At 36.2% G+C, this 139,743-nt stretch overlaps 17 protein-coding genes across 38 annotated transcripts; 10 read left to right on the top strand and 7 right to left on the bottom strand.

Moving 5' to 3' along the window:
• The first annotated feature begins 9,301 nt into the window (after positions 1 to 9,301).
• LOC108557681 (polyadenylate-binding protein 1) lies at positions 9,302 to 12,558 on the top strand. Of its 2 annotated transcripts, XM_017914304.1 has the most exons (4): positions 9,302 to 9,749; positions 9,954 to 10,738; positions 10,803 to 11,241; positions 11,311 to 12,558. In XM_017914304.1, the coding sequence occupies exons 1-4, from the start codon at positions 9,560 to 9,562 to the stop codon at positions 11,697 to 11,699; spliced, it is 1,803 nt and encodes a 600-aa protein (XP_017769793.1). In that variant the 5' UTR covers positions 9,302 to 9,559; the 3' UTR covers positions 11,700 to 12,558. The 2 variants fall into 2 exon arrangements, with proteins under 2 accessions (XP_017769793.1, XP_017769792.1); XM_017914303.1 differs by having other exon boundaries at positions 10,803 to 12,558.
• Positions 12,559 to 13,215: 657 nt separating this feature from the next.
• Positions 13,216 to 14,744, top strand: LOC108557671 (dolichyl-diphosphooligosaccharide--protein glycosyltransferase subunit 1). Its single transcript, XM_017914285.1, has one exon. It carries the CDS (start codon positions 13,264 to 13,266, stop codon positions 14,686 to 14,688), a length of 1,425 nt encoding a protein of 474 aa, XP_017769774.1. The 5' UTR covers positions 13,216 to 13,263; the 3' UTR covers positions 14,689 to 14,744.
• A 133-nt stretch (positions 14,745 to 14,877) lies between these two features.
• Positions 14,878 to 16,553, bottom strand: LOC108557672 (succinyl-CoA ligase [GDP-forming] subunit beta, mitochondrial). Its single transcript, XM_017914286.1, has 5 exons — positions 16,410 to 16,553; positions 16,225 to 16,348; positions 16,063 to 16,162; positions 15,425 to 16,009; positions 14,878 to 15,369 (listed from the first exon to the last, which is right to left on the bottom strand). The coding sequence occupies exons 1-5, from the start codon at positions 16,464 to 16,466 to the stop codon at positions 14,988 to 14,990; spliced, it is 1,248 nt and encodes a 415-aa protein (XP_017769775.1). The 5' UTR covers positions 16,467 to 16,553; the 3' UTR covers positions 14,878 to 14,987.
• A 346-nt stretch (positions 16,554 to 16,899) lies between these two features.
• Positions 16,900 to 25,787, bottom strand: LOC108557680 (LIM domain only protein 7). Of its 6 annotated transcripts, none has more exons than XM_017914299.1 (11): positions 25,608 to 25,787; positions 23,540 to 23,737; positions 20,996 to 21,138; positions 20,804 to 20,942; positions 19,302 to 20,744; positions 19,075 to 19,251; positions 18,548 to 19,020; positions 18,332 to 18,494; positions 18,167 to 18,273; positions 17,950 to 18,113; positions 16,900 to 17,771 (listed from the first exon to the last, which is right to left on the bottom strand). In XM_017914299.1, the coding sequence occupies exons 1-11, from the start codon at positions 25,623 to 25,625 to the stop codon at positions 17,584 to 17,586; spliced, it is 3,213 nt and encodes a 1,070-aa protein (XP_017769788.1). In that variant the 5' UTR covers positions 25,626 to 25,787; the 3' UTR covers positions 16,900 to 17,583. The 6 variants fall into 6 exon arrangements, with proteins under 6 accessions (XP_017769788.1, XP_017769789.1, XP_017769787.1 ...); XM_017914300.1 differs by lacking the exon at positions 25,608 to 25,787 and adding an exon at positions 25,262 to 25,386; XM_017914298.1 differs by lacking the exon at positions 25,608 to 25,787 and adding an exon at positions 23,907 to 25,001.
• Positions 25,788 to 27,298: 1,511 nt separating this feature from the next.
• Positions 27,299 to 34,375, bottom strand: LOC108557684 (monocarboxylate transporter 1). Of its 3 annotated transcripts, XM_017914314.1 has the most exons (6): positions 34,152 to 34,375; positions 32,347 to 32,661; positions 29,678 to 29,917; positions 29,480 to 29,606; positions 29,149 to 29,328; positions 27,300 to 29,074 (listed from the first exon to the last, which is right to left on the bottom strand). In XM_017914314.1, exons 2-6 carry the CDS (start codon positions 32,492 to 32,494, stop codon positions 27,853 to 27,855), a joined length of 1,917 nt encoding a protein of 638 aa, XP_017769803.1. In that variant the 5' UTR covers positions 32,495 to 32,661; positions 34,152 to 34,375; the 3' UTR covers positions 27,300 to 27,852. The 3 variants fall into 3 exon arrangements, with proteins under 3 accessions (XP_017769804.1, XP_017769803.1, XP_017769802.1); XM_017914315.1 differs by lacking the exons at positions 32,347 to 32,661; positions 34,152 to 34,375 and adding an exon at positions 30,100 to 30,191 and having other exon boundaries at positions 27,299 to 29,074; XM_017914313.1 differs by lacking the exon at positions 34,152 to 34,375 and having other exon boundaries at positions 32,347 to 33,077.
• Positions 34,376 to 34,917: 542 nt separating this feature from the next.
• On the top strand, positions 34,918 to 36,123 carry LOC108557675 (protein jagunal). Its single transcript, XM_017914289.1, has 4 exons — positions 34,918 to 35,121; positions 35,295 to 35,436; positions 35,551 to 35,784; positions 35,877 to 36,123. The coding sequence occupies exons 1-4, from the start codon at positions 35,030 to 35,032 to the stop codon at positions 36,003 to 36,005; spliced, it is 597 nt and encodes a 198-aa protein (XP_017769778.1). The 5' UTR covers positions 34,918 to 35,029; the 3' UTR covers positions 36,006 to 36,123.
• Positions 36,124 to 36,546: 423 nt separating this feature from the next.
• LOC108557679 (katanin p60 ATPase-containing subunit A-like 1) lies at positions 36,547 to 38,606 on the top strand. The gene is made up of 4 exons (XM_017914296.1): positions 36,547 to 36,642; positions 36,779 to 37,202; positions 37,259 to 37,850; positions 37,900 to 38,606. The coding sequence occupies exons 2-4, from the start codon at positions 36,793 to 36,795 to the stop codon at positions 38,479 to 38,481; spliced, it is 1,584 nt and encodes a 527-aa protein (XP_017769785.1). The 5' UTR covers positions 36,547 to 36,642; positions 36,779 to 36,792; the 3' UTR covers positions 38,482 to 38,606.
• A 1,275-nt stretch (positions 38,607 to 39,881) lies between these two features.
• LOC108557678 (trithorax group protein osa) lies at positions 39,882 to 73,740 on the top strand. 3 transcript variants are annotated; one of them, XM_017914293.1, is made up of 13 exons: positions 39,882 to 41,134; positions 50,756 to 50,980; positions 51,266 to 51,325; positions 65,954 to 66,083; positions 66,659 to 67,555; positions 67,621 to 67,787; positions 67,948 to 67,992; positions 68,159 to 68,347; positions 68,405 to 68,780; positions 69,050 to 69,654; positions 69,713 to 69,866; positions 69,938 to 71,553; positions 71,669 to 73,740. In XM_017914293.1, exons 1-13 carry the CDS (start codon positions 40,280 to 40,282, stop codon positions 72,434 to 72,436), a joined length of 6,087 nt encoding a protein of 2,028 aa, XP_017769782.1. In that variant the 5' UTR covers positions 39,882 to 40,279; the 3' UTR covers positions 72,437 to 73,740. The 3 variants fall into 3 exon arrangements, with proteins under 3 accessions (XP_017769782.1, XP_017769781.1, XP_017769783.1); XM_017914292.1 differs by having other exon boundaries at positions 39,883 to 41,134; positions 71,666 to 73,740; XM_017914294.1 differs by lacking the exons at positions 39,882 to 41,134; positions 50,756 to 50,980; positions 51,266 to 51,325 and adding an exon at positions 63,339 to 63,902 and having other exon boundaries at positions 71,666 to 73,738.
• Positions 73,741 to 74,991: 1,251 nt separating this feature from the next.
• On the top strand, positions 74,992 to 103,812 carry LOC108557683 (aryl hydrocarbon receptor nuclear translocator homolog). 7 transcript variants are annotated; one of them, XM_017914310.1, is made up of 10 exons: positions 75,160 to 75,231; positions 75,785 to 75,942; positions 76,008 to 76,056; positions 93,583 to 93,663; positions 98,443 to 98,603; positions 101,376 to 101,696; positions 101,754 to 101,948; positions 102,062 to 102,361; positions 102,432 to 102,719; positions 102,775 to 103,812. In XM_017914310.1, exons 4-10 carry the CDS (start codon positions 93,623 to 93,625, stop codon positions 103,257 to 103,259), a joined length of 1,791 nt encoding a protein of 596 aa, XP_017769799.1. In that variant the 5' UTR covers positions 75,160 to 75,231; positions 75,785 to 75,942; positions 76,008 to 76,056; positions 93,583 to 93,622; the 3' UTR covers positions 103,260 to 103,812. The 7 variants fall into 7 exon arrangements, with proteins under 7 accessions (XP_017769800.1, XP_017769799.1, XP_017769796.1 ...); XM_017914311.1 differs by lacking the exons at positions 75,160 to 75,231; positions 75,785 to 75,942 and adding an exon at positions 74,992 to 75,148; XM_017914307.1 differs by lacking the exon at positions 75,785 to 75,942 and having other exon boundaries at positions 75,167 to 75,374.
• Positions 103,813 to 104,046: 234 nt separating this feature from the next.
• LOC108557676 lies at positions 104,047 to 105,162 on the bottom strand. Of its 2 annotated transcripts, XM_017914291.1 has the most exons (5): positions 105,113 to 105,162; positions 104,967 to 105,041; positions 104,758 to 104,915; positions 104,327 to 104,704; positions 104,047 to 104,267 (listed from the first exon to the last, which is right to left on the bottom strand). In XM_017914291.1, the coding sequence occupies exons 2-5, from the start codon at positions 105,035 to 105,037 to the stop codon at positions 104,152 to 104,154; spliced, it is 723 nt and encodes a 240-aa protein (XP_017769780.1). In that variant the 5' UTR covers positions 105,038 to 105,041; positions 105,113 to 105,162; the 3' UTR covers positions 104,047 to 104,151. The 2 variants fall into 2 exon arrangements, with proteins under 2 accessions (XP_017769780.1, XP_017769779.1); XM_017914290.1 differs by having other exon boundaries at positions 104,967 to 105,157.
• A 1,718-nt stretch (positions 105,163 to 106,880) lies between these two features.
• Positions 106,881 to 108,659, bottom strand: LOC108557673 (retinol dehydrogenase 13-like). The gene is made up of 4 exons (XM_017914287.1): positions 108,440 to 108,659; positions 107,592 to 107,954; positions 107,411 to 107,533; positions 106,881 to 107,363 (listed from the first exon to the last, which is right to left on the bottom strand). Exons 1-4 carry the CDS (start codon positions 108,558 to 108,560, stop codon positions 107,026 to 107,028), a joined length of 945 nt encoding a protein of 314 aa, XP_017769776.1. The 5' UTR covers positions 108,561 to 108,659; the 3' UTR covers positions 106,881 to 107,025.
• Positions 108,660 to 109,211: 552 nt separating this feature from the next.
• LOC108557687 (leucine-rich repeat-containing protein 1) lies at positions 109,212 to 112,438 on the top strand. Of its 3 annotated transcripts, none has more exons than XM_017914318.1 (7): positions 109,212 to 109,431; positions 109,525 to 109,674; positions 109,734 to 110,165; positions 110,231 to 110,651; positions 110,706 to 110,905; positions 111,046 to 112,026; positions 112,100 to 112,438. In XM_017914318.1, exons 1-7 carry the CDS (start codon positions 109,429 to 109,431, stop codon positions 112,274 to 112,276), a joined length of 2,364 nt encoding a protein of 787 aa, XP_017769807.1. In that variant the 5' UTR covers positions 109,212 to 109,428; the 3' UTR covers positions 112,277 to 112,438. The 3 variants fall into 3 exon arrangements, with proteins under 3 accessions (XP_017769807.1, XP_017769809.1, XP_017769808.1); XM_017914320.1 differs by having other exon boundaries at positions 111,046 to 111,814; positions 112,100 to 112,206; XM_017914319.1 differs by having other exon boundaries at positions 109,212 to 109,674.
• A 1,667-nt stretch (positions 112,439 to 114,105) lies between these two features.
• LOC108557686 (stress response protein NST1-like) lies at positions 114,106 to 117,430 on the bottom strand. Its single transcript, XM_017914317.1, has 5 exons — positions 117,200 to 117,430; positions 116,359 to 116,865; positions 116,099 to 116,300; positions 114,385 to 115,668; positions 114,106 to 114,330 (listed from the first exon to the last, which is right to left on the bottom strand). Exons 1-5 carry the CDS (start codon positions 117,290 to 117,292, stop codon positions 114,143 to 114,145), a joined length of 2,274 nt encoding a protein of 757 aa, XP_017769806.1. The 5' UTR covers positions 117,293 to 117,430; the 3' UTR covers positions 114,106 to 114,142.
• Positions 117,431 to 118,517: 1,087 nt separating this feature from the next.
• LOC108557674 (ATPase inhibitor A, mitochondrial-like) lies at positions 118,518 to 119,107 on the top strand. Its single transcript, XM_017914288.1, has 3 exons — positions 118,518 to 118,645; positions 118,761 to 118,902; positions 118,962 to 119,107. Exons 1-3 carry the CDS (start codon positions 118,605 to 118,607, stop codon positions 119,097 to 119,099), a joined length of 321 nt encoding a protein of 106 aa, XP_017769777.1. The 5' UTR covers positions 118,518 to 118,604; the 3' UTR covers positions 119,100 to 119,107.
• Positions 119,108 to 120,256: 1,149 nt separating this feature from the next.
• Positions 120,257 to 124,439, top strand: LOC108557689 (ras-related protein Rab-38). Of its 3 annotated transcripts, none has more exons than XM_017914321.1 (5): positions 121,145 to 121,665; positions 122,089 to 122,460; positions 123,521 to 123,731; positions 123,787 to 123,968; positions 124,023 to 124,439. In XM_017914321.1, exons 1-5 carry the CDS (start codon positions 121,474 to 121,476, stop codon positions 124,275 to 124,277), a joined length of 1,212 nt encoding a protein of 403 aa, XP_017769810.1. In that variant the 5' UTR covers positions 121,145 to 121,473; the 3' UTR covers positions 124,278 to 124,439. The 3 variants fall into 3 exon arrangements, with proteins under 3 accessions (XP_017769813.1, XP_017769810.1, XP_017769811.1); XM_017914322.1 differs by lacking the exon at positions 121,145 to 121,665 and adding an exon at positions 121,693 to 122,024; XM_017914324.1 differs by lacking the exons at positions 121,145 to 121,665; positions 122,089 to 122,460 and adding an exon at positions 120,257 to 120,472.
• Positions 124,440 to 124,651: 212 nt separating this feature from the next.
• Positions 124,652 to 126,937, top strand: LOC108557685 (cytochrome P450 4C1-like). The gene is made up of 6 exons (XM_017914316.1): positions 124,652 to 124,928; positions 124,983 to 125,186; positions 125,238 to 125,481; positions 125,529 to 125,829; positions 125,882 to 125,950; positions 126,367 to 126,937. Exons 1-6 carry the CDS (start codon positions 124,763 to 124,765, stop codon positions 126,883 to 126,885), a joined length of 1,503 nt encoding a protein of 500 aa, XP_017769805.1. The 5' UTR covers positions 124,652 to 124,762; the 3' UTR covers positions 126,886 to 126,937.
• Positions 126,938 to 127,615: 678 nt separating this feature from the next.
• Positions 127,616 to 137,682, bottom strand: LOC108557670 (exostosin-1-like; the record flags this gene model as incomplete). The annotated part of the gene is made up of 4 exons (XM_017914284.1): positions 127,616 to 128,662; positions 133,988 to 134,230; positions 137,171 to 137,290; positions 137,481 to 137,682. Coding segments are annotated over 4 exons (1,285 nt in total), but the record flags the coding sequence as incomplete, so codon positions are not given.
• Between the last annotated feature and the right edge of the window lie 2,061 nt (positions 137,683 to 139,743).

Genomic DNA, 139,743 nt, shown 5'->3' with positions numbered 1-139,743 from the left:
CGAAGAGGTTTTCGTACTTCCACGAACCACAGTGTATAGGAGACCCGCATGATTTATGGCAGAAGTTATCTTGAACGTGTTGAATGGCCATTGTCGGGTGGCAATTTCATAGCCTAGATATCCTCGATAGACGTTTTACCGTTCGAAGATTAATTTGCGCGCAATCGACGCGAAAATCGTCTCGCTCAACTAAATTGTTGACCCAAAATATTCTTATATTCCAAATGCATTATAATCAGGGCCGCGTGGTGCAGAGGCATTCACATTTTAGTAATTTTCTCGGAAACTATAATAGATTGAATGGATCAAAAGTGCATATGAAAGCTGGATGTTTTGGGAATGTAACGAGTATTCATACATTGCTGTGTTTTCATCAATTTGGCTGTAATTAGCGTTCAAATTTGAAATAATTAATCACTCAAAAAATAGTGTGATAAAAAAATAAGGGGTGGCATTTCGAAGACTTGCATCATACTGTGAAAATCTACCACACGGCCCTGTGCATTATATAATGAAAAACGACATCCTTTGCATAATCCGAAAGTGATGCAAATCCGCTCACTGCGGCGATTTTCGACAGCCTATTTATATAAGACTTTATGATAACTTATGTAACTCGCGTTTTTTTTTATGATTCTACCTTCTTTCGAGTTTTCCCCCGGGGCTTCGGCACGCCGCGGTTGGTAGTATTGCGCGGAGTTATTTGAAATATGCAATGCTCGCGACCTTGAAACCGGATTACTGCGCTCCAGAGTGGAGGTGAGCGACGTCCTTGACCTTTTTTAAAGTAAGAAAAAAGGACGAAGGAATAATGAACGAACGAGACAAAAAAAAAGAGAGAACTAAATTGTATGAACGGACGAGAGGAGGAAACGAAACAAAGACGTGAGACGAAGAGAAAATAAGAAAATTGGATTAAGAATATATATATATATATATGTATATATACATAAATGGTTGTGGCTCATCCCAGGTGAGAATCCTGCATGACTCACGCTTCATTCATTTTGTCGGAATCGTTATTTTTTATGGGACTTTCAAACTCAGTCATTAAACGAAAGCAAAAGCAAATACTGTGACAATGGGTATATCCTGAGCCGCCTCCGCCGCGGAAGACACCACGACGAGGAAGAAGCGACTCCGATTGCGTAATTAATGCGGGTTAGTGAAACAATTCCGTCTTCTTATAGAGCACTGTTTTTAAGTAGATCATCGCGTAATATCCTGTTTTTCTCCATGAACAGAAATATCATATTTGATTTTTCAACTCAATCCTCCGAGTCAACAACCTTACACTTTTTTTTTCCCGTGATTTTCCCAGCAGACGAGGCATCCAGGAAATATAAGAATGAATCTCTAAGTGATGCAAGAAATTTAATAGCGTATACAGGATATAACTACACTTCTTATACTACAATTGCTGAGTTAAATACACCAATGTAAAAACAAGTGTTTATTATAATATAATAACAATAACGAGTATTGTGACAGTTATACAAAAGTAAACAAAAACAAATACATATTAATATTTCCAATTATTCTAAACCAAAATCAGCAATTTTTTTGGAGTTTTGTTTATGTTGTTATATTTATTTTATTGACTATAAACCATGAATTGGTTCGTTTCCTTTTAGCCTTGAAATTAATGTATTGTTGTTGTTGCTGTTACTAATTTAAACAGTATGTTAATATTGAACCACTAGATGGTATCACAATCTAATTTGTCAATTTTGAATATATTTCTCTATAAAATTGCTATATCCAAATTAACATTAGATGTAGCTTATGATGTAATAGCAGCTTTATGTTGTAGAGAGAATTCGAATAAATTGCTTACAAATATGAAGAAATTGATTATAATGTGCAACACTGCGGGCAAGCGTTTGGAGAGGAGAAGAAGAAGATAAAAAAGGACACGAAATATGGCGAACAAAAGGAAATAATTACGTAGATCGTTTCACAGGCATTCGCCGAAGGGAACCTCGTTCTCGGAACCATAAAAATTCCTTATTTGAAGAGAAATTACCAACACCCAGATTTTAAGTGCGGAATTCTGCTTTAAGGATAGCGCTGGACGATTCTAAAAAAAAAGAAAAGAAAAGAAAAGAAAAGAAAATTGGATCCAAGAAAGTAAGATTTGAAAGTCTTGACCCTTTTCTTTTCCGGTACGGTACGTGTTCCGGGTAAGCGGCGTCTGTTTTCGTCCAGATTTTCCCCTGATTAACGGTATTGAATAGATGCGTTTCGAATAATATTGAGGAAAGAACGAAACCGTCGCGTCACGCAGTGGAGGCCATCGACAGCGTAGAATTTCAATGCAGCGTACAACGTGTAATATAAAATTAATACTACACATGTTGTAGGCTGTTGTTTGTTGATTTTTTTTTATTGTTGCTATACGTACATATCGTTTCCTTATTCTTCTTGTTGTTTCTTCTTCCCGAACATCCATCGGTAGAATACCAATGAGTCGGTTTCGAGAAACGACTCCGGAAGGGACGGGATCTCTTTACATAATTATTGCACGCAAAGCTAAACAACAATGCGACAACATCAGCAACAGCGGCAGAATAATACAAAAAAAAGAATAAAATAATGGAGAACCGAGGAACACAAAATGAGGCTAGAATATGGGAAAACACGGAATCGTAATAACATGTGCTTTGCAAAAGATGAGGTACATTTCTTCGTAACCCGGGGTCCTACGAAGTTAACACGCGATGTTGCAAATCAAAAGGTAGAAAGCAAACAGGACAAATAAATGCGTCTATGTTGATTGTCGCCCGTTGTCGAGGATGAACAATTAGGCGATGACCGCTATACCAACATTCGCCATGCACCGTTAAATGTGCAACTGAATATATCGTTTACGTCCGACCAAACAATCTCGGTTGATACATATTTACACTCGGGCTTTGTTTGCCTAAAGAATTTAGTGCCAGAGCGTTCAACCTCTTCGCACCATCAAATCCAATTAAAACAAACGAAAGACGCGGGTGTCTTGCAACACCGTAGCATCACTACGTAACTCGACCCATTTTGAACGCTTCATTTTTTTGGAGTCATTGTGAGAAGAAAAAATGTACAAACTGAAGAAACGACAATTATAACACGTTTTAAGTAGACTAGTTACAATTTTTATCAAATCTCTCAAAAATCAATTACGTGATTTAAAAAAAAAACTTTTTTATTGCTGCTAATTTTACAAAAAAAAAATATGTCCTACTTTATAAGATTAAAATTTTATGTAATATATTAATTAGGCGGAAAAACCTACCGTTGCAATGATTCATTCACAGAAATTGTAATTTAAACTTAAAAATAAATCTTGAAAAACTTGATAATTTCATATTTTCTTTGAAAATGAACCTCTCGATACGTATAGAATTTAGTTAGTGAATAGGACAAATAACAAAAAGTAGTTTTAATGTATTTTAGCCAATTTATCATATCTAAAGGAAAAATAAATACCCTGAAAACGCAAGAGTTGACCAAATATTTGGTAATGATAACGAATGACTGTTTGCCGCAGACGCATTCTGTTCTTATCTTCAACAACAGAAAGCCACATTTTCTTTGAAGTTTGCATTTTGTTGGTGTAGGAACAGCAATATATTATTTCTATTGTCGCTACGAAATAGAAAAAAAAGGCCTAATCTGATCATATCAATACAACTTCTAAGATTTTATATATCATTCGGTTCGCTTTGCCACAAAGAAAGTTGAACAAATCGAGCACGCACGATCCGATCACCGTTTCAAATTTGATTCCCAATGCTTTTGTGTCTGTGTGTTTCTATTTATGTATATATATATACAAATACATATGTATACGTATAAAGGCGCGCGTGTGTGTACACCTTTCTATAGATAATATTAGCGAATCTAGCATTTATGTGAAATACGGCGACACACCTTAGCCACGTTCTAAATACGCAATCTTGCATTTTGTTCTTAATATTGACGACGCCAAACCGCGACGGTTACCTACCATTCTTGAATTCCAGAAGGAGAATTCCGTTTGTGCTGCACACTGCTCGATGCCGTTTCTTTTTCTTCATAATTCGCATTTTATGCAGCATTCGGTTGTGCATTCGGGATGGATCCGGCTCGTTTGACTTGAATACGAAAACATCACCAGTCATAACAATAACAACACACCAATTCAACCCTGTTTCTTACAGACCTTGAGCGCTCCGCTTCGAACAAGAACTTAATGCCTCATACTTCTACAATCCTCACATATTTGATATTCAACACCACTGAGAGGCAAATTTTCCACTATGGAGATCGCACATTTTATTCATTTACTGCTAGTTTTAATTCAATCATATACAATTTTACTTTCTACACGAATATTTTATTTCAATATTTTATTAATTTATAATGAAACTCTCGAACAACAATTTTTCACAGAACAATATTTTCCACCAAGTATTGCGTATATATCTCAAGATCTTATTGTTTTGTCCCTCATTTCACCGGGAATCTTTATTACGTAGGCTATTTATAGAAAAGCGGATACATATTCGTTTCTAGGAAATACGAAATACGTTCATATCAATTTTTCTTATAGTTAATATTAAATAAATACAACAAATCATTACATTTTCAATAATATGCAATTTGAACATTAATTAAAATTGTTTTTTTTAATGTTTGATTTAGTTAAAAATTGTTTGTTAAAAATCTTTTGTATAAATTATTTCAAAATACATTAATGTGAAAACATATTTTTTAATGCTTACTTACTAAATAAATTGAATCGAAATAAGTCAATACAATTAGATACAGTAATTTAAGAAAATTTATTAATTTTAGTAATATATGAATTAATATAATTTTTACTATTTGAAATTATTTATATATTTTGAATAATATTTAGATAAAATATATAGACAAAAATAAGTGTATTGGAACAAAAAACATGAATCATTGAAACGGGAATTATTTTATTTACGTATATTACGTATTTAGTTAAAAATGATAGTAAAATTATTGGAATCATATATTTTTATTTTGGATATTCAATTTAAGTAGATTTTTTTTTTAATTGTATAATATGATTTTTAAATACTGATATTTTGTTGAAATTTGTTGTTAAATAATTTTATAATTATTTAATATTCTTATAGGAATAATTGTTTGTAGTTGTAGATGTTAATAGTATTTGCGCAAATTTTTGAGTACTGCTTGGATTGATGAAACGTACTTAAGGTTTGGTCCAAGTGGCTAGAATGTACCAGACGTGGACACAAAGGAGCAATAAAACTGCTAATGCTACTTAAAATTCTCGATCGTCGCTCTGGAAAAACTGATATTTAATATTATTCCCGACTCTTCGTCCGAGTACGAACATTATCAATGAATTTTAATCGGGCTCCGAGCATTCCTGTTCGCACATTTACATATATACGTACATGCATCAAATAAAGAAAGTTCACTTTGTTTGGCCGAGCAACGAAATCGAAAAGGTCAACAATAATCATTCAACAATAAAAACAGCAAAAATTTAAGACAGAGAGAGAGAGCAGCAGCTACTCGCTGATTCCCAAAACTGTTGCACAAATCCTCATCGTCGCCGATGGGAACCGGTGAGATCATTCGCAAAAATAAAGAAATACAAATAATAATAATAATAGTATAAACTAAAATAACAATGCGCGTGCGAAAAAATAAGTAAATAAATTATGTGCAAACTGTTTCGTAAATCTTGAGCGAGCGATATTTGCGCAAACTGTTTGCGACATGTGATTCGATTGGTAAATTTTGCTTACTTGTGCTTAAATTCGATTAGTGTCCTTTCGGTTAATCCAGTGTTAGTAAACTTGTAGCACCTACGAAGCACTCGCGATCATTGCCTGGCGAAAGGCGCGAATGTTCGCGTGTAGTCTCCGCGCTCGTTGGATTAAAACTGAGGTACTACCTGGACAGGTATATTACATGTGTGCCTCGTCCATTTGGAGGAGTACAAAGTTCGAGTACGATTGCTACTAGATCTGAACGAGAGAGCAACCGGCAGCTTAAACCATCCTCAGCAGCACTGCATGCACGACGAAGAATCTCGAGGACTCTGTAATCACCCATCAGGAAACCCCATCCATCCCTCGTTATCAACATGCAAATATTACTCATATAACCGTCTTATCCATACCCTGTATATTTTACTCTTACTCAGTTATTATAAACATATCTTTTTATTAATTCATACTAAGAAAAATACACTTCTATATAATAAAATTCACAAATTATAACACATTTCCTGTTAATTTTCTTTCAATGAATCATTTAAAATAAGCAATCAATTAAAATAATCAATGAACAAAAAAAATATTGAAATTAATAATTTCACATATTTGATAATTCTCAAATTTTAATAATTTATATAACTGAATTTTTCATTGAAACGGGAAATTTTATTATTAATTACTTAAAAATTATGGCCAGATATTTTTATTGAAAATTAGTTAATAATACAAAATAATAGTAAAATTATTGGAATTATAGACTAAGTTATTCATATTTTGTTATGTTGAATTTTAGTAAAATTTATTGAAAAAGTTTTTGTTAAATTATTTTTTTGTTAATTTTGCAATTAATAATAATTAGAAAAATACCATTAATTATCTAAATGTGCTTAAGTCAAGATCTAGAGAAATAAAATTTATGAAATAATATAATAAAGTAATTAAAATGAAAACTAATATAGAATTTCTTTTTTATTTTTAATTTCATTTCTAAATTACTATTATATTAATTAATATTTCCTGCTATCATTATTAATTTTTTAAATCTATATAAAACGATTTTTTTTCTCTAAAATATTACTTCTATTCGTATATAAATAAAATTTATGACAAAAGTAATTAAAATGAAAACTAAAAACTAATTTCAGAAATATAGAAATTTCTTTTTATTTCTAAACAAACTTACTTAATTTCAACATTTCTAAATCGTTAAAATTTTCTGCTATCATTAATTCATATTTAATTTAAACTTGAAATTTGTATCTTTTCAACTTTCGTTAAAATTGAATGTAATTAGTCACACCACTAATACGTATATAAGTATGTTTGTTTTTCAGACAACATTCTTTAATATTTAACATGAACTTTAAATATTATTAATTTTCTAAATCTATATAAAACGATTTTTTTTCTCTAAAATATTACTTCTATTCGTATATAAATAAAATTTATGACAAATTGTAATAAAAGTAATTAAAATGAAAACTAAGAACTAATTTCAGAAATATAGAAATTTCTTTTTATTTCTAAACAAACTTACTTAATTTCAACATTTCTAAATCGTTAAAATTTTCTGCTATCATTAATTCATATTTAATTTGAACTTAAAATTTGTATCTTTTCAACTTTCGTTAAAATTGAATGTAATTAGTCACACTACTAATACGTATATAAGTATGTTTGTTTTTCAGACAACATTCATTAATATTGTTTTTATGTTTATGTCTGAAATGTATACATACTGTATACATATTTAAAAATAACATGCCTTGAACTCAGGAAATGAGAACTTAATTAGTGTAATACAATGGTAAGTACATTGATCTCAGGTCATTAGCATTATTGTAAATAGGGAACTAATTGGTTGAAGAAAAAGAGTTCTGTAGAAATGCCGACCGTTCGGATACCGAGAAAGGACGGACCCTTCTGAGCTTTCTCCGTAGGATTAGGCCAGATGGCACAGGACAAGGTGGTCCGACCAAAAAGGGACCGAAATATTTGTATAGAATTTATTTTTAGCATTTCGCACAATAATAAAACCGCACACTAACGAAATAACCTTGAATTTTAATATTATACCGGAAACGTTGCAGATTTTTACTCAGTTTTATTATGAGCAAAGATAATATAAAATTAGATAATACTCAAATATGATAATTATTTAAATTTCAATTATACTTATACAATTATATTATTTCAAAAATTTTATGATATGAATTTTAGTTATCTTTGAAAAAGATAATAAAGAAAAAACCGTTAAAAATTATAATAATACTCAAAACAATAGAATCAAAGGAAAAACAAATCTGTTATAATCCTAGATATAATAAAATGTTATGAGATACGTGCTTGTTGTAACATAGAGAGAATTTTAGCAGAAACTGTATTTACGACAAATACTTACCATGGTTTTTGAAGTACCGACTTTCAGTTAATTCTATTGGCTGAAAAATTATATAGGGGTGGTAGAAAACTATACGAATAGGAAAAATCTTTACCTGGCAATACCGAAAAATGGGCTGGAAAGTTTTGGTATTTAAGTTCTGCAAATTGTACTTTTCTCTGTAAAATTCGATTTTAAGCTATATATTTCTTTAAATTAATGATCTATGTATAAGAAAATAACCAATTTGCTTGTATGATATTAACGGTTTTTTTTCTCTCGAAGTTTCTGTAAAAATGTAATATTTCAATATTGTATCTAATATTATATTCAATATTGCATTATACATAATAATGATCATTGTATCAATTGATAATATTATATAAATATTTGAAATATCCCAATATACCTATATTCAAGTACGAGAAGCGATAAGCCACTTGAGTCATCCATTCGTATTGTATGGATATTCTGGATAATTGCTTTATGCGCAATGAATTTGTTTCATGAAAATTGCAGATGAAATTAAATAAAGCAAGCCATGGTTAAATGAATCATCGATTCCAAGGTATATTCATTAATTATGGAACCTGCGATAAACAGATGCCAGGTGGGTTGCAGCGCGTGGCGGGAATGCATAATTAAATATGTCATCCATCATATAAAGGCAAATATCGGAGACAATCAATAACGATACATGATTTCCTAAGATTATGCAATTTTCAGATGAAATAGCAACAATTAATAATATTTGTTAATGGAATAACTATGCTTATGAATTGCTCTGAAGGAAGTACGTTTTAAGGCATAAGAGTTGATATTTGAGTAAAATATTAACAAAATGCATCGCTCTGATGCATAATTATTGCACAACGAGATGGCAATTCAAACAGCGGATCAATCGATATGTGTGAAATGCTCGCGGGTCACGTGTCATCAAAATTTGAATGTGGCGCCATTAGGAACATCCGGTTGTTACTGCAGTAAATCATCAATATTGTTTCGGATATAATTAAATTCATTTGCAAAAGTATGTACAGTAATTTTAAGCATTTTGGTAATTCCTGGAAAATTTATTGGAAAGTTCTGTGGAAAATTTTGATGCAGTAGTGGGGATATTGGTACTCAGGGACGGCGTTGTCACTTCCGCTGGGTATATAAGCGTAGGATTTTGGATCATCATTCCATTTCGTTGTGTAGTGGTGTGCATGTGAGGTTGTGTTCCTTACCAGGTTTCACAACCCACTTAAAAAAAGTGAAATAATTCTTAGAAAAAAACAAAAAAAAGTTAAAAATCCTTAAGGAAAAAAGCCCAAAAAAAATCGAAAAAACCTGTGAAAACGGAAAATAACAAATGCTATCTAACCTATTTTCTGTTTCATATGTTTAATTCCCCATTAAAAAGTGTAACTGTGTAAGTGTCGCAAATATGAATCAAGCTCCTAACTATCCCATGGCGTCTCTGTACGTCGGGGATTTGCACTCAGATATTACTGAGGCACAGCTTTTCGAGAAATTTTCGGGCGCTGGTCCCGTTCTCTCGATCCGCGTGTGCAGAGATCTCATCACTAGAAGATCTTTGGGTTACGCTTATGTGAACTTTCAACAACCAGCAGATGGTAAGAATCAATCCATATTATAGCTTAATCATTGACCTCCCAACAGCATGTTTCTTAAAACATATGAAGAACTGGGCCACCAAAAAAAAAAAAAAAAAAAAATGAAACTATTCAACCCACTGTACTTGAAATTTCTATTTTGTTGCCAAGTACCAATCAATATGTTTAATGAACGCATTACATTTGCTTTTTTTTTATTTGCAGCCGAACGTGCATTGGATACAATGAATTTTGATACGATCAAGAATCGTCCAATCCGTATCATGTGGTCCCAACGTGATCCATCTCTACGTAAATCTGGAGTTGGAAATGTATTCATCAAGAATTTGGATAAATCCATTGATAATAAGGCTATGTATGATACATTCTCAGCCTTTGGAAACATTTTGAGTTGCAAGGTTGCTCAAGATGAGACTGGCAACAGCAAGGGCTACGGCTTTGTTCATTTTGAAACTGAGGAAGCAGCTAACAAGTCAATTGAAAAGGTCAATGGCATGTTGCTTAATGCCAGGAAGGTATACGTTGGTAGATTCATTCCACGTAAAGAACGCGAAAAGGAATTGGGAGAGAAAGCTAAGCTGTTCACTAATGTGTACATTAAGAACTTTGGTGAAGATTTAAGTGATGACCAATTGAAGAAAATGTTTGAAAAGTTTGGTCACATTACAAGCTACAAAATCATGAATAAAGAAGATGGTAAATCAAAGGGATTCGGTTTTGTTGCATTTGAAGAATCCGGTGCTGCCGAGGCCGCCGTCAATGAGTTGAATGGAAAGGAAATTGTTGAAGGTAAACCAATGTACGTTGGACGTGCCCAGAAGAGGGCTGAACGTCAGCTCGAACTTAAGCGTAGATTTGAGCAGCTCAAAATTGAGCGTATGAACCGCTACCAAGGCGTTAACTTGTATGTTAAGAATTTGGATGACACCATTGATGATGAAAGATTGAGGAAGGAATTTTCGCTCTTTGGTACAATTACGTCTGCTAAGGTATGCTCGCTTTTTTTTGTTTCATTCAAGAATATTTTCTAATTATTTTTATTGTTGATTTCAGGTAATGATGGACGAAGGTCGTAGCAAGGGTTTCGGTTTTGTTTGTTTCTCCTCTCCGGAAGAAGCGACCAAAGCTGTTACTGAAATGAACGGCCGCATCGTGGGTTCGAAGCCGCTGTACGTTGCTTTGGCCCAGCGTAAAGAAGATCGCAAAGCCCATTTGACGTCGCAATACATGCAACGTTTGGCAAATATCAGAATGCAACAAATGGGATCTTACATTCAACCAGGGGCACCGCCAAACTATTACATGCCTACGTTGACTGCTCAACCCCAGAGGTATATCGGCACGACCACCACTCACATACCGCCGATGCGTTCCAATCCAAGATGGCCCCAGAATCCCGCGCGTCCATCACAAGGAGGAGCCAATGCCTATGCTGGTATGCAAGGTACTTTCAGGGCGACTAGGCCAACAAACCAATCTGGAACTATGCGTGGTAATATGAGTGTTGCAAGACCTATAACTGGCCAACATCAATCTAATATACAAGTTCGGCCACTTACAGGACAAAACGTTGTACCAAATACCGCCAGGCCAGCAAACTACAAATACACATCCAACATGAGAAATCCACCACAGAGTCTTAATATGCAAGGTGCAGCTCCTGTTCAACAACAGGCAGTACATATTCAAGGGCAGGAACCGTTGACCGCCTCCATGTTGGCTGAAGCCTTGCCACCAGACCAGAAGCAAATGCTTGGAGAACGCTTGTTCCCACTTATTCATCGTATGTACCCAGATCTTGCTGGTAAGATAACTGGTATGTTGTTGGAAATTGATAACTCAGAATTGCTCCATATGCTGGAACATAACGAGTCGTTGAAATCAAAAGTTGAAGAGGCTGTTGCCGTGCTCCAAGCCCACCAGGCTAACAAGGCAATCAAAAAGGAGTAATTATCTCCTACCTCAATTGATTTTTGTTTCATCCTTAAATTTGCTAGATGTTACCCCAATTTCCCACATTCCCGTATAGAGCATATTATATGTTGTAATCCTCCTTCCATTATACACAGTTATTCAGAAATCAATAAAAAAAAAATTGTAAAAAAACAATCATAAAAATAAAATAAAAATCGAAACAAGTATATGAAAACTAAAAAAAAACGTAAAGAGTATATGAAACTATTTGATATCCCAAATATCAAGAGACAACTAAGTAATGGAAAGTACCACTCTAGACCTAACCATTTAGGATATCAAATAGTATAACAAAAAAAAAAATGAAACTAGATATACAATATAAAAAGAAAACTAAGAAAAAAAAAGAAAATCCGGGATATAATGGTTGATGCAAATTCTAAATCATTTCTAACGTATTAATTAATTAACCAACCAAAATGGAATTTTTCTGAGAGATTTTCTCGTGTTTTTTTTTTATTTTATTATTTCTCTTGATTTTTATTCAATTCTAACATAGCAAAAAAACGTTACATACTTGTTTTGTGTAATTTTTACTCGTAATTACAAATATTTTTTCATTTAATTTCGTTTTTTTGTCTAATTATATCCCAATAAAAAAGTTTGTAACTTGACAAAAAAAAGCAAATAGTAACGAGATATATTGAGGGGGCCGAACGACAACAACAACAATTTTATTTTCATTAACTAAAGACGTACCCGACGCTGGCCCCCGAACTACAACCACCATTATTGATTGATTATTTATACAAATGTCATCTTATTGGGTATAAGGAAATACGTTTATTAATTATCTGTAAAAGTTACTTTGGGTTAAATAAAGGATCAAAAATTATTCGCTCCTGTGATTTATTCTGCTAATACCTAAATGTGTTTGCCCAAATTAATTCTGTAAGACTGTCCTTTTTGTAAATTCAAGGTGTAATTTGTGTTGTAATTACTTTCTTAATTAAAATAAAATCTGAAAAAAAAATAATGACTATTTAATTGTAATTATTTTGGTGTCTCCTTATCTTTAGTTTATAAAAAAAGTACATTTCATAAAGCCACGTTCCAATAAATTTTCCATATGCAATTTTATGTATATGAGCAGATGCATATTAAAATAAAAGCGACGTGGCATATTTACTGGAATTACATACGTATATCGCAGAATGCTTACAAATTCCGTTACATACAAAAGTTACATAAAAATGTATTTATACTTAATAAAATATGTATGTAGAACGACTGCAGTCAATAAACCTTTGCTTCTATACAGGAACAATAAATTATTAAAATTATACTAATTTGTTTTCGACAACCATACAAATGTTATAGTAGAAATTTATAATAATAAAAGACACTGTCGGGATTTCGAATATTGGGATTTCGGTTGTCGGGCTTGCGGTTGCCACCGTAGAAAATATTTAACTTTGACGAAAAAATGTTCATATTTTGAATGGTATATTATATGGTGCTTCCATCTAGTGCCTGCTGAAGAGAAGTTATATTGACGTTTAGATTGCGTGTCACTTGTATTTCCAAGCCTCCCAATAAAATGCCTCCACACAGTCACCATAAAGAATCTGTTGGTGGTTTAGGCAAAATGGTGAAAATTTTGTTAACGTTATTACCTATATTAACTGTAGTGAGTTGTTCCCCTATAATCAACCCCAATATAGTGAATAAACATGTAGAGAGAATTATTGATTTAACCTCTCAATTGGTTAAAATAACGTCGACTATAACCTTAGAGAACACCGGTAAAGAGTCGGTGAACAACTTCCACTTAATCTTCGAGCCTGGACAAGGAGGAAACCTTTCGTATAGGATCCTAAAGGATACCGCTAAAGATGAGCTTAGGGTAACACCAGTCAAAATTGAGAACTACAAAGATACCTTCAATGTGAAACTGAATCAACCTCTCAACTCAGGAAAGACTACCACCATCACTCTTGAATACATATTCACCAATGCTTTGGTTCCATATCCAAGCAGCATTACTCAAAAAGAAAGACAACTGGTCAGGTATTTTGGCAATGTGTACTTCTATAGCCCTTATAAAACAGTGAAACAGTCTTCTTCAATTATTTTGAGCTCAAGAAACATTGAGAGCTATACCAAAGTAAAGCCTGTCTCTGTGTCAGATAGTACAATCAACTATGGTCCATATAGTGAAATTAAACCATTCACAACTGAATCATTGGTTGTGCACTATGAAAACAATTCACCATTTTTGAGAGTTACTAAATTGGACAGATTGATTGAGATTTCCCATTGGGGCAATATTGCTGTGCAAGAAGATATTGAAATTCTCCACACTGGAGCTAAATTGCAAGGACCATTCTCGCGTTATGACTACCAAAGGGATACCAGTAGCAATCATCACAGTATCAAGTCCTATAAAACCATATTGCCTGCAGCTGCTCACAGCATTTACTATAGGGATAGTAATGGTAATATTTCTACATCCCAGGTGAGAGCTAGAAAAGATTGGATTGAATTAGAATTGAGGCCCAGATTCCCATTGTTTGGTGGATGGAAGAGCTCCTACACTTTAGGATACAGCATCCCAAGCTACCAATATTTATACAAGATGCCATCAGGAAGTTACATGCTCAGAATGAGGCTACTAGACCATGTGTTTGATGACATGCATGTTGATCAGTTGGAAACAAATGTTGTTCTACCATTGGGTGTAACAAATGTTCAACTAAAATTCCCATACTCTGTTGACAGATTATCTGATGATATTGCTCATAAGTACTTGGATTCAGTTGGTAGACAAGTGATTAGGTTAAAGAAATCTAACTTGGTAGAACAGCACATTCAAGATCTGGACATTGTTTATGATTGGCAACCATTCTTGTTGTTCCACAAGCCAATTCTAATTGCAATTTGTTTGTATGCACTATTTTTACTGGTTATTGTTTATGTGAGATTAGATTTTTCCATCCATAAACCAGAAAACAAAAAAGACTAATTTTATATGTAGCATTTTCACAATTAATTTTTTGTCATTTATCAAGATTTGTAATTTGCAGGTTCAATTTTTTTGAAATAAAGAGTATGACACAGCATGTATTTTTCTTTTGAATTATCCCAGAAAACACTTGCAATAATAAATCTACAGTTATATATTAAGATATTTATTATGCTAATTCAACAGTAGTAAATATTTTCTCATTTTAGAAACAACAACAACAGTATAAAAAATGTATCTTGTATAAAAATGTTATTTGAGGTACTTAAATAATTGGCTGGAGTAGATAGAGTATGTTATTATTGTACACTTTTAACTGCTTTTTGCGCGGCATCGTCTAAATGCTCAGCAGCTAAGATAGGAAGTCCAGATTCCTTGATAATTCTCTTTGCTTCATCAACATTGGTCCCTTCTAAACGTACAACTAATGGAATCTCCAATTTCATAGATTTACAGGCACTTACAATGCCGTTTGCAATTGTGGCGCAGTTCACAATTCCACCAAACACGTTAACCAAAATAGATTGGACTTTCTTGTCTTTGGTTAATAATTCAAATGCTTTCTTGACCTGGTCCTCCTTTACGCTACCACCAACATCTAAGAAATTCGCTGGATCACCTCCATACAATTTAATGATATCCATGGTGGCCATCGCTAAACCAGCACCATTAACCAAGCACCTGAAATAAAAATATTATATATCAAAATATTTAGTAACTATTTTAGAGAGCATACCCAATGTTTCCACCCATTCCAATGTAATTCAAATTGTATTTAGCTGCTTCAACCTCTCTGGGGTCACTCTCTGATTCATCATCCATTGCAAAGATGTCCTTTTGCCTGAACTTGGCGTTATCATCAAAATTCAGTTTGGCGTCCACTGAAACGACTTTTCCATCATCAGTTTCCACCAATGGGTTGATTTCAATCTGAGTGGCATCAACTTTCTTGAACAATTCCCACAGTTTCTTGATCTCATGAGCTGCTTTTGGTTTTGTGTCACCTTTGAACTCCAAAAATGTAGCAATGTCATTTGCCATGCTATCTGTGATACCCTCAAAGATATCAATTGGAAGGTTCTTGATCAAGTGAGGCGTTTTCTCAGCAACACCTTCAATGTCCATACCACCAGCTGGGGAGGCAATGATAACAGGACCATTCTGTGATCGATCCAAAACGATGCAAACATAAGTTTCTCTCATGATATTCACACTCTCAGCAACCATAATTTTCTTAACCAAAATACCATCCTTGGGGGTCTGTTTGGTGATCAACTTATGACCAAGCATGTTGTTAACAATCCCTTTAATTTCATCTCTCCTATTAAAAAACTCATATAAAAACATAATTTTAAAACATTATAAAATACATACTTTTCAGTAATTTTAACACCCCCTTTATAACCATTTGAGAAATGGCCTTTACCACGGCCGCCAGCAAGGATTTGCGCTTTAATAACGTATTCTTTAACATCTACAAAATACGATTTTATATCAAGTGTTATCAAATCAATTACATAATCATGAGTTACTCACTGAATTTTTCAAGTTCTTTGTCACCTGAAGCATCGATCATGCAAAAGTCTTGCACAGCAACTCCATTTTCCCTTAGCAAGTGTTTGCTTTGGTATTCCAATAAGTTCAGATTACGAATAGGAATCTTCAAATAGGAATGAGGAAAACATCAATAAAACCTTTAATTACTAATAATTATAAATTACCTTTAAAACCGATGATGTCTTTTGGACTTGCTTCAGTAAATTGCACAAGGAAGACATATTTTGTATTAAATGTAATAATTATATTAAGGCGTTTAGTTATATTAAATTATAATACAAAGTTCAAACACTTGCGAGTTTATCACAGAGAGGTTAAATAAATGCTGTCTGGATAAAGTATAGGCAATAGCTTGTATTAAAAAGAGATGTGAATAGTATACGATACTCCCACCTCGTTGCCAATATGTTTTAACAATCATTTATGCAACTATACGAACACAGTATTAACGGGTTATTAGGTTTATATTAAATTTATTAACAGTTATAGTACAGTAATATTTCTATACATCAAAATATATTAAATGCTAGAACTACAATCAATTTACATTACAAGTTACAAAAAATCTACATCATTTATAAATAAATAATTATATAATTAGCTCTAGTTATATATTCTCCAATATCTTAACAAATCAATAAAAGAAAATACAAATCAATTTGGTATATATATATATATATAAATATATAATTTAACGCATATGTGAGAAAACGATAGACTTAACCCCATGTACCATTTATAACGAAACTAATTTAGCCATTTTCAAAATTATAAAATAAAATTCTAAATCAATACTGTGATGTAATTAATAGAGAAATAAAAATAATATCAACGAAAACAAAAGAATAGTTTCACTGCAACGATGATCTGTGAAACAGTATGAAAAGGCAATTTACGAAATTGAGTAATTTCACATATGATTACATAAATTAAAACCTGGATGCTAATTATTAAACAGTTATGAAAAAAATACATAATGATTATTGTTGAATAGTACTGTAGTTAAGTATTACTTTTTCAGTCGCAGCTCAATATAAATAATAATAATAGCCACAATAGACAAAAATTTAGTAAAATATAACAATAGTAGATCCACTACTCGCCTATCAATCCAACTACATTACTATGATTACACAATCACAGATTTATTCAAAAAAATAATAAAATAAAATATAGTAATAAAGAGTAAAGCGCAAGTTGTAGAAAAGTCAGTCAAATTTCAAAAAGGGTAAGTGGCCTAAAGAGTATGTAAGTTGTAGTCTCTAGGTGAGACTTATAAGAAAATGAAATGAAGTCTGTACATATAAATACAGCATTTATATACAGCGTTTGATCCTTCTATACACAGCTGAACTTGATGCCATCATCGCTCGAGTAGCAGTTATGGCAATGCAACTTTTGATTTCTTACTCTGACATCGGTGCCCATAAGACCATCCCCCAATTGCATATGGCATACGCAGCACTTGAAACATTCCATGTGATAGAACAGACAAAGGCTTTCTATAATCATTGCTGCACCTCGTCCTAAAAATCAAAAGAAACATTTGTACTTTTACCGTGGATTTAAAGGTGATCATGTAAACGGAAGGGAAATAACTCACGTTAATATCCGACATTACAGTATGGACTAAATCAAATTATTCCAAAGTTAAATTTTTGTTCTCACAGCTTACATCCGAACATTGCGCACATAAATACGTACCTAACTCAATACCACAATAAGAGCATTTCTTTTTACCACTGACACTCAACATAACATCCTGGCCTTCATCGACACCGGGCGCTGGAGTTGAGTAAGGCATAGACAACGCAGTCTGCGGATGGCCCAAATACTTATGCTGGTTGTATTCCTTTTGAAGATCAGGCCTAGACGAATAACAACATTAAAACTAGTATATGAATAAATTCTAAGAACTTACATTCTTATTGCTGGATTGCAGTCAATGAATCCTTTATTATGTGCCTTTTGTTTCTCGTGGGAGCTGGAAGTTGATTTTTGCTCAGAAATTCTCCTTAATTCTGCTTCCTAGAATATACGCAATATGATACATCCATAAACTATATAATGTATAGTTCCAATTTACCTGGAATAGCCAGTGCTGATTGTAGCTTTTTGCTTCTGGGTTGCTTTTTGGTTGGATCCAATTATCATTGGATATGCTTCTTTGTTTGGGTGGTGCACTTAAAGCATGCAACGTTGGCTTACTATAAGGTCGTGTCTTATCGAAAAATGCATCACTTTCAACACTAAAATTGAAATATTTAGATTGATGTGTTGAAACGTCGAGTTGTTTACTTACTGCATTAATCTATCTTTTTTATCTTTGGTAAGTGGGTTAAAAAATTTGGTGGGCATTTTCGGAGGATGAGATGCCGTAGTTTGAAAGGAAGATTTATCCGGGTGCAAATCGGACATAGATTTCCTATGATCTGCGAGTTTCTTCAGACCGCTCCTACTTGGTGGATTGGAGTAATCCACCAAAGACCTATTAAACGAGTGTTGGATATCGGGCATGGATTTGCGATAATCGATATGTTTCACATGCGGGGCCTTCCTGAATTCCAACTGTAATTCAGGCATAGATTGTCTGTGTTCCATGGAATCGCTGTAGTTAACATCAAAAATATTTTCATAGGAGTGGTGGTTCTGCATAAGCTTCTTTCTGAAAGCCATGTTCTCTCGCTGTCTCTCCAATTCTTCTCGCTCCAGCTGCAGCAACTCGTGCTCAACCTTCAGCACTTCGGAATCCTGACCATCAATCTTGAATTGTGTCTACAATAAGTCGAGTTAATAAAATGCTACCACCAGTTACATGCACTAATATACTTCTGGAAAATAAGGAATATCAAATTTCTTACTGCCCAAGTGTTCGTGCGGATGTTCTTGCAACACGTTGTAGTTACTTTTTGTTGGGCTGTACTCATTATCTCGAGACTTCTCCTCTTTTTCGACCAGTTCAATAATTTCTCTCTCTTTCTTTGTGATTTCGTCTTCTTCGGGTTGCTACAAGAAGAATATCAATACAAGCATAAAGATATTTAAAAACAACTTACGTCTATAGTTTGTCTAAATGAATTATTGCTAATCCATGATTCTCTTTTTAAATCGGCATCATCGGTAGTATTGAGTGAACCCATGCTACCTTGCATTTTCTTGTACAAACTCTTTTCCATACGAGACTCGTTCTGCAAGAACGTGTTTATATCGGGTGGTTTTGTAAAAGTAATATCATCATCAGTGAACTCAGGCTCTTCCAATCCCAAAAAGCTGGATCTCTTTATGGATATCTCCTTCTTGATAGATTTAGGTCTGGTGACGACATTGTCGGGGATCACATCAGAAATTGGTGGTGGCGGCGGCTTCTCCGACGGTGGTTGCATTTTCGGAGGGTTAATAGTTTTTTCGAAAATGTCATCTATGTACAAGGGATAATTATAGTTGGGCACATCGACGTTCTCGTAGATGACGTTCCCTTTCTCTTCCACTTGCTCGCATAGTTTGTCTTGTTCCTGCATGTTCTTTTCTATATTTTCAACTAGAGGACAATGGATTACTTTCTCTTCGGTTACAATCGGACTTTCAGCTGCTGGAGGTTCCTCTATGGGTTGAACAGCCTCTTTCTGCGGCGACAGCATTTCTTTCTCATAAACATTTTCTATACTCAGTTTTTCAATGCACTTGGGTATAGTGTTCAGCGAGACATCGGTGTCTTCGAAAGCTTCGTCCGATTGACTTATAGAGCAGGAAATATCTGAAGTATGAATACCACTGTCTTCACGGTCTGAAGACATTGTCATCAAGTCAGTAAACGACGCCGACGGAGGATAACTAATGAAATCATCCAGGTCTTTGTTGAACATATTTAGTTTGTCTATAAACATATCGTCTTCGGTGTTGCTGTTGCTTTCGAACGGTTTGTTAGTAGCATTGCAATTGGCAACATCCAATAGGTAATTATCGGTTTCTGTCTTAGCTGCTGTCGGTTTTATGAAACTCTGGACCCTGGACTTCACCGGCACTGGTGGTGCGTCCTTCTCGGCCTTCGCAGGCTGATCGACGCACTTCTCCAGGCTCTGTAATCGTTCCTTGATGCTTTGCGAATTTGCAAAGTCTTCGGAGATCCTCCTCGCCGCGTTCGATTCGAAGCTACTCATCTCCACTGATCCCTTGTCGAAGAGCTCTCGCTTCTTGAATAAGTTTCCTTTGGGCAACAGCTGCTGCGCTTCAGAGAACTCCTTGCTCCTACTCGCGTCCAAGGGTTTGGCAAAGATGGCATCATTGTTCATATTGATCTTCGTGCGGATCCTAGACCTGTAGTCCTGAATCGCCCCCTCATACGTATATTGCTCCATTTCTGGTTTCGGGAGTTCCACCTTGAACTCGCTATTTGGTAATGGGTTTTTGGTAGCTGCCGGCTCCTTCTGCTCATCCTCGCTCTGACTTTGGTTTGACGCACTCGAATGATATTTGCAAGCCGAATCCCCGGGATTATCGTCCTAAAATATTATATAACATTAAAAAAATCGGCGGATTGTGACGTAATCCATTCACTCACCAGCACGCTGCTATTGTCATCTGTGTCCACATCTTTAATACTATTTGTCTTCGAACTGCTGCTGCCTATCCCGTAATCGCTCAAGTCGTTCGAATCATCCTCGTACAAAGGGTAGTTCAATTTTGGTCTTCCGCGGCTCCTAGAATGCGATCTTCTCAATTACGATAATCTACATAGTGTGATTGTTATTACCTCTTCTCCACGATCTCGTGAAAGGTGGTGCTTTTCCTGCGGCTGCGATCGTGCTCCTGCTGCTCCAACTTCTTTACCTCTTCCACCCTCTCGATGATATGCTCCTGCCGTTTCCTGCGGCTACTTTTCCAATTGTCAAGGTTCTACAAAACGTCGCATTTGTTTATTTACATTCCTAAATAATTAACACACAAAAATGCACATACATTCAGCAAGAACACAACAAAAAATTGAATATTTCTAAATACATTACAAGGTTTCCATTTCATTATAAATGCAAATTACATATGCATAAGAGTGGATATGAGAAGAAAGGCTTGCATCAAAAAATATATAATATAAAATTAAGTCGAAGGAAAAAAGTTTTCCTTTCTTTTACCGATCACACAGTGGAGATGCGCCTCGAATAAATTAACAATTTCGAATTTCTATTTTTTTCCCCGTCTTTCTTTCCTAAGCGTATTCAAGCCGCATACTAAAAAAAGGAAACCGAAGGAGGGTGCATTGCATCACAAGGACGTTTCATCTCAAAGCCAATTGCTGCTAGGTAAAAAAAAATAGAAATAATCACAAGGTTGCTGGTGAACATAAAAAGGAGCATACAGTATGCGTGAAAGTCGCATATAAATATAATACTATATTAGTACAAAGTAGATTACGTTTATATGTATGACGTGATTTTTTCTTTCTTGCTTGAAATATTTGAACGAGCAAGCAATATTGGCTACGGGGAATTTGCTCAGCTTTGATTGACAATTTGCATGTCATTTGAAGCGAACAAAGTGAAAGTCCGAAAAATTGTAGAACGAGAAATAATAATAGAAAAAAGAAGTTAGAAACAAAAACAAGTTATTTGAATACAAAATTAAGCTGCAAAGGTTAAACTTTTAATTAGGTTTTACCTAGAAACTAGAAAGAAAAAAAAAATCTCTAAAATTCGCTTTCGCTGCGTGTACACGATAAGATAATGACAATTATCGGTGATGTAATCAACAATGTTTCACTTATGTTGAGATTAGCAGGCGTTCAATTATTTTCAACTCAATAACCATGAAAATCTTATTACCTACCTTCTAATCATGTAATTAACTAATATTTTACTAATATATTTGTTCTTTGTCCGGTCAGCCCTGTTTTCTTGCAAACATGTTTTTATTGCAATATTATCGTGGATCGATGGTAATAAAAACTACAGCAGATCAAAGTTGATCAAATTATCAGATGTTTCTCATTAAAACGAGTCACATGTTTACTGTTAACATTTCAAAAACATACATTAAGGCAGACGATGATAATATTTATAAGAATACTGGAATTGTATCAACAATAAACAAACCGGGGAATTAATATTAGAATTCGATTAAAAACATACGAACGAACGAAGCAAAAAATTACTATATGCAAAATAATCAAATTCTCTTTCAAAGGACGAATTGCAATGAATCACGAACATTCCATCGCAATTATGACTGTTATACAACAATAATAGAATGCCTCGCCATTTCGTATCGAACCTAGTGAGTAGAATGATAGAGTTTGTTTTCAGACCTTTCCTCCTAATTACTTCCCGGTGTTCAGTAATCATCTTCAATTACTTTCATTAATAATCATACCTTTTTTTTTCTTCTTCGTCTGTGTATTATGTTTCTAATTTGAAGTTAATGTGTTTTAAAAATGCTCCCGCGTATTTTCTTCTCGCCCTTAATTGTTCGTTTTTTTAGTTTAATTGAATTATTAGGCTAACCCATTTTGCATAGGGAACCACAGCTTGACTTGCATAATTTATTTATAGTTCCTTGCAAACGACTATTTTCACAATAATCTGGCGAAATCATTAAATTTCATATGAGAAGTTAAAGAAAAACAATTAAATAAACCAGTAAAAATATAACAATAATATTGACAGGATTAATTGCTTAATAACATTTATTGCTGTTTCATTGAAATCATGTTCTATTTACCACACTAACGGCAAATTAAGTTTAATGAATTATTTTAATTTTAATTGTTCAATCTTTCATCTTCCAAAAATGTGTCTTTTTTTAATACAACTGGAGGAGAAAGAGCTTCTATTTTGTATCTATAAACATATTGAACATTGGCATTGAATATTTTTTGTGAAAAAATATATATTTTCAAATTTATATATTCTTAATATTTGGAAAGTGAAATGTAAATTAATGTTAATTTAAACATATAGAAAACTAGTGGAAATGTCCATTATTTAGTTGAAAACAATTTAATACATATTTTTTTTTTGTCAAGCTAAAAATAGCTTTAAACATTGGACTTCTACTGCATATTAAGGCAAGGAACAACATCAACTGTAAAATTTTATTGTTTTAGACTGGTTTGTTCACCTTACAGACAAATGTAATGTACCAAGATAACACTATTTGCATAGCAATACCAAGAAAGAAACTTTTTAAAATTTTCATGTGCTTTAAGGTAATCCCAAAATCCCATGATAATTAAGCAATGCAATAATATCATAAATAGGCTACACTAGTGTTTATAATTTATAAAGAATATGCATTGACTTACATGCTGCCAGTCTTCGGCCTCTTCTCGCACCTCTTGTCTGGCTTGCTTGACCTCCTCCACTTTTTTGATCTGCTCTGCAGCTTTTTTGAACAGGGGGCACGGACCCACCTTCACAAACTGCATGGGATTTGCAGCAGGCTTTGGGGGTGGTGGCTTGGTGATCCTGCATTTTGTAGCCGAGTACTCTGTGTTGGTTGCCTGCAATGTGACAGAGTTTAGAGGCTGCTGCCGCTGGCTCATTTTGGGGTACGGGCTGCACTGCTGTTCAGCTCAGGTGCAATTATGTAATATTTGCTACGCGCATTCAATGGTGCATATATATATATATTTTTTTTCTTATTCTGTGTTCTCATCTGCTCTGCCATACCAGGTCTTCCAGATCAGTGTTCACCCCCATTTAATTTGCAGTACTGCTGACACTTCCGTCAGCCTTCCCTCTCACTATGTGTGTGCGTGCGTGTATGTATGTTGGTATGATCCTTCTATTCAAAGTCCCTTTTGGCAATGTTGTTTTCCTCGGATGAGCGATTAGAATTTTAGGTTACGCGATCTCACAGGAAACGGCCTTTAATTTGGCAGATCACGCACGAAACTACACCTCTCCGTTATGTTCTTTCTACCTGCCACTCTTGGGAAATAAACATTATATAAGCTGCATAAATGGTATAGCTGTATATCCCTTCCTTTTATTTTGATAGCGCACATTTACCAAACGCAATTTCTAACTGCTCTGTCTGCTCTAGGTTTGTGTAAGTGCGTCGGTATGTGTGTATCTGTGTATACATGCGAGTGTGTAAGTATGTATGACTGCTACGATGTTGATGATGATGATAATAATACAAATTTACAACTTGGGAACTTTTCGAAATGCACACAACAACAAAACAATCGCTACTACAATTCGACTACACGGTCGGGTGGGGGATTCCCCACCTACAATACACACTCTTGTCAGCGCACCAATTGCGCAATTCGGCAATTATAATGTTATTAGCTAATAATGATGAGGAGGGGGCGGGCGCGGCGCTGAAAGAGTTCGCGAACGTGTGCAGAGCATACAGAGACAGCACATAATCCACCCTCGAATCCAATTACTCGAAGCCTTCCTCCTGCCGCGTCAGAAGGGCTCGTACTCATCCGTTGCTGATGATGATCTAATAACTTTGAAGATGATGAATGACGGAGACGAAGAGTATGATGGCGTTAGATCAGATGCAGCTCGGCCAAATGCATAGTTGCCGATCGGAATGCTTCTTCGTGTGCACCTATGTTTGCTAACCGCGGTGGAACAGAAAAAAAATCGTTTCCCTATTGTGGACAAAGATAAAAGTGACAACAACGCGACCGCCGCGGATCGCGTTTCGCGGATTCGCCACTTTCATTGTGCGACTTGACTTGTCCAACCATTCTAACAATACACCTGCGCCTCTCTCGCCTAATACACTATTTTAATCTTTAATCCAAAAATAATCGAACCAATTCCGCTACCTGCGCCTCACCTCGACGATACATACGCATCTTCAAAAATAAATATTTGATAAATATACACCACGAATGCCCGGAATGCCGCACGGATTATGCACCACTGGTATTTTAAAACTGGCTGCTCGAGATGATGATCAGAATGGAAAAATAGGGCTCAAGAATTTATTCGATAGGATAGTGGCTGTAGTACTAGCAGTTTTGATAGTATAGTAGTAGTAGAAGTAATTGGGAATTTACCATATTTCGAGCGTGGAGCGGATGAAGAACGTGAAATGGAAAACGCGCCGCGGCTGACAAAGGCGCCGATGCAAATGTTGTTGCTTTATATTGTAATATTGACTGAGGTGAAACGAATGCTCGGAATCAAATTCTATTTACGTGGGTAATTCGATATGTTGCTGGCGACAGATCTAATGTAACAGCAGTCTAATCGCCTTTTATTTAATTTCTGATTGAACGGAGCGTCTTCGCCAGGCGATTCCGATTCCCCCTAGCGCGCGGGGGGAAGCCTCTTATCGTCGTCCTGGTCATCCGAAATGTCAGATTTGAAAATAACACGACGCGGTACATCTTTGGCACTTACAGTTTCCTTGCCCAACATGGTCCTCCTCTTCCCAGAAACCTGGTATCACTCCTCCTGCAAAATCAGTCGACGATAAGATTGCCGATGATCATGGGTTTACTGAGCCGCGATGATGAGGCACCTAACGCGAGCGCGACGCGAATTCTTTAGCCGGCGTCGACAAATCAATCACTTTACCATAAACAATGCGAATCAAATCGCCCCACCACGCTGGAACCATCGGCGTGCCCATCCACGACCGTCGGAATTCCAATTATTCCGAACAATTTTGTTATTTCAAATCGAACCAATTAACACGCTCGTTTGTGCCATCTGTCGACAAAAGTCTGTAACTCTCAACGATGATGATTAAGCTTTTGATTCATATTTGTTGAAAACATATCATTGAAACATTTCTAGCTTTTTATTATTATTTCTAATTGCATTACATATTTTCTGCTAAAACGATAAGTATATTTAATCGTCAATAGCATGGATGCTATTGCTTTCTGTTATATCAATCAAGATCTTCATTTATCCAATCATAATTCTTTATTATGTTAGTTTTATGTTTTCTTTTTGTATGAAGAGTTATTCATTCGATGAATAATACTTATATTTTAAATAACTTATGTTTATCAGTGGAAAATAATACGTACTCTATAATTATTCATCTTTTTATTCCACCTGCCACATTGCGAATGATGAATGTAATATAGATAACCTTTTATATATAAACAAGATTATATAGTGAATATAACATTTACTTCGAAGAATATATAACAATAAAGAATCAAATAACATAATTGTATAACATAGATGTACACAATGTTAGAAATTAATAAAATTTGTTTAAATAAATTGTAATAAATTGATTATCATGTAAATCTGTAAGAATATTCATACAAGAAAATTGAGATTTTATGAATGATCGAAAATTTTCAATTATTTTATTCAAAATTAAAGACTTGAAAAAATGTAATTTAAAAAATTATTGTCGAAGTTAATTCCTAGATGGCGTAACAACTACCAATATAAATCCTAATTGTATTATCAACAGTGTATGCCTTTCTTTAAAGCATTCATTTCGTGTGGGATGTAAATAGAACAAAGATGAACCAAACTACAAATGAAATGAATGTTATTCTGAGCCTGTGCTTTTCCATTGAAGAGTATAAGTGCGAACGTCTTCCAAAAATAAACACGAGGAAAACAAAAATAAACAATGAAAACCTTGAGATGGAAAAGAAACAACGAAATGAATAGTAATTGAAATCCATTACGCAGTGTTGTTTTTTTTTTATTTTCGTTGTGTACATACAGCTCTTTGCCCAATTAATTATCACATGAATATTTATAACTGCTAAACTCTCTTAACAGCATTCTAAACTACTATAACTACTAAAGCATATTTGAATTGAACGGAACATTTGAATGTCTCCAAAATGTTATTTGTTTTTTTTAAACCAACTGACGTTTTCCTAATCGACGTTTTGTTATATGTCTGCACTTGATAACGTAATGTTTGCTGTTTCTTGAACTTTGTCTCTACTTTAAACTAGTTGTTCCTCTGGATTGTCTTTACAACAACATATGATAATATTTGTAGCAACAATAAGTGAGTTTGGTTAATTGCATTTATAAATATTTTTAAGTGTTGCTAATATAAATAAAAGGTTGAAATAAGGAAACAGAAAATACACCAAAAATAATAATTTTATTTATTGACATGGAATTATTTGAAGTATGCAAAGACTATTTTATTATTATATATACTTTGTATTATAACAAAGTGGGTATATGGTTTATTGGTAATCAAGTTGATTTATCACATCCATCTCATGGCGTTTGTTTTCAGAGACAAGAAATACCTATCTCAAACGTACAAAATCATAGGAGAAACTATAATGAATATAAAATATCTTCCAATATATACGAAGAATAATTGTTATAAAAATATAATTTTTTCCTTATTACGCTCATCATTGTTATTTTTTTATCATTTCTCTTTTTCGTGAGCACCCATGCGGATATGGATTTTGTTAAGTATAATATATTTACTATGACGTACAATATACAATGGCAAGTTTGTTGCTTTTACTTCCTAATAAAAAATACAAACCATTATAACTAAAATTAACATCGATAACATAAATATAATGAAGAATAACGCAGTGAAACGTATGTCGAAATTAAAAAAAAAAATAAAAAGAATACTTGTTGTCATTTCTCTTTCTCTCCAAAGGAAGACAATATATACTTTAAATTATGTTTCGAGGTCAGAATTTGAAGCCCTCTTCCTCTTCACAAAAGGTACGAAGCCCCAAATAGCTGCTCCCACGATAAGTACGATGCCGAGGGTACTGAAGAGTGAAACATAGGATTTGGAACTTTGGTACCATAGACCACAAAGAGGTGGTCCGATCAATTGCAAAATTCCATTGACAAACAACGAAATTCCGTATGTCGATTGCAGTCTTTCGGTACCTAACATGTCTGCCATGATTACTGCAGTCACGCCTACGTATATACCAGATGCCAGTCCAAAAATGGAACAAAATATACTTATGGCTACGTAAGTCTCGAAGTAAGGCATAATAGCAAGGGATATCCCTGATATTAATAGTCCACCGATGAAATACCATTGTTTTGGTATTAAGTTCAAGTCGGAGAGTGCAGATCCCCCGATCCTTCCAACTAGATCTAAGGCGCTTACAATGGAAAGCAACAAAGCGGCCGCGTCTTTACCGTATCCTAAATCTATGGCAAACGATGGCAAGAGAATTATAAAGTTTGTGTATCCTATAGCGTTGGTAGAATTAGAAATAAGTATAATCAAGTAAAGCGGATCCTTCAGTAATGAAAGATCAACTAACTTATTTGTCTTCTCGGTTTCTTTTGTTTCTTTGGTAACCGACTTCAAGCTAAACGAACTGGCAATCATCTCAGGTTGTAATGTTAAGGTACTTCCATGGTAAGGAGTGGAAACGTATTGGAAAGAGCTAGTTGATGGACTCCTCCTAGGTACTTTTCTCCTAGTGCTGGTCTGACGACTCGGCGATTCGAATCCATTATTCACTTCCGGTACAGAGTTTAAAGCTGAAGCGCTGTTCATGTTTGAAACAGCAATACCGGAACGAACTCTGGTCATCTCTCCACGATTAGTACCGACACTGATCTTTCTCTCCCGACCGTAGCCGTGGCTTCTGTAGTTAGGAACAGCCACACTGGAAGCACTCCGGATGAATGAATTTTTGGTGATGTCATTATTGTCTACGAAGGAGTCGTTGCGGTTCAGTTGTAAGGATGAGGTGTCATCTGAGCTGATGATGAATTTCGGTTTCAAAGGTTGCTCTTCCATCTCCTCAGCCTCTTCCATCTCGGCCTCAGTCTTCGGTACTTTTTTCATATGCTTCTCGACGGGATCATAGAAGAGGGCGGCCACCCATACGTTAAGGGTAACAGCACCCATAAGAAGTACAGCACCTCTGAAAACAGGGTAATGAAATAGGCGGCCCGATCACACCGATGGGCCCCAAAGGATAATGGTTATTTCAGTCACCTGTAGTCGTAAATTTCGAGGAGGATACGCAAGATAGGCGGCAATATTATTGAACCGATTGCCGAACCGGAAATGCACAATCCGTTCGCAAGACCGCGTAACTTCACGAAGTAACTTGTCACTATGTAAACGGTCGGAGGGAAGGATAGTCCAGCACCCGTGCCCACCAGAACTCCATAACTAAAATGAAGTAGAAAAAAAACACGGATACCAAATTAGTTTCGACGACTTTGGGGATGGATGATTATGAAGTTGGAATAAAAAAATAAGCAAAACAAAATAATAGAAAATCCCCCTATGCAAAGTGGCAATTCTAATCTACATTACATACCTAATATATAAGAAAGCAACTGAATTAGCAAAATAACTTAAAATCATTCCAAGGGCCGCACAAGTGCCCCCCAAAATGGTAACAGTACGGTAAGAATATTTTAATGACAGAATACTTGAAACAGGACCTGCAAATATAAAAAGAAAACAGAATAGAATGGTCAGAAGTCATCTAGAGCGAACGCTTATCAAACATTACCCAGTGAACTGTAAAGAAAGTAGCAGAGGGCTGGGATCCAGGCAGCTGCCGCCGGCGTAGCCTCGAAAACCTCCAGGAATTCCACGAACAGAACACCGAAAGATTTTACTGTTCCGGGTACTAAGACGTTCACCATTGTCGAGCCGAGGAGCACCAACCATCCCCAGCCCCCATCGGGGGGCACTAGTTTCCAATTTTTCATCTCCTCCTTGCCATTATTTTGTAAGAAAATGGCAACCTCTACAACAAACCAACAAAAATGTTATAATTAAACGAAACTATCACGTTTGATTTTGTTTATTATCTTAATCCTTGAGACACTTGAGCAACATTTTATTATGAGCGTTGATAATAAACAACAAAAAACATAACAATATGTGTGTGTGTGTATGTGTCTAGAAGCAGTTGAGCAATAGTCTTACACAGACATCGTACAACGAATTCTTGGGTTGCGACCGTCGCAAAATAACGCAGACGACTGCTTCCATGCTATTCCACACGATGACGAAGGCCCTATAGTTTGATGTAATCAATAACGTCATATGGGTTTTCGGCGGCAAATTTAACTATCAAGGGACAAGCCTTTATTACTTCTAATCTTTATTCTTCACTCAAAACAACCAATGTTCCATATTACTCTTATCCATTAATATTCAAATTAAGAGCTGATAACATTTTAAATTTCATAATTTGTATTTTTTAAAAACAACATAAATTATCATACACTTCATTTTGTTAAAGTTTTTAAAAGTAACTATTTGCTGACTATACAAACTATATTTTAAAAATTATATAAGTGTTATGAATCACTTATGGTTTTTGTTTATGGACTATGATTTCTCACGGTAGAAATATTGACATTGAGTTTATTATGTACAAAGTCATCCAAGAGGGAAAACCATTTTCCTGACATTCAAAGCAATGATGTAAACCTTAGTTAACCAACAACAACAACACTTTTTTTCAATAACAACTTTATTGATTAACATCGAATAGGTTGTGCATAAGGATATTAACCTTAGTTTTCCATTTCGACTTTACAAATATGTCAATTTTCGTCAATAAACACCACCATTCACAATGGAATAAAACAAATAATTAACAGCAGTCATTTGTCACATGTTATATGCACTTCGTCGAAATATAATTTACTATTTACGCTAAGCAAATGATAACATTTTATGTTTCTAGAATTTACCAATTTGCAATATATCTTGTTTACTCTTAAATTGAATGAAAAACAACGTACTCAACGTCGAGTAAACAACGTTCCAAGCATTTGTGAATCGATAGATTTACAATATTATCTCTGAGTATGTTACATAACGCGGAATTATGCGCATTTTTTTCAACTACGAAAGAACTTTCTTACGCAATCACTATCATAATGATGTACAAAGTTCATTACATTTCTTATAGTTAATTCATACTAATATATTAAAATTTACAAATATAGAACCACACATTAATTAATGAAGTACTGTTGGTAATTGTTGACAAATTGTTAATGAAACCAGTCATTTAAATTAACATCTGTTAAAACATTATTAACTACTTAAATAAAAACTCGTTTGTATTGTTTAGTATACTTTCTATTAATCTAGTTGTATTCAGAATTTAGAACAAAATTATATAACTCCGAAATTCATATTTAAATATTACTTGATATATTAAAATTATTCTAAATTTAGCATATAAGTAAATGTAACTAGCCGAACTATTTTTAGCTAGTAGATCATTAATTTTTTACCGTTTTTTAAAATTACTGTATTATTAAAAATAAAACTCTGGTAATTTAAAGTTTTACAGTTATGAATTAATAATGGTAGATTCTCAGTAATTGCGGTAAATTACAGATCGCATTAATGCAACATCATTGAAACTATTAGTTTATACTTATGAAACCCGTTTTTCTTTCATTAAACCTGATAATAGTATTACTATAATTAAGGATATTTGTAGTACAGTGCATATTAATGCGTACATTGTTTTATTACTAATTAATTACATTTGAAATTTATGATAAATTGAAGATCTTTGATTTTAAATTTGAAACACTGTTGTCATAATGAAATGAAATGGCGTCTGGATGCCTGTTGCGTGGTCCAGGTCTGAAAACATTGCCCAGACGTCTGGTAAACTAACAACATCGATATCATACTTAATTGGGGGAAATAAAAGGGCAGTTTAAAATCAATCGCGTATTATTAATTCCTTACATCACACTATTACACAACGGCTTGAAAGCTATCGATTCGTTATTCTAATGGGCCACTCACCCTACTCATTCATAATGCATGCCAATCCGTTTGTCCCAATCCAATTTGATTTATTTATTTATGGTCACATCGACTATTTATAGTAGCGTTACCAGCGACTCGCGGTGTTTATATACATGGGTGAATATTTGTGTGTATATACACAAGAATTTGTGAGCAAAAGGAATTAGTGTTGCGAGGATTGTTGACCCTCCAAGCAAGTTCAAATTTTCTTGTTTACGTCGCGCAACTGCTTCCTCCTTGTGTTTTCTGCGGGTATTAGTCATCCGCACATGTAGCAGACGTTATCAAAAGACGACTTACAAAAAAAAAATACAAATAAATGAAATTTCATATTTTTATGTGCAAGGATGTGTTGCGATGAGAGGATATATTTTATATGGACGTTACCTTTCTTTTGTTTCGAAGTGATCGAATCGCACTGCCTGGTCGATAGGTCATCGCCATCAGGGCACATGGCGACGTCTTCTTCGAGACCTTCCAGGAGCCTGGTGCTGGCGACCGGCTCCTCGCTCTTGGAGATCACCTCCTGCTGCATCGTCGTCCAAAGAGTCTTCTTCTTCGCACAGTTTCGAATGTGTTATGGGTCCATGCAGGTGCGAACTGTGTACAAATGTTGTGCGAATATCAGCTGAGCAGAGCTGACGGGCGGCGACGGCTTTTTCCCGTAATTTAGGCACGACTGGCCGACAACGACGTGAATTCCTGCAACACACGCGCACTCGCCTGATCAGAGCGCTAATAAATTTCGAACAGAATGTATGGAAACAAATAAATGGATACGCGTGCAGGCGCGCTCGGTTCTAGCGGATCTCGAAGTCGCATAGCGGATTTACTGGTAACGGGGCTGCAGATCAACCAGCCCAAGGTCATCCATGGTATACATACATACATGGACACGTACACATACATATACACGCGCACAGTGCTCGCTATCGGACGACCATTGTTCTCCGCGTTGCGTTACGCAACGAACCAGGGCCAACCACTCAAGCGAAGATTATGCCTTATCGTTTATCTATAACGATGAGTCTGTTAAAATATACCTACAACTACTCAGCATCCGAAATCTCTCAAAATCTAGAAAACGAAACGTTCAAGATCTATCAATTGTAAAGGTACACAAAGTCCTAAAGATATATTAAGTACAAAGATAAGCATGGTCCTTAAGCATTACTGATAGTACAGCGAAGACTTCTATCACTCACCCAACAATACTCCAGATTTGTAAATAAAGATCGATCAATCACACATGATACTTATATTGCGAACACAAAAGTTTTAAATATTTTGAAAACAAAATGTTAAAAAGATCTTCAATTGAGAAACTATACTGACAGTATTTCAGAAAATTCTATTGCGCACCCGATATCTTCGTAAATTTGGAAAATGAATCGTTAAACATCTATCAATAGCTAACATAGATAAGATCTTCAAACGACAGTCTATAATGACAGTATTTGGAAGACTTACATGCGCATCTGAAAACATATTTTGAAAATGAAACAATCATTATTAAAGTATTGCGAAGATTGAAAAGTTTTAGAAAGGAAATGAATTTGTTATAAATGTTAATTAAAATTAAAGTATTAACAATTAATAGTTTTTAAATATTACGCCAAATAAAGTAGATTCAATGAATGTAGACTACTACACTATTTCACCTTATAACTATATTTGTATTTCGTTTTGTCATTGAAGAAATAATCTTAATTGATGATGTAATCCTAAAATAGTTTAATTTATAACTTAAAACTAACAAAGTTCAATGCGTTTCCCTATCCTATATTTCATCTTGAGAGAGGTTACTTAACTGATAACACCAAAATTTTAAATAAAATTATTTAATTAAATAATGACTGTACTAAAAATTTGTAAAAATTATTTATCAATACTTAAGAAATCAGTAATATTAGTTGTAAAAATTGATCTTTTTGCGGAACAACTGGCATTTGATTGATTTATTTGCAGTTCCAGATTAATTGCGATTGATGAATTTGTTTACGTGTCGGGCAATTGCGAAGACAGTTGGATACTAAGTGGTTGCACAGACGTGAGTCTTATTTACTATTATTCTGTTTGCTTTTGTTCAGTCAATTTAGATGATCGATGGTGCGAATTGATTTATTAACGTTATGATTTCAGTACAAAAATGCAATGGAAATGGAGCGAATGCTGCAAATGGAATCACGTACCTCGGAAATCAGATTTCGTCGGATACTGGCAGTTATATAAATAAATGTATTAATATACTTTGGAGGTCAATTGATTAATTCCAAAATATTCCGTCGCGGAAACGTGCTCTATTTTGCCCGCCGCTCGTTTTTCTATCTTTCTTGGTAATTCCCTTGGCACCCATTTTGTTAATACTGGGTATTTCTAAGCGTATAACTCGTTCGCAGCAGCAAATCACACGGTCGTCGCATTTGATGTAATTACGTAAACTGCTTCAAGACTTAGACAACCAAATGCACCAAAAATATCCATTTATTGCTAGAAAATGAGTTTCAAGAAAATAATCAAGTATATTGCTCTTTGTTAACCAATTGATATTTTGTTAGTTGTTTTCGTTAAATATGCTGTAGAAACATGAAGTTAAGAAATTTAAGCGGCGAAAGAGCACTATACATGTTTCTGATTTACTCGGCAACCAATAAGAAATAATATTGAACATTCATATTAAAGATAAATATTCACAGAATCGAAAGAGTAAACAGTCATTTTCTTGTAATAAGCTATCAAAAAGAGCGTATCTTAACGTTTTATCCCATAGTATATATTATATTCAATTAAACATTAATAAATATATATATACAATTAGGTAGTATAAATAATTTAAATTTGAAATTGTTGTTGCTGGTTAAGTTAGCGTCCGTTTGCTACAGCGCCACCTGCCACGTTGTTTGTAACATTTGTTGGTGTACTAGCATTGGTGGGGTTAAATTATTTTTGTTTTGTCTGGACGGTAGCGACATCTGATCCAGATCAGTGAATCAGTGAATTGGTTTCTGGGACTTGTACTGGCAGGTCGGTCGGGTATTCTTATTAGGTTATATCGTAGCCCTCGTCAACGATGGCTTCCAAGGGATTGCACTATATACCTCTTGGGTCTGATGGATTTGACCATGCCTACAGGCAAAAGGTTGCTGCCCAGTATCAGATCAGGTAATAAGCTAACCTAACTATTTCTGACATATGCCAACACCAACCAGTTGAGCTCCAGCCAGAAAGCTGTTCCTTTTTATTTTAATACTGTAATTGCCCATTGTTTGAAGTTATTCAACTGTCCGCAATTGCGACATTATTGGATACATTTTTTAATCATCTTATATTTTTAGTGCTTTAAATAAATCAAGGCTAAAGCATTGCATATTTTTCCATTATTTACTATTCTTTGTTATGCTAGCAAAGTTGTCTGCAGATATATTAGATAAATTCGATATTTTTATATTGGAAATTGAGGAGTTGAGGATTCCACAGGTGAGTGGTGAATATACCTATCTTAACTATCTCTACTTGCATTATTTTATTCCACACTCATCATCCAACACTTTCAGATTTGATCTGTATCAATTAAATGCTTCCTTTTTGTAGCCTTTAAGGTGGGAATACTTTTGGTGCATCAGTTTGCTGTTTTCATTTTCTGGCCTAGCAGCCATTAGAAAGAATCGTATTAAGTCTATGAATTATTACATTTTTGGATTAGTAGCTTTCGGATTTTTGCCACTCTTATATGCAGTTATTTATTATTTTGGTGATGTTTGGACATACTTGACTTCAGACCCTGAAGAAGATGAGGAGGCTTTATCAGAGGTTCAGATGTGGCAGGTAAAATTTGACAGAGTTATGATTCTGATTGATAATTAAGTTTGAATTGTTTTTTTTTAAATTGATCTATCGTTTTTTTTTTTGTTAAACAGGGAATGCCTTATGGTTTGTTATGGTATGGCTTTATAATAGTAGCTGTGCAAATTCATTCATTCTCCACATACTTTGCATGGAATTTAATATCTGCCTGGAAGGCGAGGGGTTCCAAAAAAGCTGAATAAACTGATTGACGGAAATCAGCAAGTTTAGTTCATTCTATTCTCTGTAGAGGTATAAGTAATAACTAAAGTAAATATGCTGTTAGTAAATTATTTATTAAAGATTAGATTGTTTACTTTAGTCTTTATTTATATTTCTTACACTCAGTTTTAATGTGTTCAATTGTTATGAATTATAAATCTTTGTTAGTAATTCAAAAATGATGTACTTCAAATATGTTTAATTATTGCCTTAAAAAAAAACCTAAACATTTTATTCAACATCTGACATTAAGTTTGAATAATTTATTGAAGTTGTTATCTTTGGTGACTGTTGTACATATAAATAAATGTTATTTTAAATACAATTGCTTCTAAACCTTTTACTGACTATGAATTTCCTATATCAAAAGAGTAATTACTCTAGTTCGTTAAATTGAACTGATTTCATGCAATAAATGTCTTGTAGCTAGGCTATAACATATGATCTCCATATTGTATGGTTGCATACAATACACCTCTAAAAAATCTGTAGGATTTTGATTTTTGACAGTCCTGTCAAGTTAGAGGGCGCGGACGTGTGCTAAATGGAACAACATTAATAATATCAAATAAAACAAAATTAACAAATCATCAACAATTTCATCTAGAACTCGTAAAGGTAACATTTCTTACGTAAACACTAAACGGAATAGTACAGGAAAACCTTGGGTTGTTTAAAGGCTCTATATCAAGGCCTTTAAAAATAACAAAAAAAAATGGAATCTGTATTACTAAAATATTTTTGTTATTTTTAGTTATTGTATTCGGAATGGTCGTGATGGCTGTAAGGGTTAAAGATATTGGGGATAATGTTACTTTAGCAAGGGAGATGTTGATGCTAGGGAATTATGAAAGCTCGGAGGTTTATTATGAGGGTGTACTACAGATGATTAACAGACTAATCTTAAATATACCTGAGGCAGGAAGGAAGAATAAATGGCAGGAGGTCCAGAAGTTAATAGCTGAAGAGTATGAGCATCTGAAAGTCCTGAAAAACATGCTGAACAATTGGAGGATGGAAATCAGTGGAGAGACACCAATTGGGGCTAGGAGACCATCTTTGAGAGATGATCCAGTCAGAGATATTAGTGATTTATTATCATTGGATTCACTTGGACTGCATGACCCTGATGTATGGCCAGCACCCATAGCAGTTGATCACAGTTTTGGTAACAACAGGTTATATTTGTTTTTTTTTTGTTAATTTTTACATAGAATAATATGTATAAGTTTAGGACCAATGGCCCTGCAAAGTCCAGAATCACTAAAAAACCAGATCCCAAGAAGCCGATTAACTATAGCAGAACTAATTCTTCAACGGCAGCATCGAAGAGGAAAGAAATAAACAGACCTGGCAAGAGCACAAACAAGGAGGATCGACCGTCGTCGTCCAAGTCCGAACGTAATCAAGATAATAGTAAAGCTGAGAAAGAAGAAAATACTGAGAAGGAAAAGGGAGAAGCTGAACCTGAGGAGAGGAAATTTGAATGTCACGGGATGGAGCGCGAATTGGCAGATACGCTTGAGAGAGATATCGTGCAGAAGAATCCTAATATTAGATGGGACGACATTGCAGACTTACAAGAAGCTAAAAGATTGCTAGAGGAGGCGGTTGTTTTACCGATGTGGATGCCAGAATTCTTCAAAGGCATCCGAAGGCCATGGAAGGGTGTTCTAATGGTAGGACCACCAGGAACGGGAAAAACAATGTTGGCAAAAGCTGTTGCTACTGAATGTGGCACAACATTTTTTAATGTTTCATCGAGTACACTAACATCAAAATATAGAGGAGAGTCCGAAAAGATGGTCCGGCTGCTTTTCGAGATGGTAAAATACAAACTTATTGCGATTCGCGATTATACCCTTTTTGTTTTAGGCAAGATTTTATGCTCCCAGTACTATCTTCATAGATGAGATAGATTCGCTTTGTTCTCGCAGAGGATCCGAGTCCGAGCATGAAGCATCTCGCAGGGTGAAATCAGAATTACTGGTGCAAATGGATGGTATAACGGCAAATAACGATGAACCCGGTAAGGTAGTTATGGTGCTTGCTGCCACAAACTTTCCTTGGGATATAGACGAGGCTTTAAGACGTCGATTAGAGAAGCGCATTTATATTCCTCTTCCCACCGAAGAAGGACGGGAAGCTTTGCTAAAAATCAACTTGCGCGAAGTGAAGTTGGATCCAGATGTGAATCTCATTGATATTGCCAAGAAACTGGACGGCTATTCTGGAGCGGATATCACAAACGTCTGCAGAGATGCATCGATGATGTCGATGCGTCGTAAGATCTTCGGATTGAAACCGGATCAGATAAAACAACTACCCAAGGAGGAGCTCGATCTACCCGTTACTGTGCGCGATTTCGAGGAAGCCGTCGAGAAAAATAATAAGAGCGTCTCCAAGGATGACTTAGATAAGTATGATAAGTGGATGAATGAGTTCGGATCTTCATGATAGTATTGCAGAAAAATCCTATTTCACCGCTTTCATTTATTAACACACCAACTTAAGACACGGATCTTAATATTTCATATCAAAATGAAAAACATTATAAAATACACATATAATTATAATTCTATTACTATTGGTTTAAGATATTTTTTTAATAATGTTGTTTTTAACTGTATCAAGTAGAAACTTATTTTAAATTGTACTGTTTTCTGTTTGTTTGTTGTTTTCTTTTTCGAATTTTTACTTACACAACAAACTTATACGAACAAACTGTTACTAAATTTACGTTAACGTTTATATCGATAGAAAGTAATCGTCTATTTATTATTATTAATCTTTTCTATATATCTATTATACCTGGAACTGTTTTGGTTACTTATTTTAATGCATTTAATAAAATTTATTGATTAAAAAATATTTATTTACGTAACATACTACTACCGTTTGTTTTGATTTTTTTACTACTTCGATTACTCCCGACACTATTTTATTTACATATGTTTTTTCGTTGTATATACATTAAAATTTATATGTTTATTTACATTTATTATATATACATATGAATCTAAAGAACTATCAACAACATCCTTATCAGGTGTTGGGATTTTATTCAATGGGATTTCTTGTTTAATTCTCATTCGCATTTTGTTTACGGATAAGCCGATTGTAACTTCTTTGGATTTGCTTTTTATTTATTTACTACTACAATTGTATGATAATGCAACAATGGAGATTCCGATCGTTCGGAAAATTTGTAAATATTATCTATTGTTTACGTTTTATTGACAAATTGATGTTGATTATTTACTGGTGTTGTTTATTTTTATGAGGAAGTGCGCGCACATTCCGCCGGTACTTTAATTCGACATGAATGGAAACCTAAGAATGCACGAACATTTTGCAATTGTTATCTGTAGTTGATGTTTATTATTTCGCGTCGTCTAAATAGTTCCGCGTGTGTTATTTAATTAGAATATGAATGGAGTTTTCTTATTGATATGCATTATTTACGTTTTATTTGCACATTTCAATGTTCATATTTAAATAGGATGAGAATATGATGGCAATATAATGAAATCACTATGATTTGGAGGATTGGGGGTGATTCTTGTGTTGGAGAAAAAAGAAGAAGATGCTTTTGCGGTTGTATAATGCGTCCGATGAGCGGGGGTTTCGCCCTCTCTCGATGGTTTGCAAGGGCTGATGTGGTGGGGGTTGGTGTTCGGATCTGGTGGCGCTGGGTTTGTTTTGACTCAGAAGTTTGAATTTGGCGCGGCTGAGAAGAAAATATAACCGCGTTTACGTTTCGATACCATACGTTGGCGCTATTGTGGTGGTAATGCGACTACAGGAAAAAGTAGTACCGGCCTGAGAGCCGCTTCCTTGGAGGAAATTCAGATTGCGAATGTGGTGTGTCCAATCCTAAGATTACTCTGGATGAAGAGTTCAAGATTCTGAAGGAACATCATTAGTGGTGTGTGATTATATTCGCTAATTGCTGGATTATAGGGTGGCGTATGAATCTGGTACTTTTTCCCATAACCTCCATTCGTGTTATTGGAGTAGATACGGAATTAAGTTGTGTGTCAGATGTGTCCATCATTTTGGATTATTCAAAAAGTTTTGTGGCTTTATATATTTACAGAATAAAGATAGTGCTCAAGTGACTACATTATTATGTGTTTGCGCCGTTGTGAGTGCTTATTTTGCTATAAAAATGACGGAAAGCACCGTTTGCTGACTATAACCGCGGGGTGTTGGCAACGATTGCCAGTACTAGATCGCAGCCGTTTTTCTTAACATGGCTGCAACGCAGGCTGAAAAGCAACAAAATGACGTGAATAGTGAAAAAGTGCAGCCGGATCAGCATCTGAATGTGCGGAATTCGTTGTTGCAAAATGGGACCGATAAGAGTAGCCTACGAGGCGGTGCGAGTGTTGTAGTTGGCAAAGGAAAGAATACCGGTTCGAAGAACGTCTGCATGGAGATGAGTCAATATAGGCAAGAAGGGGCCACCGGCGGTGGTGGCGGTGCAGGAGGCGGCGGAGGTGGAGGTGTTGGAGGAGCAGGCGGCGGCAGCACCACCACCACCGCCGAACAGCAAGGCCACAACGAAGACCCCATGGCCCCCATGCCAGAATCCGGTTATGCCTCCACCGCCGCCGCCGCAACATCATCATCATCCGAGGGGCCACCGGGCGCCGCCGACGTTCATTACAACTTCACGTTCGCCGCCGGCAGGGATATGCACAACAGCGGCGACGGCGGGGCCATGGGATACACGGAAAGGGCCATGTTCGGGCATCGTCAGGCCTTCGGCGGGCCAAAGCAGCAGCAACCGCCCGGTGCGGTACCGCCAGGCGGCGGGCCAGGTCCCGGACCTGGCGGCTCCGGTCCTGGACCTGGACCCGGGGGCCCCGCAGCTCCTGGTCCATTCCCCCCGCAGCCGCCTCCACGTTTCGTGTCGGGACAGACTATATCGCAGCCCACGGGCCCGACACCTACATTAAACCAATTGTTGCAAAGTTCAAACCCTATACAAAGGTACAATCCCACTAATTACGAACAATCATACAATCAGGCTTGGCCCCCGCAGAAGCCCTACGGCGCCGCCACCGGTCCACCTGCCGGAGCTCCGTATAGAAATCAAACCTCGGTAAGTAACGATCACTACACCTTTGAATTGCCATCCTTCCACATGTCTGCCTTGCCATTCAGGAAGCGCAAAATAAATAATCAACATCGCTGCAAGAACGAGCATAAACCTCGAGAATAATGTTAAAATTGTCCAGAGCCGAGGTTTGTTTGCTTATTGTTGCGTTGCTTTGCGATCGCGACTAAACAAAAACAACGGAAATTATTACCCATTCAAATAAGTTATTGCCTCTTCGATGCATCTGACAGCTGACCACGTGTAGCTTTCTATAACATTCTATATGGCAGGAAGAAACGCGAAACAGCTTGACCTTAAATCATACTCATACGTACCACCTTTTCAGTTTTTTCACTCTCGCGTTCAATAAACAATGCAAAATGATAAATTCGATCTCGCCAGGCCTCCAATTCTTATCAAAATTCAATTGACTTTTCCAATTTCAACATATAACACTGGGGCCACAAGCGACATTGCTTCAAACAATGTTATATTGTAAATATCATTTCTCATTAATATTATATATAAATCTATATCTGAACAATGATTTCTCATAATTATTAATTCAAGTCTTCCACTTAAGATCCTTATGGAAGAGTCTCATTAACTATTGATCATTTTGCTTATTAAGAAACGCTATTTCCTTGATAATCAATTTAAGACCATAATTGTTACTGTCAGTTACTAATTTCTTGTTTGCTTGTATCTAAAACCACCTAAAAATACTCAAAAGAAATAAATTTGAATTGTATTCTGAATACGTCTTCGAAAACAACTAATTACTTAGGTAATATGTTAAAGATAGATTTAAGTTTTACGTTATTTTTATTGTAACATTAATACTGTCAGTAACAGTTTTTGGCTAAATTTATGATCATTTCAATTGAGATTAAACCAATCAGAAGGTAATTCTTGGTATGAATAGTTAATTACTTTGATTCGAAAATATACATCCTTCATGATGGTTTAATTGAATTGGATGCCTGGCAGTACCGCGAGGAAGACATCACGTGGTCAGCTTGCGTATGGAGTGCAATTATCAATCGAAGGCATTGCACGTATATCTATAGTATGTAGTCTGATGATTGATGTTTTCGGTAATGACGTTGATATTGAATATATTATGAAGCACACGTAATTTATGATGAATACGATCTCCTGTTGGGTTTATAAATGGTGCACTGATAATTCGAATCAGGACAATGAGAAATTGATATGCGAGAAGTCGCGATGATGTAAGGTTTAGGTATGCGAAATTTTCATTCACTCAATTCATCGACTGTTGTTTGTTTTGGGAATGCTAATGTGCATACAGCGAGAGCAGATTAGTCCGTATTTACTATTTAGTCTATAAGTCGTTCCAAATTTAGAACCCGGGATTTCCTCGATTATTTTTATTGAATATACGAATATATTCTCCATATTTCTTGCTCGAACCTTTTTATATTCGTTTATGCAAAGTTTATATGCGGAAAATGTAGGGCTATTGAAGGATATTACGGGATTTACGTTTGCTCCTTCAATACATCTCTCAGGCAGGCTTCTCAATTCACTTCGAAGGCAGTTACTTACGTTTATAGAAAATCCGAGAAGGTATCGAACGGCACAATCATTCCAGATATTTACTTATACTCACTAGGTTCTCACAATGCACAATACGAGTCGCTTATACAATGAAAAGGAATGCGAACTGAATGGTGTATTCAACCACATGTGGTGACACTGCTCTTTGACACTTGTTTCAGACCACTTTTTATGCTTACTAGCGATCGTCGAATCTCTTCAACTTAATTTATTGCTTTCGCCAGTTTCCGACAAAACAGATCGAATCCGTTATATTTTAATTCCTATATTAGTGTTATTAGGAAAGCAACATACTATTTCTATCTTTGACAAGAGCATCTTAAAATAATCTTAGTTACTAAGATTAATATAAAAGTAGAACAATGATGTTTTAAATAAATAATTTATCTTGGAAATGTTGAAGCAACAACTATTATGTTATTTATATAATTTGCAATATTAGTGTAACTCTGTTACACGTAGGTGCTAATTTTTAAACACAGATGTCGCCACGTTCCTCGAATATTTGAAATTATCTTATTTTTACCATATATTTGTTACTAAATTGTTTTTTTATAACAAAACTTAAGTTTACAATCATTAAACGTGTTTAAAATCATACAATATGATATTAATTTTGAAAAACTTGAATTATATTTGAGCAAAAATACCATAAATGCAATGAAGCTGACAATTCAGTTGTAAAGATAGAATTAACGAAATACATTTATTATTAATAAATTAAGTATGAGCTTATCATCAAATGCTTTTGATAATGAATTGAAATAATATTTTTTCTAATAATAGACAATATTTGTTTATTTGATTGTGATATTAAAAATGAACTGTTTACTAAAATAGTTTATTTCTATTTTAATCTTTACATTAACTTAATTAGAATCATTGGTATAGTAAACATGATACGTTAATAATCTCTGAATGGGATTATATTAATTATGATATTAGTTGATTTGTCGAAGTATGCTTGCATACGAGGTTAATTAGTTTTTGGCGAGTATCGATTTATGCTCATTTTGGCTTCAAAATGTCATCCCGCTGGTAAATACCAGCGAACCCCCACGGATTGGGGCCGGAGTCCGATCGATTGCGTCATTGTAAATGCCAGGATGCGAAGATCAGCAGTAATACAGTTTGTTGTTTGCGCCAATTTTGGAAGCACGGTTGCCTAATTAATGAAGTCACCGTGCTTCTGGTTGTCTAAAACATGCACCACTCTGGTCCGCATGCCCAGGGCCCAGGAATGCCCCGATAGTATGTGATTTGCCTCGGGCGAACCGAATTTTAGAAAGCTTGGTCCTCCGGCCAAAGCGCGGAATGCACGGTAAAATGTGTAAATGAGCCGAGGTCAAGGATGCATACTCTAGGGGCATGCGTGTTATTTATTTATTTCATATTCTGTTTGGATCTGGATTTGAGGAGAGGGAAGATGAGAGCAAAAGGGATAAAACATAGTCGAGTATAAATAAATCAACGGGTCCGGATAAAAATAACGCAACGAGCGGTGCGTTGCGGCGTTTCCTATGCCCATAGCAGATGTACCTTGGCATCATGTCATCAATGCGAGCGAGCGTCGGTCATATTGGAAAGCGCCATGTTTCATTCGAATGTTGATCGCCTTTTTTGTCTCTTTTCGGCCGTGGATAATGACGAAAATGCGAACGCGTTCGAGATCCACGGAGCGGAAAATGATATCTCGCGCCTACCATATGTTTTCTCCTTGTATAATATAGTTGTTGGCTTTCTCTGAGCCTCGTCCATGGTATTGCGGCTGCGTCAGCGGACATCGTAATCCATGCCTTGAGGCGCCAAGTTTGAATTTGCAGAACAACTGGATATTCTATTCTTAGCTTGTCCGCGATTTGTGCCATATTCGGTTTGCGTCCTATGGCTGGGACCCATTTATTGTCTTCCGAGATCTTGCTTCCTTCCTCCGACCCATGCAAATTCGATCTCGCCGGACCCTGCACTTGAGAGGTGCATTTGCATAACCGTTCCTGAACTTGCATAATACCACTGCTCTCACGTAATTGATTCAAATTGATTGCGTAATGAGCACCTATATTGTGTTTATGTGCAAGAGAGACATACAGAGCAACCATATAATATATCCAGTTTAGCTTGGATAAATGTCATATTGGAGCGAACCAAAGTAAATGAACATATGTTACTTTAACTTGAAACGATATCCCTCTCCTGTCATTAGGTTCAATAATCTATATTAGAAAAAACATCGTATTTGGATATAAAAATAACTTCAAAATATAACTTTATTAAAATTATATGTATTGTTGATATGTCTATTGGAAAATAACTTTCTAAAGTTTGAATATTTGTCAAAGTATAAAATGGAAGAAAATATTTGACGAGATAAAAGAGATATCTATGTAACTGGAAAGTTTCCAAATATGACCATAGTGGATAATCTGTTTCCAAGCATATGCGGTTATAAAAATCATGATAAGTCTCCAAAAATTTTCTGATGATGCTTATTTAGTGGATGGCATCAAATTTGTTAATATTTATGTTTTTTTTATGAATAAACGATACTGTAAGAGGATAATAAGCTTCGATAGGAGATATAATTTTATATATGTTGGTTTGTTTTTAGTTTCGAATAGTCAAGTGTCAATTGAAATTTGTTTATTTACCTTTTGAACAGCGCAGGGTTTCCAAGTATATCGTAGATTTTGCGTTTAACTCGAAAAGTTGCCGCAATGGTTTCACACAAGCTGCCAATTCGATAATCGCTATCCGGCTGCCCCGCGACCCGATAAGACGTATCGCTTATGCAACAATTGCGTAACCCGTTGCGTGTAGTTAACTTGTGCGGACGGAGACTATGTTCAATTTGAACTGGAGCATTCATTACCGGTACTGGAGTCTCATTACTCCTCGCCATTAATTAGGAACGTCTCTTCATGAAAGGCGACACCGACATATACGTGATTTTTATTTATTCTGAACTTCGCTCATTATAAAGTTTCATCTTCGTGTTGTTTTTATGTCCTCATCTCTTTGGGACGGTGGAGGGGGTTTGCTGTTTTAGTTGCTAAATTTAGCTTGGTGGATAGGGCGAACCCTTTGGGAGTAACTGGAGTTTCCTCACCAGTATAGTCTTCTATATAACCACCATTTTGAAATAGGCGAGTTGATGACGTTGATTTACATCTTTGTAAAAACTGCACGAAATGATATTTTTGTATTAATCATATGTAGGTACTATTGTTTACCTCTTAGGAGTCTTCAGTTGTAACTTTTGACAGCTGATCAATCTTATTAGCTTGATAGGTAAATCTTTTTTCAATTGTTAGGTTCAATGATTTAGTCCATAAAAATGCACTGTATCTCTTTAATGCTGGACCAAATTTGGTGGAGCTTACTCTGTATTTTTCTTTTTAGGGAGTGGCTCTACATTTGGAGGAACATACTCTCTGTGCCTCTCTCTTTAACGTAGACGAAGTTTAGCCTTCTCTCTTTAGTGGTTAGCTACAGCGGGATCATTGTACCTCTTCTCTATAGTGGTAAGCAACTACTTTTAGAGAATTGCATATCTTTCTTTAGGTTATCCCTGACTGTAAAATTCAGACTTTTAAGTTAATTTATTTAAACATCACTTTATGTTCGATGTTAGCAAATCAAATTTTAGCTCCCACTAAAGATTTTCAATTTTTCTCCATGTTTCTTGTATTGCAAAAACTGTTCTCATATTAGTATGTGACTTTTTTTTTGGACAATCTTCAAAGTAATGCTTTATTTCGCAAGTATACTTTTCAGAAAGTTATTAGTTTTTTGTGCGTTGATTGATTGGAATAGAGTGAGTGGTTTGTGAGATGCTGGGGCCCCAGGTGGTTTATGATCAAATGGATCATCTGTTTCTAATAGGCACGTATGTTGCTGCTGGCCAATCACGGACTAAATTGTGCGGCGCCTGCATGCCGAGTAATTTTCATTAAAGTAATTGCGAAACTGGCAGACCTCTTAAGGACGTATTGAATCGTAATGCCACCTCTTCACCTCCTCCACCACGCGTTACATCTCCTCAGCAACCAAAACCATGTGATCACTACAAGTTATGTGATCATATCATCCGGGTTTATGAATTCCGTTCGTCGAACCTAAAATGAACCACGGAATTGTATATGCATCCTCTTCTGACGGCCGGTTGGGCTGGTCCTTCGCCGAACTTGGCCTGACTATAAACGCGTCCATCCCGTTTCACTACACACTACTCCACATGAATAGTAGTAAATTGCTTCCATAAATAAACCGGTCGTATTTGGAATCCCATTAATAGATATTTCGCAGTTTCACCGTGTTATATACATTCCCTTTTCCTGTCCCTCCAACAACCCGTATATTTGTTTGTTTCTGTTCGCTTTTGATATTTTGTGTCATCGAAACCGCCGAGAAACATGCAAGGACCGCCCTTGAACTTGAACCGACATATGATCAGTGTGCGCGCCCGCCCATTTTACTTTGTTATTATGCAATCAGCTGACGGGCCGTGACGTTGAGCACACACTTGCCGAACCTGGAATTCTCTCACATGCATTTAAATATATATATATAGGTATAAGCGAGGGATACATCCGTATATAAATGGACGTGATCCTTCAAACTTCCTTTGGTAGAGTTCATGAAGCTCCTCATTTTCGAGTCGGAGCACTTCTTCGGAAACGCTTGCAATATTTTGATCGAAATGAATTTTCCGGGAATAGTGTAAAAAGAGTCTCGTTCGTTTTAATCGAATCTGTGGAGGTTGGCCGAGTTGTACTTTTCAAATTGTTACGATTAATGAATGTGGTGGAAATATGGCGAGCGATATTTCTACTTTAACGATATCGCTTTAAAGAAGGACGACTGTGGTTCGAAGGTTCCTCTTTAAATGAATGTTTAAAGGGATTTACGTCGGCATTCCTGAGGATTCAAAGGAGAGCTTGCAGCGAAGATAACAAGCGCAGCTCTGATGACAAAAATGACGCTCACGATTCAGATGCAAATATGAATATTTTCATTGTATCCACATTTAACAAGAGTAAATAAAATCAATTTAGTTTACTATGAAATCATTTCCATGAAGAATTTAATCAATTTGATTAATGAAGCTAATAACTGTAAAGGGAATGTAGAAAATTTTATTAATTACCAAACTGGATCTAATTTGCTTGAATACACAAATCGGATAGTTTGTAAATGAATATTGAACGATATGAAACAAAAATTAGCGAACGCATTCGATTCCATCTGCACATAGAGTGCGTTACGTGACGCTAATGGAATGTGCGGCGGCATTAATTCGATGGAACCGCACGTTGTATAATATTTATCGTTTTTGGGCTTGGGGGTTGAAATGTTCAGGGGCGGTATGTTTTCGTGTTTGCCGGAACATGTTTGGAAATGGAGCAAACGAGGAATCGAAGGGGTAAGAGGAGAGAAACACGGTTTTGCTGCCGGAACCGAAACGCTAATTTAATTCTCGCTGTGTAACGCCGGACGGACGCTCCCGTTCCCGTTCCCATTCCCTTTCCACTCGTCGAATTTATCGTCCCGTCTTTTTCACTCCCACACATGGGGGGTCCAGCCTGTCCGGTAATTAATATGTTTCCCCTAGTATAATTCCATTGAAAGCGCGGGGGGATTGAGTTTAATGGACGCAATTACTTCGCGTACGCTCGCAACTATTTCGTTGATTGATGCACCTCGGATAATTAACCGCGAATGGCATTGATATTCGATATAACCACTAGTATACATTTGTATTTGAAGCCCTTTATATATCGTAACAATATATTGAGTAATGCGACTAAACTAATTAATAGCATTAAACAGTAAAGAAAGCAAACATTGCGAGACGATCGTAATCCAATATCCACTTAACACTTCAGCTTCTACCAAATACACGGGACTGCTTCCCTCCCTTTCACACAAATCACGAACTTTGCTGCGATGTATCAAAGTTTAAGCCTGAGCCGTCTGAATCCCATTCCCATAAGAGAATTAAACGTCGCATCAGACGTTAAGTTTCCGTTTGATTTTTAGGATGAAAAGTTGTGATGCTCCATGTTTTGTCTTATTTTATTGGACTATTGAAGCGGAACAGAATCCTCCAAGTGCGCTTCTCTCGTAGTTATTTGAACATTGACATCCAGTTTATTAGCGCTTTTCAATAGCATCCAACAACATCAAGTTACACGCTTCCAATGTACATCAAAGGAGCACTTTTTGTTTAAATTGAAAAGAAGCAGCAAGGTCGGCTCCACGTTGCGCAACAAAGGAAAACTTCGTGCATTACGAATCACGAAGCCGTCCCCTACCCGTAATTCAAATGTTAGTGAAACTTAATGGCAGAAGAAGACCGCAAAATATTATTTTCTAGCAGTTTATACTGCACTTATGCAAGGTGCAATTTAGAACCTTCGATAATCCGTAAGTTTAATCACGAGAAATCAATTCCATTTCATATATTCTGTACGTTATTCTGCCGTGTTATGTGAAATTTTGATATTTTCGTATTGAAGCAAGTTTTGTAATCAGAATCATGTTATTAATTTACGTCCTTGATATGAAATAATTCATGTTTTATCTATGAAAAGTGCACAATAAAGATTGATGTTTGAACGTGGTGGAACAAAGGGTAATATTAATGCCAATAAAGAAAGTGAGACGTAATACATATAAATAATATTACAAGAATGATTATATGCAAAGTAAAATGTTCCTTTTAAGATCCGTTCGCAGGAAACACTTTAAACGCGAAAACCGATTCGTATTTTAAATAATAGAGGAGGATCTTTGAGCCGCAAAAAGCGAGTTTTAGCATAATTGCCCCGAGGCGCGTACGCTTTTAAAGGGCGAGCACAAGTTTGCGCAAACAATTTGGAAACACTAATTGGACACCATTTGTGTTCCAGATATACATTTCCGGCGACGCGAATGTTCCCTTTTGTAGACGGAATTAGATTGTGCGCTATACTTTGGCCCAGATTGTTTCATTCATCTAATTACGCTTTATTCCCGATAAGTATCTTTTGTTTGATGTGCATTTTGCACTCCCAGCTTTGTTTACTCGCAAAACCTGTAACGCATACATTTTTTTTATTTGCGAATATGTTAGTGAGAACATACTCATACACAAATTCTTTTTAAGTTCATGATAGTTCTCCGAAATTAAAATGTTAATCAAATTACTTTTTTCTTGATATACATTTTTAACAAATTACGTTTAAAAAATATTAATTAGTACTTCAGATATGGTAAATGGAAACTGTTACGAATTAATCGTATATTTTGAATGACTGCTATTAGTAAAAATCAAATATTTTGATGTAAAGGTAAAGCAGAATGCGCGCGCGTTCGCATTGATTTTCCACAGTTTGTGAGGAAAAGCGCGTATCGTGTTCGGAGATTCAGAGATGTATACGTATCGAATTGACAAGTGCTTTAGCGGAAAACGAAAGGTAAAAATAGATTGCTAGACTGTTTACCCAAACGAGACTTCGGGAAATGCTGACTGATCCGCACGACCTGAAACATAAATATTATGAATGAAAGATTTTTGTATTTACTCCGTGATCGAGTGTATGTGTGTGCGTATGTTTGTGTTGTGGGCATGTGTGGGTAGCCTTATTCTGAGGAATTTTAAATCGAGCAACACGTGGTTTCCAGCAGCTCCGGTCTTTTTAATGAAATTGGAATTAATTCAGAAGCTTCGGCTTTGTTGGTAATGCAAGAGCAGGTCGTTGCGAATGATGATCGGGGGTTCGGATGGGATGGTGGTCCTCCGACCCGAACTAATTCCTCATGACTTATACCGCTGCGAGCTACTGCCAGTTGGCTACTCGTTTCAGCAGTTATCTAATCGGGACGAGAGTTGGCTTAGGTCAGTCACAACCCATTGTCATTCCAATTCCGAGCCGTCAACTTCGTAAATACGAATTTATCGACTACCTGATGCCTATCCTCCGCATGATCATGATCCACAAACAGACTGATGTATCTACTTCTTGTTATTTTTTTTTTAACGCTGATGCTCTTTTGCAGTTGTCTCCTGCCTACAGTGGGTTGTCCGCCCCGAGTCCTGGATACGGGGAGGGAAGAGGCGGTTGGCCCGGACCTCCGGTAACTGGTCCTGGCAGTCCTGGCCCGCCGCCGACGTCAGTTCCTGCTAGCCAGCCGTCCCCGCAACCCTCGCAACCTCCAAGTCACTCGCCTGGACCTGGTTTACCGCCGAGCCCGTCTCATCAGCCGCCATCAAACCAACACCAGGTAAGCACTCTATTACTAATTAATCACCGAAACCTCATCCCGGTAAATGCGACCAATTATCCTCTGTCCGTGGTTCGGACTACAAGGGAAATCTATCATAGCCTATATTGGCGTACCGTGTCGCAGATTAATGCGAATTAGGAGAAAATCCCGCAAATGACAGCTCCGCAGGATCACCCATAATTCCGTAATCTGGATTTGCAGAATTAAGATATATTCTGCAATTACTATAATACCTTCAATCAAAATCGAGGACTGATTTTATTTCTTTGTTTCTCTTTCCAGGGATTCCCCAGCAGGCCTGCCCAGCCGACGACTCCTAACGCTCATGCTCCCGATCAAGCGGTAAGTAGTCGATTGAATAATCTTTAAAAGAGCTACCATCGACAAATGACAAGAAGCAGCAGCCAGCTTTAATAAACAAAGGTGGACTTTATGGCCGGTTAACTGGTTTCTTGTTACGTTTGCTTTTACGGCTCCGGTCGGATTTCACTCCGGTTATGTTTTCCCTTCTTAAAGGATTCACTTTATCGACCGAACAATTGCCATTAAAATGCTACGATTTCATACGTCGTAAAGCATTCAATTACCTCGTAAATCTTTTCAAAAACATTCCATTCACCGTCTCCGGGATCAGGCAATAAGACGACGACAAAGCTACTCGTACGTAATTAAACCATGGGTTTACCTTTGCTGAGCTCATCCTTGCCCGACGGGGTTGGTGAACATCATTTTAATGGTCCCGCGTTCACGGGACGCCGTTGCATAATTAGCAAGTGTTCTTGACCGAGAGGCTGCCGCAGACAACACGTGCTTCTCTTTTTATGCAAGTGGGTGGCAATTGTTTGTATACACTACATTCTGGTCCTTTCAATTGTTCGCCGCGTGCTCCAGCCTCTTCGTGTTCTGACCACCTAACTCGTTCCAAACGTGTACTGCTAATTGACTAATTCGCATTATCAAAACAATGCACTGACTCAGCCAATTTGTACTTAATCTTACATAACATGTTACACATACGTCAAGTCAACCATAAAAAATTACAACATTGCAGAGAACATTTTTGTTGAAAATGAAACATTCACATGTACTTCTACCTCTTAAACACATTTGTTTGTTCGATTTATGATGGCTACCTAACATTTACGACTTCATTTCGCCGAATGGCGTACTCAATCAAAATGGCAATGTTTTAGTGATAAAATCCATGTGATGCGCTTTTAAAAGCTACGAGGATTGCATCAACTGACCTGCTTAACTATATAGTATGTTGTACTACCTAAGTGCTTCGAATATTAAATATTTAAAAGTAGATATTCGAAATACAAAAATTTCATTGATACGTATTCATATTTTTTAGTTTTTTTTTTGATACTCTGAAATAAGAATTATTATTGAGTATTTGATACGATATATTCTGCATGATGTTTATGTAATCTATACGCGAGTCATGGAAAGCTTCACTGCGCCAGAGTACAGAACCGGTTTGCACTGCGAGTCTACTATTTCTCTGAACCCGAACCCATTTTCTTTTTAAGGGCTTTAACCCTTGAACCGTTTTTCTTTATGAACCATTGAAATCATATAAAAACAGTAAATCACATCCAGACTACATTCTAAATTTCAATATTACATCTACTTTTTACACCACAAATGTATTATACCACTCTACACAGAGCATTTTTTCTACGCAGTTGACAGCTGTCCCATATAAAGCTAAAATAGCATATGGTAAGAGTCGACAGAGATTTCACAATATAGATCAAATTCTATTCTATTCCGAGAGCATGCACAAAGAAAAACATTTGTGCAATCTAATGCTGCAATTCGAAACAGCACGTTGTATTAACAACTCCACATTGTTGCTAAAGGATGTATGCAGTTTCTGTTTGTTTTGCTTAACACCAAAAACAAGTGTTTTGTTTGAATTTGCAGCTGTTCATTTAAGTTGTTATTCTTGTGCATCATCATAGTGTTTTTTTATATTCTTCGCGACTCTTGGGACTATTCTATTAATTTTATTTTCGTTTGTTTCTCTGCGGATTCCGGCACTTCTCTGAATAAACGAAGCGAATGAATAAACTCCGCCGGGAAACTCATTTGTTCGAGACGTTACGTAATTCGGTTTTGATTAACTGTTATTGCATGTTCGTTTATTTATAACCGAACGCAATCTCAATGTGTTGTCTATTAAAATTGCTCGATGATCTTCGGGCTTTCAATTTGCCAACTGAATTACCACTTGCTGATGTTTATTTAGCTCTGATTCATTTTCTGTTTTTCTTTTATTGCTTTTATTATTCAGGATCGTAAATCTTTATTGTGATAGATGTTCGTATAATAAAATCGCTGATGAGAAAATCAAAGCTACTGCAACGGTTTGTTATTTTTCTGAAAGGTCTGATGATTGATGTGAATCGATATCGATATAAATGGTGGTGCTTTTGCTTCAATTAATTAATTTCCTTGTAACCTATCGCTTTTGTTAAGTTCGTTGGCACACTTGAAGCATTCATAAAAGGTTTAATTATGAAGTAACGGCGGTGACGACTATAAAGGGAAGCGAAGAAAACAATTAGGTCGCAGGAAGCTTTTCTGTCGATACACCTGGAGAGGAGAACCGTTGTATAGTTTAAAGGCGGAAGCTCTCAACCATTGGATATCAGGAAACAGCACCTACTTATTCTCGGAGTTTCTTAATTATTTTTTTTGTGTAACCAGCGTCGTTGGGTTCAGGTAATATTCTTGGTCTCCCCGTGATTCAGGCCCGAATGAACATACGTTCTCCTGCGAACGCGTGTCCTGTAATTTGCATGATTTACAGCGGAATTAAATGAATTACTGTTTACCGCGTATGCAAATTACGGCCCATCACTTTTACGATCACACAGCCACGACGATGATGTTGATGATGATGAGGATTCGTATCAGGCATGCAGAATAATACACCCCACCTGCATACGAAGCTCTTTCTGTTTGCGTTCAATTCGAACCTTTTCACCTTTTGTTTCATAATCTCACTTCACGCGTTCCAGCGAATTTAATTTATCCACTTTACGGCACAATTTTATCCTCGCTTAAATTTTTATAACTCGATTAAATTTTCGCCTTTTCCTTAATTCATTTATATCACACAGTCATCAAGACGTGTGTCCGAAACGGAAAGAAATTAAATAAAGAGTTGTGTTGATCCGAAGTAATAAAACTTTTCATAAGTTGCCTTTGTTTTAATCGAAATTTTAGAGAAACAAAGTTGCGATGAAGGCGAAAATGATTTTTAAAGCTTGTTTCTTTTTTGATCGTAGTACCCGTTTCCTCTCATCCCTGTGAGCTCTATTTTTTTTTGTTATTTTGTGATTCGGCTGACAGGACTAACAGAGCCATAAGCGTGCTTTCGTCGGAGTAATCGCATATAAGCTATTTGCTAAAGTGTTTAGATACAAGCTGTGACCCGGTGGGGCTTTCCGAGCTGGATCTGAGCGACATTTCTCGTTAGGCTTTTATCAACTCCACTGAACCAGGACTGCCATTCTCGAGTCTACCTCTAGTATACTTTTCGTCTTTTTTATATTCGTTGTTTCTGTCGTGTCTCTGCCGACTTTATTAATATTGAACGTGTTTATTCTTCTGATAGCGTGCTTTTTGCGAATCCTTTGCATTTGTATACAGCTCGAATAAACTGAAGCCATTTGGTCCTCTCATCAAATTTCGTAAATATTTTCCAAACAAATCAACTAAAGTAATGCCACGTTCAGAGAGCCTTTGTTCCTCAGATAATTCCAGTCCTTTGACAACCCACCAGACAGAGAAGATGAAGCTCCAATTAAACTAATAGAATAAGTCAAACCTGTTTGTAATACTCGTTTCATTTCAAATGAATTTAAAGCTGTTTACAGCAATATTGTAATGGAATTTTGATGCATACGCGGTATGAAGATTTACGAAGAAGCTACATTCACAGAGTTTTATTATTGATGCACAGTTTCGTCTGGAAACAAATTTTCCAAGTATTTGAAGTTATCCTTACCTAAAATTGGAACTCTGCAAAGGATAAGGCTTAACTACTGGTGCTGATGTGGTACCAATTAAACTAATAAAATAAGCCGACTTCTGTTCCTGATAGTACAGAGATAATTAATCGTTAATTAGATTTAATTAATTAATCGACCGATCCTGACAACCCCTAATTAATCAATTTGCAGTAGTATCGAGGCCTGGGGGGTTGGGGGCGGCCCTTATCAATGTTGCATGCGGTATTACTGCACTGCCTGCTGCTGTACACATGACGTGGACATTGTATCATTCAAATTGCATCACATCGCCAAAACACTGCCGTCATGTATGTTGTTGCCGTTTCTTTTATTCCATACTCATAAATGTCGCGTGACCATCGGAAACGTAACAAACGCAAATCGAAGAGAACGGATTACGACGTCGTCCGGGAAATGCGAATCGATGTTATTTAAGCGTTGCAATTTTTTTTTCTAGTTTTTTTTATTTCTGTCGAGGCGAACTCGAAGCCCCATTCATTCGTCTGCGACATTACCGGTAAATTCCATCCGTCGGGAAAATAAGGTAATTTGTCCCGTAACCCTTCTCATTTCCTGCGCCGCTCGTTAGCCTGGAATATAATTTTTGGTACAGACAACCCCTCGAAAAAAAGGTACAACCTTTAAAAATAAATAACCACATGCACCTGTTTTATTAGTCCTTTGTGCGTTTCAACCCTCCATAGATGATGCTGTTATTTATGAGCGTGAGTTCCAGTGATCTGGAAACACGATAAAATATGTAAACTAGATCGAACATTTCGAAAAGTTAACCTAGGTCATCGCTACTGATTATATAATCGTAAATGGTAAAAATCGTATTTAAATTCACACACTGTTATAATCTGCTATTATATAACTTTAATCGATAACAGTAAATTTTTACAATAGGCTACGAATAGTAGTAAATAGTTTAATTTCATCATCATTGTATGAATTATGAAATTGGGAAACAACAACTGAAATGTATTCTCTATTGAAACAATGTTTTAATTTATGTTTTGTTTATTGAATAAGCCTTCAGTTTACACTTTGTAACTGTTTTATTTGTGCACCCTGTTACAATACTAGTATGGAAAGTTTGCATCGATGGCACAGAAAATGTATACAATAGACCTTGGAAGACCTCAGGATTGTGAGGAATATTTCCATTGGTACATAAATAGCAGAAGTTTCCTTCTAACCTTGCATTCAAGTACGTTATGTAATAGGGTATTATTTTATATTGAACGGGGAGTATTTCTAAAGTTGTTATTATATTATGTACAGATGATAAAGTTTGAATCAATTATTTCTATAGCTATGAGTACAAACAAGGGTAGTAATGAAGCGCCGCGTGCGTTAAGGAACTTTGATTGAAGTAATTAGGCTAATAGAAACGAAGAACTACTTAAATCACGGATTGTGTGCGAGTGTCTTTCTGTGTATGAAAGGAACAGCAATTGTCGTGAGTTATAATAAATGTTGGGGGCGGCAAACTTGGGATTTCAGTTGTGGGACTGCAAAGTTTTGGCAGCGCAGTCGACTCTCAATGAATGCATGCTAATCAGACATATGTGGAGTAGAGTAGTTGAAGAGGATGCAAGGTACATTTGTCCCCGGTGGCTTTGGCTAATGGCATCTGCCAAAGGACTACCAAGACTTGTCACATGTTCGGCACGATCTTTGCCTAATTCATGACATGATTAATTCATTCCTGCATAATGCAAATCGATGGATGTTTGTGATGTAATTGACCGGTTTGTTAAATTGGTCGCGGCACACGCCCGGCCTCTGATGCCTTGTTAAGTACGTACAGAGATTAGCGTTCAAAGTTGAAACGCGCTGTATTCATTCAATCTACGTTTCCATCCAGCCAAACGAAACACTTTACCGCTCGTACATATAGCGTATAGCATATAGCCACACACACATCCACTTAATCTCGCCGTCCTCCAGATAACTTTGTTAATTTAACTTTGCCGTCCATTATTTAAATTGAAAGAACAAGAAGGCAAGAATCAAAATTAAAACAAAGTACATGAAAAATGCGAACCAATGCGACTTTAACGGAAGAGGAGTTTTAATTGGATGTAGGTTGGGCGACATACAATTTTCCAGTGGCAAATAAACAAATTTTGCACGTGAAATATCGAAATTGCGTTACGAATGCCAGCACCTCGAATTTTATGTTTTTTATGTTTGTTCTTTGAACGTTCGATGTGAATGGCACAACAGGTTGTAAACTAAATAGCGTTTTGCAAATGGTGTGAGAAGGGGTGGCTCGGGGTGTGGGATGCGACGGGTGGTTTTAAATAACTTTCCCTTGTTTGCAGCGTAAAATAGTTTCGTGCATTCGGAGTAACTTTTATATAAAAGGCCAAGTTCTCGTCGACAATAGGGTGAGGGGGTGGGTTTTCAATAGGGGTCTACTTGTTTTTGCTCATGAAATGGGGAGCTTTCCAGGTCGCGTTTTATTGTCGTTAATCTTCGAGATTGCAACGTTTGTCGTTCGTCAAATTGATAAACGTAATTCGGTATAATATCATTGGGGGATATATACTACATATACATATATATGGAGGTATATATTGGATGGGTTCGCGTTGTTTTGCGGCTTTCTCGTAGAGCGGAGTGGCTCCAAAGTAGCGCCACGTTGCCGGGTTTAAGGTTGGGGGGATAGTCGAGTGCCGCTCGTTATTGATTGGACTTGGAGCTCTGGCAACGTCGCCTGCTACAGTACACTGCACTGCATTTAGCCTGGGTTGCACTCTCTCTCTTTCCCTCTCACTCCTCCTCCATCTCTGTCTCTATCTATCCACACCATTGCACGCCTTGTTTGTTTGCCTGGACATTCTCTCCTATATTTCTATGCCCTGCCATTTATCATTCTCAGGCCTTTGTCTGTTTTTGAATGATAAATTTATTCTAAATTTTCTTTTTATTGACCATAAAGCCGCCCCCTGTATACCCTATAAAATGCCGGTGCGTTGTACCAGGCATTGCATTGAATTCGTTACACGAGTTCGAATTCTAATAATCGCGCGAAACGAGAACGTCAATTAGTGGGGATCCTGTCAGTTGTAGGTATGTCTGGGGGAGCATAGCATAGCAGAACAGACACAGACAAAACAGAGAAAAACGACGCACATGCACGCAAAAAGAAGATATAATACAACAACGTGTGCAAACAGAAGCGAAAGCGTAACCAAACCTCCATCCCGTGAAAGCTCTGCATAACCCTGACCTTAAAACCGTCACGTTGTGCGTTTGGTTGGTTTGGGGGTGGTGGTGGTGGGTCGTCGTGTCGGGGGTTGTTTGGTTGTATATATATGTATGTGAAATCCGAACCCCGTTTTACGAAGCGCAATGCGAATTCAAGTTCACGAGAGATGATGCAACTAGCTTAGGGGGTGAACACTAGGGCCGGTTGTTTTTTTTTTCTGCTGTTGAAATCGGATTTGCATTTTCGTCCTTCCTTCCATCAGTGTGATGGAAACGAGGGCGATTGCGTCTCCTCCACTAATTTCGTTACGTTCAACAATTTAGCAAAATTAGAAACCTTGCACAAAACGCTCAAGGGGAAAAATTGATTTCGTAGCGGCCCTCTCCCTATCGCAGTCACGTGCCTCTACCCTATCGCATCTCCCTTCAACCCGCTCGATTTCAGGTTATAACATCGTAACTATAACTTCAAAAGGATAACATCTTAGTGCATCTAACTTTTATTCTCAAAATATCAATTTATCTATTTGCGAATTACTTTTATTTCAATTCAACTAAAGATACTTTTTATACTCAACGCCGCCTTCAAATGCTGTACGTGCTACGAAAATAAAGTCAATTTTGACAATTACTTAAGTAGCTTAGTTATATAACAATAGTCAACAATGATATAAAATATCGATTCCATACTGTAAGCCAAGCTATATGTATGTCTAATGTTCGTCGTTAGGTGGCGTTACAAAATATATTTTTTTCAAAAATAAATATAAAATAAAACTTGAAAAACTTTTTAAGGATTGCTATTTCCTTCCTACCTTTAAAATGAGTATTTTTAATCGGGACGTGTTTGCTACATCCATGGATATCAACCTACCCAATTACTTTTGCTCTTCGTTTGTTTGTTAACTCACAAAGCTACTACGCTGTTGTTATTGCACTTGATTTCGGATCTTCAAAGAGATCTTGCCAGGCGATTCTGTCAACAACTACAACAACAAGAATAGACGAACAAAAAAAAAGTTGGAAAACTGTGAGACACAATGGATGGTGGATAGAACATGTGAAGCGGGGTGAAAATCTCCGAGAACGAGGAGAGCATGGAGATGGAGGCTACTGTGTAAGTCATCTTGATTTATACTTGAAAAGCGCTTTCTCTCCTTCCTCGCCGACTACAACTTTCGATTTCGAGTTGCACTTTTATTTTTCAATGTTTTTATTCCGACAAGAGGAAATGAACACAATAAATGAAGAGACTGTGCGGAGAGCAAACACAACACGGTTAATATTTAATGAAAGATCCAACATGCAAAAAGAGGTTTGCAATGGTGTGTACATATAAATCAAAATATAAATGTATGTATAGATATATATATATATATGAGCGCGATGAATAAATATGAGTTTGGTGGATAGGTTGAGGTTCAATCAGCTGTTTCGGAATTTCCCTTTCGCATCCGCGCGAACTTGTATCGATTAGCAAGTTTATAATTGTAATTTTCTCTCTTTGATATACACTAAAACACGACGTGACGTAACAGCTGTTGTTTGAGCATACACAGATTCATACATGTGTGTATATGTGGTTTGTGAATGTGTGCTTGTGACCTTACTACAGTTCTGCTGCCAATTATGTTGGGTTATTGTGTATTCCATTCAAGTTCTCTCTCTCTTGATTTACTAACTTGTTTCCCTCCTCGTCACTTTGCCACTCCAAAAAGGAAGTCCACATGCTGCCAGGATTCCTCTCCCATTTCCTCTACAGCCCAGAGGTTTATATGCAGAATGTTGTGGGTGGGTGGGTTAGGAGGGTGCACGCGTGTACGTGTTTATGTGAGAGAGCGAGAAAGGGAAAACGGCAATTCAGGAACCGGGAAGTAAATTAGGACCTACCCTAATGTTAATCTCTTCCTGCTCTTTTCGCATCCGAGCCCAACCTCGAAGCAGGTTTTTTTTTATTCCTCCGTTTGTTTTGTGTTGTTACGTAGTAACTTCTGATAAAAACCTTTTCACACTCACTCCGACGCAAACTGGCATCGATCACCTGCTGTGTTTATGAATGAATCTTTCATCTTCCATATATATATATATATGTGTGTTTATATATATATATTGCAGATGAAGTATTTTCTCCCCTTTAACACATACACATGTTTGATATACTATTTTTACTACGCCCTCGTTGTTTTATGTAGTAATTCCACGATTTATTAACGAATACCTCCTCTCTCGGAAAGCTGCGTCCTGCACGTATTTTATCGGAGAATCCAATCCGCGGTTGAAGTAATAATCGTTTCACGAAAAACCATTAAAATCAATCCATGACATTTATTATGCTTACGCGACAGATTGATTGGCGTCCAGCTGCATTTAAACGGCGTTTTCGTTGAAATTCGCAGACTTTGTTTTCGACATGCATCAATTCAAGATTTGATCACGAATCAAATTCGATTCGGTATTTCCATCAATATTGCTATTTTTGTAAATGTTGCTTTTAGTGTTTTAATGTCTAAAGCTTTACACAATTTTTTATGTATATATTTAGCTACCGTACACATTTTGTATCGTTTGTACAAATCACTTCTACAATTCGTATTCTGTTACATCACAATAACAGTTCCGATATTTCCATGTGTCATTATTTTTATACTTACTGGTAACGTGTCATGAAATACAAATATCCGTTAAATCAACTAGTATTGATTATTTCAATGTTTTTATTACGAACTGGAAAAAGCAACCTTTTCTTTTTGCATATTATGCACATGTGTACAAATATTTATAAACATTTACAAACAATCTCGAAATTGGCAACATGAACTCGTTGATATCGAAAAGCTTATTTCCATTGTGTCGCATTTGATAGAAAACAGCCTTTTTTATTGCATAATAAACCTCGCGAAACTAGTAAATCGTTTTAAGCACATGCACATTTCCAATCTCTCAAAACAAAAACACCACAAACGTACTTATTTCAAATAGCTCTAATATTAGTCAATAATGACATCATTAGCTCAAAGAAAAGAAACGTTATTCATAAGTTATTTCAGTTATAGTAAGCACTGCGTTGCATATACGTAAAGTAAGCTACGGGATAATTGTTATGAGATTTAATTAGAGACAATAGTTTGCATTCGGTTCTGGTAACATTGTTCTAGAGTCCCTAATAATTCACGGGGATTTAATTTTTGTCATTTTCACATCTGCATTAGATTAGTTGTTACATTTCTATAGGAGTCTGGTGGACCAGTCCTAAGAGGCTTTAATATCACCTAGATGATTATACTCCGTGTTTGTTGCAAAAAACGAACAAATATTTTTATAGTTACCTTTATATTTACTAGGCTTAAACTTTATTTACTGTTTACAGAAGCAATGCTTCATTGTTCCGTTCTATGTTTTTATTCAACTTATTGCAAGCGAATTTCAACGACAACAAAGGATATTTACGTCAGTTTTTGTTTTATTTTTGCATATTTTAAATTGTTTATTGAATTTATGTCTTTAATTAAATTTGGTATATGTTTTGAAGAAGAAAAATACGGTCACATCATAAAAATTTCTTTTAAATGTATATTTGATGATCTCACTAAAAATACATTAGTTTTCTCAGTACAAACATACATATTTTTTTTATAATGTTCATAGCACTGCTCCTACGCTATGTAAACAAAGCTAGTCTAGTTAATTTACTAAATAAGTGTATTTTCAGAGTGCCCTGTGAAAGCAGTAGCCACTGTTGATTTTTCAATTTGCAAATAAATAGAGGACTGTAAAACGGTTCTTCGTCTTTTATATAGTTTTTTTCTGCACTGGTATATATAATTAAGTAGTGAAGCTCTCGAGCTTGCAAATGCGAAGGAATTAATTATCGAACAGTGAAAGACATTACGCCATAGTAGTTATATTATTGAATGATTGAAAATAGTTTAGGAATGAAATATTTATACAATCGGTTGCACCCTAAATCAATCGCTCAAGTGCTAAACTGCACTTCTATTTGTATTCTCCAATTCATATTTACTGACCAATATCGATATTGCGTTCAAACTTTACGTTGCAATTACCAGTTTTACGTTTATAGCTTTCGATGACTTACATTTACAGTGAGTGTGCATTTCATTTAATTATTTGTATATTCATTAAGTTTGGTTAGGATGCTAGAAAACTATTGAAAATAGTAAAGTGCTGTTAATGATCAATTTTTAATTAATTATATATCAAAATCAAATTTAGCTTAATGACAATAATTGAATTAATTATGAAATCGTTATTCCCTAATAGAGTCAATGTTTTATTTATTTAGTTTACCAAGTTAAAAACCTGGTTAAAATTCGTCATAATTGAATTGCAATATAGAAATAATATTACAAAATATGAATTACTTAAGAATAAATTAACTTAAGTAGATGAAATGAGTGAGTAAGTTTATTTTTTTGGAAGTAATTAAGCTATACTCATATAATTTAACATTTTGTAATGTAAAACTTTACCAAAGTTGTTGTTTATTACGTTATAAAATGACATTAGAAATTTAGACATAGAAGGTTGTAAAATATCATTAACGTTGAAAGCTGAATTTATAATGATTTTTTATTGTTGTCGTTTATGATGCATGTTCGGGCCAGCAGTCCTCGAACGTTTCTTTATTGTTTATTTGGCGGGACGAATATATGCATGCGTAATATATGTATACGTATATACAGTGTGGTTCTTTTTATTTTCGGAACGTGAATTATTGAAAAGGGTACGCGTGGTTGTCAGTTTGAGTTGTGTTCGTGGAAAGTCGCCTAGGAGAACGGTTCGGATATATTTTTGTTGTTGTTTTGTCTTCGATGGTACGTGGAAATCTAGCTGTGCGTGTTCATGGTTAGGGGCAGAAGGCATGGTTGGGTATTTGGGATGGTCCCCTGGTTTGTAGAGTGGAGTGCGTTCTCCGGCTTGGCGCGCGTAGTATGCCTTTTTCTCCTCTCCTCCTCGTGTTGTTCGATGGTTGATGGCGCGCTGGTACGGTTTGGCAACTGCGCATGTTGGTTAGATAGGTGCGGTCGGGCGAATGGAGGAACCCCGCGGTCCCTTGCTAGCTAGCTAGCAAGCAACCAAGCAGCCAGTTTCTAGTTGCATGTTCATTGCTCCAATGGTATACGCGTTCGTCCTTCTCTCGCACGTGGTTCCGTCCTCGTCCACCGGTTGGCAGGCTGTGCGCTGCGATGGCGGTCTAGTCCCATGTCTCGTGTTCGAATTAACCGTTGCACACGTATAATCCAGTGCGTTGCCGCTCGTCCGAGAGAAACATCAAATACCAGCAAGCAGATACACCTATAGAAGAGAGAGGACAAGCAACAAAATAAATAAACAAGTGGCCGATATCCCACAGCAGTTCGCGTAACCCATCCACGGATGTTGTTGTAGTTTTGATGTACACACGCATGCAGATGGATATGTTCAAAAGTTCAAAAATTTAAATGCTGTTTCGAGCGCTCCACCGGCAGTTCTTGGATTCTACAGTGATACTATCGTCCAGCAACCCCAAGTGCAGAAAGGATACAACTTTCTAGTTTATAGTACATGGTATACATCCCTCGAACTAAGTGTGTTTATTACAATCCCGCCAACGCTTCAGCTCATACCTGCCAGGCCTACACTAAAGTATATGGAATACGCTTCGACCGGTACGTGTAAATACCATAGAACGAAACACCTACCATCCATGAGGGGATGCATCGTTGTTGTTGTTGTATATAATGATGATGTTTCGCATTTTCGATTATTTATCATTTTCTCCTCCTGTGCCGCCACCGGGGTGACGTCACGTGCGTTCCGTTAAGTTTGACAACAATGGAGCTGAGCTCAAAAACCTTGTTTGTCCTTACAAAAAAAATGTTTGGGGACTGCAGCGCTGTTTACTTTCTTCGTTCTATTCATTTGCGTTCGCTCGACCAAGTTCATGGTTCTTTCTTTCACGTTCGCATGCAAAATTAGGTTCTTCTCTCTTTTGTCTGCATCCTTTTTATTTTTGTTTTCGGTACAGTTAGGTTTAATTGGAGGAGAATTTACATTGGCATCCCTCGCCATGACCGTCCTTGTCCCAGTTTAGTTTTGTTCCGCGTGTGTGTGTGTGTACACACATGCATTTTTTAAGTCTTCTTTTCTCCTTTGTTGCCCATTTAAATTTCAGAATATGGGTAACCTGTTTTCTACATTTGGAATGTTACACACATATATACGCGCGCATCTCTTTGGCTTCCCCCATGTGAATCAGATGCTGCTGCTCCATACAATTCTATTCGCATTCCAAACGCAATCTCAATTTTATTATGTTGTGTTCGTTGGTACAGTACTAACACACATCCCATTTACCATCTATCTGCACGCTGCAGCAAATGCAGTTGTTGGCTTCATTCATGGCCGCTCCCCTTCTACCATGTGAAAATGATTATTTCATTGTTCCAGTACGCTTTCGCAAAATAGAATCACTTAAATAAAAAAAAATGTTTGTTCCATTTTATCCAATGTGTTCAGCGTACTTTTATGCTGCAAGACTTCATTATTGTCTATAAAGCATTGAACAATTGTTCATACTTCATTATACATATAATATCTAATAAATGTATGTATTTTTTCATTTTCCAAATCTAAGATTGTTGTAGAAATGTTGTTTACTTCTTTGTTGCAAAATGTAAATCTGCAAATGGAATATCACGTTTGGTCAATTCATGGATCAATTACTAACGTGCGTTTTATCTAATCAAAACGCCACAAATGTAATTTTACTACAACCGATAAAGAGTTTGTTTAAGTGATAAAATTATATTTACTGTACTATTTCTAATGCAGATATTTTATTTCTTTATAAATGCATTTTATTATGTAAGTTATAACATGCATTAAGGAAACCTGTAATAACTTAAAACAAAGCAAAAATCAATTATTTTAATTTTGCTGCTTTACAGTATAAACTATGGAGACGTTCATCCAAGAAATATGGCGAACACTCGCAAACAGTTAAGTCATTAGAAAATTCTTAGAAGGCAGACTTTAACCATCAAACCATCAAAGATTGATGTGATTCCTAAGAACGTAAGGATAAACTTATTCTTCTGGATAATTCTCGGAAGCAGTTGTTATCCGGCAATTAGAAAGCGGCAGGTCGTCAGCAATCAGAGCCAAAACGCACAGCGCGACCGTCCTCATCCGTCCTATCACCCGGAATGGATTTTTAATGGCGCTTGGCTTGGTCTTTTAAATTGCCGGCGATTTCGTAAATTGGCGGGGAAATCACTTCGCCGTAATTGAAATATTTTCCAAATTGATTCCGTCGTTAAAATTCTCACACGTTACGGCCCTACGGGCAACTGAATGGAAGTCGTCTTATTCCGCCTCCGACTTGCTTGCAATATCAATTTCGCGCCTCACGAAATTTGTTTCTAATCGCAACAAAGGTCAACTAATATCAGCATGAACTGATTTTGTTGTAAATCACATGTTCACATAAAATAGAACTAAGGACAACAACGGAAAGAAAAAAGTTATGCTGTTTTTCTCCTTTTCGTTTATTGTTTGATGGTAGAATTATTTGATTTTGGTATTTACAGTTTATATTTACATAGTGTGTATGGCTGCAGAGTTTGAATAATGAATTTGTGTTTATGGCTATTATTCGATAATTAACTTTTATTGTTTTGTTCCTCGTTTTAAAACGTTTTATTTTTGTTTGTTGCAGGATTTAAGTGGTGGGAATAGCAATGATAGTTCGGGAGGACCTGCACCCGGAACACCGAATTCGCAGGGGATGAGGCCGACGCCTTCCCCTACGGGTTCGACGGGTTCCAGGTCCATGTCTCCAGCAGTCGGTAAGTAAACAAAAACAAGTTAACTTTTGTTAATTGCTGGACTTCTCACGTGTTCCAAACTGCATTCGTTACCACGTGGTGGATTCATTGAGTACTACTACTACTCTCGCGGATGTTCGATAAAATGGGGGTCTCCTCAACATTGACCTACATTTTACTACGAACATTCCAGATTTTACCCTAACCAAGCCACCCAAACACCGCCCCAACCCCAACAAACCCCCAGTATCCCCTACCTACCCCGTCCCCGGGCGCTGCCAATTCCAGAGTTATCCAGTCATCACGTCTGCTTTGTGCCTATTCTTACACCCCCATATATATATATGATGATGCAACACTGCCATCCACGCAGTTGTATGTAACAACCATCCCTCTGACGCAAATGTACACCTTACACGTGAGCATAAATTCAATTGCAATCGGAAACTTGGTTCAGTTTCGAATCGGCAATCCTGGTAATTTGTTGGCGGATTCTGAAGTGTCTTCATTATAGTGTCCTCGGCAATTAGCAATGGATTACGCGTATAATAGTTGGTTTTGGAGACAGAAATGTAACACTTCGATTTGGTTTGCAGGTCAGCAAAACATTCCGATGCCTCCGCGTCCTTCGAGTGGTCAATCCGATGGCAGTGGATCAACAAGGATGAGCCATTCACCGGCGATGGCTACGCAAGGCAGTTACCCGCCGCCCCATATGCACGGCTACAAGGGACATCCGGGGATGGTGCCTTCGGCCGGCCAGCAGATGCCTTTGTACCAAGCGAATCCGCAATACCAGCAAGGAAATTATCCCGCGAGGCCGCAGTACCCGAACCAAGGCTATGGACAACCGTCGTCGCAAGCGCCGCCGAACAATAGTATGCCTCCGCAACAGTATCCTAACAGAACAGGGCCGAACCATATGGGCAACTCCCAGTTCCCACCTTACCAACAGACTTGGCCCGGCGGTCCCACCGTCAGTTCGGGTAACCACATACCGGGTAAGGGCAACGGACCGCCGCCGAGCCCCAACTCCCCATCACCAGGTCCAACGAGACCGCCTCTCTACCTCAAGCAGCATTTACAACAAAAGGTTTTGGGTTTTGGCAATTCTCAGACACCGATGCCACCCAGTCAAAGTCCCCCACAAAACTACCACATGGGTCCGCCGCCCTCGGGACACCATCACAGTGGCATGGGTCCGCCGCCCAGCATGGGTCCTCCCAATATGCCGCCGGCCACTAGCCCACATTTACCAAATAACCATCCCCACGACGGTCCCATGCCACCGCCCAGCTCTACCCCTAATTCCCATCATCCAATGGTTTCCGAAATGATGGACAATGGCATCACCACAACTGCAGCCGGAAGTTTAGCCACGCATGTTACGTCCGCCGCCGGAGGCTCCGTAACGTCCGTTGTTACCACCGGTCCGGATGGTACACAAATCGATGAGGGATCCCAGCAATCTACACTTTCGAATGCATCTGCAGGTAAAACTCAAAATCAACAATCCAGTCGGTACTTTTATTTTATATGATTATTTTGTATTATTTAGCATCAGGTGAAGATCCACAGTGTACGACACCAAAACGTCATAATTATAGTCACCCGACAACGCCCCAAAGCACCGTGCCTTCGCCAGGGGCTGCTAGTATGAACTCCATGCACGAAGAATATGGCGATCTTAGCAGCCCAAGTTGGCCCAGAACTCCAGCAAGTCCAGTAAGTGTTGTCCATTTGATATGAAATATTTTCTATTCATTTGTACCCAATGAGTAACTGCGGAGCTGTTTAATATTATCCTGCAAAAGAAGAACTTATTATGATTACTATAAGTTTATTTTGTATATTACTTTTTGCTAACAATTAGTGGTATTTACAGGTATTTAACAGCCATGTGCCACCTCAGGAAACATACCGTTCAAAGGTTTATATGCATATATATTTAATTGTCGTTATTTTATAATATTATTGCTTGCACCATAGCATGTCTGCATAATCATAACAAAAGAAAACAGATTACCGCTTCTCATAACCATAGCTTACGCAAAGTAGTCTAGGACTTAAGAACTTACCAGATTATTGCTTTACAGAAAACGGACAGCTTGAGTAAACTGTATGATATGGATGATAGTCCAGATAGGAGAACTTGGCTCGATAAGCTTCTAGCATTCATGGAAGAGAGAAGAACGCCCATCACAACGTGCCCAACTATTTCAAAGAATCCCCTTGATCTTTTCCGTCTATATGTTTACGTTAAAGATAGGGGAGGCTTTATGGAGGTAAGTTGATGTTACCACCTGTCATTGCATTTCATTTATGTTCATTATAACTTGCAGGTGACGAAAAATAAAACGTGGAAAGATATTGCAGGAATGTTAGGTATCGGTGCCTCATCTAGCGCCGCATACACGTTACGAAAACACTACACGAAAAATTTGTTGGCGTTTGAATGTCATTTTGACCGTGGTGGCATTGATCCTCAGCCGATCATAAATCAAGTAGAAGCGTCTTCAAAGAAGAAGAGTGCCAAGGCAGCTTCTGTTCCTTCCCCGGGTTCATCAAACTCGCAGGATTCGTTCCCTGCACCCGGTTCTGGTGGTGCATCCATGGACGGTTATGGTCCCTACGCCTATCCACCAGGAGGAAATCCTGATTATAATACTCCACCACATAGACCATCGTCACAAGCAAACGCGCCTTCACCACACGGAGGTAAATATCAAAATACACCGTGCGATTCACGATCATACAAAAAAAAACGAAGAAAAAAGATTACTTTTTCTTTGCTTTTAGTTGAGCAAAATCACAAAAAAATGTCGAATTTACATTTCGTCTATATTTTATCCACTTAGTTCGTGTAGTTTCGATTTGTATTATTAAATTAAATGATTGAATTAGATGCAACGTCCAATGGTATTGCCATGTAGCTTCTTAAATTGCTTTGTGTTATATCTTACGGTTGTTCGTTATTTTTCTTAAAGGAACTGCAGGTAGCAACCACTTAGGAAATGCTACACCCGGTGGTCCTGGCCCTGCAGGCGGGGCTTCGGATAATGTTAATGTGTCGAATCCATTCGATGACGTATCTCCTAGTCCTCCGCCAAGAGGAGGTTCGTTTCCGGGTGGACCACATCAACCTTATACTTCTGGTACATCACCACGACCACAAGGACAGTCATATAGCGGGCAAACTGCTGGTACTTATAACCAGTATTCCGCTCCTGGACCTGGACCCGGAGCGCCGCCTGACCAGTATTCCCCATATCCTGGAGGACAGGGATATCCTCCGACCAGACCAGTATATACTCCTTATTCCGGAGATTCAAGTGCACCACCTGCCAGTCCCAATAATACCCCGCAATCGAGCACTACTACTCCGCAGGGAACTACGCAGGATCCTTACAGATACAATGTTGGTAGCAGCAGCAGCAGCACCAGTGGCGCTCCGGGACCTGGTGGTGGATACACACCTAGACCTGCTTATACTGGTACTCCAGGTACCCCTGGTCCAGGTGGACCGAATTCACAATCGCCTGGTGGAAGCGCGCCTTATCCCTCACAGCAGGAATATTACAGACCAGAACAAGTATGTTTTCTATAATAGCGAGCTACATATATAATGGAACTAATGATTCTATTTGTAGCCTGGTTCAACTCCTGCAAATTACTCGGGAGGTCCAACCCCGAACAAAAATATGCCGCCGCCGCAGCACGGTGGTCCACGAAGACATCCTGATTTCGCAAAAGAGCAACAAGGTTATCAACCATTCTGCGGACAACAAAGGCCTCAGATTTACAGTAAGTTTCACGAATAACTACTGGTCTATTGAATGTAACTTAAAATTTTATTTATTTTTTTTTCATTGCAGGCGGCTGGCCGAACAACACTCAGTATCGAGGAGGACAGTACACGCCCGCTGCAGGACAACAGTGGAATCAGAACACGCGTCCTCCTGGACCAGGATGGGAGCGTTATCCTTTAGGAGGGAATCAGGGGTATCAGCCAGGATCCCAACCGGGTCAACAGTGGTCAGCAATACCGACGCCGGGTGTTGGTCAAAGCTCACCATTGCGACCACCGCTCGGAGGACCGCGACCAGGAAAACCGTTCAATATAATGCCACCGCAGGGCGCCAAAGGGCCGCAACTGCCAGTACCGAACACTGGTTGTTATGCTCCAGGCCAATTGCCAAAACGAGAGATTACTTTTCCTCCGGATAGTGTAGAGGCGACTGTACCTGTGCTTTATCGCAGGAAGAGGTTGTGTAGAGCAGACATTGGGCCTGTAGACGCCTGGAGAATTATTATGTGTTTGCGATCTGGTCTATTGGCGGAAAGTTGTTTTGCTTTGGACATGCTAAACGTGCTGCTGTTTGACGACACTGCGATAGCATACTTCAGTTTAAATCAGTGGCCCGGACTAATCGATCTCCTGCTAGAACATTTTCGTAAGAGCCTGTCGGATATGTTTGATGGACCATGTCCAGCAGAGAGGAAGGTTGACCAGGTTGAGTACGACTTGGGTGCAGTTGATGTTCCGATAAACCCTGATACTAGAACGGTGGTTTTGAGCAAAACCAATAATTTTACATTTTTGACGCGAAAAGGCTATCAAGTGAAACTTATTGAAAAGCATGATGACATTTTTATACACGATCACCACAAAGATTGGGATACGCGGGGCGATGCAGCTGGTATTAATATTTTAGCAGAAATAGTCACCGATCCCTGGCATCTAACGGCTGATCACATCTTGCCGACCTTCCAAGCGGAGTTCGGACGCATTCCGTTCAATAGGATGTTAGATGACAAGAAATGTCAAGTGAAGGAAGAGAATGAGGATCAAGAAGAAGAGGATGAGGACGAGGAAACCGAGAAGGAAGACGGCAGCGGAACGGTGATTAAATCTGAGCCCTGCAAATCTCCCCCGCCCGAAGTGATTTCGGCAATCAAACCTAGTGACAAAAAACGTAGGACAAAAACATTAAGTGATGTGATATCTCGAATTAAAAAGGATACGCCGGAAGAGAATGACTTGCTTGTTTTGGACTTGAAAGAAAAGAACACGACTGAAACTGCCAAGACGACGGTGCAAGTGAGTGAAAATGTGAACTGTCGTGAGCAGCAAAGAGCTCCGAGTGACGTAGATCTGAATGGTGACGATGGTGAGTGTAGAGATGATGATGATTCCAAAAATAAAGTGCGCGACGTAGCGGGCACATTAAAACGGAAACGCATGTCTGATTACGAGGACGAAGCTTACACAAGGGATGAGGCAAGTCTGGTTCTACTCACCGAGAGCCAGGATTGCGTCGGGAAACGGTGCGTGTGTATATCGAACATCCTGAGGAGTCTGACCTTTGTCCCCGGGAACGAGGGCGAGTTTGCGAAGAGTTCCAGTTTCCTGGGTCTTGTCGGCAAGTTGCTGCTGCTACATCACGAGCATCCCGCGCGGACGCTGAAGACGAGGAATTATGATCGGGAGGTTCGTATCGCTTTTTTCGAAAACCACATGGATACGGCACAACTATGTGCGTGTCCATGTTTGTTATATGCAATGATTGATGGAATTTTAAGAGTAGGTGGTTTTGTTTCAGGAGGACGCAGATTTTGCGGATTCGTGCAGCAGCCTGCAGGGCGAGGGCGAATGGTGGTGGGAATTTCTATTGCAAATCAGGGAGAATGTACTTGTGTCGACTGCAAACATCGCGGGACAAATTGACCTAGATCAGTATCCGGAAGAGATTGCCCGACCGTTGCTTGATGGACTTCTTCACTGGGCAATCTGCCCATCGGCGCAGGGTCAGGATCCGTTCCCGTCGGCAGGACCTTCGTCGCTTCTGTCACCGCAGCGATTAGCGTTGGAAGCACTTTGCAAACTGTGTGTTACAAATAGTAATGTGGATTTAGTAATAGCGACGCCGCCGTTCTCGAGGCTGGAGAGGTTGTGTACAGTACTGACAAAGCATTTGTGCCGGTCCGAAGATCAAGTGCTGCGGGAGTTCTCGATAAACCTGCTGCATTACATGGCCGCTGCCGACAGCAGCATGGCCCGTGTTGTTGCGATGCAGCAGCCGTGCGTCTCGCTATTGGTCGCATTCATTGAGCAGGCAGAGCAAAGTGCTCTCGGTGTCGCCAATCAGCACGGAATTGGTGCGTTGCGTGACAATCCAGACTCGATGGGTACAAGTTTAGATATGTTAAGACGCGCCGCTTCCACCCTAGTATTCCTCGCAGAACATCCCGAGAATAGGCCTCTGCTTGTACAACAAGAGTCTCGACTGCTAGCTCTGGTCATGAGCCAAATCTTAGATCAACAAGTGGCGCTGCTACTCTCTAAAGTGCTCTATAAAATATCCCATAGCTAATCTTTCCTTGTAGAAGTTTATAATTTACTGTACAGATTAATTGACTGACTCTGGTGTACAGAACCTTTTCCTGTATAGCGCGATTGCAGACTTTTACCAATATTTTACAAGTGTGCAAGAGGAGTTTTATTATATATATACATTATATATATATATAAGAAAAAGTATATATAAACGGAGAAATTAAGAAAGAAAAAAACATCAAGTGGGAGATGTGGCTGGTGAACTTGTGTCGCGGCATTTCTATTATTATATACATATTTTTTTTAATTATTTTTTATTTTAATTTTTCTGTGGCAGTAGTGGTGGTGGCTAAAGTAAGGACCCTCGGCCTGACCATACTAACTGATATGTAATATACTTACATTTAAGATTTTTATTTTAAGTTCCTCCCAACTCTCGTAACCACAAGACTGAAAATATTTGATGGCATCTAGTTACTTCTTTACTGTATTCCGCATACTGTATATTTGTCAACTAGACGCCACCAGAAGACGGGATTTAAAACGAAGGTCTTGTGTATTATCTGTTTGGTTACTCTAATTTCATTTCATAAATTTCAGATTTTTCTGTTCTTGAAACAACAACACCCCCCGCCCTCTATCTTCGTTCTTTTTTTTTACACGAAAAACACATACACATACGAAAAAGGAACACACAATACACACTCACACACGCCCCTTCATCATCAAAAACAGCAAAAATGAAAAACAAGGAGAAATTTATCTAATATGTTACTATTATTATGATTAATTATATTCGAAGCAAAAAAAATCCAATTTCGTTCAAATGATATTTTTTTAATTTTATTTCTTTTCTGATGCGCATCATCTCAGTTCTACGATTTTTTTCTTTTCATGTTTGGTATTAACTGTGCGAATGCTTTATATATGTCTCAAATTGATTAAATAAATGTACAAAGGAAGTACCGAAAAAAAAAATGGTGTTTTTTATACAAGTTTTAATTTTCTATGTACGATTAGAAATGTTTTATACACCCCACTTAGGTATTATTGATGAAAATAAAATTTGACGAAAAATCAACGTAAAAATTGTTTGATGAGGACTCTTTTTATGCGAGAGCAGAATATAAGTAGATATGCAGTCAAATCTCTAGACTCAAGTGTAGTTTAAAATATGTGGTGATATTTTTCTGGCTGTAGGTATAATCCATCTTATGTATGATTGCATTATGTAAGTTAAGTAAATGCTAAATAAATTCAGATCTTTTACTTACTTCCCATTCTTAGATATATCAATATATTAATATATATATATAAAGAAAATAGGTCCAGCAGAACGAAACAAACCTGTTTTTTTGTTGTCTTCGCTAAAAACGTATATATATGAATATATATATATTATTTTTAATTATTATTATTTTTTAATTTATATAATATTTAACTATTCCAGAAAATGTATTACCTAGGCTAAATACCACTAATTTTTAATTTTTATTGTAATATACACGAACAACTTTTTAAAAGCTATCTACTTTTTTTTATTTTATGTAACTTCTTATGTAACTTATCACATAATTTACCCAAAATAAAAGATCCCTTCAAAGGTAAGTCCACAACCCAAGATATTTAATAAACACCATTTTTTTTTAATATTTAATTGTCAAGCACAGTTCATACCAATGTTAAATATCATCTGATGAAATGAATTTTAAAGCCATCAGTTATGTTCGTTTATAATTGTGCGGTGTAAAATTGCTTTGTTTGCGTTTTGAAGATAAAAGCAATACCGCTCTTTTGATTTTAAAATGTATAGTTTATTCTGGAAGTACGTGTTTTCTTTTATTATTAAGAACCTGATTTAAAATAAATGTTTTATGCAGGTACACCCAACAGTTTTTCTTTTTCATGTAACTTTGTTTAATTAGTCTCTATCGAAAGGTGGCTACACGCAACCTGTTTTTTATTACGTACTTTGTCTATTCGTCAAGTGAATCAAGTAGAACGCTCATACAATACTCTTATTACTTGACAAGTATTACTTACTGCAAGATGTAAGGTAAAGGGTATTTGTAATTTTATATATTTTTAGTGGAATGCTAATCCACTAAAAATATATATTTATTTAAGTTACATCATTAAAATGTTTGTATTGGTTTAGTTCCTAGAATCATTTAGCAACCTTTGCAAAATAAAAATGGAATAACGGTAGACTATTTCACAAAAAACGCTCAATTTATAACAGTAAATATAATTATATTGAAATTCCAAGGAGTTCAAATCGATATAAAGTTTTTTGAATTTGTCCTAGTTATTGCAACATACATATATCTAGATTTGGCAACGCGGGTAGTATTTTTTTATACCCTTGGGGTGTTTCTAAATAAGGGTGCATCTTGTCCCCTACATAAATAGTAGAGGACGAAGAAAAGCTGTCCGCAACATGGCAATGCTACGTAATTGCTATGCTAACTCATTATATTTAAATAAATGTATGTACTTATTTTGTCATATAAAGTAGTATTATCAAAAAATAATCTATAAATGGTTTTGGTATATGATGGTAAGGGTTTTTGGAAAATGGCTGTTCCACATATGGTGTTGATACCCCGATTTATAAATAGGAATGAACAGGAAGTTGGGTGGTGGATGGTGTACTCTAGTATCGAAGGGTAGCTTAGAGGGTAGGATGAAGTTGGTCGCGAAGGGATTTCCGTGAGGGTTTGGCAACATCCCCAGTCTAGTGAATGAGGTATAATAGTCGCCTCCCACCCTAGCGGACACTTTTTCTAGTATGGCGGTGTCTCTGTTGTAAACAGTTGTGAGATTTTTATTGTTAGTAAATAAATTTCCGTTACTATTCTGTGTGAAAATAGTTTAAGAATTTGGTGTGTCTGTGATTCTTAGAAGTAAAAATAAAACAAAATTTCATGCATGGTTTATAATACAGATGTCTGCTTTAACTCATCCAGTACCAGGCTAGTATTTCTTCTAGTCTTTCTCTATCTGTTATTTATTTATTGTTTTTTTTATTCCATACACCACATATATTTTTTGTTGATGTTGTTCATGTCTCTTACTCATGTCTTTAATTTATTAATACCAAACAACCACTGTTGGATTTGACACTGCCCCGAAAGCATCCAATTGGGGAAACCACTGTACACAATACATTTCTCAATACAATCATCCTAGCACAACATTATTCCATTCACATTCTTACCGCACCATCACAATTTGTTCTATAATACCTATGTTTAATGTTGTTTGCTGTTTGTCTAAATGTTACTGCAATGTCGGTGTTAATCCAATAAGACTCTAATCATGTGTTTTACCTTTTAAATTAACTATTGATCTCAATAATTTTAATTTTTTTCTCATGTTCTAGGATTCACCAGATTTTTTTTTGCAGTAACAAGCAAAATGGCATTGCTCCGTGCACTCACACATACACACATTGTACCTAAGGTGTTCCCTATACAAATAGCTTCTTATCATACCACTCATATAGTTTTTCTAGACAAACAAAAAAGCAACTCGACAAATGTACATGTGAATTATGTAACATCAGGCAGGTTGATAGATGTGATTACATTTTTTTTCTATTTTAGGTACTGATCCAACGAAGGTTATTCAAAAACGCAGGGCCGGAAGTATAGGGTGAGTAATTAGGTTTTTGAGCATAACCTCCCCATTGGGTCTTGCCTAATGCATTTAGCACTGTTGGGGGAGCTCTCCCTAGGGATGGCGACGTTTGTCCTAGTTTGAATTTAGCGCCAAAGGTTGCCGGTAAAATAACGCACCGTAGCGTCAACTGCATTACTTTAAATACAGATGTCGTAACACCCGCACCGCTTCACATTTACATAATATGTAGTTTTATTTTCGACTTAATTGATTTTTTTAAATAAATACAACTAGAAATGTAGAATATGCAATCCTTTCGAGATACAAGACTAGAGTATGGTGTGTTGCATATTCTAATTTCTACAGGAAACGTGTGTTCAGTGTGTTGCATACCATTAAACTTCGCATAACGCTATCATTACATAATTTCCTTAGATTTCGTATTTTCATTAGAATTGGGTAATTCTTGCAAGAAATTATTACTATTGCGTATAGAATATTCTCATTACACATATGTTCTACCATTTTATGAAATTTTTTCTTTGTTTTGTCTAAATATATGTTTTCATAATTGTTCCATGTAGAGACAGAAATTACTCATGATGATTAAATGAATCATAATCTTAATAATAACAAAATTTTAATGATTTTTTTTTGTATAAAGAAAACTATGGACATTGTAATTTACTTGTTAAAGGTTTTCATATACATAGCAGTTAAGTTTTTTTAATTGTTTACAATGATTATGTGCTTTTAATATACGCGTTTTACATAGGTAATGATGTTTTAATTACTATTTCGTTATACATCGCGGATCCGTGTGAGTTAAGCTTTCTGTTTAATGCATTTCCAAAACCGATTCGTTGATTAAATAATGTCATTGTGGAAATTATTTTGTTTTGTGTGTTTTCCGTACCTTTTTCTACATGGAGTTTTGGAAGCATTTACAAAACACAGTATGAAATCTTCTGTTTAAACATTCATATGCTCATTGAAACTGGGTATTGGTGTATAGTCAACAAACTTAGCACATATTCGGATTTATCATAATCAAATGTTGTGTATTCTATGAGATATTTCATTTCTCTCGAAATGTTAATTATATAATCAGAAAATATATACAAAGTTTTACAGATTTTGAGTTTTTTCCTGAAATTGAAACATGTTCTTAGAATTCGAATGTATATGTAAAACTCGTGCTAAATTGACATCTAATTATAGATTTGGGATTTCGTTCTTTACGATTTTATAGATTGTAACTGCTTTTGGTTTTATGCAGAATTTAGGTGATTTGTATTTATTTTTTGTAATGGAGATAGCATAAGCCTAAGAAGCAATTTCGTGCAGTAAAGTGTCTAGGAGTCATATGAAGAAGAAAAAACATTCCCGGAGCCTCATTACGGCAAATCGGTTTCTTGGCGTCTAATTGCGGATATTTTTCGTCTGGCTAATTGGTGCGTTCCTTCGAATCAATTAAATATTTCCTCCACCCGTCCTCGGCGTGGGAAAATTTATGCACGGGAGACGGCGGGGGCGGGTAATTGGATTGGACATCAGCCTCCAGGTGGCGATAATCTGCCGAAGAAAGGCAACCGCTCCAGTTGAAAAAGTCTCTGGAAGCCGCAGGAAGAGGCTTCATCGCGCAGTGGTTATATATTATTAATCCTCCGGCTTAATTAGAAATACTGTTTGCCGTCGGCGGCATTAATTAATCGCCGATGTGTTTGTGGAATACTAAAACCTTTGGAGGCAGAGGCGACCGCGATTTCCCGGACTTATTTCCGAACCCGACGATTTTCCACTTGTTTGCGCTTCTCCGGTTAACTACCGTTTACCTCCAGGAGTTTACGATTTCCCCGGCACCGCGGCAATCCGTTTTCGCGATAGAACAGGCGCCTTCCTGTTTCACATTTTTTTTTATCGTAACTTAGTCGCTACATACAACCGCGATATCGCCCAAACATTAACCACTTTTTCCTCCCCCAAAATATCATCCGTAGAGGATATCGCGCATCTGAATATTTGCATTCCTCAACATATGCCTAGCAACTGCAATTTTTCCTATTTTAAACTAAAATAAACAGCAGAAACAATTTTATAACGTTGCACGGAAAATGGAACTAAATAAATGTTTGTACATCACAACGAAACTGAAATCCACTTTTCGACTTCTTTGTTTAATAAAAGTGGTATAGCTCAGAGATTGACTTCCTATTATTAACATTAAGAACTATAGTACATTGAGTGTTAAAATTAATCTTAATTTGTCTGCGTATTGATAGTAAGAAGATGAGAAAAAAGTAGTTTTTTTTCTAAATAATTACTAATGGTCATTGCAATTTCATTAACGTGTGCTTGCTTTTATTGGTCAGCACGCGTATTGCTCGGGGTGGAAGTCAATGCAAATGGATCATAAATACGTACTGCAGGCAGCCAACCACCTCCCCATGTCGTGAGTAACTGAATTCACGAGGATTCATTAACCTACTTTTGGAGTTAACGGGAAATTTCGGTTTACATTTTAATACAACACACTACCAAGCAACCAACCAACCCCCCACGACATGAAAGAGAAAGGGGGACGTAATGGGTTCAAGTCTTTATATATTTTCTAATTCAAATTAGTCAAATTGCTTTTGTTACTAATTACTTTTCTAGTTATAGCTGAAGATTATAGAGCGATGCAAAACGTTCTTTGATACATCAAATATTTATTTTGTATCTCCTTTTTATTATCACACTTTCAATTAAAGGATAAACAGAGTTTACATTTCTTTATGTTTATAGGTAAGAGCAATTACTGAGTTATTAAAGAAAATACTAAATTTGATAATTAACTTTTTATTAACTGTACAAAATGAAGCATACTTTATGACTTAATTTTTCTTCGATATGTTACTAATTAATCCAGTCTTTGGTTTATTCCTGTATTTAAATACAACATTCGGGTAATATTCTAGCCATTAAAGATGTAAATTTAAAAAAAAACAATGAGCTTTCTCTTTTGTTTTATTTGTACGAATATTTGAAGTTTGACTTTAAATACATTTTATAAATTAAAAAAAAAAGAACTTTCTCTTCTGCTTTATTTGTACGAAGGCTTGAAGAGGTAATTTCAGGATGTTGTTTATTTGATACACTAAATATATTTTTTGTTTTAACTGTTTAGTATAGTATAATCCACTTGATAAAGCTGTGGTTGATGTAATATTTGAAGTTAGACTTTGGACTCTTCTGAATCATCATGGAAATGATAGGTCAGAGTATCAAGAAATTTTTCTGCGTTAAGACTAAGACGATCCATGGAAGACATTTTAATTTGAAATAATGAGGGCGGCTTTTATCGTGCAAAGGCGAGGGCGAAACTTCGCTCTTATATTTAATATCAGCCGAAGCCATTGCCGACTATTTATTAACTGATAAGCGGGGAATAACTCGCTTATCATAATTGAATCTCCGAAAACGTTATTAAGCATTGTTGCCGGGGTCGCCTCTTCGCGCGCCACAAAATTGCCCCGCGTTGGAATTAAACACCAAAAGATAGAGAGAGAGAAGCAAAAAAAAATAGCTTTTTATATTGCGAGGAGAGAGGAAGAGCGCAGAACTCGAGATGAGGATAAATAAATGTACAAAGAACGCCCCCTAATATATTACATACAATAAAGTATCGAGAATACTACATAGAATTTGACACCTGGGGTGATGTAATTGGGACACGCCGGAAGCGCCTTTTTGGAGTTTCGTCGAGTGTGACAAATCAGTGGACGAAGAAAGAGAGGGAACAATAAATGCAAATGACTTCGTGGTAGCTCCGCTTCCCCCGAGAAGATAACAAGAAGCAGAGAATAAAGAAAGGAACTACAGTTTCAGGTGTCCTCCCTTAAAAATATTACTTTATCTGCCGCAGGTGTCCTTTGGGTGGCTCCTAAACAGTGCACATTTTTCTTAAGTGTAATTCTACAAATTGAAAAAATAACAAGCAAAATAGAATAAAATCTCTGATCGCATTAAGTCACAGTTTGAAATAAGCTTAATGAAACGAAATTGATTTACCACCGAGATAAATTAAGAAACGTCGACGAAGGTTGATCCGAATTGTCGGCGTGAAAGAATCCTGAGCCCAAAGATAAACTCGGGCTTTCGGAGCTTTCATTAAGTTCGGAGCAGAGCTTAAGTGTGATAAGGAGCGCGCAAGGATTACGCGGAAGTTTGAAACGGAGAAAGTATCCTTTCGCGAATTCGTCTAATCCATAAAAGCTCGGAAACGGCGAAAGGGTTCAAAATTCCCGAACTTCGATCATCGATCTTCGCAACTTTCTAATCCTGGAGATTTTGCATACAGTAAAAAATGAGATGAGAATGAACGTCGATTTGCTTAATAAGACGCGAGGATTTATCGCTGCTAGAATAATAAAAAAAAAAAGGTATGAAACAAATAGGTGGTATGTATGGAGTATAGAGATGAGGAAAGGTTGAGCTTCAGGTAATAAAATGAGCGGTAATAAATTTTGCGAGGATTTATTAAGATATGGAAAGAGAGAGCGAGAGGAAAAGATTCCCTTTTTTCCGTTCTTCTCTTTCTCCAGAAAATCGAGGCCGTAGAACACGTGTTTTTGGTGGGCGATTTACAAGGGTACGTGTTTTTTTTTTCCTTGTCACCCCCACCCAAACACACGAGGTGGCACCTTTATTCCGTTTCTTCCTATCCCGACTGAACAGGTACAAAATATATTGCAATGAAGTTTCTAGAAGTGAATCCGACGGAGATCTCTAAAGATAGTTTGCGAGATGCGACGATTCAAGCGCGACGAGATTCCACATTGTACACATAAAATAACAATATTTGTTTCATCAAGTTAACAACGTCAAACTGTAAGCAATCAAGGGGTGTTGATCCGATCGGCAAACTTACGTTCGTTGCGCTCTCCGTGCGTCGTTCTGTCTTCGGAGCTTTAAGGATTACCGCCTGGGAAACGTTAATTTCGATAGAGGCGTACCTGTTTCATTTAAAACCGCGGTGGAAAATAAATGATTATCGAGGCTGCCGCCCTCGCCGCCTCCTCAAGGTCCGTCCGCCCTGGCGCGAGATATAAATATAAATGAATAAGGATTTTGGGAGTATTAGGTTATTAGTCGCTCTAAGTTTAGACACATCATTTATAAAGCTTTGCATCTTATCCTAGCAGAGATTCGCGTATGTATGTACATACATATATACATAGATAGAGAGGCCTAGCCGCCCCCCATTTCATGAATACTGATGGCTCCGGGGCTGGCTTAATCTTCAGCTTACCTTATCCTCCTCTGCGCCACTTAAGTATTCACATCTACATATATGTATGTATAAGTCGGGTGGAGCGCGCTTTCGAGGACCTCCGACATCAATCTCTTGCTTAATTTTATAAAGAGACGATCTCAAATTAAAATCTCCTCGACCCGTAATACCGCAAACATGAGAGTGGGAAGGAGACAAGTATAGCGCCTCCGACGTCGCTGTTGCCACCCCCTATTTTGCACACCCACCCTCAAAACCGAGCCAGAGCTCATTCATTATTCAACGTAACGCAATTTTCTCAGCACCAATAAAAACGAGGAGAATATATATATATATTGAGAGATACGTATGATAATAAGAATTTTGACATACTATGAAAAATATAAATTTAATTAAAATTACTTGTTTCTTTTTAAAATAATCGTATGTATAATTTAAAAAATAAATAAATTATACTACTAATGAATAAATAATTGAAATTTTTTAATGAATTGCTCAAAAAATGCCTTAACATAGAAATATCTTGAAATTTATACTACTATATATTTCTATAGGTTTGTGCAAAAATATTTTAGAATATTTTTTTGATGAAAATATTTTCGTAGCAACATTTTAGAATTTTAGTTTATTTGCTTTCTTAATAGCTATAAAGTTAAAGTTGGATTTCGGAAGAATAAAATAGGTATATATCTGAGGTTTAGCATTCGATGTAACTATCATCTTGTTTCCCATGTCGAGGTATCCCTAATCTAATGGAAATGTTGCTCGAAATTGCGGTTTGTGAATGGTTGTAATTACGTCTGTGGAGTGTGTGAAGCGCTGGTCGAGATGGGCGATGGTACACCCATAATGCGGGGTTGTTTCTACGAGATATACCTGTTGGTGGCTATACAGTCTATGCTATGGTATATACCGCCCCACTCGGAGTATCGCGCGGTCGACTGTTCCTTCCCAGTGAAACTTTGTCCCGTCAGTGCGGCTTTGCGCTTCGTGTCGTAAGCACGCTTGCTGTTTTCCGGTCCTCCGATGAGCATGTGCTGCTGACGCGTGTTACAAGATAGTTTCCGTTACGAAGAATTTCATCCCTCACACAAAAACGAAAAACAAAACAACAATTGATTACAGAAGAATAAGTTCGAACTTTGCTCGTGTTTTGGTGCTTTTGTTGCTTTTTTAAAACATTTGTTGTAATTTTATTTATTTTTTTTCGGGCGTTACTTTTGTCCAGAGGAGTAAAGACATTTTTAAAAAGTGGATATGTACGCGTACGCAGGGGGCGGCCCCCCACATTATGCGCCGCCACCGACTTACCTGCAGCCGCCTCCGCCCCCACATCATCCCCAGGTACCACCAATGCCCATGCCCCAGGACGCGCCAATGCCCGTTGCACACTATTCGAAACGAAGAAGGTAATTAATTAAAGACAAATTCATCTAAAAAAATAAACAAATAACTAAGAAAGAACAAGCAAAAAGTTCTTTATGAATATTTTACGGACCGTCGGAAGTTTCATTACTGATCACTCCGATTAATTTCCATTCCCGTCGGTTAGTTAACTTTCAGTTTACTCTTCGGATTGCGAAACTTAAACAAGGATCTATAGTAAATCCCACGAGACGCACTTCTGGGACTGTCGACGCGCGTTTTGATTCCCTACCTTGGAGTGTTCAAATCCAAAATGTATATCAAATATATATTCCCAACATTAAAGAAGGATCGAGTGTATATATGTTTTGTTTTGAACGCTCTCCTAAAAATCATTAAATCATCCCAATTTAATATAATTTTTCAAAAGCGAAAATAAACATAAGTAATTTTTATGATGATTTGTATTGCACTTTTTAATAATTAAAGTGTTGATATACAATTTATAATATTTAAAAAATAGTAAAATTTTGACTGACTGAACTGAATATTTATGAAATTTTAAGATTATTCAGGAATGTTTACTCTTTCGGAAGCCTTGTTGCATATGTATGACGTCCAAAACAATTATTTACAAATGTGTACACCATAAACAAAGAAAGCGATTTGGAAATTTGTTTGCCAATTTTATATGAAGCAAACTTCTGTATAGTAAATCTTAAACAAAATATTTAAAAAAAAAATCTAAACAACTTTTTGCAATATTATAAACTTATATACAATTATTCTATTTGTATTGAATTGCTACTGATAATAGTTTAAAAAAATATTTTAACACGTTATTAATCATGACTACTGTTATTACTACTTTTAAGCTCTATGTAAACGAAGCACGAATTATGACCATGATATATACTAGTTCATTAATTTCTTTAACTATTAGTATCAGCTTCATTGAATATCTATTGACTAATATGTATCATAAAATTGTTACCACTAATGATAAGTTCCATTTAAACCTGAGACTAATTTTGATCTTTATTCTGATAGCGCTAACGTTAATCTTTAAGTAAACGGCGAACGAAAATTTGGCCATGAGACGTCTTATTAAATTCTTCAACGATTGGCATTAGCTTGTAAATGTGGGTTTGCGTCGGAGCAAATAAACATTCGTTTTCGTAAAGCTTTTCCATAATTATGGTAATCGCAGTAAATCTATGGCTTTGTTCGCGAGTTATTCGAGGAAATGTCAAGTGACCGTAAAATATGTTAATAGTTGGATAATACGCGTTACATATATTGATATTGGCCTATTCCTCGTCGACGAAACTGAACAACAATGAGAAATATGAAAAATGAAACAAAAAAAATGAAAAAGTACCTATTGTAATAAAAAGAAAAAATGCGAGCTAATGGCATTTCACGGTTGTTTCTAATCTAATGGAAAAGCAATCGCAGGAGGCCGCTGATTAACATGTTTTCGTTGGAAGCAATTAACCAGGTTAGAGGAATTGTGGAAATGGTAGGCAAATACGTAATTGGAAATTTTTGTGCGGCGGCGGGAATCGGTTGCTTCAATTCGCTCGTCGCACCAAAGGAAACAAATGAAAACAAAATGTGTGAACATCTTACAGGCAATTGTGAGATCACGCTTTAAATAGTGATGAACAATTAATGCCGAGGTGGAAAAAATGTCTGCTTGTTTATGTGTTTGATAAGCAATTATGCCGTTCGAAACACATTGTTCATTTATTTATAATCCGGTGATAAATTATTCGCCTTTGGATCAGTTATGCGCGTCGAATGAATAATTTATTAATCAATTAAACGAAATATTATTGGAAACGACGATGACGGCATTTCTACTCCGATTAGGTTTGCGTGCATTTCGGATCAGAACTTTCCCAAATCCTATTTTGGTACTAATTCCAAATATCCTTTTTGTTTCATTCAATAACATGAATTTAATAAAATGTATTCTTTAAAATAATTAACTATAACTAATTTTTGATTACACAATTTATTTTTATTGGCTTTTTGAGAAATGTTATCAATCTTTTTGTAAATATTTGAATCCATTTACTTAATAAATTTTCAATATACTTATTTAATTACGATATTTGCATTGTAACTTAAGTCAACAATCATTAATTATAATTTGTGTTTTGTTTTTATGCGTTTTACAAACATCATTAATAAGTAATTTGTAGTTTAAAAAAAAAATTAAAGATAAATAATTAAATAAACTTGTTTCAGTTTTCTTAGAAACTGTAATTAAGAAATATATTGTTTAGTCATTCAAGAAAATTGTTAATTTATTAAATACCATGTTTTTAATTTTACATAAGATTTCAAATGTATTATGTTTTAAATATACATCATCAAAATGCAATTTAGAAAATTAATGTTATTTAAATTAATCAATGTTTTATAAAGACATTACACAAAATTAATTTGAAGATTTTATTTTTAAAAAGAAAATATATGAATTTTAACATCCAACTTACGAACTAGTTCTATTGCAAAGGGTTGTTCGTAAGTCAGGGGAAAATTTCAAAATATACTTATCTTACCACACTTTTTATTTTTATGTGTTAAATTTCGTAATACTGACTGTATAAATTTGAAAAAAATAGATTAAAATCAACAAAATAATTACTTACAAATACTTTTCAATGTAGACATCACAATTATTTAATAAAAAAACGACAAAAGAAACAAATCAGTACATCTTCCAAAAATATTATATTTTATTAAAAAATAATGTTTGGACAATTAATTTTTTTATCACTATATATGTCCTTGTAACAAGTTAGAGCTTTTAGAATTTTGTTCGTAAGTCGAGGATACAAATTTGAATTATAGAAGCGGAGTGGCTATGAATGAATCAGTGTTTGTGAATTTGACAACCGCTAGGTAAGCATTTTTTTGGACAGTTACATCTATGTGTATGTAGGATAATGTATATAAATATATTATTCAAGCGGCGGTTTGGGGTCAGAGGTTTCGATGTCGAGGTTGCGCTTTTCACGGGATTTCTTATATAATTCACGCGGGGGATTTCATTAATAAATTGCGAGAGGTCGGGCGCCATAAATTTCACCCAATACATTTAAAGCATTTGGGATTGGAACGGGGCAATAAACATATGTTCCGCAGAAGAAACGGCCGCAACACAAGAATGGAACGAAGAGCATTTTGCAATTCATTCCATGGAAACAATGAAATCCTTGTACGAGAGAAAAATTATCATTCGACCACTCTTTATGTCGGAATGCTTTCCGCTGCTGCCCTTTCTGTACTCTTTTCCACATAACGTATACTTCTATATATATATATATATTACACTATATACAATATTTTTTTCCCTGCTTGTTTCGTAGTTTATTTTATTTTCGGAGTTATCGCGGCCGGATTATCTTTGCATATTCAACAACGTGGAGCGCTGTCGTCCTCGCCCCTCGAACAACCCCCTCACACCCGGAGATCGTAATCCGAAAATCTGCGCCCCCGCCCACCCCCTTAATTCTTGACGCAAAATGGGCGCTGCACAGCCATTATTCCATTTTCAGGTCTACCCTCCCCACCAAACGATCAACACGCAACACACGTTATTTTTATTTTCTTTTAATATGTATATATATATTTATTTATTTTTTTGCTTCCCAGAACCTAATTATTCCCAATTTAAAGTTATTATTATGCAACAAAAAGAAAGCGAAAAAAAATACCAAGAGAGAGAGAGAGAAAGAAAGAGAGTAGTTTCTTGTGTACCTTCGAAGGGGGTTCCGTTCCCTTAATTTGATTTTAATAGTGCACTTAATTGGGGGCTCGCCGCCCATTTAAACGATGTTTGTCGAACGCACATTGTTCGCTCGACAAACCTTCCCAATTCCTTCGGTATAAGTTCACTATTTTATTATTACAATTTATTTATGCATGCATGTGTTATAACTAAAACTAAATTGGCAAGAGTTCTTGGAATGACAATTAATAGTATTTCTTTAGCATTTATTTTGTATTATCTTCAATAGAGATACTCAAAATTAATAATTTGGTATACATAAAAACTGAAAATATTATTATCCTAGACAACTGAAACAGGTATCATAATTGTGACTATTGTTTCCTCAAATATCACTTATAATTTTGTGTATTATTAAAAAAAAATATATAATTTTCCACTTAATTTTCCTGATATACAAAATTATCTGGATAGGAAAGAATTTTCAGAATTAATTAAAATTTAGTAAAAAAAAATAATGGGAAAACATTAATGAAAACTTTTAGTGTGTGCTACTAGTGAATATGATTCCGTTATACTATGGAATTTGGAAATTTGTTGGCATTGGATTTTCCTTCGTATTATATGATAGTTATGGACTTTGGATTGAAATTTTCGATGGTATTGCTGTGGTTAAATTATAGTTGCGTCGTACGAATTGGTGACCAATAGTGCTATGGTGCGTGTGCTTGCATTGGTCGGCATTGGACGATGGGCGTGCCGCTTAAGTACTCACATATGACATGCATGTAATAATTATCTGTAATGATTGTGGGTATACGTTTGTCCCCTGTGGCATCGCAGATTCGTACCGGATAAGTTGTTGCGAACCTTTTCACATTTTACGGACGCCTCCGTTTGGGACAATTATCACCTAGAAGTAGGCTTAGCCGCAGCTTCTTTACGAACCTTAACCTCCGGCTATATTTAGATTACTCAACCCCCTGTCACCCCATCTAAAAATACCAACAAGAACGCGGATACTGGGGGTCTGCAGCTACCTAGACCTGAAGAACCATTACTCATTCATTTTGTGGTATATTAATTTGCGCAACATGTATAGATGGTAGATTCGGTTTCGATAAATCAGTTTCTCCATCGTTAGGTGTGTGTATGCGAGAGTAGTTTTCTGGAGGATTGGAGGCAATAAATAATAAAAGTTTCTAGTTTATAATTAGTACATATAGGGGGGCCTCGAGAGAACGTAAACCGTGCGAACGGTAATAATAATTGCGGCTCGGTTCCGTCACATAGAAATATATTAGGCGACCTCTGACCGGCGACGGGGGTATGAAAATACCGCGCATACGAATACCCGATTACATAAGCGCGGTAATGGACTTTTACGCTGAAAGCAACGATATCATTAAAGTCCCCCCAAATTATATGTTGCGTTGCGTATCTTTTAATTACGATACGGCACAGGATTCGTAACTCTTCTTCTTCTTCATCATCATCGTCATCATCATCATCATCATCTTCTTCATCTCCGTTCCACTCTCTCTTTCTTTTCCGTCTGCTTTTTTTTTTAATTCTTCGAGCCTCGCATCGGTCTTGGAATTAACTCAAATTTATGCTCGCAGATACACTAGCCGCCTGCTCGTAACCGGTGAAATTACAAGAATGAAACTTCAAATTAAGCTGTCTTGCGATGAGCTCCAGCCTAATTAGACTTTAACTTTACTGTTTTCTATTCAAATTTGCCATTTCATACACGTGATTTCTATTCTTTTTTATAAACCGACAACCGAAAGACCGTCTTTTGATTGTCGGGATTATGGTAGTCGGGATTTCAATACACTCGGGATTTCGAACGTCGGGATTTCGAATATCGGGATTGCGGTTGTCGGGATTGCGATTGCCACCGACCACTAAATATTGTAAACTGCAGTTCAAGTCTCCGTCAAAAAAGTACTTCAAACTCAATTAGTATGGAGAAAGTTACACTTAAAATATAATAACTAAAAATTTGAAGTTATAAATAAAATATATATAATTTTGACTTGCGAAAATTCAATGAAGAAACTTTAAATTAACCGTCAAGACTAAGCTTTAAAATATCTCATATAGTCTTTACAAATGATATACTTGGTTGAAATTATCATAATTAAACTTGAAATTAAGTTGTCTTGTTATGAGGCTAAGCCTAATTAGACTTTAATTTCGCTATTTCACATTCAATATCAGTACTCCTTTTGTGTCACGGTTTCTTCGGAAAGTTTAACCTCAACCTCAATTACGAGCAAAGAGATATTCAAAAATATTATTAAAAAAAAAGTACGGAGCAGCGCTTTCTTCGATTTTCATCATTGGTGTGTACGAGTCTTTATATGCTCTCGAAATGGTTTAATTTTAAATATTCCGATAACGCTTTTCGGCTTGTTTTTTTAAGCAAATAAAATAATCGGTGATAATCCATCAACTTATTAATCGTCATCGCTTATCAATTATCACCGGGAGGGTTAAATAATGGAAACGTTCCGAAACCGCAGCCAGCCCATAAACAAGACAATGCACTAAGTGGACAGTTTTGCTCATTCCCTGCATGTCGTTGTTTATTATTTTCCTTTGAATGACAATAAGGCATCGCACAATGCGTTTGTCGTGCCGTTACTCGGAACTTCGTTTACTGTGACCCCGCGTCACGTGAGAACCGAGCACTTCATTACTTCAGGTACACCACACACATACACACACAAATTACATGTTTCGCTCCTTATTTTTATTATTTATTTATTTTGTTTTCTTTGTGAACTAGGTTTTTTTCCTATCGTTTCGCTTTTATTGCATCGATGATAACCCAAAAATAAAGGAAACATAAATTCCAGGTGTGTATGATGTGTATGTTTTACAGCCGTAAATAAATAATAAAAAGCGGTCGTTTGATTAATGCTCGCTGTAAAATTGAACTTTTAATAATCAGCTATAAAAGCGAATTGTAACATTGTTAAGTGTGTTAAATCCGGTTTAACGATTTTATATAGGATTTCATATACAAAAAATACATTTCTGTTGTTTCAAGATGAAGAAAATTCTATAATAAATGTTATATATGAAAGAGTGTCAAAGACAAAAAAATAATTTTATTTATTGAAAAATTATCAAATTTATTAATACATGACTTATGCAGTAACAATAAGAAATAAAATTATGATTTTACTGTCAGACTACTGAAAGTAGTTTAAAATCCTATTGAATGTACGAATGTTGTTTTCAAGAAATTCTTTAAAATCCTTGAATGTAAGTTGGACGTCGTTCTTAAGTTACCAAAACATGTCCTGTCCTCCGGCCTGTTCTATGCTACTGCTGCACAACAATATTTATTTAAGTGCAACAGGAAGCGATATGTAAATACGATCATAAAAGAGGCACACCACGCATAAACATGTATTATTCCGTACGCAAGTATTTCTTTATTTCATGTCTCCTTCTGTTCCCGACGACCACTTTATCGCAGCTCGAAAATCTCCATCAGGTAGTGCGGTATGCGGGACGTTTCTGAAATTTTGATGCCAGATGATGCACGGTACTATAACATTTCGGGGTTCGAACTGCCCCAACTCACAACACATTCACACATAATACTTATACACATATATGTATAGGATAAGAGATCGGGTATTATAATAATTGCGGCAATTTTATTTCATATTTCGGGAACGAAATACAGGACTTCTTCGATGATCATCTGCCTGTGCAACATGCGAACCTCTGTCCCTTTTTCTTCACGAAAACCCCCATTGTTCGTTCAATTTAAACACGAAATACAGTTACATTATAGTCGCGCTTTGCTGTGCTACGGGTATATCAGTTCTGGGAATGGCGGGGCTGTTTATGAATCCATAACTTCGTCGGTTTATTGCAGCTGCGATTTTCAGGTTTGCCCATTCTCCGATGGTGGCCCTCCACCTTCGGCCGGTGATGAATGTGTCGGTGTGCAGTCAATTATACACCTAACATGTGAATTATTGCTGTTGTTCGTTTTCAAGAAATAGTACAATGTACACAGTTGCTAACTGCTTGTTAAATAGATGTTTAATAATAAATCCATGTTAATGTGTACATTATAGTACCATTATTCATCTTTCCATCATAAATTTAATTTATATATTTTTGTAAATATAAAGTTTATTTATTGGTATTATAAATTAATTCAAATGTCTTAATGATATTAATTTATCAAAATATGTTTCATTGAAATATGCACCATTAGCAATTAAAAAGATTAAGCAAATAATAAGTGTTAAACATTCTTAGATAATCTTTTTTTTGACGTATGAGGGAATTCCGTTTAGGGGGAATATAAATTACAAGCGTCGCTTATCGTCTTGAATTTATCTTAAAGCAAAAAGTGAATTATTTTTATTTGCGTATCAAACAAGAGCCTGCAAACAGCGATAATTTCGTTGGAAAATGGTGATAAGTTTGAGCGGTTCCCAATGAAATAATGCTATTGCTAATTTCCATTGGTGGGGGCGGCGGTGAAACCGTGTTTCTGCTGGAAAGCGGCTCTAATTGTGAGTTTCTTATCGAGGGGAGTTTATCTTAAGTGCGTGCGAACAGCGGCCGGTATTGCATGCCTTTTTTCTCTCGTTCTTTACGTTAGGTAGGCATTCCCACTTATCTTCAAACCTATGCCTACGATGATTCGCCCGACCAGACCTTGGCTTCAAATTGAATTCAATTGCATATAATTCCGGCGAAATGCGATTACATTTACTGCGCTTACGTAAATCATTTCCCCGATTCCCAGCATAATTATTGTCGTTACAACTATAATTCGCGATATGATGAGATGAAGATGAAAAGAATGTCGCGTTCGTTTGCGGTGTCCCAATTTGGGGGAGAGTACACTGAATGAGAGAGAGTCGCGTACATTGCAAATAGCAATAATGCTACGTGGCATCTAATTACGTTAAGTGGCCGAGATTTATCACTATTATATACTTGTATAATTTATATTTACGCGAAGCATGATAATTACGAAATCGTATTTAGACGTCTCTTGGAATGGGAATGTGTAAAATGTAAATGCGTTGTAAGTGAGATTCATTATTTTGATTAGTCGTCGTAACACTCGTTCAGAACAAAAGTTCATCGCTGTACGCCAGCGAGGATTTCCTTTGGTTCCGAGAACTTTTCCCCGGTGGACTTCACCTCCTCCACCAAGAATCGTTCTAATTTCGTAATGCATCGACGCAGGGAAGGTCCTTTCAAACAAAAGCGTTGCGCCAAACCGCTGATCCTGCAGAATCGCTTGTTTATGTAAACACCGAGCGGCCGACGGAATCGGGTTGCTTGTGCAATTCCTTGTTTCTCCTTCCTCCTTCTCCTCCTCCAACACATTACTATTATGATCTGCGCCTTTTCTTTTACCTTGTGGAATCGTAGCAGGAAATTCCGTTTTGAGCGACGTATCTTCGGCCCGGATCTGATCCTGCTATGTTCCTGTCATCGTGATCATCGTCGCAGCACCCTATCTCCATCTGTCACGCAGTTGGATCTAGGTTCAAAGGCGTCCTAGGTTCCCAAGATCCGAACACATCTCCTATGCTATATTTCCTGGATCCATTTTTATTTATAATATTATATCAATAGTGAAATATATAATATAGTCAATTTATATTTGTTTTGTTATTTTGAATTAAAATCAGTTATGGTTTTTTGATATATGAAAAATTACAAATTAATAATAAGGTTAAAATAACATTTTCTAGTGAAATGTTACTATTATCTTTGTATTCCACGAGTGCGCTTATGAATCATCTTTGAAATCGAAAACAAACTGGATAATGTTATTGTTGCATTAAGTTCTCTCGTGCGATGTTGCGAAAGCACAAATGTGGCGGGGTAGCTTTCAATTTCGATGTATCAATAGATTGAAAATTCTATTGCTTATATTAAAAATAGATGGTGATCGGTGAATTCCATTTACTCACTCTCCCGCAGAGTCCTTCAATGATCAATAACATTTTTCCCCGAAACAAAAAGTATATGCAAGTCATCAAGAAAATACATCCGCTTGCCGAATTAAGTGAAAATATAATCAATAATGGTGTAACCTCTAAAAAGTAATATTTACTCCAGAGTAAAAGTTTGTTCCTTATTGTCTTAATTGCTGGTTGTGAGAAGTGATGCATGATCAGCGATCAATGGGAATTTACGAACGTTAGGTTTGGACCACGATCGCGGTGGAATTTTTAATGATGCAAAAGAAGAGAGGAGCGCATAATAATGTAGGAACTAAGTAAAAGAGTCGATATTTATGGTCCCATTAAGTAGCTTGCAGATAGTAGATATTAACAAAGTTGGAGATATCTGTGTGTATGGAATTAGTAATAAATATCGTATTTACTTAAAGGGCCAGCGACGCGCCACTATCATCCGATTTACGGTTTACTAATGAGGCTGTTATCATCCGATCGGAGCACGTAATGCAGATTTACGGTAGAAACAGAGGGCGTCAGGTGAGGGGAACGATTGGAGGGCATTCAGCCGGCAACCAGCCGTCCCCCCATTTCCATTTCCATTCCCATTGCCGCCGCCCGAGGGGAAATGCGAAAACAACCCTTTCGGCCCATCCCGGTAATCCTACTGTGATAATTCCATTTTCCGCGGTAGCGCGTTTGATGATCTTACATTTATATCAATCAACACGTATTTGCAACGTGTTGCGGTCACAATCAACACCGGATGCGAACTCTGTATCAATATTGCGATTAGCAAAACTGGACGTCACACCTCCCTTAACCGTGCTGCCCATATCGGCAAAACAATTCAATCCCAGCACGCACCAATCATAAATCTCCATGCATTTATTTCAATGCGGATTTCTGCTGTTTACACGACAGCATAAATAATTCGGATGAGCCGATGTACACGCAATGCATCCGCAGCCTCCTGTTTGTTTTTCATTGCATCCATCCATTTCGACAATTTGCGTGCTCCAACGATTAATTGCATCGATGCTATTAACACGAGGAATTTAAATGCCTCCAATTAATTCATTAGCTAATTGGAACGCTATGCCTGCCCGACGGTGATCAGACAAACAATAACACCTCAGTGGAACTAGTTCAGATCACAAGACTTTCCATGCTTCAAATACTAAACATTTTCTTTTTTTCTATTTTAGGTCAGATGAGGACGACCCAAGTGGAAGCAAATACACAAGAATGGAAGACGACAACATTCAGGATAAGGAGCGTTTTGCAAGGTATCTATCAACTCCTAGATCTAAAACATTTTGTTTTTTTTTTTTAATAGGTTCAACTTTGTTCTTTTACATTTTATAAAGAACTCAATTATAAAACGTACCAACTGAATTAGCGAGCAAAGAAGCGATCATAACGACTCCCCAGAGTTTAATTAAAACAAAATCTCATTGTCTTTATTTCCCTTTCCATAGCAAAGAAGAAGAAAAAAAAAACAATCCGTAAAATTTGCATGTTAATTAATTTTGTTGTTAATCCAAGTTCATTAATTCGTTCATTAAAATTTGTTTCCTAATTTTGCATAACAAATAATTTCCTAATATTAAATTGTTATTTGCGTAAACTGACATTTGAATATTTAGTTGAAAATGAAACAACATATGAATACAAAGAAATTAATGTACTTTAATGCAATTACTGAAAAGTAATAAACGAAGTAATTTAAATCCTGAGGTGCTTTGTAACAGTGCAAACAAACAACGACTGTAACCACTTTCTTCTTGTTCTTCTTACAGTAAGCTGTGATCAACGTGTGGTATTTTCTCTCGCTCGTACTCTCCTGCGCAGTGCTTAACTCGACTGGAGAATTGCCATGAAATTTTTACGATTTATTGTATGAACGACTGTTTTCGCAGCTTTTACACCGGAAGCTCGTAAAACTCACATGAGTTGTAATTGTAGATTTATGATATACCTCACTCTTTCATTGCAGGTCGACAATGTTTCTTTTGTATCGGCCTCATATTTACTGACCAAAATGGATCAGACCTTCTCAATTTTAACGTTCTTTTAGGGTTTATGTATAGTATTTCAAAATATGAACAATATGACTCTGTCCATTTCAGAGTGTGTTTATTTGGCCTGAAATGGAAGAGCCTAGCCTCCTCAATTCAACTACATTTCATACGCGTGGACATCCATAATAATATGCAATTCTATTGTGTAAGCATTGCAGTGTGTAATTGCAGCTACTAGTTCAGTTTCAGAAATATCTAACAATAATTGATAGACCTAACCATGACTTATGTCCCATGTCACGCATATTGTAGATGATTAAATAAAATCTGTCCACAATTGTTGATTGGAAATTACTGTATTTAATGGTTTGTTGCGTATATCGGACGTAATGTAGTTGGAGTAGGGTGGAAGTTGAAGGGGGAAAACACTACAAGATTTGTTTAATTAAACTACATGGGTAATGGTACGAAAAGTCATAACAGTATTGTTTACATCCCGTGCGCGTCTTAATTAATCCAAATGAGCGGTCTTCCGTTTCCGCTCCGGGAAAGCAGTGAAGAAATGAAGAACAATGTTGCGAATGTTTGGAAATCATGTGTGTCGCGGTCATAAAGTGCTGTTAAATTTGACGAGCGCAGAAGTATGGATGCATGTACCAAGATAATGCAATTACTGGCGCCGACGGGATTCGAGGTTTACCTAGTTTTCGGAGTTCCAAAGCCCCCGTCTTCGGATTAAACTAATTCGAAAGCAGCGCGCAATAAAAATGAGTTTATCGCTTGAAAATTGGAGCCGCTTTTACGGTCGTCCACAGAGAGAAAGAATAATGATGTTGTCTTCTTTCCTTAAGACAGTGGACATAGAAATTGAAAGAAAAAGAAACATACATTGTTATCACTTAATAAATATTAGAAACGAAATGCCAATTATACTCGAATGAAAACTTTTCAAAATTAAGAACTAGTAAACCTATCTCTAACTAAACCTCAGTTGCATAGAGATGAAATAGAGGTAATTTTGTGAGAGTAGTGTAAATGATTGATTAAGAACGTAATTTGAATGAATACTGTCATTTAATTGAGGTTGTTTTTTGAGTTGTCAAATCTAGGTGGGTTTAAAGATTAGACAGCTGCGGTGAAGTTGGCTCAAAATTTGATGGTTCTTTAGTTTCCGGTTTCCTAAGTCAATTTGAGAGGATAACGAGGCACGCGATGAGGAGAGGAGACCTGGTCTCTGATTTACCGTGGAGACTGGGAGCAAAGACGCGATGGCGGAGGTCGTCGATGGGACGTATATATTAAAAGGGAGCATCGCATCGTGTTCTCGAGCAGTCGTGACTAGCCGCGGGGGAGGCGACCGGCGGCCTGCAGTTCCCACGCTGCTGAGGTGCTCTCCCTTCTCAGCTCAACTCAGCTCAGTTCGCCTTGCCTCACCTCTCTTCACCTCATCTTACCATGCTATGCTATGCCATGCCGCAGCTCATGCACCTCCATCCACCTCATCCACCTCGCGCGCCGATCATCCTCTCATTTCCTAGTGTCGCAATCCGCGCGCTCCGCAATATGCTAAGAAAGGTTACATACGTATTTGAACATACCGAACCCATATTTTACCATCTTCAGGCGGCACGCCTCCAGCGGGGCACAACTTTCCGTCTCCCTCGCTCCCGCTTGGCTCTCTTCCACTCTACTCCTTTCCACCACTCTCGACAATGTACTTTCAATAATTTCAATGGATTCTGATCTACTGACCCTGGCGTACCCCCAGGCTATGACCTCTCCATCCGTAAATCCCAAAACATCCAGTGCAACTTTTTCTTATTCTTCGCCATCACCGTCATCATCATCATCATCATTTCGCTCTTTCTACATCTCCTAGAATCGTAATTACATTTTCTTTCCGAAGGTCACACCGACAACACGTGGATCAACACAATCACCAATTACTCATCATCTTTATTTTATCTTCATATTTTTTTTTTACTACTTCTCGTCTCCTTCGTTCGCCTGCAACCCATCATTACTCCTCACCGAAAACCGGCCAGCGTCAAGAAAAAACCATTCAATTCAATCGTGGGAAATCGAACCACAATTTTCCATCGCCTCGAAAAATCAATCTTGCACAAATTGAGTAACTTTGCAAATGAAATGAAAAACGGACTTTAGGTTTTTCTATATGGTTTGGCATAAAATTATCACATCATTCGAATTTGGTTTATAGCAAAATATATTCCTAATGCGTGTTTTTAAAGGAACAAAATTATTTAGTATTTTTCTTTGAATATTTTTCGAAATGTGGCGGTACGAATTAAAGTAAAATGCGCTGGAATCAGATTCAAGGTTTACCGTATATGTTTTAATATAATTATTTATAACATTTCGAAGGATAGACCATCGCACGCTCCCCGTCGGTTTTCGCCCGATTACGCAACGCAACAACACTTATACACACACATACCTATCTATACACATATACGTACAACAAATGGCTTGCATAACTCTCGCGCCGCAGCAGTAAGTGGCGATTGGCGAGAGAAGGTATTTCGTAACGCGAAGATAGGCGGCGAACTGTTATAAAACCCGAAAGGATGTTTCAACCCTTCGTGCTCTGAGTTTCTCGCACGCACGTCAGAGATCCCAAGTACGAATTATTGACGAGGCGCTTTCACTTTTGGACCGACAATTGCTGGAAACCAATTAGCTTTTCGCAAACCACCTCGGGTGGCATCCGTCAACTATACGTCTCTGACGAGGTGTCATCTTCGTTGATGGCTTATGACTCATTTCAGAAATAATTGAAAATCTTCTATAGAAAAACAAACAACTATGGACAACTATGGACAAGTTTACTCTTTTTTGTATTTAGTCTTGTATTTTCTAAAAAAAACAATTTTTAAGGATAATAGATCAATTCTATTTTTAGTTTATTAAGTAACTCAGCTTAGAGATTCTTAAATTTTCATACTTTATAATAATGATATTCATCAGGAAAGTTTATTCAATTTATGTTGGCTGAGTTCATGTTGTTCTTACATAATAGTTTGTAAGTAATTGTGTGTTGATTTTGCTATGGTGCTAATATAATTTTCCCATAGATATACAATGGTGCTGTCAGCGTGTCGTTGTGTACTTATAGCTTTTGAATCCTTTAGGGGAGGTATAATGAGGGATTAGGTGATGCGCTTGCTTGAGTGGGATAAAGAGGTGGGATTAGCGGACGGGGCGATCAGCGGACAACAAGGGATGGCATTGTATATTTAAGTAAATGCGGTATTGAAATGTTAATCGAGGGATGATCGAATTGCGGAATGCTCAGAGATGAAGGATGATCAGAGGGTTTTCGACGTCGGTCGAATCGGGTCCGGTCCGTAACATGATTGTGGTAAATAATCAATAATTGACGGCATGCTAAATAATAATGATTATCTCGGTTACTGGACGTGGGACCGAACGGCCGGTCGACCAACTAATGGCCGTAATAGAGATTACAGAGGCACATAATAGCCCAGCAATTGGTCGGGCCGGCTCCGAACCTGATATCTACTAGTTCTTATTATCCTTCCACGATTTGAACTAATTCCCCTCGATACGGAATGCAATTATAAACTGCCGTCCCCCCGAAAACAAGAAGGAAATGTCGAAAAAGAAAAAAAAAACTTACTCAAGGGATTTGGCCCTTTGTGTGTGTAGTAAGTACGTATGTGCGGATCGAGAGAGTATCGATTGAGTTCAAGTTTGTTTTATATACTGTCTGTATAATTTAGTTGGCGACGGACTCGTAAAACGTTCACTTGAGACACCGGCAATCTCGCTACATCGGGACAAGTCCTGCACCTGCCCTATTCCGCAGAGCACATAAACTTCAGACCATTCCAATCTAGCTGAAAGTTAATAAAATTTCCGCCAATTTCTAAATACGCCTGGAATCTGTTCAAAAGTTGACACGCCACTTTCGCAGATCATCCATCAGTTGTCGTTGATAGTTGTGTACACCAACTTGTCATATTTTTTGTAATTACCAATGGCTTTGCTTCCGACTTACAGTAGGGAGAATCATTGCGAGATTGAACGGCGGAGGAGGAACAAGATGACAGCGTACATCACTGAGCTGTCCGACATGGTACCGACTTGCAGTGCTCTGGCCCGAAAACCGGACAAACTAACGATCCTGAGGATGGCCGTAGCCCACATGAAGGCCCTTCGAGGTAAGTACCATCGCACTTTTCCTTTTTCTCTATTTCAGACTCGGACCTCTTTCCCATCAGCCGCGAGCATTTTGTTCCACAATCGTAATTTACACAACAGTTATGATTTAAACAGCGTGAACCCAGCGTGCCATATTAATCTCTACCATAGTTGAGGCGCATCTGAAATAACAACCTGACCTAAACCAACTGGGAGAGAACACCTGGAGCGAGACTTTAACATATGACACCATATTACAATCTTATCCTCACATCTTCCATACTTTTCTCAAAAAGCCAAAATGAAAATACAAATATTTAATTCGTTATTATAATTCACTTAAAATTATTTTGTCTCTTTCTTCAGCCATAATAATTTCACCTTGACTTACTTCCTTCGGGCATATTTGAAAGAACCAAACTATCGGTAATGATAAGTTTTTACTAAACTACATTTCTAAACCCATGCCTTTTTCTATCATTACTACTAATAATAGATTGAATTCGGAATATTCAAATAAATAATGAAAAGTTTCGCATTCAAAGTTGAAAAATAACATTTCAGTGATTTTCTCGGAATCTTTAATATATTAACTGAATTTAAAAAAAAATGCATATGTAAACTAGATGTTTGGAATCCGCTGTTTTATAGAATGAAAATTTTGAAGAGTTGCACATACAGACAAAATTTACTACACGGCCGTGTGCGAGATGTTGGGAATGTGCGCGCGGAAAGAAATAGTTGTTGATTTTATTTAAATAATAACAACATTAATCGTACGTTTCGTCGAGTTGCTATCCCATGGCCCATAACTAACGAGATAATATCTTCGTAGTTTCCAGGTACCAAGCGAGCTACTAGTGGAGAGACCACCATTATTGTGTACATAGCGTATTTATGCAACAAAACAATAACCACTAAAACGACCATTTTGAGTTATGGCCTTTCCATGACAATGTGCTGGCTTATATGTTGAAATATTAATATATTACAAAATGGAAAAGGGACTGGACGGCGGGGAGCAATGGAGAGAAGGCACACAAGAACAGCGAAAAATAAAACTAAAGAAATAAAACAAAGCACATATAAACTGAAATAGAAAAAAAATAAAAAAGCAAAAATAAGGACAACGTAGTAGGAAAATATATATAAAAAAAAACGATGTTTTGAGTATGAAAAAAAAATTTAGCGGCAATGTCGTGACCGAATAATACGCTACTTGTTCTCCGCCTTTCCAAAGTGCGGCAAACAAATATACTGTTATCAAATCCGAGTTTTCAAATGCTTTGGTTCTCTCTAGCACACACCCTGTATATATCTGTTTTATATATAAATTTATATATATATATAATAAAAGCTGGTGCCGGATGGACAAACGTGTCGCTTGCATGAAAATCAGTTTCAAATATTAAAAGTACAATAGCCTCTGTGGAAAAGAAAATGTTCCTGGCATTAATGTCGATTTGTATGCGAGTCCCGTCCGGCCCCCAAATTGTAACTTAACCATTCTTCGACATGAAGATTCAATTTACCTCCCATACCAAAAAAAAATATATATAATACAACAGTGAACGCTAAGTATAAAGAAGGATAGACGGTCGAATGTTGAACAAATTGAAGCCACCAAAGAGCGAAGTCCGACTTCACTCCGTCCCTCTTTTTCTCTCCGTCACACGTCAACCATTTATAATATAAAACTTTTCCCAGCCGTCTCCCTAGCCGCGTTTAAAAGTGTTCCAGGATTGTTTATACTTGAATGTAATTACATATAGCTTTAGGTTGTTAAGTTGCAGCCGGACCAAGAAGTATATTTTTGCTCGCCTGTTTATATAAGAAAATGTATCTGAATTTCCATTGCAACACTTATCCAAAAACATATATTCCGTATACATTAATGGAGTATTGTATCGATACAAAGTATACATCGAATGATAACAATTCTTATCTCTACGTGCCAAACGTCTTGTGCAAATTACAAGTGGTTTAAATAACACCGGAGCGGAAAAAAAAACATACATACACATGTACGCAGCTCAGCTTATAAAAGATAAATGCAGAATTGTTCGAAATATTTTTTTTTAAGATTGCAATTTCTTTTGACATGCTGTGATTGAAGGGAAAATTGGATAATTGGATCGTTAGCAAGAGAAGCGAAATATGTTTTTGTTTTGCATTTTTTTTTTATGGTTCGAAGGAAGAAAAGTTGAAGAGTTCGTTGCGGAGATGAAGAGACCTGAGGCCGTTTTCTCTCCAATTTTCACCCGTCCGTTCTGCGAATTGAGCGTCGCGCTGTATTTTGCAAATGATTTCGAATGTTTGAATAAATTATTGGCCACTTAATATTCAATATCGACAATGGCATAGTCCGAGCGGACGTACAAACTATTGTTTACTTATTTGTATGCATCATTTGTTCATTACAAATATTCAAAATGGCCGAACGGAATATCATATTAAACCGCTGCCGCTGCTTCACGGAATCGAACACATTCAAATACCAACGATTCACTTTCTTTTTAGCTATTTTTATTTTATACCGCATACACACATATTTATCCTACGGTTCTTATTTTATTCCTTGCCTTTCGAGCATTTATTCTGCGTCTCCGTACACGTTCTCTCAAATTCAAAAACATTCCTTGGATTATATATTCCCGATTGTTTTTCCTTTTTTTTATATGTATTTACTTAATATTTGCGGCTCTCGGTCGCTTATCAAATGGAAAACGTGACTTTTGCAATATGATTAATGTTTTATACTTAGGAGTTAACAAAACTTTTGTACTTGTTAGGTACTGGTAATACGAGCACGGATGGATCATACAAACCATCCTTTTTGACGGATCAGGAACTCAAGCATCTGATCTTGGAGGCGGCCGATGGATTCCTGTTTGTAGTCAGCTGTGATACCGGCCGTGTGATCTACGTCTCGGATTCTGTAGCGCCTGTATTGAATTATTCGCAGAGCGATTGGTACGGCTCGTGTATCTACGATAACATCCATCCAGAAGATCAAGAGAAAGTTCGAGAGCAGTTATCAACACAGGAACCTCAAAATACCGGCAGGATACTTGATCTCAAAACTGGTACTGTGAAGAAGGAAGGACACCAGTGTAAGTTGGTTTATCATTCAAAGATTTTCGTATTGCTTATGATGTGATTTCTTTTAGCTTCAATGCGAATGTGCATGGGTTCGAGGAGAGGATTTATATGCCGCATGAAGGTGGGGAACATCGCCGCCGAGAACATGGCTGTAGGTCATTTGAATCGATTAAAACAACGAAATAGTTTAGGACCTGGTAGGGATGGTCAGAATTATGCCGTCGTTCATTGCACCGGTTATATTAAGAACTGGCCTCCGACTGGTAAGAGTTAGCCTTCCGCTATGGTTTTGTCTTATAATTTTCTATGAAAATAAGGTTCAATTTTAATTATACGACAATTGCCCAGGACCGATTTTAAGAGGAGAAAATATCAGATATGTTCACAGGCGTCCAGCTGGACAGGCAGTCAGAGGACGATCTGCATTCTTCACACTGTTGCTTGGTGGCCATCGGTCGTCTGCAGGTCACTTCGACACCCAACACCAATGAACTTTCAGGTTCAAATAGCACCGCGGAATTCATATCTCGCCATTCGATGGATGGTAAATTCAGTTTTGTGGACCAACGTGTTATAGGGCTGTTAGGATATTCTCCGCCAGAATTATTAGGAAAAAGTTGCTTCGAGTTCTTCCATCCCGAAGATCAGAGCCACATGAAAGATAGCTTTGAACAAGGTTCCGTTTATTAATTAACGCACAATTTTGTAGTTGTTACCTTACTAACGTATTGTTCTTATCGTTTCAGTGTTGAAATTGAAGGGTCAAGTGCTATCAGTCATGTACAGATTCCGAGCCAAAAATAGGGAATACGTATGGCTGCGTACCTCCGCGTACGCTTTCCTGAATCCTTACACTGATGATGTTGAATACATCGTATGTACAAATTCGACGGCGAAATCGTTGCATTCCGGCACTGAAGCGCCAGCAGAGCCTGCAGAGCAAGTCCCATACCAGCAACCAGGTTTAGATTATAGTTTGCAGAGGCGAGACACGGGAATTTACTCTCATATGATTCCATCAACGCACATACAGAGTAAGTACTACTACTAAACTATCGAAATCAATGTTTTACACTTGATTGCTTTTAGCGCCTCAGCAAGTTCCGAGACCGAGCAGTGGTCAGAATGTGTATAGTAATTATGAAACGACGGCTTCCCCGATTGCTTACGGATCACCGTCACAAACTAGTGCTAGTAGTAGCAGTGCTGGTGTTTTAGGACGTTTAGCTAAAGGTACTACTACCAGTCCTACTCCTGCTGCGGCCGCTTGGAGTCTTCGCCAACCTCAATCCGCACCGGAGGGCTATCAGTACAATCAGTCTAGCCCCAGGTCACCGGGACCTACTTATACTCAGCTCAGCGGCGGAGCGCGGGCAACCACCGCACCTAGTGCTTATCAATGGACCTGGCAGGGATCCAGTCAAGGATCCGACTCAGGTGGTCCAGGATCCAGTGGTTCGGGCCCACCCCCACAGTCTCAACCGCACGAGCTCTCCGATATGCTCCAGATGTTGGACCAGAGCGGCACCGCATCCTTTGAAGACCTGAACATGTTCAACACGACATTCGAGTAGCTTTATGTATTTTCTTTGAAACAGCTAATTTCTTTAATTAATTTTTATTTTTATTTTCAAATTGTTTTTGTGTCTTTCATTAAATCAATTATTAATAATTAATTATAAAAATACAACTTGGGTTTCTGACCAACATTCAGTCACTTCCGCAGAATCATTATAATTATTGATTGAATCTTTATTGGCATATTATTTACATCTACAAAATATACAATCATAAATAATAAACAAAAGAATACCGATAACACAACTTGAGGAAAGTAAATCCTTGTATCCTTGACATAAAAAAAATGTAAACCTATTTTAATGCAATGTGGAATTATTTTTATGTAATTGACTATTGTTACTTGGCACTTAACCTATTAAGAATTGAAAATACTCTACACCGAATACCGAAGATTTTAGCATTGATTGATTAGTTTTCTAGAAAATCAAATTAATTTTATTCATTTTGAGCGCTCCATATGGAAAACAACAAAATCCGTGAGTTTTCAACTGGAGCGCTACTGTACATCATCTAAATTTTTGGTTGCGACTACAAAAATATTGCTAAAATAGATAAAGTATAAAATTTGTATTTTTTTATACACGTAATTATTAAAATATTTTGCTAATAAAAGCATAATAAGTAATCAATATATTGTGGTACAATACGTAGTATTCAGGAAGCGGCATATTGTCTGGTGATTTAATTTTCAGGAAATATTGAAACAATTGTAAGTATTTTACTCTTTAATTTCTGATTAAGTTTATTAAATTTTAAAATTTACATTACTGTACATTAAAGTGTTATATATTAAAAACACTAAACTATTGAAATCACTTCTTAAGAATACAAAGAAAATTTACAAGTAAAAGTATCTATATTAAACAAGTTTAAAAATATTACACATTATTGGTTAATACTTTTCATTTGATGAAGGTAGTCACATAAAAGTTGCTTTTGTGGCAGTAATTCTTCCTCTCTCCTATAAACTTTAACAGCCATACCTGAGTCCACTGTAATTGCTAAATTAACAATTATTAATAAATAATTTTAACCAACATTTAAAATAAGAATAACATACTTTCTGACTGAAGTCCATTATATTTGGCAATTGCGTGTACTAAAAATCGTTCATAGCAGTTCTTAGGAAAATGGTAATATTTGAGTAAAGGTGGATGTGTGTAAATAAATGTTGTGAGTACTAACTCAATGGATTTCAACAGGTCATATCTGAAATCCTTTTTGCTAGCAATAGCTACCCTTATTTTTTTAGGAATATTCATGTAAGGGTTATTATTAACCCAGTTGCTTGTAGAAATAACGCAACTATTCTCTTCATAATCATTCAAAAATTCAATAGGATCATTTGTGATTTCCATGAGCAATTGAAACTTCGATTTATTGCCATTCAATATGTTATCCGATTCATCCTCTTCCTTCAATGTCTCTAAAAACTTAACTGGAATACAAGCAAATATAATACATGTTTTGCATTTTGTTAGGTTTACACACTATTTAAAGCTCTTCTGACTCTTCGTTGTCCAGCATGCCTACGCAGACTTACATTGAAATTTATATTAAGACCTCTGGAGGTCCTTAGAGGTTGTCTATGTCTGATCTGTTCACTTTGCAGTCCCTCATCTTCCGAATCTTGGGTGGTATAACCAGAACTTTAAATTTGATTAAATATGGTATAAATAAACTAAGAAAACTATAGTTACTGTACAGATTCCGGATTTGAAGGGATACTTGGTGCCTGACAAACAACTCTCCTCTCTCTTACAACCCCCATTTTTCTAAAATTCAAATCCTTTTAGTTTTATAGATACATAATTTATAAGAAAGAAATATTGGTAAATAAACAGACTTTGTTGAATATACAGCAGATACAATGGTCAATTGAATTGCACAAATCTGTCAATTCTTATATAATAATTGTTAATATAGATGGCGTTAGGTCACCAATTTTCTTGTATGCTTTTGGGTTCTAATAGGAATCATACAAATATGTAAATTTGTATGATGTTTTTCGCACTTTTTACCGCAATTAATGCTTAATGGCAATATATCTAATTATTTTATATTTGAATTTCCGTTAAAATTCATTCATTGGTTAAGGTCATGATACCAATATTATTGTATCATGGATCAATGCATCTATGATTCAAATACAGTGAAACCTCGCTTAACGAACATAATCCTTTCAAAAATTTTCGTATTTTTACTTGTATAGTCAAATTCTCGTATAGTGAAACAACTTTTCCTATACTAATTTAAAATAGGATAATACGTTCCATGCCAGATGAAAAAAATATAACTTGGTCTCGTTTTTTAATGATTTTGCTTTTCATATCTATGGTTATTTTTATCCTTTGTCGATAATGTAATTATTTTAAGGGGTTATCGAGAAATTCACGAAATACTGAAAAGAAACAGTACGTAAATTTTGTTTTATAAAAAGTTGTCCATCTTACGCAATCATGAAATGCAACAAAAGTTACGTAATTTTCGTGTTTTTAAGAAAAAAACGTGAAACTCGTCGAATCTCAACGAAAGAGCGATTTTGAAGAAATCATATTTTTTTTCTCAATTTCGTAGCAGGCGACCCGACGATAGCGCGAAAATGCTTTAAATTGTCTGGTCGATCATGTAATAATTATTATTATTTTATTTTTTAATTTTATTTTTTTTGTCATATATTTCTTGTAAATTATCAGGTTGACTTCGTGTAATTGTCTATAAACATCTTTAATAGTCCATTCACCTTTTTATTATTATATTTTTAATTTGCTTGTTTATATGCTCTGTTCGTTTGTTTGTACCGTGTATTTATTTACTGTTTTATGCCTAGTATGGTGCTTTATTATTGAATGGAGGTATCAGAACAGAACAGAACAGATTATGTAATTATCTTAAGGGATTGTCGAGAAACTCACGAAATACAGAAAAAAATTGCAAAAATCGTCTCTTCCCTGTTACGTAACGAACGTTACGAAATTTTGTTTCAAAAATCATGAAACGCAATCATGAAACGCAACAAAAGTTACGTAATTTTCGTGTAATTAAGAAAAAACGTGAAAACGTCGCATCTCAACGAAAAAGCGATTGTGAAGAAAATCCTATTCATTTTTTTCAATTTCTGCAGCTCTTAGAAATGCTCGTTATGTAGGGTGTTCGTTAAGCGAGGTTCCATTATATTTAAATTAACTGGGCAAAAATCAAAGGATGGATTTTGTAATTGTAGCAGAAAGAATTAAAAATATAAGAAATAATTAAAAAGTTTAATCTATTATCATACAACAAACATTATACTTTGATAATTGTTTTTATCACTGGCTTTATAAATAAAAACAATCTCATGTAATATAGATAACAATTAAAAATGTCAACTGGCAATAATCGCACCTCGGATAGACCTCATTGGTTACAATATCGCCACTGCGCAAATAAAAAGGTCAAAGTTTTCAAAAAGATTGACAATCTTTAAACTATTGTCAAGATCATGATACAAATATTCTATCGTGGATCAATGCTTCCTAGATTAAATGTTCAAATTCATTGAGCAAAAATCCAAGGATGGATTTTGTAATGGTAACAGAAAGCATTAAAAATATAAATTGAAAAAAAATAAGAAGTAATTCAATAGCTAAATTTATTATCATACAGCAGACATAATACCTTAAAGCAATGCATAGATAAAAATAATTGGTTTTGTCAGTGGTTTTGTAAATAAAAACAATCTACTTGAGACTGTTTTTAAACAGATAATAATTACATTGATTATATAGTAAAAGGATCAAAGTTTTCAGGAAGATTGACAATCTTTAAACTTTCAATCCACAGCTTTTTCGCATCTTCCATATTTTCTGCAGCTGAAGTACTAGAAGTGGGTTTACATTCAGCGTAATACAAACCAGTTTCTTTTCCTGCCTCCTCGCTAACTGCACAATGTATGGTTGTCTGTGCACCTTGTTCAGGGGTCTTCATGAACCATCCTCCAACAGCTTTGAACATGCGAGTCAACCCTTGGAAATAAGTAGAATCCAAATGTCTAGTCAATTCCGTGTTGATTACGCCTGGATGCAAACTGTAAACAGTAACACCAGTAATCCCGGATTCTAAAACAATACAGTTACTACTAGTTGCTTTATCTTCGAAATAGAACCTTTTAATTTCAGAGCTAGCTGTCTGGTGAAGAGTATGTTACACAATTTGCTTTGTCCATAGGCGCCTATCGCGCTGTAACTGCGCTTTTCCCAATTTATATCATCAAGGTCCAGTTTGCCATCTGCAATATGTTTTATATAATTAAATTATTCGCATTTCAAATACGATGTGAATGTTACTCATGTGTGCTAAAGAGGAAACATTGACTATCCTAGCTGGCGCCGATTTTATTATTTTCGGTAGCAACAGCATGGTCAATAGGAAATGGCCAAAATGGTTAGTCCCAATTTGCATTTCGAAGCCGTCCGCTGTACGCTCCAAAGGACACATCATAACTCCCGCATTGTTGATAAGCAAATCAATCTTTTTCTCCTCTTCGTTCAATTGCAACGCAATATCCCTAACCGACTTCAAACTGCTCAGGTCCAATGGGATCACACTTAAGTTGCCCAAGTTTTCTTGTCCTTTGCATTCCTGTTTGATCTCCTCCATTGCCTCCTTAGCCTTCTCCAAGTTTCTGCAAGCCATGATCACTTTCGCACCTGCATAACAATGTTTGAGATTGGTAACTTGAATACATTTGTTTGTTGGAAATCTGATTATGTTTTTGCGAGCGAATGTCCTTGAAATGAATACATATTTGTTTGTTTGTTTGTTTGGTCTCAACTGAAATGCACTAATGCTTTTCAAGGATGAGGTTTTACCTACAGCTGACATTGAATAAGAATCAATTTTAATAAATAATAATCTTTTATGCATCTATTGTGTATTTGAATGCATCTATTCATATGTTTGCGAGATATTTTAAATATCAATATTACACGCTGATGCGATATAATTTACTTTGAAAATGAAATAAATCAATCATGAAGCGCTGTTGTCATTAGAAACATGAAATAATAGAACATTACTACCTACGGTTCTGAATAATTTAAGCTCTAAGAATCAATAACGGTAGTTAATGGGGTCAGCTACGATTTGTATTTTTATTCCGTATAGGCAAAAAATATTATTGCGATGTTCTCACCTCTTTGGTATAGGTCCCTTGCTGTTATTTTACCAATTCCTGTGTTACATCCAGTTATAACGGCGGTTTTCCCGTCTAATCTAGCCGTCGATGCACATTTGGCATTAAAGAGACCCATCATATAAAGGATAGAAATTTTCTTTAAAAGGATTAATTAGATAATCGAGGACTACTGATTGTCTCCACAACCTAGGACAGACTGAAACGCGTACAAGTGAAGCAAAACATATAGCGTTATCTTACATTCTCCCACTTCGTTCAACGAGCCAAAAATATATACTTGTATATAATCGCATATATATACAAATATAGTACAACTCTAGTAGATTGTTTGTAAATCATTTTTTTAAAAAAACTATGTTTACATTGACATGAATTAAATTATAGAGCAAACATCATTTTTAAACTGTTATTCAATTCAAATCAATAAACATTTAACTAATTAAATAAACTTTTTGAAATTGAATATAATTTAATTGACTTTTAGATTGGTTTTTAAAAACTTTTGAATAACGCGTATTTATATAAATTTGGATCCAACAGATGGAGCAAATACAAACAAAAACAACAAAATTAAAAACTGTTAAATTTTAAATTTTTGAAAACTCTAAAATCATTTATCAAAGCAAACGTTATTTACTTCTAATCACAGCATTTTCTTACAATTATGACTACTACATTGCTTCTATAACTTAGTTAATTTACATTAAATTATATGATGTTAGAATAATGTTGATGTAACCTGAGATGTAAGTATGTAACATGGGTTGCATGGGTTTTTCCACTCCCAAAATGCACTCGACAGAGATTGGCGATTGATTCATGAAAGCTCTTCTGTTGTTTATGCATGCCAGAGGGAGTGAAATACAGAAACATCCTACTCGTACTGTGAATATGTTTTGAATAGGTTTCGACGTTTGTGCTTAGTGGATGCGGTTTCTCTAAATAGCATCTAGATCTGCGGAGGCTGTATCGTCAGACTCCAACCTATGGTAACTATTGTTACCATATGAAAAGTGTTGGTGCTTAAAGGATGTTGTTAATTGATGGTTATGTTTGTGTTTTGACCTGCGTCCAATATTAAGATGAATTGGTTGAGCTGCTTTGCATGCAAGCAGAAAACCATTGAAAATGTCAAGACTCTGGATTTCAGCCGGACTTCAATATCAGAGGTGCCTCCAGAGGTTTTCAACTTTGAACGAACCCTGGAGAACCTATACCTCGATGGAAATAAGGTACTTGAACAATTAATGCTAGCTTTGAATTTTCAATATAATTGGATAAATATTTACAGATTGTTGAATTGCCAAGAACATTATTTCAATGTGAAGAGCTGAGGTACTTAGATATAAGTGATAATGAAATTCAATTAGTGCCAACCTTAGTCTCTAAATTGGTTAATTTGCAAACACTGAACATCAGCCGCAATTGCTTGAAGCATTCTAATATTCCAGTGAACATACATCGGTGCCAAAAACTGACTGTTCTTGATATGAGCTCAAACACATTAGATAAGCTACCAGAAGGTTTAACCAGTTTGGTGAATCTTCAAGAACTATATCTAAATGATACTTATATTGAATTTTTACCAGCCAATTTTGGTAGATTGAATAATTTGAAGATACTTGAACTGAGGGATAACAATCTATCTGCCCTGCCAAAGTCTTTAAGACGACTTAACGCGTTGGTGCGTTTAGATCTAAGCAATAATGATTTCACAGATATGGTAATTATTATAAATTAAAATTAAAGTTATAGAAATCTATAGTTTTTTTATTCATTTGTTTTAAGCCAGAGGTTATTGCTAGTATGGTAAACCTGAAGGAGCTTTGGTTAAATGGGAATTGCATTACATCCATAATCCTTGGTATTGGCAACCTACTGGAACTGCAAGACTTTGATGCTTCCAAAAACGATATTGAGACTGTGCCAAGCGAGATTGGACGCTGTACAAAACTCACGAGTCTAATACTAAGCCACAACCTTATAAAAGATTTCCCTCCTGTGTTGGAAGGAATGAAGGTACTGCAAACACTGAAATTAGATTTTAACTGCCTTGAGTCTTTACCTTATTGTATTGGGGATTTGGAAAGTTTGGAGGAACTTGATGTTCAAAATAATCAGATTTCCATTATACCAAATTCTTTTGGGTTTTTAAGGAAATTGAATTATTTCATAGCATCACATAATTTCCTTACATTTTTACCATCTGGTAAGAGAAATTGTGTTCTTGGGAAATTCTTTGCTAATACTACCTGTGTTTCAGAAATAGGAAGTTGCGTCTCACTGACTATTCTAAATTTGCACAACAATATGCTGAAGCGATTACCCGACGAAATTGGACATCTACAAAGCTTAACTTCGCTTGGATTAATTGGCAACAAATTGGAATTTCTACCGATTCCTATAGCAAATCTTCCGCTTCTACGAGCACTGTGGTTGACACAGAACCAAAGCCATCCATTAGTAAGCAGACCAACCAAAAAAGTGTTATCTTTAATTATCATATAGATTTAAAAAATGGTTAAAACTCATATGATAGTTGTTAAATCTAGCATGAAATATTCCGTTTTAGTTATTGATTACTGATTAACATTTGTTTATAGATTCCATTACAAACGGAGCAATTAGATCATGGTCAATTAGTATTAACGTGTTTCCTGTTGCCTCAAATACACATTACAAACCAGGACATGCATAAAGTATCACCAAACGAAGCAGTGTCGTTACCTAAGAGGCATATAGCCTTTTCGGAGCCAGGTTTACCTCGCGAGATGTTGCCGAAGTTGAACAGGGCTCCTACGCCTTACCCTAAAGACTTCCAGAGGTTCCAGCGATCTCTGAATAATCAGTTGCGTAAGAATCGCGAGGGAAACGCCCAGCCGTCTCTGAATTTGCGGATGGACCCCGGGCAGTCGTTGATCAAGGAAGCCAAAGTGATGAAGAACGAGATCAACGGGGAATTTAACGATTTAAAGAATTACGGCACTCAGACGGACTTCTTACCGGATGCTGTACCGAATTATGAGAACGACTTCTACAATGTGAACAAAAATGCTGTGATCGATCCTAATATGGATTACTACTCATTCAATGACAAGAACAGTTTGGAAGGATCAGAACAGTCGAAGCTCAGTTTAGAGCTGCAGGAGAAATGTTTGATGGTAACAGCAAAGCAGCCGCCGCCATATCACATAGCCGCTGCCTACTCAAAGAACGCGAAGTACTTCAACAAGATAGAGGACATACATCCGGAATATGCGGAGAAGCGGATGGAAGATAGCCCGATCGAGAAACCGAAGAAATTCACGCAGGATTTGCAAAAGGTTTCGCAGAACATTTCCATAGCGCAGCCGGTCTCTATGTACACGAAAGGTAAATCCGATGTAGACAACTTCTTCTTGCGTGATCTGAACAAACGGTACATCGACGATGATTCGTATGGGCCGAATGAGAACTATGAGAAAATGTATGCCGACAAGAAGTATTTGCATAATGTAAACGAGCAGCGGGTGGCAAAAAAAATGTTGGTGGTTTTGACGCCTTGCTGCTACGTTCTGGGCTTCACAGTCACGTACAATGAAAACGTAAATGTTCCAAACTGTTCGCATCTGCTTACAAACCAATTAAACCGATGTTTTTTTTTTCTTCTCTTTTCAGGGCGTCTTTGTGAGTAAGGTCGACGAGAACGGAAATGCTTTCCAAAAACTCTTCCCCGGCGACAAGATTTTAATGCTGGACAAAATCGATTTGACCAAGATGGAGCCCTGGCAAGCATACAAGACTGTTTTGATACAAGGTCCAGAAACTGAATCATTTTACATAACGCGATACTAGTTTATAAGTTACAACATCATCACCATCTTTCCATTAACAAACAAAAACATTGTTATTTCATTTATTTTGTGACTATATTTTATTACGTACTTGTGTTCATAGGTTTTAACTTGCAATATTCTTTTGTTCATATTTATATTTAAGGCTGTGATTTAAATGAGAAATAAGGAAAGAAACAAAAAAAAAGTAATATTAATAATCATATTATTTATTTAATATTTATAAATATATCTTTATATATATATACATATAATATTTTCTCCTAGATGTACAGGTTGTTGTTTATTTTTTAACTCTTTTGGTTTTTAGACATGTAAGTACATTATTGTACAAAAATAATATGAAAATTCCTGCCATAACTGACTTCAACAACTTGAAAGTAAATTTAGACTTAAGTTTAGTAACCTGTTGGAGTAGATAAAAAAAACTCTGCGCACAAAACGTTATATTCAAACTGAAAGACTTGATTATAATTATATATACCACATATATTGGTAATATCCTCTATGTACATAAGGTCGCTAACCGCGTATCTTTTTATATTTCTCTCTTAAAATATAACATTTTATATGCCAAAATATACATACATGTATTTACTTCTATTATTTACCTCAAATTTGTATAAGGGTATACCAAATTTTTATGTACAAAATAATCAAACATTTGTTCTTCTTACTGACAATTGTTATATTACCATCATTTAATATTTTTGTAAAGTGTGAGAAAAATATAATAAAAGTCTTAAAAAAAATACAAAGCAAATTTATTTTGAAAATAATTCGCTGTCGTAGAAAACGAAATTTGAAGGTTTTAAATACCGCAATAGTAAACCTATTGCGTTTACGGAATGTAAATAAATTGAATGGGAATATTTTGAAATTTAGTAACAATTTTATTATATGCTTTAGTTTATTTATTAACGAAAAAAATTATAGAGCCATTTACATGTTTTTGTTTTCATTGCATTATACACACTTTCGTATATATTATTTCTAACACATAAATGTAGTATAGGGTTTGTCGACATCTAACATGTATTATACATCAAGAGTTAAACAATATTAAGAGTAATAATTTATGGGCGGTTTAACTAATTAAGCTCCACCCACTATTTTCCAGACAGACCGCTTTCACTCTATATAAAGTATAAATTTAAAAAATATGTGTTATATATATATTTCACTTTAGTTGTTTTTTTTTGTTTGTTTCCTTTTTATATATAGAATAGATTTACATTGTATATAAACGTATGTTTAATATTTACTAACATATATCAAATTGTATCGATATGCTTACAAAAAAAACATAAATTCATTAAAGTAATGCAACTTTCGTCCTGCATGTTAAAACAATTTCAACGTTGAGGCCAACCCCATTTTAAGTAAACCGTGCACGACGCCCTTGTAGAGCTGTTAGCTCCGCCCACTATAAACATATAATACGTTTAAGGATCACAGTTATTTCAAATGTTAAATAGAATTAAAAAATAAAGAACATTTATTGGCTTATAAATATTTATACAAGTCAAAATAAACAGCTATAAACTTAAGACAAATGAATATCGTTAAGTCACAAGTTTTTCTTTTGCTATGAAACTTAAAGAGAAGTTAGTTCTGAGGAGACATTTAAGAGCCATAAGTAATTACCATTTTCAATACATTTAGTTATGTTGCGATTTTCTAAGTGAAACTACGGATTTAGTAATGACATGAAGTATCTGGAGTGTGTATATGATTTCCCAATGTGTTTCGTATCTGTAGTGTGAAATTTATATATAGCTATAGTATATATAATGTATATATATATATATAAACATCGAGAGATATATATATATTTTTTAACATCAAATGCAACATTTAATAGATATTAATTTAAGAGTGTGTTACTTGAAATTTCTTTCTTCATGAGTACAATATCATTAACATGTAAATGAGCAACTTTCTCTTTACGTTTCGGAGGTACAGACTGTTGGCAAAAACGTTTGAAAGCCTCGAGCTCGCGCTCATAGGCATCTAAGTCATCTTCTAAAATATCTTTGGGTGTGAAAACACTGTCTAAAAATAAATGATTAAAAATCGAGACGGCTCTTTAAGCTAAGTTAAACTTACCGTAGGGCCAATCATCTTTATCTAAATTAAACCCTCCGGTACGAATAATAGAAACGTCAGCAGCTTGCTCAGAATGATCGGTAAACTCAGTGAAATTACCATTTTTATTTACTTTAGTGATTTGAATACCCGGTAGGCCCCAGAGAATGTTTTGGGCGCTGAGTCGACTCAATTCATAATCATAGTGGTTGGTCGCGTGAGTAGCCCTAGGGCTTGGCGGACGGATGATCTTACGATCATCCGACAGGGTTGATTTTGTTTCAATACCGCTCGAATGTATAACCGGTTTTAAAAAATCCGAAATGGGAGATTCATTTTGAAGGGTCATCGGCCGAGGCCTGCGAATTGTCACCATACCGTTTGCGCCCTTCGAGATCGTTGCCTGCTCGTTCATGTCGATTATTGGCGGGACAGCGTCCGGCGGTTTGTTCACGATTTTATTCTGTAGCTTTTGAAAAATAGGATTCTTCAAAGTCACCATGTCCGCTTCGTCAATGGGCTCGTTCCTGCGATTACATCGGTTGTTGCAATTATCCTGTCGCATTTGCTGCTGCTGCTGCTCCTGGGACTTCTTCTTCTTCTTCTTGGTCTTCTTTCCGCTCGACTGTTGGATTAGTTTTTCGGTGTCGACAACGATTACTCCGGACTTGCTTACTGGAACGCCGTTATATTCCGCTGTTGATTGCACATTTGGAGTTTTTCTTGCTGCTAGCGGACCGTTGACTTTGGTTATTGTGATTCCCGGTGGTAACTTCAGAGACGGTATATCGATCAAAGTCTCTCTCATCTTGGATTTGTCGCAGCTGAGTTTCGGCACCTCCTGGATGATGGTGCGTTTGGTCGTCTCGACTTTGTGTATTCCCTTGGCCTCTAATTCCTTCCGGAAACTCCTGTCCACGGAGAGCGTCACCTTCATTTCGCTCATAGTCACGGTTTCCTCCTTCTCGGTAGACTTCGTTTGTAACATCGTCTTAGCCTTCTCGGCTTCCTTCTTCTTTTTCTTCTTCTTCTTCTTCGACGAAGCCGTCTTTGATTCATCCTTCTTCGGAACTGGAGGCTCTACTGTTTTTTCTGCATTACGATTGTTGTGACCATTCACCAAAGTGTAAAGCAGCTTGTCCTGATCTGGAGTAGATCCCTTCAGGGTGATGGTCACTGTAGGAGGGCAATTGTTGTTCTCCACAATCCTCTTGATTGTAACCATAGCAGGGATGGTTTCCTCGAGGAGTTCCGGTTCTGGAGGGGCCACCGGCACAGACTTCTTCTTTTTCTTGGTTTTAGATTCTAAGTAAAATGCACATTAATAATAAAAAAAAATTACTTGCTGTAAAAAACCCAAACATCCCTTATATTTCCTAAAATAATCAATTTATTCGCTTCGCATCTACCGATGTGAAACTAAATTATTTTAGCACATTTCAGTTATGCTTCAAGTAATAATTAAATGAGTACGTGAATAATTCCGAATTTATGAAATAGGAATAAGATAGTATTTCACTACAATATCACACATTAGTATCTGTAGATGCGAAGCAAATCTAACTCTAATTACATATAAGTATGGTGATGGTTACAATATATGTATTATATTACTTTTATATTTAAAAGAAAATCTATTGATCATAATTTACATGAAATTATCTGTCATATAAGAATGTATAAATTAAATTGATTATGAAAATTGGGATGCAATAAAAATATATGAAATTATTACCATGTTTCTTAGCCTGTTGCTGCTGCTGCTGTTTTAGTTGTTGCTGAAGCTTCTTCTTGTTGGCCTTTTTGATGGCGGCATCTTTTGCAGCCTGTTCTGCTTTAAGACGTTCCTCCTCCTTGCGTTTCTCTTCCAAAAGACGTAAAAGCTCCGCCTTGCGTTTCCTATCTTCTTCAGCTTTACGCTTGCGATTCTCCTCATCCTAGATGTAATAGAATGTATTTTACTCAAAAGATATTTACTACAACCAATTCTCTTACCTTCTTTTCCTTCTGTCTAGCCTTTTTGGCTGCCTTCTTCTGTGCAATCTCGTAGTCCTTTCCTTCAATGAACTTAATCAACTCATCAATATCAGTTTTGTATATATTATGCTGTTGATTTGAAGCTGGAGGTGCTGTAGCCACTTGCTGAATATTGGAGTTATTCTCTTTATCCTTCTGAACCTTTGTATCAACCGTTTGCTCTTTTGTTTCACCTTTCTTGGTGGTTGTCTTAACTTTTGGCATACAGATATCAAGGTTTTTCATCATTTTAGTAATTTTTAAGTTGTCTTCTAGGAGGAGGGGAGTATTTGTGCTTGTCTTCACCACTTTAGGCTGGAGATTCTCAGCCTTTTCTGTTTTTGGTTTGGCCAATGGGCCACTCTGGACACTGTATGTGATGTCAGGATTAAAAGGGTATTTCTCAATGCTCTTCTGAGCAGTGGATGCATGAAGCTTTCTCTGGTGCAAACGGATTCGCAGTCTATCCCTGGTTTCATTAACATTCTAAAAATAATAAATAAACAACTTTTTTATTTTATCAACATTAAACTGCAATTAAAATAGTTCTTATCAGAGGCAAGAACAAAGAACCTTTATCCTTGCATTTTTTTTTTTATTATTATTATTATTTCCTATAAATACTGGGAATGTTATCAATTGTTTGCTGTGACAAATAATTCGTTTCTTTTTCTCCCATTAGAATTTGTATGTACTAGCATAGGGCATTCGCGCAATAGAATGCAAATGGATGAAAGTGCTGATGGGGTTGTTTGGTTTTGGTATAGTACTGATATGACTTGATTTGACAGTGGTATGTGGGAGCAATTATTAAACTTACGCTAGAACGAGATACTCCTTTGGAGGCACTCATTGCGCCGTTCGACACTCCAATTGATACACTGGTGCACAAAGGTACGTCGCAAACGCTCATCTCCAAGTGTATCAATGCATCAATGCGGGTCACCTCGAATATCACAAACCATATATACTGATATATACCTATGTGTGTATGAGACTATTTTATGTTTGCTGTCATTGTTTATAACCTCAAAGTCTCTATCAAAATCATTGAATTGACATGCGCAATCTAGCTTGCACAGCAAGATTTGCAACATTTAACCCTCTACTGCAGATGTCGCTCTTTCCAACTTTACAATCTTCTTAAATTTTTAACTTATTTCTAAGAAATCTTGCAGTTACAGGTTTGTTGTTAACATATCATTTTAACAACATTCTTTTATTTAATATTGATTTCACTTTTGTATTCCATTTTAATTAGCCACGTGTTGAATAGCTTTAGAATGGTTCTTCAAAATCACAGCTTTTTGCTATGTTGCAGCTGTAACTATTTCTATTACATCATCAGTTATTGCAACAAACTTGCACAATAGAAAAAGATTTCTAATTTGATTGTTCGACTTTTAATACCTAGACATTTGAAATTAAGTTGCAACGTAAGTAAATTGAATTTGTACATTATTTGAAGATTTGGTGATGTTGATATTAATAAAGCAAATTAGTTGTTAGTTGAAAATACAGTAAGAAAAAACTTAATTAATTTGTTGATCTGTTATAAGCAATATTTATCAAACAACAACAAGAGTAAATTTCAAATGTTAATTGAAATAATTTTTGTATTAAATACTATTAAAATGGTATAATGTAATTTGAAAATTAAATTTGCAATTAAAAAGCATTTTGGTATATGTTTGAATACGTGATCCAAACATTGTAATTTGTGGAGATTGCTTGGGGGTTATTGATGTGATATGCATTTCCCGATGTGACAACCCGGGCAAAAATTGCACATGACGGATACGTTTCCCCAGCTGTATTGATCGTATCCTAAACAATGCAGTTGCACCCAGAGTGAGTGTGCGCTTCCGGTTTCCCTAGAAACTACCTATAATTACCTGAAATTTAACCCTGCGTTTTTGTTTTGTTTGTCTAACGCGTACTTGCATTCTCTCGCCAAAGCAACGGCTCCATCTCATGCGAAATAGTCAAAATTTTCGCGAAAAATCAATACTGAAATGTCCTTTTTCATTTGAAAAATGGGTGTTTCCTCTCATCAGTTATCTTCCTTATCGACAGAATCAGCGCTCGCAATTCAAATCTCCCGCTGGCTCTCGCCGTCTGGAGGCAAATTGTATAACCAGCCTAGTACCATATATAATTGACTACGAGCAATTTGTTTTAGACATTTAACCAATTGAAAGTCAAAAAATAAGCTATTTTAGAATATGAGTTTCTTACGTCAAATTAGTAAGCGCATCACTTGCAAGTAAGTGCATCTTCATATTGATTGATAATCAGCACTGTTAATGCATTGACCTCTATTTGTACTTATATATAACTATTGATTGGTATTTGTGTTTTTTTTTTATAAATAATTTCAGTCAAGTACGCTTAATGTCACAGTTGGGAGATTTAGGTAGCGGCGCCGGTAAAGGTGGCGGAGGCGGTGGATCTATTCGCGAAGCCGGTGGAACTTTTGGTAGAAATGAAGCAGCTCGCGAAGAAGAGTACTTCTACAAGCAGGTTTGTATTATTAACAGCAATTGGCATTTAATCTCTTTTCATGTTGATTCATAATTTAGCAAAGGGAGCAATTAGCTCAGCTGAAAAGCGGCTTGACCGATGAGATCAATTTCCATGAAGAGCAGATCAAGAGGCACCAGGACGCAATTGCCAGACACAAGAAGCGCGTTGAAGAAATGGAGAGGCAGGTCAAATAAGGATCTGGAACACATTTAGTAGTCTTGTACCGCATATGGTGCCAGCTTGTCTAACTAACAAGATTATTATCGTATTATTACTATTTTTTCTACGCGCTTATGGCTACAGTGTTATGCATCTTTAAAATAAAGGAACAAAACGTTCAATTATAACAGTTGTATCACGAGTATTTATTATCACCTTCAATATATTAATTATCCTCGCTACGTAAACAGAACGTTACGCAACATCACACCATCAAGCTTTAAATTATATATATATACATAATGTACGTAGAGATATCTCAGTGATAAACATCGATGAATTATTGTCACCGTTGCATTTCCTTTGAATTCTTTGTATTGTTTTCGCCAAAAACTGGTATTTATAGACACACGACTGGGTCATAGAATTGAATAATGAACTGACCAATCCTGAAAATAAACTATTCAGTAAACAGATTTGTTTTGTTGGGTTCAGAAATGAACAGACATATTTGTAAAGAAAATAATATACACTGTTTCCTTTATTTAAGTATCACAGATTGCCATTTCGTATGAGCTGGTGATGTCCGCGATGGAGCAGTGCCTCTTCCTCGCCGGTTTTATAGGTTTGTCCATGGTGACGTGCCTTGATTTCCTCAGATAAAGACCTCCTTCGGTAGCGAAGAGGACTAAGGTATTCGGTGGCAGCTTCTTATTTTCATCTTCAGCTTTCTTGAGACGCTTTCGAAAGTAGAAGACGAAACACGCAAGGATCGCGAGAAACACCAACAGACATGTTATCGCTACATAATTTAGCGGACTTAAATTCATGTACGTGTTCGAGCTCCGAATGACCGTTCATTTTGTTCAGCCACTTGTTGTGATTTGTATGTTTCTATGGAAATTCAAGGCAAAATCAATTAAGTTGTGTCCATTAGTATCTAGTCATTATACCATAATTTATATCAATGTTAGCATTGCAGGCAAACTGTTTACTTATTCAATTCCATTATACCATTGATCGTATTTATAAAATAATTAGGTGACTTTTAGGTCAAGAAAGCTGTAGTCGCTATTTTTAACAAAATTATACTACTGTAGGATTATGGTTGATTGAAAGTTTGATAATATTTTGATGCGCTCAAAAATGTTTAGATGGAGGTGGCAACGCTCCGGGAATTATCAAACAACGTGAGACGTGCTCCCGTTATCCCTTATCAAAATGTTCAGCTGACATTCAGTTTGATAAGAGTGCCGCGTGCAGTCTGTCTTTCAATTTACTTCTCATTAATTGTTGCGAAAATTGAAGAAACCGGGCAGGTTCCAGACGTGAATCAAATATCCAGAAGCTGGTCCGCACCATCGAGGGCGCTCTTCATTTCCTAATAGCTCTCAGACCATAAGAAATGGTAAGTAAAAACTTTCCAATCGGTATTTACCCAAGCCCGTATCTTATTTTTGAAATACAAGAGTAAACAAGAAGGCCGCTTAAGCGAGATTACAGTTTGAAGACGCATGGATGTGAACTTCAAGAAACCAATTGGATGTACAGCAACAAATCGCAATAACTGCAATCTTATCTTAATTACCAGACGAATTATATTTAGTCGATAGACCAAATCAGCGAAATTCTGGTTGCCTATTGGCCGGCACTTAAATTGCCTTCGTGTATTTTTAGTTAAAATATTACATAAATTAAGAATAATAATTATAAAAAATTATCAAGTTTGATCAAAAGAGGTTATAAAAAAGTAAATGGAACATTGACCTACTAGAATAAATATTAATTTTATAATATTAAGCAAAACATTCGGTTCATTGAAAATACCATAATTTTAAAATTAGTAAACTATTAGTTTAATTTTCTAATATTGCTGGAAATCAATTTTATTGTATTTAAAGTTTGATAATTGTATAAATTAAGTACTAAAGGCAATATTTGTTTAAAATATATGGACAATAAAATAAATATATTAGTGGTTTTGGTACTTTTTTTACGGAAAACGATAATTCTTATTGTTTTGTAATTATCTCGAGAAAGAAGTTTATTTTTAATGATGTTGGAGTGTATTGTTGTTTACAGTTTGGGTCGCAATGGTGAATGAGAATACGATGGCTCTAAATATAAATGCGTGCATTGTATGGGAATACGTGCATGTATGGTTGAGATTAATGACGCTCTGTAATCAGGCGGCAGCGCTGATATAAAATTGTCTCATATTCTTGGACATCCCACTTGCATATGTGTGTTACCTCCGGTATAGGTCATAAGGGTAATATCTTAAAGATAAAAATAGGCGGGTCAGTGGCCGAAAGATTTATCAAAACGGACGCACAATCATCGACGCACAGTTAAGCTAGGAATCGGTGGCCCATTTCGCGCTATACAACACTCTGTCGTAATCCAGCTATGATAGACGAGGTCGTCCAAGTGCGTGCTCTGAGCCGCAGGACCAGAGGCGAAAGAACGAAGCGCAGGGAGAGATACCTATCCTTGAATGGAATGCAGCTGAATGGCAACAGCAACGAACCCTCGGCGAACATCACCAAACAGGAGAACAACAATATCCTGAAATGCGGACATAAATTGCAGGCAAAATCGGTAAGGCATCTCTAGACTTAAGTCAGATTAACCCGAAATCATGGATCCCGAATGATTGTTTTGTCAAGAAATAACATAAATAAAAATTGTAAAGTCCATTCAGTGGGAGATATCGATATCGAATGAAAAACAAAAAACAATGGAAACCTCCCGCTTTCCGTGAAACGCACGCAAAAGAGATAGAAGCCCTTTAAATATTGCGAAACCTTTGACGATCGGGTTCTTAACTAGATTAACGAACCAGGTACGATCGACTAATGAATCTTGTTTACGCCACCTCAGTGCGCCACATATCTTCAATATTTATTATCTTGAGATAATATGTGAATGACTGCACACGTGTTTCCCCACTACCAGTAGTAAGAAACAACTATTTGTAACCTGGACACTTCATTAAGCCGTACACATCTTGACAACCCGTAGTTTACCTTCCGCCAAGTGCTAATAATGAGACCGGACGAAGTCCAGGAGACGGCTAAGAGGAACTCGCGGTCGGCCAACAAGAAGTACCGGCTGAGGAGAAGCGCGTCCAGTGACAGCTCGAGCTCAGGAGAAGGGCTGAGAACTCCCGACAAACTGGACGACTGCTCGGAGTTGGCGGATAACACGTGGAACAGCGTCGAAGCCTTGAATCTACTCCCCGAAGACAAGCCGTCCACTTCCAAGAGCGTAATCACCATCGAGAACACGAAGATAGAGCTGCAAAGCGATCACACCATAAGCCGCACGAAATCACTCGAAAACGTGAAAAAAATGCCCGCCTACGGCGATCTCATCTTAGACTCAAGCACCACGGTAAATATTCACAATAATTGCCCCAAAATAATGCAAAAGGTAAATAATTTACTCTACTTTTAATGCTCCGTTAATTTAATAGAAAATATTTATTTGCAAGAAAACACTGAAACCAGTTTATATTTGATACGTGGATAATAGATATGTTTGTTTACAATAGAAAGATGAATTTCACAAAAACGAGTATCCAGGTAACTTTTACATTTGCTGTACCACAGTAGCTATGCACAAACATTATATTTATCTCTTCATAAAGAAACTATTTTTAGACAAGATAAAGTTAATTTCAAGAAATAATATGCCTCTCAGTATCATTTGTAAATACGATAAATATTTCTTACATCCAACAATCATTAAAAACGACCTCTTTTCAATAATAAAATAATATTTATTCAAAAATAAATTTAAATCTTGCGTATTTCATATAAGTAATGAATATGAAAAATATATTAATAACATTTTATTTTTTTCAAAACGATAATAGATCAAAAAATTTAATAATGCGACCGTGCAATCTACAGTTGACATTTCTGATGAAATCGGTCCTGAGCAATAAAAAATAACCATGATGTAATAAGATGTAGCTATTGCTAAAAAAAATGATCTAATGCGCATTCGTAATAAATGTTATGGATTTCGATGATTAAAATGGACAAACAAGTCTACATTGAGTTCGAATTAGTAGTATTAGTAATTCGAGTCTAAGAAGGAAGTAGTACAAAACATATGGAGCATGACCAAATAGCAAGTCGATCAGTGTCTATTACATAAAAATGCTAACAAAAATGGAAGAACGAAGCAATAAGAAAACAAACAAAAATATACATGCATGTATGAAATACGATCGGTTGTAACAAGGATTTCGGTATATCGTCTTTCATCAATTGCTCCGACTACTTTTAGATGATAACGTCCAGCCCCGATGGGGGGGTGAGTTCGGCCTCAGAAACGCCACTACGAATATTTTGTAAAGCCAGTGTTTTTCAACTGGTTATCACTCGTTGTCCCGCTACTCTGGCCTAATCACGATTGCATTAAACATCTATTAAATATGTTACAGTCACCGCAGAACAACGGCAAACTTAAAGACTCTATGCTCAAGATCTTGGTCATCGGAGATCTTGCTACCGGAAAGACATCGTTTATTAAGCGATACGTCCATGATTTCTTCTCTCAAACATACAGAGCGACGATCGGCGTCGACTTTGCTCTGAAGATTCTCCATCTCGACGATAAAAGTATAGTTCGCGTCCAATTATGGGATGTTGCAGGTAAATAAAATTTTTCTTAAACAAGCGAAGATCTTAACTAGTTGTTTGATGATAGGTCAAGAAAACATTATCAATATGACCAGGGTGTTCTACAACGGTGCCTTAGCAGCATTTATAGTGTTCGACGTGACTCGGACTTATACCTTAGAGTCAGTAGCTAAGTGGAAAGCCGATTTGGATTCGAAAGTACAGTTGCCTGATGGTTCACCGGTGCCGTGTATATTACTAGGGAATAAGGTAAGAATTTAAAGTTTGTCCATTTGCAGTTTGCAATTTATTATTCGGTTATAGTGCGACCAACAGCGCGAAGGCATAGTAAATAATCCAGCAAAAATGGATGAGTATTGTAAAGAACATGGCTTCACAGCCTGGTATGAGATCTCGGCGAAGGAAAACATCAATATTCAGGAAGCCGCGAACGCGCTGATCAGCAAAATCCTTCAAAATGATGAGCTTCTGAACGATCAGAGCTCCAAGGATAAGGAGCAGTTTACGCTCACGTCGAAGGATAATTCGCAGAAAGGAAAAAAGTGCTACAAATGCTAGGCGAATCCTATTAATTATTTTTTAATTACATTTTTATCTTTTTTTTTTTAATTTGTATATTTATACTAATAACTTTCTGTAATCCATAGACTGTAAACTGCAATTAGACTCGTGTCAACTCATATAGATCTTTTTATTAAATATATATTCGAAAACATAAAACTAGCTGTAAATATTATTGTACTTAAACTAATAATAAACCTATTTAAACATCTCATGCGATATTAACAACAAGCATTCGTGTAATATAAAAACTTACTGTATATTTTGTTTTCTTGGTTTTTAAACATTATACACTTTTATATCGTATTAATGTATAGCGTAAATTCGATATTTACAATGAACTATTAACCTCTGTAAATAAGATATCAGTCAGACGCGATTGAACGCAATTATTTGATATAAAACAGTGGGGAATGCTTTATTTAAATAGAAGTCTTATACACTAATTAGTCTAATTGTCACTAAACAACAGAGGGATCAACATGATTCTGTTATACGCGCTAATTGCATTGTTATTGCTTGTGTTGATATGCATGGGAATAGAATTGTACCAATTGTTGTCTTCGAATGCTAAGTGTATTAACCAACTTCCGGGTCCAAAGGATTATTTTATCATTGGGAATTTAAAGGATATTCTAGTACCTACAGGTAGGATTACCATGGTTTAAAAAATAATATTCATAATAAATAAAATATTTTCAGATGTCCTCTTCAAGAACTTCAGACGCTTCGCTAAGGAATATTTTCCATTGTATAGAATATGGTCTTCGCATCTTTACGGTGGTATTTGCGTGATAGGACCAGATGATATGCAAACAATCTTATCAAATGTCAAACATAATGACAAAGGCCCTGTCTACTTGGTACTTCAAGAATGGTTGGGAGAAGGGTTACTAAGGAGCACTGGTACTCATTATTGCAAATAATAATGATCTTTGAGTAATAGCTTCATTGTAGGAGAAAAATGGTTGATGCGTAGGAAGATTCTTACGCCCACGTTCCATTTCAAAATTCTTAAACAGTTTATTGCAATTTTCAATAAGCATTCCAAGCATTTTGCGGAAGATATAAATACTGATGGAGAAATAAATATTATTCCTCATATCCATAAATGTTCATTACATATGATTGCTGAAGCCGCTATGGGTACGTGTTTGAGAGACAGCGAGGGAGAAAGCAGATACGGAAAAGCGATTCATGAGTAAGTTTTCGTGGCGTGGTTTCATATTGATCAGGTATTGTTTGAAGCATGGGATCTTTCATAATGTACAAGTTAATGAGGCCTTGGCTCTACGTGTACTTTATGAAATTCTTCACAAAAAATTACTTGCCGGAAAAACGTGCACTTGCTTACTTGAAGACATTTACGAAGAACATCATTGATGAAAGAGAGAAAGACAAAGTTCCAGTGAACGTTGAAAATGATGAAGATATTTATTTGAACAAAAAACATCATTTGGCGATGCTCGATCTTTTGCTGCAGGCCAAAGATGATCAAAAGATCAGCTATGATGGAATCAGAGAGGAAGTGGACACTTTCATGTTCGAGGTAAGTGACCCGAACACTTCATTGTTTAAGCCGAATTAATTGAACGTTTTAGGGCCACGATACAATTTCAATGGCTATGACTTTTTGTTGCATGTTGTTAGCATGTAACAAACATGTTCAAGTAAGTGTCCATTGTTTTAATAATGTATCCATTTGAAACTTTCAAAACTACTGTGTTGCCATCTAGTGATAAGAAATGAAAGGCCACCAGATGGACATAGTATAGCTTTATTCGAAATTAATGATTAATATAATTTGTTGAGCAGAAAGACCTATGGTCAGCAGCCCTTTGCAACAAATCAATTTGTTTTATAATAATGTTTATTGCATCAGTCGTACAAAAAAAACATATACAGAAATAAAAAGAACAAAATAAATATATATAATTAAAAAAAAAGTCAACCGATACAAAGGGCTATTGATCATAGGTCTTTCTGCCCGAAATTTGTTTTATTATTCTTATTATGTTATTTTGTTGCAATAAATATTATTATTATAATTTGTATAATGGCAATTAATTAACGGATTTAATTAAAGGATCAAATATACGAGGAAATAATGTCCGTGTTGGGCGAATCCAAGGAGTGCGATTACGAAGATTTGCAGAATTTGAATTACATGGAAATGGCTATTAAGGAGTCACTTAGGATCTATCCAAGCGTTCCGCTGATTTCCCGAATTGCTGGTGAGGATATAAACACTAGTACAGGATTCATCATTCCCAAAGGAACAGTCTTGTTATTGCACATCTACGATACACACCACAACCCAGATCTGTATCCAGACCCGGAACGCTACGATCCAGAGCGTTTCTCAGTAGAGAACTCGAAGAACAGACACCCGTATGCGTACTTACCTTTCAGTGCTGGTTCTAGGAACTGCATAGGTCAAAAGTACGCTATGTTGAGCATGAAGAGCATGCTTGTATCGTTGCTCAGAAAATTCGAGCTGCATCCAATCGATACGCCTGAGACGATCAAATTGTTCGTAGACATAGTACTAAGGACTAAGGAAGGAATCAAGATAAAATTGAAGCGCCGTGACAAGATGATGTAATTGCAGTTCCAACTTATATTATTAAAATTGCATTACAAAATTGTACAAAACATACAATTGATTTATTTTTTCACTTTTTTTTTTCACATTTTCTTTTACGCTAGACAATTCTCTTATGCCTTAGGTTTATCTTTTTTTTTTCTCGTTTTGTTTATACAGGGTTGTCATAAAAATATATTACTCTAACATAGGATGATTAAAATTATAAAATAACAATGACTCTGAAAGAAGAAGATAGTAAGTTGTTTGGACAAGAAATAAAAACGAAAAAAATAAAATAAAACAAACTCTTATTTCCATGCGCACTCTTCTCATCTTCTTATAGAATTATACACTATATAACAATGTTAAACTAACAACCTAAATATATATATATATATTTTGTATATTTTTCATATATATTTATATATGCCACAACACAAAATAAAATAAATTATTTATATGTTCTTTCTTTTCCGTTTGTCTGTAAGTGTATATATATCTTTGTATATAATATTTAATTCATTTTAATTAAATTAATATCTCGATCAAGAAAATCACAATCTGAAGCTATGATAATATACAAAAATAAACGAAAATAACAAAATAATATGGCACTGGGAGTTGGCCAGTTTCAGCATTAAGTACAAATTATAATAATGCCTTAATTAATATATATATATATAATATATAATTGATTTCGTATTAGCGAGGAACTAGGAATTATTAAAAATTAATTTACAAACCGATAATTAAACAAAAAAATACACGATCATACTAATGGAATGAATTTAAAAGAAAGTTTGATAATTCATAATGATAAGAGTGAACGTTGGGCGGCTAAACGATTTCAAAGGCAGCTGCGCTCTTAACTCTCTCTTCTCTCTCTTCTTTTTCATCATCTTAATGTTAGCTGCTCGTCATGTATAAAATGTATTTACAAATAATTATATTTATACAGCGATATGCAAACCATCACTTCTGTTAACGCAGGGAAGGGCAGGTAGCTGTAACCTGGATCCAGTTGCAGATGTCTATCGGGGAATGAGGAGGAGGAAGTTGTTGACGTGAGCTCGAGCTAACTGCCCACCAGTTCGATCTGACGATACTTCTTTCTCTTGTTGGAGACGGGGTCCTTGAACAAGACGGGATCTAGGCGTAAGTTCGAGCGCAGCAAAGGCATGTATCCGAAGACAGCAGCAAACGTGTTCAGGCAGGTCTGCCGCTGGATGAAGTGGTCTGGGTCGTTCCACGGAGACCATCCACCAGCTAGCGGTTGCTCCTTGTACTGCTTCCGTTGGGTGACCTTGATCGGAGCCCTGCGTGTCACATGGCTAACCAGGAAGTTCATAAGGATGTCCTCGCAGTTCTGACTTTGCTCCACCGTTTTGTGCAGCAGCGGGCTCAACCACTCCGTGTAGAGGACGTTGTAGTAGCGGTGATAGAAGGCGGCTCCAGTGAGGACAATCGAATAATCGTTAGTCCACTTTGAAGTGTATCCCCAAGAGCCCTTCGCGTCGTCCCAGTAGTGTGACCTGGCCGGATAGCCTACGATGCGGTCAGGGAATTGCTTCCACACCTGAAAGGCGAAGTCCACTTCGTCTGTTGTCAGTAGAGAATCCTCATCCAGAGAGAGAACACCCGTGGTATTGATCAATGGATGCGGATAAAAGCGTTGCGAGATGCTTGTCTTTATTGGATCCGATCCGGCCTGCAGAATCTTCAAGGTAACGTGGGCGGGCATCGCGGGCCAACGGTTCTTCATAGGTAGATGCTCGTTCGACCAAACAATGATAATCTGCAAACCAGAAGCACACAGCAGGATAAATCCCCGACCCTTCGGAACGCACGTCAAGCACATGCAAGCTACACCTCCCCTTCCCGTAACACCGACTCTTTTTTTTTATCCTGCCTCTACCAACCACCTCCATTTGGGGTCACAAACGTAATTTTAATACCGCAGTGCGCTGCTATGCATGCGAATGTCCAATCAAAAATTCCAAATTGCCATAAATAGAACAATATAGACCATCAGCTTTCCAAATTATAAATCATTAGTTTACAAAAATAAATCAAATATTTAAAATTCGTTTTGTAAATACCATCTGATTAAGAAACGAACGGAAGCGTAAAAGAGAATTTAACTTTTCAAAGTTTGTTATAATATAATTAAAATACTGTTCAGTAAGACTATCAAATGATTAATTAAAAAAATAAGTTTGTAACTATTTTTTTTAAATCTTCAAATTAACTTTATTAAGATAAATCAATAATTTTGTATCCGACAGTATTTACTTAAATTTAAAAAAAAAATACATAGAAATGCACTTAAACATTTAACGTCTAAGTTGCAGACGAAGTCGTTAAACTCGGATTACATTTCTTTCAAGATTTCTTGAAACTGATGTTTAGTTATCGTATAAATAACATTAAAAGTTCATAAAATTAAAATCAAACCAGTGTCTATAGAATTCTGCGAACTTTACTAAAATAACTCTTTCTCTACTGAGCACTGAATATTCATACAGCGAGTTTCGAACAACAACAAAAAAACGACTCAGTAAAAGCATAATATGTAAATGTAAGCTAAAATAATGTTGAATAAAATGCGTAGGATGAATAGAGTGACATTTATTTTACATACAAATTACTCTTAAAAGTTATAATTTGAAGTTCAAATATATCAACTTATGCTCAACTTATGCTCAATTGTACAGTTAACATTCAAGCTAAAAGTATGGATTATAAAGTGTGTGGTATGAATAAAGCATGTCACATGCAAAAAGCAAGAAAAATAAATTCGAATTATTAAGCAATTATTGATTTTAACCAAAACCATCCACTCTACATTGAGAGTTGAATATGTCAATTAAAGAGAAAATTTCAATTACTTAAGATAAAAGAAATACATAATTGAAATAAAGTGAGTTACATTAAACTATCATTATTTTCTTTTCAGGAGAAAATAGAAGCAGTCATTATAAAGAATTAGGTTTCCCGTTTTGTAAGTAATTTAATTAAATGTTAATTGCTTTGCGTTGGACTGTATATATATATGCAGAGTTTAGATTTTCCGAGGGAGGAAATTGATTTGAAGGCGCATATATGTATGTATACATAGAAAAGTCGAAGTCAAACTGAAATGTTAATTAATTAAGTTTGATGGGGGATGCAGTTCTGAGCAGCGGGGTTATGTTCATCCGGCAAACAAATACCGCAGATTCATATTCGGATTAAATCCCATACCAGAAGACTGGAAATGCAATGCATTCGCGTATTCTGTTGTTTTTCATTTTCAATTTAGTGCGGCGTAATTGCACATTTAATTATCAATTAAATTGGAATAAGCTCCACTAATGACAACTAACAATTTCATTAATTAAATTAATATTTGCGTATGATATGCGATACAACTTATTCTATTTTTAGTTCGGAAATTATATAATTTTGTTACACTTCGAACATCTACGCACTTACTACTGACATGATTTTGCTTTGCAATCATTCCATTTTTTTTTAAATTTATTGTGTGTAATCTTATATTGGGATTTATTTCAACGTTGCTCAGCATTTATTTTATGTTATAAGCATTTGTTCAAGTATATCATATAGCTTAAATAATCTGAATATTTTAATTGTGAATTGAGAAATCATTAAAATTCGGTGTATCAAGAAGTATACTTATATAAATATAATTTATTCTCATGCAAACTATTACGAGTATACAAAGTTTTTCTAAAAAAAAGGATAAATACTTGTCACAATCTACACTCTAAATTAAGATAAAATTATATAAATTTATTCATTTTATTTTTCATGGCTTAACGTCACGAACTAATTGGAAATCAAATAATAATAATTCCGCTTGAGCGACACGCCATTTCCAAACCATCAAAAAGAAATAGTATTATCGATTGTCGTTTCTATATTATGTAAATGCCGTCAATAAGTAATGCTTACAACCAGCAGCAGCAGCACCGTAAGAAGAAAATAAGCGTAACAAATCATCCGATTAACGCCCACCGAGGGATCAAATGTTTTGCTTTTCAATGAATGTTGAAAATGAATCTTGTAATGAGAGAACCAATTAACACCGCCCATACGAATAATTAAAAAGTGAGTCGCATCGATTGGAAATTAATTTTAATTGCAATTTCCTTTCGTTTAGACCAAAATCATTTTTTTGCCATCAATGACGACGCGAGTTTTTTTTCCAAATCGTTGTCCGTCAATTGGACTTAATTGCACCTTCATTCAATCTTCGCTATAATTATATAAGACTCCGAGAGTGTACTTAATGGCACGAACTCGTCGCTCCTAAAGTGGATGCTAAATATCAGTTATAAACATCGATATAATTAGGTTAAATACATCAATAAGTATTTTACTCTTACTACAAATAAATTTTAATGTCTAACCTAACCTGAGGTTAGGTTAGGTCTAAATTAGTACTAAACTTCAAATTTGTTTGAATTATTACTAATTATATAAAAATTTGATGTATGTAGATTTAGGTATGAAAGATTTGGACTTGAACGATGATCAATTGCAGCGTGGGGGTGCGCCTTCGATGGCATCTTGAATGGAATTGCTTTAATGAATCCCAGGTGACACAGCGGATCAGGATTGTTGAGATTGAATGGAATATTTAATGTTCGACGACGACGAAATGGTGAGCGGTGGTGGATCGATACGTTGTGGTTGGTCCGCAAAACAGGACACAAAAAAGGGCATAGCATAAACCGTATACAACATTGGAGCTCGAAATGTATTATTCGAATGCGTGCAAGTAACTGCCCCGGCTTCCGAATGGTTCTCGGTGCACGAAAATTAATAATTACCCTTCACAGACAGAGAAGGAAATAGTAATAACCATAACCGCTCGAGCGACGAGGACGACAAAAAGGCAGCGAGAAATGCACTTTTCCAACTAGGAATGCAATTAATCTGAGCTTCGAAGGAACAATGGGAGTGGTAGCGGTTTCAGAAATTGCTTTGTTTTGACAATATTTCTGCCGGATGTTTGTTTCAAAAAAGTTTTGAGATGCGATCAATGCGACAACGACGGCTGTTTCCAAAAATAAAAGAGACATAAACTATTGAGAATTCTAGCATCTACTTTTTCGCTGATCGATGGCGACGATTACATAATTCATCCAAATCCAAAAAAAAAGTACATCAGCGGGAAACAGATTTCAGTTGCGAACTGAAAAGTTTCGTCTAACATTTGAATAATCCCCACTGGCACGGCTCAACCTTACTCCATGATCTGTATACCCAATAGTTCACATTATTTATCTACAGTTTTATGTCCTTATTTTTTGTGTAATACTTTATAATATTGTATACTATACTATTTCCTAAAATATGATTAAAATATAATTTGTATTGATCCGTAGCCTCTATACCTATTTAGTAATAACAATTTGAACTTATATAATGCATGACCTGTCTTGTTCGGCGGATGACATAACTTTGATCAGCAGGAAGCGTGGGAATGGAAGAGTAAAGAGTAAATTCCGTGCATTTTTATGAGTGACCCAGTTGCGTTGGGAAAACGGGTATTTATGGTCCGGACGGAATGCATGTAAACAATGAACGAAAAATTGCGTTTCCTTCGGCCAATTTCTTTCTTGCTCACAAACAAACAACAAATATGCAGACGCCGATGATTGTGACGAGAAAACTATTAAATGTTCCTACCCACAATCAATTGTCACCGTCTTCTTCCGAATTGCGCAATCAATTTGAGTGAAATTCGTGCTTGAAACATACAAAAAAATATATCTCATAAATTGCATGAATTTAGTCGTGACTGTTTGATATATAGTTTTACGTTGTCCTCGCGTAACTGGAAAGGTGACATTATTATGATTACCTTAATTTTCGTTCAGTAAAGCATAATTTTAGATGTATTGATCGTCGAAAAAGTTGAATACAAAAATGGTGATTTTTGTTCAAAAAAATAAAATTGTGTCTATTCATGTAGTCTGTAAATGTATATAGTTATATAAGAGATCAATTCAACATTACAATAATGCGATTCGAATCCTGGGTAGCAAATTTCATGCCAAACAAAAAAGATGAGAATAGTCACTGCATAAAATCATCCCTTTCTTATAAATATGTGAGTTCTTGCAGAGAAAGCCGGGTTACGGTTACTGAGAAAAAAAAAAGTAAGGTGAAAACATGTAAACAAGCTGAAGCCAGATGTGTGGAATGTTCAGAAGACTGCTCAAGGTTATAACGTATTTGGCGCCCTTTCGCAGCATCCCTTGGATACAGAGGCAAACATGTGTCCGGCTCGTGAGTTACATGCAGAAACGCACGAGAAAGGACCCGGCCAGATGCAAGAAATGCCAGCACGCCGTAGGAATGTAAACAATTCACAACAAATAGTTTTTTGCAGCGTGCCTGCCTAGTGAAAAACGTAAGCGCTGTGGATTCCGGAGCGCATTTCATTCATGAATGGAACGTTCGCGATTCATTGCGAATCAATTTATTACTAGTTATTCTTTGGCTTCGTTCGCCGTTTCCATGGGTACAAGTTCATTATTTGTAATCGCGAGGTTCGCTGCACTAAATGAATACGTATTTATCGTGGAATTGCTTGCAGCTAATAAAATGTTCCGAGGAATTGTTGCTATGGAAATTATAAAAAAAAAATAACTGCTGCGATAAGTTTTAGTACAAATAATCTGTATAAATAAATGAAACATCAAAATAATTGTATTAAAATTCATACACACAATTATTAGAGTGTGAAATGAAAAAAAAAATGGTAATATTTTTTGGACGAAAATAAATTTGATCTATTTGGTGACATTCATTGCTTTGTAACTCCTAATAGTAGGTAGCATTATGACATACAATACTTTTTATTGATTTGGTATAGAGCGTATAATTGAGTATACATGCATAAAAGAGTTTACGGTTAATGAAATAACCTTATTTAAAAGTAGTTATCTTTGCTAATATACAATGCAAATGTTACTATCTAGTCTGTAAACTAAAGTAATGGTAAAAATAAACTTTGAACTGCATGCAATTTTGATGAAGTATTTGTATTGTAATGACTTGAAGCATGATTGATTAGTGTTGCCATTGGGCGTATAATGCTTACCCTGGAAACATATTTGCTGCGAGCCACGTTGCTGACGAGACGATAGAGCGGCGATGACGGTACAACTGGTGATCCAATCTGACAGTAAACGACGGCAGTGAAACGATCAGAATAGGATTGTGCGTGAAAAGGAAAATCTGCATAGGAGTCGGAATAGTTTGGAAGCGTCACCAGAGCTCCTGGGGAGTTATTCCAGATGAGGCCCTCGCGAATCCACTGCTGAGGAAGCCTCTCCCTTATAATCTGCAACAAAGAAATAAAAGAATAAATAAATACTTGCAACGATCGTAATGTATTCTGTTCTTCAAGTATATAGTGTCGGAGAAGTTGCAACGAACACACTTCTTCCATTTACAATTACATCGATGGTGGCACGAATCAATAAGCCTTTCGGCACTTGAACCAAAAACACCTCATCTGCTCCATTGACTTGATGAGATCGGAGAAGATCCACCCCTCCGACCACCTACTCAGCATTACACGAAACCATTTTCCTTCCGCACGTTCAACTTTCGCATTGAAAAAATTCAGCTAGATTTGTTTTTCCTACTGTTTTGCAAGCAAACAACGTGAAACAATTCAGTGTGCTCAATCGATGATGGTGCTGATAATTTATTAACAGGTACGCACTGTGCGTATTCAATTAACTCCGCATATTGTATTGTTGATTCGCCAACTATATGAAATATAAATCAAACTCGTTGATCAACCAATCTGAATGCACTTGACAAGTTTCAATGAAATCAATTGATATTCGAAATGCATAGACTAAATATATGTATACATTACACACTTGTACCGCTTTATATACATATCGTTTTCAGCAAACTTCTTAGGTCTCAATGTAACCAAATTGTTTTTTCCTTCCATTATTTATTACGATCCTTCATCCATTCGAATATCAATCGAATGAAAGAAAAAAAAACTGATGAAAAACGTAGACGTAATTTAATATGTAACAGAATTGGATTCTTTGTTTTTTCTTGTTAAGCAGAAAAAAATAGCTTGCCACGTCAATAGCTCAACGGATCGATGTTCGTTACTTTCCAGTATTTTTCGTCTTGCCTACATTCATTCCTTGCCTCTGATTAATGTTATTTGTAAAGTGGAACGTAATAATAATATTCGCAGATACCGAGCGAAAAAAATCCTGGATTAGGTATAAGCGTCTCTTTTATATTTATTCGAATGGTGGCATAATAATAACCTATTAACTTTTGGAATTTGCAGATTTGAAAATGTTTAAAAATAAATATAATTAAAAATAATTAATACTTTACAATAAAGAAAAACAGTAAAATATAAGAATTTATGTGATGTGTAAAATTTGTTAAATTGCCATTAAATCATTGTAAGTATCAATACATTATTGCTTTTGCGTTTAAAAGGCGACAACCATAAAATTTCCGAAGTTAACTAAGTAAAAAAAATAATTCTCCAATGAATTGAGAATGTTAAAAAATAATCAAAATAGTAATAACTATAAAGTAGAACATTAAAATTGAAGAATTTTATGAGGTAAGTAATTTTTTGTACAATAAGGAAATTATGATTGTAAATCATAAAATGAACAATAACTATGATGTAATATGAATTGCTATTTAAAAAATAAATCCCATTAGAATAAGAAAATTGAGATAGGAATATGTGTTTCGCTTTTTGGATGGACGAGGTGGAGCACGTAGTAAAGTTATTGCCAGATCAAATTGCGTATTCCGTGTTATCCAAGTGGTAGTTATCGATTCGTGCGGTTCTAATCTCACGTCGAGAATTGGATTATGTAAATTTGCGAAGTTCTAACGGGTCGCCGGTAAAAATTGGAATGCTGGAGGAAGGCTCGACGCCCAGCATTGTTCCGCTGATGGTTTTAAACAACTTGTGTTTCGTACAACAACAACAATGGCCCAAAGTTGGTTTTGACAATGATCCTAATTTCTATGGCGCCGTATAACTAATACGTCGGTACGAATACGCCGGAGAACTTCACATACATAACAGGACTACATTATTATGCGAACTTCGGGATGATTGTTATCACTGGTTAACTGGATTACCGTTCGCTATGGGTGCCACGTCACGAGTGTATGAATTGATCATGACTACGATAGGATTATTTAAAGTATGATGATGGAATATATGCAACAAAATCAAATTTAGAACGATCGAATCCCAGTCGCTCTAATCCTCGTTTAATAGGTTTAAAAAACTAAATGAAGAAGAAGTAATAGTTTAATTACTCGAAGCTTAGTAGAAAAACTGTAAAAGAATGAAAAGACGATTTAAAATCCGCTCTCAGGAAACCCGCATATAATACTCTATTCCGTTGCAACAGAATAGGGATTATGTTTTACAAAAGACAGCAAATCGATATTATTATTAAAAATTGTAAGTATAAAAAGCAAAGTAGTCTTTCAAAAGAAGTACTGCAAATGCGATATTAATTATACAAAGCTATTAAAGAAGTTCTCGGAACGATTATCCCCTGTCTAGTGATTTGACAAGTTGGCAGTGAGAATTATCGGATGAGTGGATAGAAAGAAGAAAAAGCCGGTTACAATTCCCATCATTGCTTATCTCGAGTCGTCTTGGATTCTAAGTGAAACGTTCTGAAATATGGATATACTCGCATCTTCAATGAGGGCATATTTAATGGACCATTTAGCTGATTCGCTTTGGGTCAATTCGTGGATTACGCCGAGTACGGATCGATCGGGCTTACGTTATATTTGACACCGGAAGGGACGTCACTTGGTGCGGAAGTGCCGTCAACAGATTTCAGCCCCCGGTAATCCATTCAACGACAGCGACCAACAAAAATAAATCATCATCGATTCCGAATTTAATTGCTCGCAGTGTGGATGGAATCTAGTAATAGAAACTCTGCTTTTCCTTCCGGATGCTAAATCCGAACCGTTTACGCATTTCCAAGAAATCCGCGAAACATTGTTGATGTATTTACTAATACGTTGACTAATTTTAGATATAGCTACTAACATCGAAAGATTGAAATCGGCAAATGGGAAAAGTTTCCCAAACACGTCAAGGTCTAACAAGAATTCACATCGTCGTGTATTTGAGTTTACATATGAAATAAACAATCGTTCAAGTAGGATGATGATGAATATTTTAAACGTTGACTGATCGTCCAGTTTCAAGTGATATTCCGTTAAATATTATATTTACCTCAAGCGTCGTAAAGACGATCTTCTCAATGGAGGAGAAGTAACGCTCCCATAGGACCTGCGACTGCTGCCGTAATTCCAGGATCCTCGTCGCAGATATGGACCGAACAACATTTGGCACCTGCAACCGAAAAATAAAAGAAGAGCAAGCTCTAAATAAGATGATCTTCGCTCTTGGTAGAACGCTAAGAAAACAAGCCGAGCTCTGTGACTCATCTGAATCGAGCAAGCAATGTGTTTTTAAAAGAAACAATCATTTTTCTGTATACTCGAAGATTCATCTGAAATATATATATATATATATAAGTTACCTGCAGCAATAGCCTCTCGTCCGCCCACAGTACAGATTTGCTCCAGTCTATAACTTGAGCGAAGGGCAGGGCCCACCCGTTCGAGAGAAGGACAGGTATGCATCCCGCCTGGAGGACCTCGAGGAATCGGAACGAGCCCAGGCGGCGACCCCTAGGCACTAGACAGAACGTGGAATTTTGTAGCAAAACCTCATAATCGTATCTACAACAAGACCATAATTATACTCATCAAAACGGGAATAAACTCCAAGAGATCACACATCATTAACAAAAAATAAAGTAAAATAAAGAAAAACAAACAACTGGACATAAATCTTAAAATTATATTTACTGTGCTATGCGATGACCGTGGTTCAATAACAAAGCAAGGTAAAAATATCAAAGCGAAATATGAAATTTTGTATAAACATTTTCCTCCTATTCAATTACGAACATCTTAAATTACATGTTTATTAAATCATTAGTATTGAAATCTGTAAAATGCAAGTACAAATATTGTGCTGATAACCAGTATCACATAACCCAAATATGACAGATAACACATATTCTGCATTTTCATTGCTCAATTACGATAAAGTAATTATTCTTGAATAATTAATCGTTTTAGAAGCTCTTATTTTAATAACTAGTTTGCAGTTATTGTAGGCAAAGATTTGAAAACCCTTAAGTGAATTAGCTTTCTTTGTGTAATATAAGTAGTAGTACTTTCTTATTCAGATTAATAACTTCAATGAAAGTGAGTCCGCTTTCAATGAATCTTGTATCGTCTGAGACTTGACCGTCCAATTGGTTTCAATTGAAAAGTCGCCGTCTGGTGCGAATTAATCAACGTTCGCTCTCCCAATGTAGGACCCACCAGAATTCAGGTCATGCCTCCTCCTCCTCCTTATTCTTCTACAACTTCTGCAGCGGATTTTCAGTTCTACAACAATACAATATTTTGATTGCTGCCGCCTTTCCTACTCGGATTCATACTTAATACGGTTTTCATCTTTACAAACCATTATTGCGGATAGCTCAACGGATGGGGTGGCAAAAAAAAACGTATATATATGCACGCGACGTGACAGGCATTGTGAAAGGTGGTATCGAACACGTCATGGAAATACATATTGAAAATAGTTCGGTATGAAATTTCACGCGGATTAAATGAAGCGGCGAATACGTGTCATTCACTGTTTTAATTATTTACGTAACGCACACCGAATCGCACATGTGCGCGCATCATCTATGTATCTACATGTCCCTCCAAATGCATGTGTGTATTTATATAATTTCAATTTGAATATAATTAATTATACCCATCGGCGGTTCAATTAGTTTCGATTTGTACAATGGTATGAACAACTAATTAGTTAGAAATTAATTCAAACCGATGTAATGAATTCTCAGTGAAATATATATATTTCATACATTCTGACAAAACCGACATGCATTCATCGAGAAATTTGAATAAAATCTAAAGATCGAAATTATAACGTTCACGTAACGAGCGGAAACATTGCGATTCGATGATCCGCTTAACGTAATTCGATATTATATGTTCGCTTTTGTAACCAAACACAATACACCGGATGTAGCTTATTATTATAATTATGGGCACTTCATCTAAAAAGAATAAGTTTGGGTAATTGCAATCAATCAGTGCATGATTATTATTTGTGACACAAGACTATCCTATAATACTTCTTGTAGTCTTGTAATAGAATAGACCTGTAAGACAAATCCTGCAGAAGTCACACATATAGAACAAATCACATAGAGATATATACTTTAAGATAAATGCTGCAGTACAAATCGGTAAGATGATGAAAAAACCTGCAAAGCTACAACATTATATACATCCTCTAGTAGTAGAAAACTGTAGAACCTATAGAATGTAAATAAATGTACGCGGTGTTAAAATCAAATGATAGATTGAAGATAAATCAATAAGCATTACACTAATAGAATATGCGCGCTGCTAGGTTTTAATCTGTCAAAGTGTTTCGTTCAGTGCAGTGATGCATCATATAGAGCAGCGGTCGGGGAACTTTTTTAACAATTACCCCAAAATATTTTTGCGTAAGTCGATATTACCCCACCCCCCATTCTGAAAAGAAAACAATCAATGTAAATTTTAAATAAACATTATTTATTGAATTAATTTACATATTTATAAAAAATAGTTACATGAAAATAGTAAGTGTGTGATAGAAAAACAAAATAAAATTTTTAAATTGGAACAAACAAAAATTAATTGAAAACTTTCCCCCTTCAGGTT

The sequence above is a fragment of the Nicrophorus vespilloides genome, unplaced genomic scaffold (genome assembly GCF_001412225.1).
Source record: "Nicrophorus vespilloides isolate i.1.1-1 unplaced genomic scaffold, Nicve_v1.0, whole genome shotgun sequence".
NCBI lineage: Eukaryota > Metazoa > Arthropoda > Insecta > Coleoptera > Silphidae > Nicrophorus > Nicrophorus vespilloides.
The sequence above is the reverse complement of the archived record's forward strand: the minus strand, read 5'-3'. Positions and strand labels throughout refer to the sequence as shown.

Bases quoted from the DNA above. Each gene is read 5' to 3' on its own strand.
- LOC108557681 (XM_017914303.1), top strand. From the start codon at position 9,560: ATGAATCAAGCTCCTAACTATCCCATGGCGTCTCTGTACGTCGGGGAT. The intron at 9,750-9,953 runs GTAAGAATCAAT...TTTTATTTGCAG, and splicing joins CTTTCAACAACCAGCAGATG to CCGAACGTGCATTGGATACA. The intron at 10,739-10,802 runs GTATGCTCGCTT...TGTTGATTTCAG, and splicing joins GTACAATTACGTCTGCTAAG to GTAATGATGGACGAAGGTCG.
- LOC108557671 (XM_017914285.1), top strand. From the start codon at position 13,264: ATGCCTCCACACAGTCACCATAAAGAATCTGTTGGTGGTTTAGGCAAA.
- LOC108557672 (XM_017914286.1), bottom strand. From the start codon at position 16,466: ATGTCTTCCTTGTGCAATTTACTGAAGCAAGTCCAAAAGACATCATCG. The intron at 16,010-16,062 runs GTATGTATTTTA...GTTTTTTAATAG, and splicing joins GGTGTTAAAATTACTGAAAA to GAGAGATGAAATTAAAGGGA. The intron at 15,370-15,424 runs GTATGCTCTCTA...TTTTTATTTCAG, and splicing joins GGAATGGGTGGAAACATTGG to GTGCTTGGTTAATGGTGCTG.
- LOC108557680 (XM_017914297.1), bottom strand. From the start codon at position 23,779: ATGAGCCAGCGGCAGCAGCCTCTAAACTCTGTCACATTGCAGGCAACC. The intron at 20,943-20,995 runs GTAATAACAATC...ATCGCATTCTAG, and splicing joins CACGAGATCGTGGAGAAGAG to GAGCCGCGGAAGACCAAAAT. The intron at 18,495-18,547 runs GTAAGTAAACAA...TTTCAATTTTAG, and splicing joins AAAAAAGATAGATTAATGCA to TGTTGAAAGTGATGCATTTT.
- LOC108557684 (XM_017914314.1), bottom strand. From the start codon at position 32,494: ATGCAGCAGGAGGTGATCTCCAAGAGCGAGGAGCCGGTCGCCAGCACC. The intron at 29,329-29,479 runs GTATGTAATGTA...ACTTCATTTTAG, and splicing joins GTTGCTTTCTTATATATTAG to TTATGGAGTTCTGGTGGGCA. The intron at 29,075-29,148 runs GTGACTGAAATA...CCCTGTTTTCAG, and splicing joins CTCGAAATTTACGACTACAG to AGGTGCTGTACTTCTTATGG.
- LOC108557675 (XM_017914289.1), top strand. From the start codon at position 35,030: ATGGCTTCCAAGGGATTGCACTATATACCTCTTGGGTCTGATGGATTT. The intron at 35,122-35,294 runs GTAATAAGCTAA...TTATATTTTTAG, and splicing joins GCTGCCCAGTATCAGATCAG to TGCTTTAAATAAATCAAGGC. The intron at 35,785-35,876 runs GTAAAATTTGAC...TTTGTTAAACAG, and splicing joins CAGAGGTTCAGATGTGGCAG to GGAATGCCTTATGGTTTGTT.
- LOC108557679 (XM_017914296.1), top strand. From the start codon at position 36,793: ATGGTCGTGATGGCTGTAAGGGTTAAAGATATTGGGGATAATGTTACT. The intron at 37,203-37,258 runs GTTATATTTGTT...GTATAAGTTTAG, and splicing joins CACAGTTTTGGTAACAACAG to GACCAATGGCCCTGCAAAGT. The intron at 37,851-37,899 runs GTAAAATACAAA...TTTTTGTTTTAG, and splicing joins TCCGGCTGCTTTTCGAGATG to GCAAGATTTTATGCTCCCAG.
- LOC108557678 (XM_017914292.1), top strand. From the start codon at position 40,280: ATGGCTGCAACGCAGGCTGAAAAGCAACAAAATGACGTGAATAGTGAA. The intron at 67,993-68,158 runs GTTTATATGCAT...ATTGCTTTACAG, and splicing joins AGGAAACATACCGTTCAAAG to AAAACGGACAGCTTGAGTAA. The intron at 68,348-68,404 runs GTAAGTTGATGT...TATAACTTGCAG, and splicing joins ATAGGGGAGGCTTTATGGAG to GTGACGAAAAATAAAACGTG.
- LOC108557683 (XM_017914305.1), top strand. From the start codon at position 82,556: ATGTACGCGTACGCAGGGGGCGGCCCCCCACATTATGCGCCGCCACCG. The intron at 101,697-101,753 runs GTAAGTTGGTTT...GATTTCTTTTAG, and splicing joins GAAGAAGGAAGGACACCAGT to CTTCAATGCGAATGTGCATG. The intron at 102,362-102,431 runs GTTCCGTTTATT...TTATCGTTTCAG, and splicing joins GAAAGATAGCTTTGAACAAG to TGTTGAAATTGAAGGGTCAA.
- LOC108557676 (XM_017914291.1), bottom strand. From the start codon at position 105,037: ATGGGGGTTGTAAGAGAGAGGAGAGTTGTTTGTCAGGCACCAAGTATC. The intron at 104,705-104,757 runs GTGTGTAAACCT...CTTGTATTCCAG, and splicing joins AGTCAGAAGAGCTTTAAATA to TTAAGTTTTTAGAGACATTG. The intron at 104,268-104,326 runs GTATGTTATTCT...TTGTTAATTTAG, and splicing joins TAATGGACTTCAGTCAGAAA to CAATTACAGTGGACTCAGGT.
- LOC108557673 (XM_017914287.1), bottom strand. From the start codon at position 108,560: ATGATGGGTCTCTTTAATGCCAAATGTGCATCGACGGCTAGATTAGAC. The intron at 107,534-107,591 runs GTAACATTCACA...AACATATTGCAG, and splicing joins TTCCTCTTTAGCACACATGA to ATGGCAAACTGGACCTTGAT. The intron at 107,364-107,410 runs GTTCTATTTCGA...GTATTGTTTTAG, and splicing joins GCTAGCTCTGAAATTAAAAG to AATCCGGGATTACTGGTGTT.
- LOC108557687 (XM_017914318.1), top strand. The intron at 109,675-109,733 runs GTACTTGAACAA...AAATATTTACAG, and splicing joins TATACCTCGATGGAAATAAG to ATTGTTGAATTGCCAAGAAC. The intron at 110,166-110,230 runs GTAATTATTATA...ATTTGTTTTAAG, and splicing joins ATAATGATTTCACAGATATG to CCAGAGGTTATTGCTAGTAT.
- LOC108557686 (XM_017914317.1), bottom strand. From the start codon at position 117,292: ATGAGCGTTTGCGACGTACCTTTGTGCACCAGTGTATCAATTGGAGTG. The intron at 116,866-117,199 runs GTAAGTTTAATA...TATTATTTTTAG, and splicing joins AAGGAGTATCTCGTTCTAGC to AATGTTAATGAAACCAGGGA. The intron at 115,669-116,098 runs GTAATAATTTCA...CATTTTACTTAG, and splicing joins GCAACAGGCTAAGAAACATG to AATCTAAAACCAAGAAAAAG.
- LOC108557674 (XM_017914288.1), top strand. From the start codon at position 118,605: ATGAGTTTCTTACGTCAAATTAGTAAGCGCATCACTTGCAA. The intron at 118,646-118,760 runs GTAAGTGCATCT...AAATAATTTCAG, and splicing joins AGTAAGCGCATCACTTGCAA to TCAAGTACGCTTAATGTCAC. The intron at 118,903-118,961 runs GTTTGTATTATT...TTCATAATTTAG, and splicing joins AAGAGTACTTCTACAAGCAG to CAAAGGGAGCAATTAGCTCA.
- LOC108557689 (XM_017914321.1), top strand. From the start codon at position 121,474: ATGATAGACGAGGTCGTCCAAGTGCGTGCTCTGAGCCGCAGGACCAGA. The intron at 121,666-122,088 runs GTAAGGCATCTC...GACAACCCGTAG, and splicing joins ATAAATTGCAGGCAAAATCG to TTTACCTTCCGCCAAGTGCT. The intron at 123,969-124,022 runs GTAAGAATTTAA...ATTCGGTTATAG, and splicing joins GTATATTACTAGGGAATAAG to TGCGACCAACAGCGCGAAGG.
- LOC108557685 (XM_017914316.1), top strand. From the start codon at position 124,763: ATGATTCTGTTATACGCGCTAATTGCATTGTTATTGCTTGTGTTGATA. The intron at 125,187-125,237 runs GTACTCATTATT...GCTTCATTGTAG, and splicing joins AGGGTTACTAAGGAGCACTG to GAGAAAAATGGTTGATGCGT. The intron at 125,482-125,528 runs GTAAGTTTTCGT...TATTGTTTGAAG, and splicing joins TACGGAAAAGCGATTCATGA to CATGGGATCTTTCATAATGT.